Consider the following 126701-nt stretch of genomic DNA (forward strand, 5'->3'; position numbering starts at 1 on the left):
GCTGCACCATCTTTCACACGATAAGATCATCAAGACCTCAAACTTTCCCTATGTGCATGTGCGCTCCTAATCTCTTGGCATCATCAGAAAAGATTACAGTTTGCAGAAAATTGCACACACTTTTATGCGCATGCGTTGCAGTCTTGGCCCAATCATTTTGTGAATGTGGCATCACCCAAGTGTTTGAAAACTCTGTGTTTGGTTACCAGCTGCAGGGAAAACATGTACTATTGGACAAAATGGTAAGAGCCTATATATTACTTACTAGGAGGCCTATCTGGTGCAAAGTATTATTAATAGGCTTTTCTTGAAAGTTTCCACCAAAGTTTTCAGCTTTCACCCAATCAATAGAGAGATGTTTTTCTCAGGTAACTGAATCAAGCCTGTGGATCAACCTTACCCAGGACAACCTTACAGGGATTAATGTTTAAATCCTCATTTGTAACTCAGCCTTATTTCACAGACTCTTCCTGGCATGACCAGGAGTAAAAAGCAAGAGAATTTAGATTATTTTCCAGCTTACTATACATTGACAATATAGTGGGGTGGCCCTCCAGCTGTTATTAAATCATTTTTAACATTTGCTGACAGCCTTTGGATGATGGGAGTTTAACTACAGGCTAGAATGATGCAGGTTGAACATCTGTTCTTTAACTCTCAGCGAACCCTGGGACTAATGCTATTGGTGGCAAGGCTATTTTTAAACAAAATAATATGAAGCAATAATATGAAAAAGCTACATAATATGAAGTATCCTGTAAAATATAATCATTTTAAAAATAGATTGTAATACAATTTTAGTTCTTAGGGTTAACATAATTTGCATTAGAACAACAAATCTCATGCCTGATCTTTTGAAACCCTTAACTGAATTCAATAGGGAAATCTGGTGATAAACTGCCAAGCAGATTTTTTTTCTAATGCAATATCAGTTTAAAAAACCCCACTGCCATCATGCCCGTTTCTTTACTCTGGAGGGTTGGTGCTACCCACCCCTGTATGGGCCCCACATCCATACAGAGGCCTGCTTTCTGTGTGAGGACTCTATTGCTGAGAGACAGTGTGTGTCAGTGGTGGTGGTTTATTGGATGTCCTGTTAACAGGTCACTCAAAACATGCTGCTTTCTTTCCAGCTCTTGCTAAGCTTAGCTGGCTGAATTTAACTCGTGCCTCGCATAAGAATTCCAGAGGGTGAGAGGGACCTGCCGAGATTACAGGGAGGGCCTGAATAGAAGCTTTTATTCCAACCAACAAGAGCAGGGAGGGCTTTGTGAGCTCATGTGGGAAGCAGAGACGCATTCACAAGAATTCATTGAGTCACAGGTGGGGGAGCCTGGGCTAAAGTGTCAGGATTTAAATTTGGCTCAAGAGCTAAGAAACCCTAAAACTAAAGTAGAATGATCAAGTGTTTAGTAAATGTTCGATATATGGCTCCAGACCTATTGCTGAACTACAGTTTACAACAGAGTCTAACAACAGGCCATATGTTGTATCACTTGAGTTTAAGGTTACAAACACACATTTAGAGAAGCACCATACAAGCAAGATGCAATATAAAGGATAAAATATAAAAGGATACAAATTTAGGGGAGATAACAAAACTGGGGGTTAACTTGCGGGCTACAAGGACATATACCATAGGAGGGGCCATTCACAGATTGTCCACATTTGTATTTTCCATTTGTTTGGACCAAAAGCTTAAACGATCATAGCAGCAGGAAGTGAAGAGATGCAGCAGCCTCTATTCACTTCCTCATTTGCTGATGCACCATGCACTGGATGACTTGGTGCATGAAATTTTTTTACCCACTGGATTAAAGAACTGACTGATATTCATGGTACATAGATATCGGTTGAGATCAGCCAGAAAGCATAAATGTACTAACAATCGTATGTAACAAAATTTTATTGACACTCTATTTCCCCCCTCCCCCTCCATATACTGTCATCCATGAAACAGTTTCTCTGTATCACTATGTTACAAGCTGCTTGCTTCCATCTCACAGTGACCTATATACTTTGTTTGTGGAGATGCTGCATCGATTTAAGGTCAGTCCCCTCCTCCCAGTTGATGTAATCAGCTAAAGAAGGAGGCTGGAAATTGGATTGAAAAGCCTGGCGTTAGTGCAGGATGAAGAGGATCTGCAGGGATTGTTATGCTAATCAGCTGAGCTCAGCACTTCCAGTGTCCTTCAAACTCACTGAGCAAGCAACAGCCCCCCATAAAGCACTTACAAATACACCCCAAGCCAATGGCAGTAGATTTCATAAAAATATGTCCAACGCACAACAGATGCCACTTATCCCAAATGTAGAAATACAGTGTACAGTGTAGGGCTTTACAAGTTGATGGCATACAGCAACACATAAAGGCCTATATAAGATTTTCCCACATACAAGTTATAATGGAAGTTCTAAAAGTTGGGAGAACACTGGTTTTGCATGGTATCCTGTATGAGCTTTAAACAAAATCAGGCAGAACAAAGATTGCAGATTTATACCATAGGTGCCCCACAACAAACATGCTTCTTTAAGAGTTTGATGCAATACTAAGTGGAACCACTTGGACTAAGATACATCATTTTAGGATCTCAGTACAACTGTCTTCTAAAGCAGGACAGAGGTTCATGGAATAAGTTTGTGGTGGGGGTCGTGGTGAAGTTATTGAGGGCAACTGCAGCTTGGCAACATGAGCCTGACAATAGGAGTGCAGGAGGCGGAATGTTTCCACATGCCTGATCAATGGGAGCGGAGAGCAAACAGGAGCTGGGAAAGAGACCCAGCCACATAGCCCAGCGCCTCCCATCTATCACTCTCGCTGTACAAGCTGCAGAGGCCACTTCCAGGGATCTCAAATCACCCACAGCTCCTGGGACCACCACCCATTCAGCCTTTAAATGCCATGTCTTGTCACAAAGCAAGGCTGACAGGAAGCAGCTCATGGGTAACTTTCAAAGTAGTGCACTGTCCCATCATGCCTCAGTTTAACACTTAAGGTTTGTAGCAGTGAAGCAGTTAAATGTTTGTGATGAAACTTCTAAAGATAACTAGGATTTTTTTCAGTTGGATTGATAATCACACACTCAATGAAGTTTATTTATGCCTATATACATATATGCAATTAAAGCAGCGAATAAAAACTAGTCTATCTTAGTGATATAAGTATCTAACCAATATACCCATCCTCCACTGCCTTTCTGCCCGTTCACTGTTTTGCCCCTCCCCCAGGGCCTAGCAATCTCTGAATCTAAACTGGGTCACGGGGTTTGAGTGAATGCAGCCTTTTCAAAAAGGTGAATTAAATCCGCTTCTTCCATCAGAAGCTGCGTCACTTTAATTCAGGTGTATAAATAACTCAGTGTGACTGGGAGGAGGGTCAGTCCTGTCTGACCTGTAATTAGAAACTCCACCACTCAATGGCACTTTATAGAGACAAAGGAAAGAGGAAGGAGGGACCTGTTCACAGACCCAACTATTTTGTTCTTAATAAATTATTCAGGATTTAGAAAGCTGATCCAAGCGCCCATCTGTTAGCAGCCAGCACAACGAAAGCCAGGGGATCCCCTGGGCACAGCACCCAGATGTAAATAGGATGGAGATGGGCTGCCCAAAAGCAGCATGCATACCTGACAATTCAGGTCCATATCTTATAAGAAAATCTGTCCCCCCTGCCACTGTAAAATAAGAGAGAGACATACAAAAGGAATGGAAGAGAATATGCAGTAACAGGTAAGCTTGATAGAGATACACCACACAGCTGCAACGTGACTGGAGCGGCAACTTTGTTGTAACAAGAAGACTAAAAACCGAAATCAACTGATTTAAAAACAAATATTCAAATGAGGCATAATCCACTAGGAATCCAATTCACAAGGGACTGTGAATAACAATGTACAGCTAATAACAATAATTTTGTATAAAGCACTGTACAAATTATATTTTAAGCACACTCAGTCCTGTAGGAATTACAGTCTTATTAGTGCTGCATCACCCATTGAGATATAATGGGACTTGTCTCAAAACCATAAGGACTAATATTGTAAATTGTACTAGTGGAAAAGCACAGGTATCTAACCGGAAAACACAATCATTATTATTGTTCTTTATTTATAAAGTGCTGAAAGATTACAGATTATAGTCTAAGATACTTATCACATTAATTAGGGTCAATTTAATTAAGAACCAATTAGCTTGTCTGTATGCATTTAGAGTGTGGGAGGAAACCAATGAAAAAAAAAAAAGAGAAATAAACAACAAATAATACAGGCAGGTGCAAGAAGGAATTGATAACTAGCTAGGTTCACATGGTAAGCAAGTTGAAGGCAAGATTTACTCTAATAATTTTAACTACTAGTACCAGACATTATCAGTAAATGATCAGCATTATCTATTTTTGTAGCCATGGCAAGTAGCTGCTACTAGTAGCTCTGTGTGTCTTCACCCTAAGGGCTCTGGCACACGAGGGAGTTTAGTTGACTAAACTCCCCGATATGACATCCTACCGGCGAAAATGTAAATCACTGGTGGGATGTACCAGAGCCCTTAGGGTGAAGACACACAGGGCAGTTAGTCGCCGCAACTTTTTAAAAAGTGTTTATGCTGCGCGGATTAGTTGCTGCAACTTTTTAAAACTAGTCGCCGCATGTGTCTTTGCCATTAAGTTCACTCTCTCAATCTCATATTCTTCCACTCCAACTTTGCTTCTTTTCTCCATCTGACCATCACTTACTTACCTTCCAGATAACAATATTTCATGATCTCATCATCACCTCACACTACTAGTATATATATAGAAATCTTCATGTATTCAACCCATATCCATTCTCAGCATTACTAGCTCTCAACTCTCGCAAAAACAACAACCTCTGCAGATGGAATATGACAGCTTTCCTCTATAATAACTCCTTTTTATCACTTATAACCCTCTTATAACTTCTTGACATACTTGCTCCTCCTACTACCTGTCACACTTGTCCACCAAAACCTTAATCTTGGCACACTAGCTCAACTTGCTACTTTAGGAGATGCTTATGGTCAGCTGAATACCCATGGAGGAAGTCACAAACTGATGCTGACTTCCTCCACTTGAAGTTCATGTTTTCTTACGAGAACAGAGTTCTTTTTCTTGCTAAACAACTTATTTTCTTTAATCACTTCTCTATCCTCTAAATCCCAGAACATGTTTGCTATGTTTAACTCCCTCCTGTTCCCCCTCCCCAGCACCTTCTCCACCTACTACTGTCACTGCTCAAGATCTTGCTCATTTTAACTTAACTTGTAGCACAGATTTATCAAATTCTATTTTTTTCCCCTGATACATTTAGCAAGATTTTGGTCTGCTTTAACCCCACAGCCTACTCACCTGACCCCATACCTTCTTGTCTCCTATGTCCACCCTCCAGCTTTCTTTCTACTTACTGACCTATTTATCATTCACTTTCTTCTGGTACTATTCCATCCACGTTCAAAAACTTAAAACATAGTATTCCCATCCTCAAAAAAATCTTTTGGTGCAGCATCTCACCTACAGCTCCATACCTGATCCCTGAAATCTGGCTACAGCTCCTCCTACCACCTGTCAGACTAGTCCACTTGCTACCTGAGGAGATGCTTATCAGCTGAATACCCATGGTCAGCTGAATACCCATGGAGGAAGTCACAAACTGATTCTGACTTCCTCCACTTGAAGTGGTGCAACATCTCGCCACTAGCTCCATACCTGGTCCCTGAAATCTAGCTACAGCTTAAAACACTAAACATAAACTGCCCTCACCAAAATAACCAGTGATTTATAGGGAAATCTAAAGGTCAGTATTCCATATGCATCCTTTTAGATATCTCCAAAGCCTTTGGCACAGTTGATCAGCCACCTTCTACTCTACATTCATTTTTGACACTGCTCTGCCCCTCACAACCTCACTATGTTGGCATTCATCAAGGCTTTGTCTTAAGACATAGGAATGCTGCCTTCCTATTGTTCTTATCATGTGTGCCAGCATACAAGAACAGATTACCGTTTAGTATAATATTATCTGTGCATATATGGCCAGCTTTAGGTCCTCTGCTATTCTATTCCAGACCAGACTTTTGTACTGTCGTATTTCACAGACATGTCTTTTTTGCCTGTCACAGCTTCACCTAGAGTTTAACTCTTCTTAAACAGAATTTATTGTATTTCCACAAATAACGTTCCATGTACCCCAGGTTTCACCTGCATTTAAAAGAGGAGTATGTGCAGTTGACTAACCTGTCAGTCAACCGCACATACTCCTCTTTTACAGCTTGTATCCAAACCCTGGCCAGATCCTATATCTTTCATCTACACAACATCAAAATCACCTCATATTGTTTGTGCAACAGCTAACACTTTATTATTACTATTATTGTTGTTATTATTAACGTATTTATAAAGCACCAACATATTTTGCAGTTGTATTCAATAAACTATACAAGGAAAGAGGGTCCTTCCTGCCAAAAAGAGCTTACTTATTTACTCTCTTAGTATTATTTCCAACCTAGACTTTTGCAACTTATGTTAGTCACACACTAACAGGTGCACCCATCTTTTGCACTTTGTATGCTGCATCTTGCTATTGCAGAATTGCCACATACTGTATCTCTACAGCACTGAGATCAGAGACTTATTTACTAAACAGAGCAGCATTCTGTTCAAGAGGGGTGGGCAGGAGAAGTCACCTAGGCATTCCCCTCCTGTCCTAGCGCATCATTCTGAATAGTAAGTTAAGGTGGAGTAGAGGTTGCAGGTCACAAGAAGGCCACATTCATACCACCTGCCCTATGAGAGAATATAAGGAGAGTGTTTACCTGAAGCCTCTGATGCTGCACTGTGCACCTCAAGGCCATTTCCCTGGGCAGAAGTGCTGCCTGAATAAGTACTTAGGGGGCAGGATCTTGCGAAAGGTGGTTGTCAGAAATCCAAGAGAGTGTATATATGCATGCGCTTCCTTATAGTACAACATAACTTTAATAGAGATTGGTGCATTCCCCAGATTTCCAGCTGGTAAAGCAGCAATTCTGAGAGAGACAGATAAGCAGGAAATAGTAAAAGGGGTTTTCAATATTGTTTTTAAAGGGTAAATGTACCACATAAGTAAACCTTACATTCATGTAAAAACATCTGTTAAAGGTTACTTTGAAGCATGAGTTATATTTTTCTACACATCTGTGGTAACCTGTGTGGGAGTTGCCATACCAGTTTCTATATCCAGCATATGTTAAGTCATTGCCATTAAAATAGTGCCCTCCAGTGGTTTATCAACCTAGAATCCCATAGGATGCTTGCCTGTTAAAACTAATGCATTTTGAATCATGTTTCTCCAGACTACTAAATTGCTTTAAAAAATCCTAATCAGCCTAACATTTCACCATTATTTTACACCATTCTAGACCTGGCATTGAAGTCAATGAGGCAAATTTGGGCACCAAAGTATTTTTGCATTAAAGGAGTAAAGTTACATTTGTAAAAAGAAAAAAAAACAGCAGTTTGATTTACAGTTTTAGAGATAACTGTGTCTGATGTCTGCAACTTAAGTGATAATCACTGTAGTGTCCCATAAACTGTGTACTTTTATTTTCTTTTAATACACTTTATTGGTGTTTAGAAAGTCACAATATATATTAACATCAAGGTTAATGTTACTTGAAACTAATAATAAAATATTTCTAAATTCAACAGTCTCATGGTCTCTTTTCACAATACAGGATAACAGATTTCTTGTTCATTGGCTACCGTTTGTAATATAGGCAGAAAACAGTTTAGGCATTATCATTACAGTAGATGACATTGCTGTAAGATTGGTTGGGATATACATAGGAACAGCACATTTGTTTTTGTGTGTCTGCTGCCAGATTGAGAAATGTAATCATCGTATTAAAAATAATGTACATCCAGTGCTACCTCTATAGTCCCTTTACAACAGTGTTCCCCAACCAGTGGCTCATGAGCAACATGTTGCTCACCAACCCCTTGGATGTTGCTCTCAGTGGCCTCAAAGTAGGTGTTAATTTTTGAATTTCTGGTAAGGAGGCAAGTTTTGGTTGCATAAAAAGCACAAATAATGCCAAACAGCGCCTTCTGTAGGCTGCCAGTCCACATAGGGGCTATTAAGTAGCCAATTATAGCTCTTATTGGCACACCCAGGAACCCTTTTCATGCTTGTGTTGCTCCCCAACACTTTCCATTTAAATGTGGCTCATGGGTATAAAGGGTTGGGGATCCCTGCTTTACAACATTTCTTGTTTTCATTGCCTACTAGTGGCAGTTCTTGAATTCTTTCAGTGTACCTGGAAGCACTGTGCCAGCATTTGATGTTTTTCAATAGGTAAATGTTGCTATATAATTTTCCCATATTTAAAAAAAAATAAAAATAATCTTTACTTGTTTTTATTTATGCATAAAGGCTTCTAAACAGCCCATAGTTAATATATGGGACAATATTGAGATAAAAAGAGAGATGGAGGGGTGTTATGGCTTGATCCATTCCTGGAGAATTTCAATTGTTGCTACTGCTGAAAGTATAATCATTAACCTGGTACTGGCCCTGGGGCCAAACGATCGAATTATAATGGCGGCAATGGGGCAGTCGGTTCGGGAACCGCATCAAGGAGCCAATGCGGTCCCCGATCCAACTGAATCTTTTAACCAGCCCGATCGATATCTGGCCAATTTCAGGCCAGATATCGGTCAGGTATGGCTGTCGTTTCTGCCCCTACACGGGCCGATAAGCTGCCGAACTGGTCCAAGAGACCAATAGGCAACTACAACCTGCCCGTGTATGGGGACCTTTAGTCTAGAAGAAAACTTTGTTGTAAGGCCTAAGGTGGCCCATTTAAGCGAGATTGGAGTATAGTTCAGGAGATTAGTGTTAGAATAATCTCTCACCTCTCTCCAGAATTTCTTGATTTTTTGGCAGTTCCAAAGGGCATGAAACATGTCTGCTCCATTTTTTTTTTAACTTCTTTTATTTTGCTCGTACAACTGTTACATTTGTAAATTAACATTTGTGATGTATACATATGTTGTTCATCTTTAGCTTTATACATGGTTATTTTCTTTTCCAGGAAGAGGGGAGGGAAAGGGGATCGCATCGTGGTCTTCTTTCAGTGAACCAGGTAAGAGGGGAAGGGTGGGTAAGAGGGAGGGGAGGGTAAGAACTGGGAAGGGTTAAACAGTAAACATATAACTTGCTAAAATTGTCAGAATTATACAGTGTTTGTTTAATTTCTGTATTGACACCGGGTTTGTCTTTTCTTTGTTAGGTATTATTGAATTGTTTGAGCTTTAGCTCTCTGGAGGGGGATATGATTATAATAAAAAGGAGAGGAGGTAGTGCTATAGGGGGGATGGCTGTTTTCCTATTTTAGCCCACTGACGTGACACTGCCGTTAGGTGCTTCTATATTATTTTCTTTTTCTTGATATGTGGTCCATGGTTGCCATATCATATTGCATTTCTCTTGTTTGTTTTCTTTTCCAGCCGCCATTTTTTCCATTGTTGCTCTCTGGTTCAAACTTTGTTTGATTTGATTGATATCACAGGGGCCTCCTGTCTTCCAGTGTTTTGCAATGTGCATTGTTGTTGTGTTGAATATATGGAATAACAGTTTCCTCCATGTTTGTGATGTTTTTTCTGGTAGATGTAGTAGTAAAGCTACTTCAGGTTTGTTCGGCAGTGGTTTTTGCAGGTCTATTGTTATTAGGTTATACACCTGTTTCCAGAGTTCTGCTATTGGTGGGCATTGCCACCACATATGCAATAGCGTGCCTGTGTGGCCACATCCTCTCCAACATAAGGGAGAGTATGTATTTGTGATTCTATTTATTTTTGTTGGGGTTAAATGCCACCTGTAGAGCACTTTCTTGTATGATTCCAGGTGGTTTGTACATCTCGTTGCTCCAGATGTCACTTCCAGTATAGAGGACCATTGCTCTGGGGTTATTTCAATTTGCAGCTCTCTCTCCCATTTTTCCATAAATGGGTGTTTGTGAGCAGGGGGCAGTTCAAGGAGGAATCGATAGCATGCGGATAAGATTCCTCTTGGACCATTTTGTGCTATTCTGCATAGTTGCTCAATTCTGGTTGGTTGGCGTTTCTTTTTGTAGTTTTGCATGTTTTTTTGTAAAAAATTTGTAATCCGATTGTATGTAAAATATTCTTTGTCTGGGATTTGGTATTTTTCTTGAAGTTGTTGAAATGTTAGATAGGTGTTAATTGTGTATAAGTCCGCTATTGTCTTGATACCTTTGTCAGACCATTGTTTTAATGAAAGATCTTGTATCAGCAGTTGCATGTTAGTGATCGGAGTTATCGGAGAAGGAAATTGTCCCAGTTTTCCATTTTTGTTAATTGTGTCCCAGTTTTGTAGAATTAGTTTGGTCGTTGGTAGTATTGACTGGTTTTTCGGTCTGTATTTGGGCGGCAACCATAGTAGTTCTGGCAATGTCAGGTTATTAAGAAAGTTCGTTTCTATGGCTATCCATTGTCTTTGTGCTATTGGGGAATGCATCCTGACGGCAGTCTCAAGCAGTGAGGCTTTGTAGTAGTATAATAAATTTGGGATCCCCACCCCCCCACTAAGGTTGGGTTGTTGTAGCACTTTGGCTGCTATTCTTGGTTTTTTCCCCTGCCAAATGAATGCATTCATTTGGGATTGTAGTAATTTGATGTATCTAGGGGGGAGTTGAATCTGTACCGTTCCAAATATATAGAGAATTCTAGGTAATACATTCATTTTGACCGTAGTTATTCTACCCCACCATGATATGTTTTGTGACCTCCAACTGTGGTAATCCTTTTGCAGTTTCTTTTGTAGTGGTGTATAGTTCATAGAGAACATCATTTCAGGGTCTTTAGGTATTTTAATTCCTAGATATGTAATGTTTTTTTCTTTCCATTCAAATTTGTATGTTTGTTTAAGTGTTTGAAGAAGTTGGGGTTGGAGATTTATTGGTAATGCTTGTGTCTTTCCCGGGTTGATTTTATACCAAGAAGTGTGGTAGAACTCTGTTAGTTCTTGCATAAGGTTGGGTACTGCTTGATTTGGATTGGTAAGTGTTAAAATGATGTCATCTGCAAATAGTGCAATGTTTTGCTGATTCTGTTGTGTTGGGATCCCTGTGGTTCTGTCTGATTTTGCATGCTAAGGGTTCAACCATTAGTGCAAATATAAGGGGCGATAAGGGGCACCCTTGTCTGGTTCCATTTGAGATTTTGAAGGCATCTGACAGGATGCCGGATATATTAACTTTCGCTGTTGGGGTTGTATATAGGGTTAGAATTGCTTTAATAAAAGTGTTTCCCAGTTGAAATTTACTTAATGTTTTCTTCATATACTCCCAGTGGATCCTGTCAAATGCCTTTTCGGCATCTAGTGATAGTATTAATGCAGGGAGTTTTTGTTGTTTAATTATGTGTAATATGTTATGTAACTTTCTGGTGTTGTCTGGTGCTTGCCGATTCATAATAAATCCCACTTGATCGTTGTTTATTAATGAGGGGAGAATTTTGTTCAATCTTTGTGCTAATATTTTTGAATATAATTTAAGGTCTGTGTTCAGTAGAGCTATGGGTCTATAGTTCGGACAGCTGTCTTGTGGTTTGCCTGGTTTGGGGATAGTGGATATATGTGCTTGGAGAAACTCTGGGTTTATGTTCCCTGTGTCCATGATAGCTTGAAAGGTTTTGAGTAGGTGTGACGCTATTATATTTTTGAAGGTTTTGTAATACACGTTCGTAAATCCATCGGGACCTGGGGCTTTTCCTATCTTTAGTTGGGTAATTACTTGTAGTACTTCTTCTAGGGTAATTGGGGCGTTGAGGTATTCTTTTTGGGGAAGGGTAGGGTGAGGAAGATGTATTGAGTTGAGGTAGTCTATAATTTGCGTTGATGTGGGTTGGGGTTCATTCCTTTGATTTTCTAAGTTATAGAGGTTTTTATAATATGATGCGAATTCATTAGCTATTTGTGTTGGGTCTGTTATTTTGCTGTTATTTTTTGTTAGGTGAGATATTCTATGTTTGGCTTGTTGGATTCTTAATTTATTTACTAATAAGCGATTCGCTTTGTTACTATGGGTATAATAGTATTGTTTTAACCTTTTGAGTCTGTATTCTGTCTTAGCTAATACTAACTGTGTTAAGTCATTCTTATCTTTTTGTATTTGTTTTTTGAGTTTTTGTGTGGGGTTTTTATGGTATGTTATTTCTGCCTGTTTTATTTTCTGTTCAAGACTATTTTGTCTTTCTTCATTTTGCTTACGTATTCCTTTTGATATGTTTATCAGTTCGCCTCTCAGGGTTGCTTTATGGGCCAACCAAATTGTTTGTGGGCTCACGTCTGGAGTAGTGTTGTGTTTAAAGTATTCCTGTAGTTTTGTTTTGATTTGGTTTTGTACCTCTGTATTTGTTATTAATGTTTCGTTTAAGCGCCAGGGCGCCAGGTGTTTTCTTATGTTGGTTGGGTCTGTTTCTATTCCCACTGGGGCATGGTCTGACCATGTTCGTAGTCCTATCCAGGCTTTAGTGGTTGTTGTTGTGGTTTGTCTATCTGTTAATATATAGTCTATTCTGGAATACATATCGTGTCTGGGAGAGTAAAACGAAAATTCCTTGTTTCTTGGGTTTTTTGCTCTCCATACATCTACTAACGCTAACTTATGAAATAAATCTCTTGTTTTTTTAGTAATTTTTTCTTGTTGTTTGGTGGTAGTGGTTTTGGTATTTCTTTGTATGTCTAAGTTGGGATCTAATATGCAGTTATAGTCACCCGCTACTATGCAACTGCCTTTTTGATGTTCTAGTAAACTTGTTAATGTTCTCGTTATGAATTGTAACTGATTATCATTAGGGGCATATAGGTTTATTAGTGAGTACTGTTGGTTTTCTATTGTTGCGATTACCATTAGATATCTGCCCTGTGGGTCTGCTATTACTTGGTGTTGTTGGAATGCTAGCTTAGAGCTGATCAATATGGATACCCCTTTTGATTTCGTTTTGGAGTAAGCATGGAAGTTGTATGGATAGTGCTTGTTCGAAAAGTTAGGGTGGTTTGATCTTTTGAAATGCGTTTCTTGGTAGAAAAGTACGTCTGCTTTAGCTTTGTATGCCTCATGAAGTGCTATATTTCTCTTTTGGGGTGTGTTTAACCCCCTAGCATTTAATGAATAAAACCTTACCATGGTTATATAAATTCTTGTGTTGTGCTATATTCAATACATAATCACATTTGTTTTGGACAGTGACCCGGTGTCTTTTGATCATAAATAAACATTTAACATACATAAAATAACATAACTTGATTAACTTTTTTACCAAAATATTCTTTCTTTTGGCATGTGCAAGACAGGCATTGAAATATAACTTTCCTTTAGAGTGGTATTTAAGGGTTGCTGTCTTGTGGCGCAGTGGTGTTTTAGCGGATCTGCGCCTTAAAGTGTCCTTAAGCTTCATGGCTTGTGGACTGGGGGGGTGAGACTGATGGTTAGTCTCCCGGGTTGGTCTGAGTGTTAGTCAGCCCTGGAATATTCCGCTTGTTGTGTCTATGTGGGAATAAAGTTGTGACCTCGGTTAGTTTTTATACTCACGCCACCTGCCATTCTTTGTTTAGCTTCCTTGGTGATGCTGTATTTGGTGAGGTACGTCTTGTTGGGGATTTGTTGAGATCTAAATCCCAGCTTTGCATAACTTTTTGCGCTTCTTCAGGTGAGGACAATGTTGTTAGGGTTCCATTTCTGATAACTATTCATTTCACAGGGTAACCCCAACGGTATGGGATTTTCTTTTCTCTGAGTTTCGTTGTGGTATCCATGAACGCTCTCCTTCTGGAAAGTGTTGTTTGTGATAGGTCTGTGTAAATTTGTAGCTCCGCGTACTTTGTTGGCCAATTTTCTTTTTTCCTTGCTGCTTGTAAGATTTTTTCTTTGGTTTTGAAAAAGTGTATCTTTGTCAGTACATCCCTTGGTGCCGATTCCGGTGCAGTTCTGGGCTTTGGAATGCGGTGGATCCTATCGATCGTTAGGTCCATTTGGGGTGTATCTGGTAAAATGGCTTCTAGCAGGCCTTTCAAATACATTTCTAGCTCGTGTGGGGGGACCGATTCTGGTATTCCTCTTAATTTTAGGTTGTTTCTCCTAGAACGGTCCTCCAAGTCCGCCACTTTATCTTTTAGTTTACCTACTTCAGATTCAAGTCGCGCATGTGAGTCTGCAAGATCATTATGGGCCGCCGCGTATTCCGCCATTTTGGTTTCTATGTGCGCTGTGCGGTCACCTATGTCTTGCACTTCTTTGCATATATCATTTGCCAATTGTTTTATATCGGCTTGCAGTGTGTTTTTTAAGTCCAATATCATGTTTTTTAGATCGTCTATTGGGGATGTATCTGAAGGCTGCGCAGTGTTACCTTCATGGAGCTCTGTCTGTGTATCCAAGATGGCGTCCGCCTGCTGCAGTGTCCCAGCCTGTGGAGCAAAGTAAGCCGTCACCTGCTGTGGTGACCTTTTGTTTTGGTGTTTTGGAGGCATAGCGAGTAGTGATCGCTTATTAATCCTTTGGGGTAACTTGTGCTCGTTTTATAATGCTTTTTCCCACCGCTTTTGGGCTGCAACTCAGAGAGCTCCGGACTCACGCGTCCATTCTGGATGCAGGCTAGCTCCGCCCCCCCATGTCTGCTCCATTTTGATTACATTTTGGGTATCTACTATGTTGGCACAGTTTCATTCATGTAGCTATAGGAACAATGAAAGATCTTTATGTAGAGATGTAGGGAATGGTGAGAGTTTAGTTTATATTTAGTTCATGGTGAGTTGTCTAGTAGGTCCTGTGATTGTTACTTTTCATGCATATGGAGTGTATTTGTCAAGTTAAAGGGGCTGACAAAGCATGCATCTATGTCTAATAATGTGTAGTTTGACGTGGAGCTCAGCCAGTCTACTAAAATCCTTAAAAGTTCTGCTATATTGTTCTGCTTTATATTAGGGTTATTTAGGACTCTGTTCACTGTTGGCTTTTGAAGCTAATTCAGGGTTTTTTGCCATTCCAGATAAATATTCCGAAGAGTGCAGTGATTTCCTTTTAATGTTTTTGTTTTAACAGGAATGGTAGTGTTTGTAAGGGAATACTATAATGTGGTTCCACTGTTGATTTCTTCTGTAAATGCGGTTATTACTCGCTTTATATTAAGACTCGTAAAGTTTATGATTGTTCCAGGGGATATGAATTCTAAGATATGTTATGTGTTCCGGTGCCTAGGTTAGATTATAAGATTTGGTCCAGTTGGGTAGGGTGTCTTTACCGAAGAAGAGGGCCATAGATTTTTAAAAATTAATGAGAAATCTGGATATGTTCCAGAATTTCCATATTTCTTCCAATATGACTGGGATAGAGTTGTCTGGTTCTGATATATAGAGAAGCAAGTCATATGCAAATATTGTCATTTTAATTTCTCTATGTCCAAAATGAATGCCCTTATATGTATTTATTTCTTGTACAGGTATGGGATCCCTTATCCAGAAACCCGTTATCCAGAAAGTTCTGAATTACTGGAAGGCCATCTCCCATAAACTCCATTATAAGCAAATAATTCCAATTTTTAATTTTTTTTTTTCTCTGTAATAATAAAACAGTACTTTGTACTTGATCCCAGCTAAGATATAATTACTCCTTATTGGAGGTAAAGCAAGCCTATTGGGTTTATTCAATATTTAAATTATTTTTAACAGACTTAAGTTATGGAGAACCAAATTACGGAAAGATCCCTTATCCGGAAAACCTCAGGTCTCGAGCTTTTTGGATAACAGGTCCCATACCTGTAGAATTTTTAAATAAAGGATCAATTGCTAAATTAAATAATAAAAGGGAAAGGGGGCATCCCTGCCTGGTGCCCCTGCACATTGTGATAGGATTTAAGTTATTGTTATTGATAATTAGTGTAATTGTGTTTTGGGGGTTTGTATATGTTGCCTTAATAAAGTTTGAGAAGGTGTGTCCAAATTCTCTATATTCCAAAGGGCCCTGTTGAATGCCTTCTCGGTGTCCAGACTTTCCTTATTGGCTTATTGAAAGACATGTCATGTAATTTCCATGATTGCATTTTTTAAACATTCATAAAATTCATAAAGCCACACCTTTACAGGTATTTAGGTTTATGTGTTGGAATCAGTGACAGACTCAAGTGTTTGGGGTCTACTGAGGTTGCTACCTTAGTGGCACACCTTGCCGCCCCACTGCATACCTCCTCTTGCTTGTTTGGTGGTGAAAACAATCATCCCGGGCAGGCAGCTGGCCTGGGGCAGTTGGGTCTACTGGGATATTCCTGATGTCCCAGGAAGAATTTAAAGGGGGGTATTCTAATAAAATACCTTAAAAAAGTCACTTTGCAATATAGATAATATAGGACCTATGAACATAAGGCATGGTAATCAAGTTGGAATTCTGTCTTACTGGGTTCATTAATAACATTATTTTAAGTAAGATGTGTGCTTGTATTCTCTTGAAAAGTCTCCTTACTATTTTGTTTTAAATACTTTACCAATTTTCTATTTGCAAAATGCTTTGTGTATTCATTTCACTAGGAACCCCACAAGGGCTTACATGAAGAATTAAACTTAAGACTAGCAAATGTAAGCCAAGTGAGAAAAGAATGTTAATTATGTGAAAATCTATTACTGCACTCCATAAATGCAGAATCTAAAAAAACTGCAATTTAAAGAAGCCAATAAAAAATTCCATGTGCATGGATAAAGGCTCTAAAAACAGAGGGCATGGAATTAAAGGGGTAGTAAGCAACTTTTCAATTGGGCTTCTCTTTTTACTGGTTATGTTTTATGTATAATTAACCTTTCTTTTTCTGGTCTGAAACTAAAAATGTTGTGTGGTTGTTAGGGTCACTGACCCTGGCAACCCAAAAACAGATTGATTATTAGACTTCAATTTTATTATTTTTAATTTGTTGTTGTTCTGTTAAAACTCTCTACTATTCATGTTCCACTTAAACTTTCTAACTGCTGTCTAATTGCTACAATAATAAAGCCACAAAATGAATATGCAATTCAAAATATGAGTTAAAATCACAAGGTATGCAGACCAGTTGCAAATTGCCTTAGAATACCACTGTGTCAAAGTTATTTTAAGGCGCACTATGCGTTTAAGAATTAAAAGATTATTTACTACATTAGTAGATGAGGGCCATGAGAACACAGACATCTGCAGATTCTACATATTTAATTTAGGTGTAAAAAAAAGATATTTAAGAGAAATTTTGTTATACAGGTATGGGATCCCTTATCCGGAAACTCGTTATCCATAAAGCTCCGAATTACGAAAAGCCTGTCTCCCATAGACTCCATTTTAATCAAATAATTCAGAATTTTGAATCTGATTTTCTTTTTTCTCTGTAGTAATAAAACAGAACCTTGTAATTGATCCCAACTAAGATATAAATAATCCTTATCGAATGCAAAACAACCCTATAGGGTTTAATTAATGTTTTATTAATTTTGTAGTAGACTTAAGGTATGGAGATCCAAATTACGGAAAGACCCCTTATCCAGAATACACTTGGTCCCGAACATTCTGGATAACGGGTCCTATACCTGTACACATAAGTAAATTCTATTAATGCCACTAGACATGCTGACTTAGACGCAAGGTACTTAAATTGCACCAAGATAAAGACAGCAGAATATAAGAGTTATCCAAATTCTGGAATTTCTTTTTTAGATTTGGCCAAAAGAAACCTAACCCTTGTAGTCATGCAAATCCACCTCACTAAGCAACTGCAGTTTTGCTGATTATGATCAAAATATGCAACTAGCATATTCTATGTGGAGTGTTTGTCCAGATTCAACTGTGGACTGGATGTCTTTTGAAGTTCAAAGACTTTCCAAGGCAAGTGTTTTTTGAAACTTGAAGACCAGATTGGCATTAAAGAATAATTTAATTTGATTAAAAGAGTGCAAAGAGATAAAAATAAGGAAAAAGGAAGTGGAAGCAGGTGTGTTATTCAATGTAACTACTCATGAAAATTTAACTCTGAACTTCGGACAGTTCTTGACAACATTACTATATAGAATAATAATTACAAATAAATCCATTTGACAAAACAAACAAGGTACTTGTTAAGGCTAATAGTATGTTTCGCCCTTTACAGAAAGAAATTTTGACAGTAATAATCCTTTGGATCAATGACCTTGAGCTATCACCAGCTTTATGAAAATAAATTGTGTACAAGAGATAAAAACCCACTACCTACCCTACATTGTCTACCCCCAATTGCCAGTGGGTTCAGTGTTCAAAGCTACTTTCAGTTGAGTATTGGTCAACCAGAAGTCTGTTTTGTGATGGCTTATCTGTGGCATCATTTGCACAAGATGATCACAGAATTCTAAAACACAATTATGCACTCCTGGTGCAACTTTCACCTGTGATGCAAACTCTGAGATGCTTGTCAATTCACCTGCTTATGAACATCATTTTGGGGGGTCTGCATGCCACCCCCCCCAAAAAAAATTCCAGCATTTCAACTCAGAAGGGCAATAAGCAAGGAATAGTACTTTAGTGTGGACTTATAGAGGAATTAAATGCCCCCCTAAACTGAAGCTAGAAACTATGAAATCAACATAATTCAGAATTGCAGTCTTATTTCAGTAGAATTTAGAGCAAAACTGAACTGACTTTTTGGAATCATGTTTTTTGGTTTTCAGCTTTTTATTAGGTATATTTCTGGACCTTGGCTGGGGGCCTACTGCCTCTGCTCTTGGACTCTTTCTATGGCTGTCTGGGTGTTCAGGTATGTGCTTATGCATGTATAAGTATATTTATCTTTATAACTGGTATATAAGCTGGCTTCTCTCTACATGCAATTACTGCAGATACCTGCTGTTACTTGAACCACTGCAGCATTAATAAATAATATTTATATTGCAACTCAGGATACCTCTAGCATGTTGATTTCAAATATTGTCAAATATCATTATCTCTAAAAAAAAAACCCACTAGGATTCAATCAGCAATAAGTTTTGATCAGTCTGCTGATGGTAGCATAGAAAGTTAATGTGGCAAATGTAGAAATGTGGCATAAAAGTTTTGCAAATTTACAGTTTCCAGTTTAAATAGTTTCAATAAAATAACTTGGGTTGCTGCCAAAACAATACAGCAATACAGCCAACAGTAAAAATAATCAGTAGTCATGAGGTGAATATACAAATACAGTTACTTTGACATTATGACCTTCAAAGAAATCTTGATATTAGCAGTCTAAAACTGATTAAATCTAAAAAACCACTACAAACAGAAAATTGCTTAGGGGACAAATCTGCTTAAGTTTATGTCAATCAATTTTTTGGGTTCAGATCCCCTTTATCTAGCTTCTTGGCAATGAAGGAAAATTGTACCAGTGAGTTAGATGAAGCACCTCCTAGGCTGTAAAAGCATACTGTTCATGATTAGTAAAAGTATCCCTAAGCAAAGTAAATGCCAAAAGGGATAGACATTTTTAGCAGTAATGGAATGTAGCTTCTGGACTTCACTGCAGTCTCAATGTGAAGCCTCTTTTCACAGGCCCTGGCATTTTAAGTACACAGAGGCCCAAATAGCCCCCCACCAGCCCACTAAATAGTGAATGTCTACGGCATCTTACAGCAGCTCCTCTGGCATTTGCCAGAAGCCACAGATTGCCAGTCCAGCCCTGATAGTCAGTAAAGAAATGTGATGTATTGTCAGCAGGAGTCCTTGTGAGTTCAGTATTGCTTCCTCTGCACCGCCCTGTATAAGTGAAGTGCTCTTCTATACTGAAAGCTAAAGCATGATTAACACATGAAAGGATCTTTCTCCTATTCACCAGTCCAACAATTATAGAAAGGCAAGACCTGAAAGCAGCACTTTATGTGTATTCTCAAGTTGTGTAGCGAGGCCCATCTTAGGGGCAGAGATGTTCATTAAACTCAGAAATGCAGAGTTTGTCCATCTGAGACACTTTTCTGGTATGTTGCTCAATCCCTTACAGACTTTGCATTTTGTTTCTGTAAAACAGTATCAATTTATTTTAGACAATGAATGTGATCTCTTTGTGGGAGATGAGAAGTTTGTGGGATGCAGAATACTGCTTACAAACCCAGTCGTAACTGCTGTGCATTCTATCCTTCATAAGCATATAATAAGCCTTGCACATGTCTAATATGTTTGGCTAGGTTGTTTTAGAGGTGCACTTTCAAATAAAGTAAAAATCATGTAAAAGTCACAGAGCTTGCATCATGCATCAAACCATAGCCACCAATGAGCAGAATGCCTTACTGGCCATCCATTTAAAAGCAATTAGGCAGCTTATCTGCCCGTGTATGGGCATGAACAAGGGGCTTGCCCGACTGACATCTGGCCTGAAATCAGGCAGATCTCGATGGGGCGGGTTTGACTTTTCTGTCGGATTGGGGACTGCATTGGCTTGTTTAATTCGGTCCCTGAACCGATGGCGCCCCAGGGTCAAACAACCGAACTAGCCCGATATTGGCCACCTGTAGGTGGGGATATCAGGAGAAGATTCGCTCGCTTGGTGATCTCGCCAAGCCAATAGATCTTACCGTGTATGGCCACCTTTACAGTTCTAAGGGCAGCAAGACTGCCTGATAGTTGCTGGCACAACTCCCCAGAGAGATGTAGGAAGCAAGTGGGCAAAACACATGGTCCCAGGTTACGATTTTTCTTTACCTAATAGCCAATTTTAGTGCAATCTGGCAAATTATCGTAAGGTTAGTGGACATCACAAACTATACTCATTAACTAGTGAAACTGCAATTGTGGTCTCACAAGTTTGACACAGCTGATGCTCAAATGTGTAACTTTTATTAAAAGTACTTGCATCCAAATCTGCTGCTGCTTGCACTTTCATACAGTTACAATTGGTGCTGCAGCATCTGTCCCATCTAGTTCCAAATTAACTGCAGGGGAACCCTGCAGCTCCGTGGTTCCAACAGTGGCCTGTGTCAATAAACACAAATCAGAAAGACCAGAATATAAGATTTATACCCTAAGCTGCCAGCAGGAGAGCTGTTAAAATTGCATTGGTGAAATTTTACAGAAATTCATAATTTCCCATATAGCTCTATGGGGCAGGGACCTCCATCCTCTTGTTGCCTTTGACTCTTAACTTATTGCAACTGTTACTGGATCTTGTATTTATTTGTATTTATTGTTATACTTTGTATTTATCTATTATCTTATTAACCCCCTGTTTGTATTAATGTATTCTACTGTACAGCGCTGCGTACATAAGTAGCGCTTTATAAATAAAAATATACATACATACATGTGACAATCTATATATGATCTGTAAAAAATACAACTTTTAATGATTTGCAATATAAGTCAACAGGCGCTCAAACCTTAATATTATTATTTTGCTATAAATCAAAGAGTACTGACACCACTTGGAATACAGTTGATAAACATACCTTAGGTAAATTTAGTCCTAGAAGTGTATTCCTGAAAAGAAGAGTGACACATGGTGGAGAAAAGTGGATCTACAGGAAATGACTGCATTCACAGAAAGAAAAGCATAGTATGGAGGAAGAAAGCCCATAAATTAAGAAAAATAAACAGAAAAACACACTTTTACACTAACACACATTTCTGGGGGAAAGGCATTTTGTTAATTTCACTTTTTTTCAAATAGTAAAGCAGAAATAAAGACTTTTTTGAAATTGCTTTCTATTTTTTCTTTTGACCGTTTTTCTAAAAAACGGTCAAAAGAAAAGCTGATGCTACAAGTCTGATTATTAAATCCTGATGCTACTTAAACTGGCTATGGAGATGTAATGAGAATCTAAATTAATACTAATCAGCTTTGTATAATGGCATTTATATTCTATATATACATACAGGGATTCGGCCCCTAAACTAAGGTAACTGACAGCAGCACAGAGCATATGCTATTAATCAGCAAAAAAGAAGATAGGAGTTGCTGTGAGCATTTTAGAGGCACAGATTTCATGCTAAGGGCATGTAGTCAGGCCCGGATTTGTGGCGAGGCCACAAAGGCCCGGGCCTAGGGCGGCTGAAATTTAGGGGCGGCTTCTTTCCATTGCTCCGTATGGGAGATTAAATGCCCGCGCATGCGCAATTGCGTCTGGCACGGCACGGGGGTGGTGGGTTTGTTTGCGCATGCGCGGAGGGGGCGGGGCGCGAATGGGGGGCGGCCTAGGGACGCCCAGGTTTGAAATCCGGCGCTGCATGTAGTGTCCTTGGGCTGCTACAGAACCCCCAAAAATAGTTAGTAGCATTTTTAAATCACATGATCAGAAATAATGCAGCTCTAAGTGTAACAGGAAGAAGTGTGGAAGCAAAAGGCAAAACTCTGCCCATTAATTCGCTGATGGGGCCTAGCTTGCCAAGTGCCTTGGCTTGTTTGTGTGAACTGGGAATCCTATGGTCCTATGATATTTAGAAATACCCAATTTGCCTGAAAAAAATGTTTTATTGCCATTGTGAATACCTTTTGTTTGTTATTTCAGTGTTTTTATTACATTTTCTGTGATTTTGGTGCCTTTCTAGTCATTTTATTGCGTTTTAGCCATTTTATTGCATTTTCAGTTATAAGGCATACAGTGGAGGAAATAATTATTTGACCCCTCACTGATTTTGTAAGTTTGTCCAATGACAAAGAAATGAAAAGTCTCAGAACAGTATCATTTCAATGGTAGGTTTATTTTAACAGTGGCAGATAGCACATCAAAAGGAAAATCAAAAAATAACTTTAAATAAAAGATAGCAACTTATTTGCATTTCATTGATTGAAATAAGTTTTTGAACCCCTACCAACCATTAAGAGTTCTGGCTCCCACAGAGTGGTTAGACACTTCTACTCAATTAGTCAACCTCATTAAGGACACCTGTCTTAACTAGTCACCTGTATAAAAGACACCTGTCCACAGAATCAATCAATCAAGCAGACTCCAAACTCTCCAACATGGGAAAGACCAAAGAGCTGTCCAAGGATGTCAGAGACAAAATTGTAGACCTGCACAAGGCTGGAATGGGCTACAAAACCATTAGCAAGAAGCTGGGAGACAAGGTGACAACTGTTGGTGCGATTGTTCGAAAATGGAAGGAGCACAAAATGACCATCAATCGACCTCGCTCTGGGGCTCCACGCAAGATCTCACCTCGTGGGGTGTCAATGATTCTGAGAAAGGTGAAAAAGCATCCTAGAACTACACGGGAGGACTTAGTTAATGACCTCAAATTAGCAGGGACCACAGTCACCAAGAAAACCATTGGAAACACATTACACCGCAATGGATTAAAATCCTGCAGGGCTCGCAAGGTCCCCCTGCTCAAGAAGGCACATGTGCAGGCCCGTCTGAAGTTTGCCAATGAACACCTGAATGATTCTGTGAGTGACTGGGAGAAGGTGCTGTGGTCTGATGAGACCAAAATAGAGCTCTTTGGCATTAACTCAACTCGCTGTGTTTGGAGGAAGAAAAATGCTGCCTATGACCCCCAAAACACCGTCCCCACCGTCAAGCATGGGGGTGGAAACATTTTGCTTTGGGGGTGTTTTTCTGCTAAGGGCACAGGACAACTTATTCGCATTAACGGGAAAATGGACGGAGCCATGTATCGTGAAATCCTGAACGACAACCTCCTTCCCTCTGCCAGGAAACTGAAAATGGGTCGTGGATGGGTGTTCCAGCACGACAATGACCCAAAACATACAGCAAAGGCAACAAAGGAGTGGCTCAAGAAGAAGCACATTAAGGTCATGGAGTGGCCTAGTCAGTCTCCGGACCTTAATCCAATAGAAAACCTATGGAGGGAGCTCAAGCTCAGAGTTGCACAGAGACAGCCTCGAAACCTTAGGGATTTAGAGATGATCTGCAAAGAGGAGTGGACCAACATTCCTCCTAAAATGTGCGCAAACTTGGTCATCAATTACAAGAAACGTTTGACCTCTGTGCTTGCAAACAAGGGTTTTTCCACTAAGTATTAAGTCTTTTTTTGTTAGAGGGTTCAAAAACTTATTTCACTCAATGAAATGCAAATAAGTTGCTATCTTTTATTTAAAGTTATTTTTTGATTTTCCTTTTGATGTGCTATCTGCCACTGTTAAAATAAACCTACCATTGAAATGATACTGTTCTGAGACTTTTCATTTCTTTGTCATTGGACAAACTTACAAAATCAGTGAGGGTTCAAATAATTATTTCCTCCACTGTAGGTGTTGATCGCTTGATTTGTCCGTAAAACTAATTTGTCAAAGCCAAAATACTCAAACTGTGATTCTGACTGCAGAGTACCCTAGACAAAAAAAAAATGATTGATTTTAGTGTTTTTTTAGGATATTAGCGAATTTATTGCATTTTGCATTGTTCTTTGTTGCTTGTCTTGAAATTTTGATTTGGGTGCCTCTGTACACCACATAGTTTGGTGAATCTATGCGTTTGCAGTAGAAAGATGTATTTACCGATTTTTTTTCATCAGAATGTGTAGTTTTGGAAAATATATGGTTTTATAGGGTCACTGTACTTTTAGGGGGTCTTATGGCACATAAGAAACATACCGGGAGCTTATATTGCAGCGTTCAAAGTGTTAGATTTTGGTGCCTCTATATGCCACATAATTTGGTAAATCTATGCATATTGGGCATCAAACTGTTCATTAGGCCCCATGGCATCATATTTAGAATGTTTTATGTTGATAAGTTACAAAATGTGGGGGTACATAATGCAAGCTTTGTGACGATTTTCAGAAATTTCTTAAAAACCCTTATGTTTCGTATAGCTTTGTAGTTCGGTAGTTTGCAGTAGAAAATTGTATTTACCCATTTTTGTTTTGTCAGAATGTGTACTTTCGGAAAATATATGGTTTTCTAGGGTTATGTGTATTATGTGCCATACTTATAGCGATACTTATAGCGATACTTTTATGGGGTCTTATGGCACATAATACACATAACAGGTGCTTATATTGCAGTGTTCAGAGTGTCAGTAGTGAAAATTCATATGCACTATTTTCATTTTGGTTCCCTTTATCCGCCACATAGTTTGGTATATTTATGCATATTGAGCATCAAACTGTTCAGTAGGCCCCTAGCATTCATATTTAGGCAGAATATGTATTTTCTGAAAATATTAGGTTTTCTGGGGTCAACTTACTTATTTTCCACTTTTACCACATTTATTTCTACTACCAAAAAATATACCGCTTGATTTATATGCCATGTAATATGTATGCACTAACTTCCTTTTGGGGTCTCTAAATGCCAGATACTTTGGTGATCCTATGCACAATGGGCATCCAACTGTTAAGTTGACCCTTGGCTTTTATATTTTTTATGTTTTCTTGGTACCTAATGTTATGTGGGAGATAAGATGCTTGAAAATGGAAGGTCTGATGAGATTTTCAGGTATTTTATCAAAACCACCAATTTTGGGAAAGCATTGCGACTCCATAGTTTGAAGTAGAAAGACATGAGTGCCCATTTTGAATTTACCCAGATGTGTACTTTCCAAAAATATATGGTTTTGAGGGGTCAACGTGTTTTTTTGTGTTTTACCCCGCAAAAAATGCAGTAAATGTGTTGAATTTTCAGTAGCTAAAGGGATCTCTGGGGCAACCTGTATGCACTAACTTCCTTATGGGGTCTCTAAATGCCAGATACTTTGGTGATCCTATGCACAATGGGCATCAAACTGTTTAATGGACCCTTGGCTTTCATATTTAGGATGTTTGTTCTTGGTACCTAATGCTATGTGGGAGATAAGGTGCTTGGAAGTCTAAAGTTTGATAAGATTTTCAGGTATTTCATCTCAACCACCTATTTTGGGAAAGCACTGCGACTCTGTAGTTTGGAGTAGAAAGACATGGGTGCCCATTTTGAATTCTCCCAAATGCGTACTTTCCAAAAACATATGAGTTTTTTTCGGGGGGCATATTTAGGATGTTTTCTCTTGGTACCTAATGTTATGTTGGAGATATGATGGTTGAAAGTGGAAGGTTTGAGGCGATTTTTAGAATTTTCATAATTTGTTTATAGAAACTGCTAATTCAGGAAAGCATTGCTGTCTGGTACTTGAAGTTGAAAGACATGGTTACCCATTTCGGATTTGGCAGAATATGGTTTCCTGGGGTAAACCTAATGTTCCAGGATTTTTGGCTTTGAAATCTAAAGTATGCCGTATTCTGCTGTAATGCTTTGAAAATTTGATAATTTACTGCTGGGAGTTTTTGATCCATAGATGTCAGAAATCTCCATAAAACTATACATATCAGGTATATCCTGATCCTGTTAAAACACTTCAGATATTGGAGAATACAAACATATTCTGACAAACAGAAAAATAATAAATAATCTGAAATAATATTATTGCTGATAACTGCAAATCTAAGAATCTCCGAGCATTCAGTGTGTATAGATTTGATCAGCATAGGAAATTAAAAATACAAACAAAAACTGGGGAGGCAAAAATTACAGGCACAATATCAATTTGAAATTCCGGCACTGGATATCAACCCCTTCCCCTTTCCTCTAAGTAGTCGATCAGCAGAACAATGGGAAGGTAGCAAGATTGCAGCTCCCTGAGAAAAATAGAAAATAGGTGATCTGAAAGCAACTCTAATGTGTAGCACTAGCTCCTTCAGACATTTCAGACTTAGGCACAATGCACTGAGATGGCTGCCTACACACCAATATTACAGCTAAATACATGTATTGGCTCAAGAATAAAATTTTAAATGGTAGAGTGAATTTAAAATAAATGTATACCATAGTACACAGAATGCCTTTCAACATTTTGTGCAAAATCACCTCTTGCATGAGTGACAAAATCTCTGAATATTACAAAGCCTCCACATCCCATCAGGTCACCTTAAATAAGTGAGTTTTAATAAAGGTGTGCAGAAGGTGTAGGGCAAATTTTTATTTTTTTGTAAGCTATGTTTTATAGGCTATTGATGGTTTTTGTATAATATGTACATTTTAATATAAAAGACAAAGCTCTCTAACCACACCTTACTTACAGAATCTCCATGACCAAACATTTATCTGTTCTTGTCCTTTATTCTCTGAAGTCAACTATACAGTAGCAAATGAATTGCTGATACACCCACTGCATCTCTTCATAGAGATGCAGTGCTTTTGGTTGCCGCCTCACACAGGCGCACAGAGCGCTCCCTCGACGATACAAAACACGCATGCGCAGGCTTCCGGTAAATCCCCCCTCCGCTGACACTTTTGCGCATGCGCATGTCACACCCACTTTCATTATTTTAGGAGCGTCACGTCCGTTTCAGCACAGACTTCACGGACATGATGGCTGCTCTTGGAAGGCTCTCAGGAATTCTTCGTGGCTCATTGCCCAGCCGTGGTAGACTATTTTCGGCAGCAGCTTCAGAGCAAGAACATGCCGGGGCGGGTAGGTTGATGTGGTTGTACTTTAGAGCCGGGTTCTGCAGCCATGTTATTGGAGGTCACCTTCAGTTGTCCTGTGGCGTGCTGAGGCCTTAGTTTCTTTTAGTGGCTAAGGGTTTTATGCGGTGTAGATTTATCATAAAGGCGATTGTGTCATACATCCCTACCCATGTTTTTATTCCGTCTTTCTCCTTTTCCTCAGTTCGCACCTGGAAGATCCTGACCTACGTTGTAGCTTTGCCTGGTGTCGCAGTCTGTATGTTGAATGCCTACCTGAAGATGCAACATCATTCCCATGAGAACCCCGAGTTTATTCCATACGAGCACTTGAGAATCCGCACAAAGGTGAGAAATAAAACATGCTGTAGCACTTTAGCTTTTATTATGTTACCCTCTCCTCAGTCTAATGGGGGTTATGTAATAAATGGTGCTGTGCTACAGGTCAAAACTGCAGCAAGTCAAACCTTATGGTATAGCTGCCATCCCAGGGTCTTGGGATCTTAAAGAGCAGTGTGCCACCAAAGTTGGATCCAGTTATTCCAAGGTTCCGACTGTGCAGGCAGGTGTAGTATAGTTACTTGGGGGTATATTTATCATGCTGTGTAAAAAGTGGAATGAAGCATTACCAGTGATGTTGCCCAGGGCAACCAATCAGCAATTAGATTTCAACAGTAAAGCATCTGATTGGCTGCTATGAGCAACATCACCGGTGATGTTTTACTCCACTTTTTACACAGCATGATAAATATACCCCTAGGTGTATTATATTAAGTTACTTCACAGATTCTTTGGGAATATAGTCCAACATAGGGGTACCCCACACAGGTGCAATTTTTATGGAAGATGCACCGGGTTAGTGATTTGACTCTGGGTGTAAACCTTTTACTTTGGTAATCAAGCAAAACAAAAAAGGCAGAATATTTACATATCACACAGTAAGCAATGTTTAAAACAAGTGAAATAAAATTAGTAGAATTATTTCTACTTTTTGATTGTTAAAGCTGCTGTTCTTTAGAATTAGTACATGAGCCTGATTTTAGTCCCACATGAGGATGAATGTGATTATGTAGCATAAAGTTTGTTAGCATTTCTGAGTATTATCTGAGCATTGTACTTGGCAAGTGCTGTTATACATTATATTATAGTGTGTGTGTGTGTGTGTGTGTGTGTGTGTGTGTGTGTGTGTGTGTGTGTATATATATATATATATATATATATATATATATATATATATATATATACACAATCTTTATCTTTCTTAAAATACCTAATAACAGTAGTTTTTAGTAACGGCAAATAATGAAATAGTTTATACAAATAGTGAATCCCTTTAATCAGTTCTGTTTAAATGGTAGGAGAAGTGGGTTTTGAGACAGCTTTTAAAAAGCCTCTGTTTGCTCTTAGATCAGTTAATAAATACAGAAATGTAAAAGAACTGTTGTGAAAGTATAAACTTTTTTTAATCTAATTCATAAAATATCCTGTACCATTTCTAACATAATAAAGCTACTCTTTACTACCTTTCTCTACTTGTACAGCAATCGCCCAGAATCCAACCAGATAGTGTCACTAATTTAAAATTAACTCCAAACTGCATACCGATTGCTAAAGAGTATAGTGAGCTGACTTTTTAACTTCTATATTTTAGTGTAATTTTAACTATTACCCCTTTTTTATGTGCCATCGGGAGGGCAACTTGAGTATAACATGAATAACTTTTTGCCCTAGCCTGGCGCTTGTCTTTAAAAAAAAAAAAAAAAAAAAAAAAATTTAGCTTGGGTTCTTCCTAGCTAGCCACCTCCTCCCAGCAAGTACTTAGAAAAACAAAGTACAAATACACTAGTCGATTGGTTTTCTTGTCCTTTTAAAAGTGTCCTTGTCACCAGCAGCCATTTTTCTTTAACATAAACTGGAAATCCTATTAGCTGATGCCTGCGTGATCATAGAGGGGTTGCTTCAAGGATTCAAACCCTCTTATATCATGTTGGTTAAGCCAAATAAGCTTTACTAATTTTTTTTTAAAATCTTGTCATTTTGGAATTAGTCATTTTAGCCAGGGATTTAAGATCAGAACAGTTGTCTCAGAAGACTTATATCGGGGTCAGCTACCCTTTCCTTGTTAAGTTTGGGATACAAAGACCAATAAAAGCTGCCAAAAATCCCTCCAAACCATGTAATTAAACTTTTGGCCTGTTGGGGGGAAAAAAAATCAGCCAGAAATCGGCACATTTAAAAATTCCATTGGGCAGGGAATAGCAAGTTGATGATGTCCTCATCCAGTCAGTCTCTATAGGCCTGCTGTATGATGGGATGTATAGCCAGCTTAAAGCTAACTAACTTTGTTGCTGCTTTCATAGGTATGTGCCTGATTTTGGTATGAGCAAGTGAAAGCATGCTTGAAACTGCACTTTATAATACCGTATATACTCTACTATAAGCCGAGGTACCTAATTTTACCTAAGAAAACTGGAAAAACTTATTGACTCAAGTATAAGCCTAGGGTGGGAAATGCAGCCGCTACTGCTAAGTTTCAATAATCAAATTATTTAATAAAAGGACACTCACAAGTGCTTACATGACTACCATATTAATAAACACAAGGTATGGGCTGGAAAATGAGGCGCATCCAACATAAGATAACCATATGCAAGGTTGTACAGGATAATATCTCATTTAAGTTTACATTCAGACCTAAGAGATACGTTATGATAATACATGCTGTTAGCACCACAACATGAACTGTAATACCTATGCCCAATTGGAACTGCATTGCAGAACTGCATAGGAGACAGTATAGGCAGCAATATCACCATGCATCCTTGTCCAACCGGCGCATCAAATACAATAATTTAGTGGTGAACTATAAACTTAAGCTTAAATTTAATGGTTTCTTATAACAAGCCAAACGCTCGCCAAATTAGACTACAGGTCCGGGTGCTTATGCCTCTCACTCTGTAGGTATTCAGTCTTCATATAAGTGCAATTAATATACTACGTGCAAAATGATAAATGATCACAGTAAAGCTGGCCATACATGGGCAGATTTCAGCTGCTGATTTGGGTCCTTCAGACAGATTCAGCATCTTATCTGCCCATGTATGTGCATCCCAAATGGGCCTACCCAATCGATATCTGGCCTAAAATTAGCTAGCTCTTGATTGGGTAGGTTTGACTTTCCCATTGGATCAGGGTCCGCATCTGCTCATTGGTTCGGTCCTTGGTCCGACAGCCCATATAGAGCCAAATGATTGTATTAGCCCGATATTGCCCACCTTAGGTGGGCAAATCTGGAGAAGATCCATGCATTTGCTGACTTCGCCAAATAAGTATATCTTAACCCTTTAACACAAACCCAACCTACCTTAATCTTTTAACACTATTCCTGAAAGTAATGTAGATTTTCCATAGTGAGCAAGGAGAGCAACAGCCTGCTGATGATGGAGAAGCTACATACCCAGGTTTCATGGTTACGTTACAGGAATGATTGCCTAGCTATGTGCTGTTCCAAAAGTAATCTTAAACCAGGAAATTGCCAACAGCAAAAGGGTTGAAAGCTGTATCATGCCATACTTGCTAGGGTGTTGTCTTGCAAAGCTGCTTAACAAGCTAAACCAGTGGTGTGCAAGCATGCAGCTCCTGTTTGAAAACAGTCAAAGGGTCTTTACTTTATGCCACTATGTAACATGGTAAATGCCACATACTTTTGTTCTGATATGACTTTCATATGTCTGATTTTTTTTTCTCTTCCAGAAATTTCCATGGGGAGATGGAAATAAGAGTCTGTTCCACAATGCTCATGTAAATGCTCTTCCCAATGGCTATGAAGAGTCAGAACATTAAACTTGGGGACCATTTATCTGTCAGACCAGTGTTTTGTGGACACAAATGGAATATAGGGATCACAGTTCTGTACTTAAGGCTATAAATTCCCTTCTGAGCTCCTTCCACAACCGCAGCTATTTAAATAAAATGTGTTCTGTCTACAAGAGTAAACTGTGTGTGATTATCTCTAGGTTTGAGAAATATTTATTCTAATACCTTTTCAGTGTGCAGTAATTGCTCTTATGTAAGTTATATCTACAATTTTATTAGACATTTAAATTTATAAAGAAAACTTAGAAAATTTAACAGTGTATGTTTACAGTTTTAAATTAGCTCAAATATACTATGTATGGCAATAGGCAAATCACAATAATATAAATGGTATTCTCCTTTTATAAGTGTTTTTACACTGCATAACCATTAGAGCAAAGTGCAAAACAAATTCATACTATTGTATAAAAAGAGTAATTCACCTCTCGCTTACGTCCAGTGGTATACTGAGTAAAAGATAGTGATATGCAGTCATTATGCTGATAATTTATTGTAGTTTCTCATACATTTGATAGGGCCAACTCCCCAATCATGCTTGAAATGCGGGAATCTACAATAAATTCCTATGTACCATAATTGTATGGCCATTTCCTTGTATTTAGTGGGGATGTGTGTAAACTGGTTGTGTCTGGATTCTTAAAGGAGACATATTGGATAAATGGAAAAAACCCTAATTTTGTAGGCAATTGTGAATAATATGTGGTGCTGGTTTTACTTTGAGCTAAAATTTAGTACAGTCTGCAAAAATGGCCCCTTTATTGGAGCTTCCAATAGATCTCAGGTCTCTGTATGTGTTTCAAATAAAGGGTGGGCGTGTCCTAACAGTCCCTGCCAGAAGTTCAGCCAGGAGGGGGACAGCCAATTACAGCCTTGATATCTCACAAGCAGGCTTCGGTTCCCCATCAGTTCAGCCTAGCTTGTGATTGGTTCCTATCCTACAGTGCTGAGTGTCGCCAGCTCCCCTGCACATCCAGAAAATGTAGTCAGCAGGAAGTGAAACATATGAGCATGGCTATTAGGGTTTTGGGGGAATTTCTCACTAAATCAGTCCAAAACATTTTTTAAGCACAATCCTTTTATGTTTAGAGGAGTATAATTTACTGGTACATTGTTAGTTTTGACATGTCTCATGTTTCAGATGCCAATTTGGGTCCTTCAGACCAATTCGGCAGCTTATCTGCCCATGTATGGGCACCCCTGAAATCCGGGACCACATAGACCTCTGCCTGCGGTTGTAATTTAAATGTTTGACCTGATATTGTCCACCTTTAGATCCATCGATTTGGCAACCTCGCAAGTGCATCTTATCGTGTATGGCCACCATCATATCGAGTAGTATGCCACTTGTGTGCTGATTAAATTAGGTGATATTGTAAAAAGAAAAATGAAAGCTAACCTCAAATCAAATTTAAGCAAACAATAACAAATGGCAGTTGAAAATAGAACTAAGTGTTTAAGATGAGCTACTTTTATTTTTTTCAAAGGTGCTTTATACTTGCATTTTTACAGTCACTAATTGAAATTGCCCAGATTCAACCCAAGCCCACCCATCACCTGCCTAGTGCAGCAGTATTGAGGAATTTAACTTCAGGCTGCAGCATGCAGAACAATGTTTTTGCACACTATATTCTGCACAATATATGCCCCCATATGTACTGACTGTTAAACACAGGCCAAGAATTCACCCTACGCTTGAAGAATCTGCAAGTTGTGCCTGGGTGTAGAACAGGGGTAGGGAACCTATGGCTCTTTTGATGGCTGCATCTGGCTTGCAGGCAAATCTTTAGTAAAAAAAAAATAACGGGGGGTGTGGCCTGTGCTCAGCAGATAGAAGACGTGTTCTAAGCCTTAGAACACGTCTTCTATCCACCGAGTGCAGGCCACACCTTCCTCCGCATCACAACCGGCATCCTTGGGACCCACCCTACCTTGTCCCTGCGCTTGGCGGATAGAAGACATGTTCTAAGCCTTAGAACACGTCTTCTATCCGCCAAGAGGAGGCCACGCCCTCCTCTGCATCGCATCCGGCATCCTTGGGACCCACCCTACCTTGCCCCGCAGCATCCACGGCCAAACATTGTATGGCTCTCACGGAATTACATTTTAAAATATGTGGTGTTTATGGCTCTCTCAGCCAAAAAGGTTCCCGACCCCTGGTGTAGAAGCACTGCTTTGGGTCCACACCGCATATTTCAGTGGTAAACTGCTCAAGCATGCTGTTTCGGGCTGAAATAACCTGCATCTGCCTGCACCCAGACCAAACCAATGCTTCTGGGTGCAGACACAATTGCAGATTTTTTGCTGCAGTTAATACAAAGTTAAGCAGCTCTGTGTGGTCAGTAAATATATATATATATATATATTTTTTTTTTAAAGAAACAGGAAAACTGAAAATGTGTTCTGTTTTTGGGACAAGGACAATTTCATTTTAACCAATGCCAGGGGAAAATAGATTTTGACTATGTATACACATGGATGTAATAAAATAATTGGCCAACACTGCACACTAGTGGCTGACTTTTACAGTACAGCTTTAGCTTTCCACTACCTCCCCAATATCACCACAGGAAGAGGGAAAAAACTGAAGGTATTTTTCCCCATAAAATTAACAGTAAAAATCTATGGTTTCAACTATAAATTTGAGTATCACCTAACAAACAAATATCAACTTTCTAACAACAGCGGCGATACAGGGAAGTCAAAACTCGTACACACAGGCTAATAATGTACACTCACAGACAGAAGACATGCAAGCATTAGGCATGATATGACTGTCTTTCTATTGTTCAGGAAAATAATCAAATAATTAAACAGCGGGAAGTGAAGATGAGCTCTCATCCACCTATTCAACATGCAGAGGCTATCTTAATTGTCAGTGAAACAAACAAGGCAACTACAATCTGCTATAGTGTGAAGATTTTAGACAAACAGCCAGCATATAAATTAAGGTATTTTCAGCAAAAGTAATATACTATTGCACAAAGATTGGCTTCTGATGCTGTTTGACCGTTACCGTTATATACTGGAAATCTAATTTCTACTTCACAAGGCCCACACATGCAAGTAGCTTAAATGTGCCCTTTTTAGCTCAAGCAATAACAAAAATCACAATTTATTTTGTGATTAAAACAATAAGCAAAAAGTATGTTCTATGAACTGCTGGGTATATTGTCCCTTTAAAATCAAAACTACCAAGCTAGCATTACAGTCCACAGCTCTCCATCTGCTCCAGAAGCATATTGATTTGTGTCTTAACAGGCAGTAGTGTATTCTGGTCCAATAAGGGCCCATCAACGAATGTACAGTGATGTCGCCAGAAGTGCAATGTGAATGCATGACGTCAATTCAGCTTAGCGTCACCCTGACCCCCCCATTGCTGGATTTCATAAGAAAGTAGCTGGCAGCAAAGGAAAGGTCTTTTTTTGGGGAAATTTTATTTACCATAAAGGCATGCTGGGGCTGCCACTCAAAGCCCTGGAGTACATATATGGTAAATATTCCCCTGTTAACAAGAATAATATTAAACTTCAAATGAGAATAAAAGGTAATATCACTAGGTGGCGCCAATTTTTTCTATACCCACAGGGTGACAATAATTGCTGGCCTGGGGTCCTTTCCTGTGAAGTTTGCCACTGCCATCTTCGTCTGCTCCAAGTTAACCTCTGTGTCAATTCAAGGTGAGCACATATGCAGCATCTTTAAATAATTTCCGAGTATGTGTCTGCCTAGGGAATACCTGGCAATAAGGAAAATAGGCCGCATACAGTAGGTCTCCAGGCTGGCTCATCAAAAGAAGAGCAAACCCACCTGGACTAACACAGTCATTATAGTCACTGAAACCTAGTGATTCTAAACTCCATTTCCCCAGAGAAAATTTTATGTAAGCATCTCATAGAAATAAGGAACTTTCTAAATATAAATTAAAAAAAACTTGCATATACATACTCCAAGTCTGACATATTTTCATATTTGAGCTAAACATATGGGATGCTAATATAGTTGGTAAATTGGACCAGTGAGGTAACCCATAGAAACCAGTTCATTTTAATTAGTCAATTTACTTCAAAATACAAATAAAAGAGATTAACTAATTGCTACGTGTAACTGCACTGGTGTCACTAAACTAGCCCCACTGTATTCACTACTGTGTGCTAGTAATGTTTATTGAAGAAAAGCAACAGTCTCTGATGTAGTTCTCATATAGATATCATAGGATTAAGTAGGGATCTGAATATTTTCTGATAAATGCCAGTCTATATAGTGTTATATACGAGTATCAAAAAACTTGGTCCAGCAAATCTATACAAGTAATTCCACTATGGTAGGTTTACAAACATACTCCATGGACTCCTTAAGTATATGAAGAATACTCATACTCTTATTGCTCTCAGCACAAATATACATGTTAATCTATGACCTACAAAGGCCAACCATATGATATAGAATAAAATTGCAATGAGGCTGAAAACAGCAACAGGAATAGCAAAAATGAGTTAAAAATACAGTGAAAGAGTAGAATCCGAGGTTGATTTGTTTTGCTAAGGGGGGGCACATAAGGGATATCTTCTGGTTGGACACCCCACTGTACACTGTTTTGCTGCAGTCTGTATTTCTAGTTCAGCGCTGCACCTCGAGATTTAGCAATAAAACCCCTTTACACACCAAGCTTCCCCCTGGCCGGAAATGTGAAGATCAATTTTTACTAATTAATCCCCTGAAGACACCATGTGCTTAACCTTAACCCCCTAAACACACAAATATATATGTATGAAGACAGCAAATACTCGCCGTACAAACTGATTGTTACTTTGTTATTTATTATAAAAGTATTTTTCATTTCTAGGCGTGCAGGGGATATGACGTTATGGGCCCACTCTCTTCCGGGGCCCGCGTTGGGTCAGGAGGAGCCGTCGGATTCTGTTTTTGATTTACTAGGCCCCATAAAGTCCACTCCGTCCACCGGGATGTCCTTGTCCTTAATGGCTTTCTGAATAAAGGAAAGGGTATTAGTGCGCTGCTATAAAATGCCCATGTTATTATCACTATACAGAGTGCATTACCCACCTGAACACAATCTCTATACCGCCTGAAGAGCTCGGTGCACGGATCGCCACTACATTCTCCCTTTAAAAATTTCTCCGCAAACCAGCGGTTGAAGCACTGGTCATACTCCCGCTTCATATCCGTGCATTCCTCACCCACGCTGTTCATGCTGCCCGCAACAAACTCCTGACGAACACAGGTATTTCTTCACCTCGCAAATCTTTCTACGGAGAGCGAGATGCCGCGGCAGCCATCTTGTCCTAGGGCAGAGTCGCGACTGTCATCTTACAACACAAGCACGTCTATTGGCTGAAACCTTTTTTTTTTTTTATAAATGGCCGCCATCACCTCTTCATCAAGGTTACTGGAGAAACGCACGGTGGTGGTTCTAATATGACGTCATATTAAAGAGCCGCGCAAAATGTGGTTCCGAGCGCCGCTCTGCACCGCTTGGATTTCTGGTTTCCGACGTTCGTTGTCGGCGCAGAGTAAGGTATCATTTAGCTTATAATGACACTGCGCGTCAAGGTTTAGTCTAACGAATATCCTTGTACGACGCTGAAGTCGGGATTCTTATGTAGATATACCAGCTCACGGGCTTCCAGCTATTGCTGGACTACAAACTAGTAGAAACCGCTGTTGGGGATTAAGATGTCGCTATTTTCAATTTATAGGTACCGCCTAAACCAACATGGGACCTTCAACCCGAGATCAGAAACCAGGTGCGCACTCATATGCATGATTATAATTTAGTGCATAACTTAATTATGTATTACGGTTTCTCTATGCGCCCCCTACTGTTCATGTGTGCTCTATTCCCAGGTCATGTTAATCAAGAAAAGTATATAAATGTAAAACTACCTCTAAAGACAGACTATATATCACGTACATAATACATTTTACCAATTTTCAGAAACCCCTGATTAGCCTAGACACAATTGACCATCTTGAGCGGCTAGCATTAGTGGATTTCGGAAACGTAGAAGGCGTGCAGCGGCTTGAGAAGGCCATACAGTTTGCTGATCAGCTGCACAATGTCAACACAGAGGGAGTGGAACCTTTATCATCTGTGTTAGAAGACAGGTAATGTAATCTATATCTTCAACCATATCTCCCAATGATAAGTCTAAAACAACTGGACTTGCAAAGTAATCTTGAACATTTCACTACCTAGTAGTAAACTGTTTTAAGATTATTCAGCAAGTCCAGTTACTTGACACTTATCACTAAGAGATACTGCATAAATTAATATGTTATCATTTAGCTACCATGATAGAGCAGCAGCACAGGCTTGATACTACTGCTAGATTTATATATACTTTTTTGTGAAGAGGCAGTTTCAAGTGTTTGTAATGTGTTTTGCAGGACCCTATACATAAGAAATGATGCAGTTGCTGCAGGAAATTGTACCGAACTGCTCCTAGAAAATGCCAGAACTGTTGTAGAGGAATATTTTGTAGCACCTCCAGGTATTAAAGGTTTATATTTATATCCACAAACATTAATATAGATCCATTAGATGTCCTCATTCTCTTTTCTCCTCTTAATAAAAGGTAACATCCCTTTACCAGCTCAGCATGAAAGAGGTCTGTCTGAAGTCAAGAGCAGCTCCTGAACATCAAGGACCGGAATAGAAACAGCATAACAGCTTACTGTTTATTAGGACAGCTACAGATGCTTATTTTTATTTAAACTGAAACACTTTCATAATAAAAGGAACATACGTACAAACTTGATTGTGAAGAGGATTAAAAAGTTATTCCAAACTATACCTTTCTAACATACTGATGGCATTTAACTATATGTAGGACACATGTACTTTCCCTTAAGGTTGCATTGGTTCCATTAGCATTCTACTTGTTAGTTCCAGTATAGCAATTATGCACAGCGCATTTAACACAATTTCAGATCAGGCCATCCCTTCTTCCTAGGAGGCACAATACTATCTTTTGCCTTCTTGAAGATAGAACTTAAAAGAAAAAAACACCACACACCTTATGTCAAGAAAACATTTCTTTAAAAAAAAAAAAAAAAATGGTATAAAAGTTGATGAAATCCATCAGTCGTGGAATGTTGTTCTGAGTAGATGGGATTCAGAATTCAATTCATAGAAAGTGTCCCTATGGTGGCAACTTAGTACGGTCGAAAGGGAGAAGCATAACGAGGCGAGCGGCGGCTTTGATAAGGGGAATCACGCCCTCTTGAACGGGATCTGGAACGGGAGTAGCTGGTATTTCTCTCTGGGCACACACGGATATAAGAAGTTTCACCCTTTGGGGGAGAAAAAAAAAAAAGTTGGAAAAGAAAGTAACAGCCCAGAATGTACCCTATGTAAATATAAAAATAATGCTACCTCGTGGGAGCGGAATTTTGTATCATCTAGCTTCCGCAGAGCATACTCCATATCTTCTTTGCGAATAAATTCAACAATCCCCATTCCATCTTTGTGTACATCAGCATAACAGACATCACCAGCTTCCCGCATATGATCCTTCAGATCCTGCCAGCTCCCTGAGGGTGGAAGACCTTGCAAAAGACGAATATAGATTGTAAGAATGTTTGTATAAGAAAAGGACATCCAATCCAAGAGGGCTTGATTTAAAAATATATCCAGAATTTATAGAAAAATGCAAATATTTTCCTTCATAATTTAGACTATTGCCTTCAAATATCAAAACAGTAAAAACTGTACTAAAACTTTTACAGTGTTGTATTTGGGCAGTAACTCCATTTGCTTTCTGTATTTCTGCAGATGCTCCAATAGTACTACAAGAGAGTACAGAATGCACTGCAGAGCAGGACATTTCGCAGTTAACAAGGCTTATGTGCTCCAAAAACTGGGTTACATTTCTAATTTTTCACAAATTGTTGAGCAGCAAGTCTGTTTTTGGAGCACATAAGCCTTGTGTTAACTGCGAAATGTCCTGCTCTGCAGTGCATTCTGTACTCTTGTAGTACTATTTGTTAGAGCATCTGCAGAAACACAGAAAGCAAATGGCGTTACTGTTCAAAAACACTGAAACGGTTTTAGATATTTGGAGGGAGTAGTCTGGTGCTCAACAATGTGGAAAATTAGAAATTTAACCCATAGTGTAAAACAAACAAATCCCAAAGATCTTTTGCCTTATGTGCCTCATATACCCATGGTATTTATAGTCATTATATACCATGGGCACAACACATGTAAAGTAAAAGATCTGCGAGGTCTGTATATTTTTTTCAAAATGTTGATTTCCCAGAATGCAATTTACCCTGCAGTTGGGTGCTTTAATTTGCACCAGATGACACAAAGGGAGATTAACAGCTGAAAAGAATGCAAGAAACTGCTGTATATATACTTAGAGGCAACATGGTATATGTGGGTAGCTGTGCCAGATTGTAGCACTTGAGAATTAGGTTGGTAGCAGGAAAAAAAAAATTACTGAGTGTACCCCCACACTACAGAATTCTGTGAAATTTAAAAACTTAAATGTGGCTTGTCATGAAAAACATCAGTGTGCAGCTGCTACTTGTAGGTTACAAAATGCTACTTTGTGAAGCTGTGTGTTTAGTGACAAACCGAACCAGTCATAAAATCTGGTAAACAAGCAATACAAATCACAAAATGACAAACTGCCAGTGCACAGATACCCCCTACATAATAAGACTTCTGCTAAAATAAGAGTCACAATAATGGGGAAGGGAGAGGAGAGGTTGTGCACAGCCCTATACATTGAACGCATGTTGAACAAGGGGGTATATATAAATATATATATATATATATATATAGCACTTTACAGCCAAACAGGTAAGGGCCTATATTCCACTGGTGGATTAGTCACACACAATAAATCTGCTACCGCAAGTGACTAATCTCCCCTAAAAGCCTTTCTACCAGCAACAAAGGAGATTGCAGGTGGAACGCCCCACACATTGCTTCGTTTTCCTGAACACACATGAAGTTGCCTGCTACAAGAAACTTTGCATGACTTTAGAAAAAGAAGTAGGCCTTTTCACCAGTGATTGCCTTTATTGCCTCCCCATGAGATATTTGTTCTAGTTTAGCAGCTGTTCCAATCTAGAGCTAAGGTGGCTTATATGGGTAATCTAATTAAATCCTGTGGTAGTACAAATACATGTTTATACCTCCACTATACCAGTGTGCTTTCACAGTTAACGTCAGGCATGTGTAACTGGATGTCCGCCAGATTTTACACAATCTCCCAGCAGTACCGTAACATTGGTATTTGGGAGTTATAGCCCAACACCATCTGATTGACAACCACATACATCTAGAAGTAGTTAAAAAATTAGAAAAAAAAAAAACTAGTGCCCTGTACAACAACATTCCATTAATTCTTGCTCAATGTTAATTTCAAACCTTAAGGCGAATAAGCAGGGTAACAGTAAGGGAAAAGAGAGAGGATTAAACTCTACTTAAGCCATGAATGAGGGGCCCAATTCAATGATGCAGTTTCAGTAAATTTAGGAAAATTGCCAAATTTAAAATGGGTGGTGCCCTAAAGTTTTTGGTAAAACTAAAGGCACAAGAGTTCTATTATAATCAAGTGGCTAACTTATCAGTTTGGTAACCAAACTTCCCATGCTGTGTGAAAGCCACTGGGACACTCTAGAAACATACTTTAAAAGCTTTGTAAAGCCAAACTAAACCCATCAGTTAACAGTGCTTCTCCAGCAGAATCCTGCATTGAAGACAATTTTTCCATAACAGATTTTCACATTTAATTTTAAAATTTCACATGGGGCTAGCCATATTCTTAATTTCCCAGGGTGCCACAGCCATGTGATCTGTGCTCTGATCAACTAGTCACACTTTACTGCAGCGCTGCAAGTTGGAGTGATATCACCCCCCCCCCCCCCACAGAACAATGGGAAGGCAGCAAGACAGAAGCTCCCAGTAGATATCAGAATAGCACTCAATAGTAAGAAATCCAAGTCCGGCTTGGGACTCCTCCAGTTACATGGGGGTAGTAAAAACAATAGGTTACCTGAAAGCAGTTCTAATGTGTAGCGCTGGCTCCTTCTGAGAGCTCAGACTCAGGCACAATGCACTGAGATGGCTACCTACACACCTATATTACAGATTTAGTACATTTGTTGGTTCAAGAATAAAATTTGAAGTGGTAAAGTGAATTATTTGCTATGTAAACCATGTTATTTAGAAATAAAAAGTAAGTCATAAAAATCATGACAGTATCCCTTTAAGTTGGCCTTTAAACTGGCCATGGCCGATTAGATGTGATTAGGCAGCTCCCCTGCAGGAAGATACAGGCAAAGAAATAGTGTGAGGGGTGCAACAGTACCCAGGGTCAGGTTTTAGCAAACAGTTAAGCAAAAAGGGCCTATATACCTGAGACAATGACTCTGTATTCAGAGCGACGAGATGGCGGCCCATTCCTTCCCCGAGAACCTCCATATCCACCACCAGATCCCCGGAATGAACGGGGGAACTCTACACGTAGACGACATGAGCCAAATTCATAGCCATTCCTTGCGAACACTGCATCCTCTGCATCGCTAAATAAGGAAAAGTGAAAGTAACTTCATTAGAGAAGCGCCGCAATCGACATGTCCAAGATGATCGCTCATGTACCCATAAGCCTATTAAACTACAGCGCCCCAGTCACAGGGGAGTAGGAGCAGATACAAGCCCAGCTCCGAGAGCAGACATCCGATACACACAGCAAATGAAACGCCTCCCCTCCCCCATTTGCTTCTCCGTTTCGTGACCCTACAAGGCAGAAAGCGTACCTGCGCAACAAAACAATCCAGTCTCCCGCCTTCTTCTCCCGCTCTTTGGGAATCCTATTAAATTCAATCACCTTCCCCAGATTTTTCAGTGTTTCCGAACTCTCACTCACCGGGGGTCCTGAAAGCTGATGAATGCGAATGGAGCGGCACTACTGCCGCCCCGGTTCTTCAACTCAATGGTCCGGATCCTACCATAGCGGTCAAACAGATCCTCTAGTTCCTTCTCCCGAATATCAGCTGGCAGATTTCCGACATAAATTCGTCCATCGCCGGATCCAGTCCGCGCGGCCTCACGATCCCAACCTGACATCCTGCCGCTTCCTGTCCCCGGCCGCGCGGAGCACGGCGGGACACCACCGGAAATGCTTAAAGCGGAAGTGGGGGCGGAAACACGGCTCGAACCGGACGTGAAGCAAAAGTGGGCTTCTCTCTCTGGCCCGAGTTTGAGCAAAACAGCCTTACAGTGGCTTCATTAGCCCTTTAAATAAAAAGTGGGCGTTAACCCATGCAGTTCCTTGTAGGTTAGCATTTGAGCTTCTCGTTTAAAAATGTTTTGAATAAAATGCTAATTTACTATTCACCTTTTTGGGGGTCAGACTGGTTGGATACAGCAAAAGTGGATGTCCTCAATATAAGTCATAAAACAAAAACTGTAGTACCGTGTTAGCCAGTGTCAAAAATAATAATAAAAAAACAACAAAACACAAATACAAGAGTATTGTAGAAATGATACCTATATTGGCTAACAATAAAAATACATTACAAGCTTTCGGAGCTCTAATTTGCCTGATGAAGGGGCCTTAGAGCTCCGAAAGCTTGCAATGTATTTTTATTGTTAGCCAATATAGGTATCATTTCTACAATATTCTTGTATTTGTGTTTTGTTGTTTTTTTTATTATTATTCTCAATATAAGTAAAAGTCCTGCAGTAGCCTCCAGTGTTATCTGTAGGTACTCCTCAACAGGTTACAGACCCTGTGCTGGCTGTACAACATTTCCAACTTTAGATATAAATGACCTGGAGAGTATGCATTTTCTCAGTGGATGTGTGTCATTATATTGAGCCATCACAGCACTCAATAAAATGACACAAATCCACTGAGATTTATACTGAATACAGCAAGTGCTTAGCGCTGAGTTGGGCTGGTTATTTGACTAAGATATATGCTGTGAGGGCACTGGGTTAGTGGGTTATACAATGCAGGCAATACAATGATATTATAGAAGATACATTTGTGAAGATTTTTAGTAAACAAGTAAGCTATGAAAAACCTTTATGTGTGTAAATCAGCCATAGTATAGGGTATTTTACAAACCAGCTACAAAAGTTAAGGTGCCTTTATTAAACAGTGATATTCTGAGACATTCTCTGATTTGTCTTCATTTATATTTTCTGCAGATTTTTGTATCATCTCTGCACTAGAAGAGCCGAAATTCCGATTTAAAAATTAGATTTTCGGCTCTTTAAAGGAGAAGGAAAGGCTAATAAAGAGTTAATCTCAAGCTGCAGGCATACCTTCAGTTGTCTCAATAGTGCCCTTAAGTCTCCCCATATTTCACCTGTGTAGATGATCAGAAGCCAAACAGGAAGAAAAAACGCTGAGCTGTGTAAAGAAAGCCTCGCTCCTGCACAGACACCCAGACCAAGTGAACATCCTCAGTTAGTTAGACTATGGGGACATTTACTAATCCATGAATGTCCGAAAAGCGCCCGAATGCGTTTTTTTTCGTAATGATCGGTATTTTGCGATTTTTCCGTAAATTGTCACGACTTTTTCATAGCGTTACGACTTGCACGAATTGTCGCAACTTTTTCGTAGCTGTTGCGCCAAGTACGAAAGTTTCGGATTCATTCAAGCTTCAGTATCGTGACTTTCCTTGGGCCAGGTTGGAGCTGCAGAGTGCCATTGAGTCCTATGGGAGGCTTTCCTTGGGCCAGGTTGGAGCTGCAGAGTGCCATTGAGCCCTATGGGAGACTTTCCTTGGGCCAGGTTGGAGCTGCAGAGTGCCAATGAGTCCTATGGGAGGCTTTCCTTGGGCCAGGTTGGAGCTGCAGAGTGCCATTGAGCCCTATGGGAGGCTTTCCTTGGGCCAGGTTGGAGCTGCAGAGTGCCATTGAGCCCTATGGGAGGCTTTCCTTGGGCCAGGTTGGAGCTGCAGAGTGCCATTGAGCCCTATGGGAGACTTTCCTTGGGCCAGGTTGGAGCTGCAGAGTGCCATTGAGTCCTATGGGAGGCTTCCAAAATCATGCTGAGTCTGAAAGGTTTGCCCGCCGTTTACGAGCGCTCAATACGAAAAAGTCGCGACAATATACAAGCAAATCGTAACGGCTACGAAAAAGTTGCAACAATTCGTGCAAGTCGTAACGGCTACAAAAAAGTCGCAACAATTTATGAAAAAGTTGTAATGGCGACGAAAAAAACGCAAAAAATACGAAAAAGTCGCAAAATGTTTGTTTCAAATCCGAATTTTTCCCATTCGGATTCGTGGATTAGTAAATGTGCCCCTATGAGTCAGCTTCCTGCTGATTGGCTCAGATCCACATTCCTAAGGGGGGGAGTGAGTTCTTAGCATTCTTGAAGGAGGGGGAAGCAGGAGAGAGGAGACAGCAGAGAGCTGCGTGTCTCTGGCTCATGAATTACAGACACAAGAAATCTTTTCACAGAGAAGTCAGTGCAGCATTTCTGTGAGTGCTCATGGCTGTATTTACATAGACCTTTCTGATAAAGCTTACTTAGTTTTTACCTTTCTTTCTCCTTTAAGTTACAAGGAGCAGCTTTTTGCCGCCCCTGGAAAATTGTCCAGAGTGACCCAACTCACCACATGGCAGCATCGCCCCTGACTGTTCCTTTTACAGCAAAAACAGATTTTGCTAAGATAATAAAGAATAATAATCAAGGAAATTGACAGGTCCAATATAGAAAGACCAAAAGTTCCACCTTGCTATCTAGTAATGCATAAGTTACAAAGCAAAAGTTAAAACATAACTTTTATTATCTGAGCAATAAAAACAGACTGCATGGAAAAAGTGAATGCAATTTCCTAGGGTGCAAAGTGAATAAGGAACTAACAGTATAGAAACAAAATGGATATGAGTGGGTAAAAGGGCACCTATTAGGAAAAATGGTTTCCACAACTAGAGGTATGGATTTTGACCCCCAATAAACTGACTGACTTTTTAGCACATTAAAGGAGAAGGAAAGGCTAAATCACTAGGGGGTGCAGGCAAGCGATTCTCTTTGTTCCACAGTGATCCAGGGGCCACTCATGCGCAGTTGAGCTAAAAAGCCTGCTTTCTTGTTTGTCTAGTTAGGCTTTTCAGTCTACTGCACATGCCCAAAGGAACGACACTGTCAACAAGGAAGAGGAACGATTGTGTACACCTTGGCTGTTGATTGTAACCCTTAAATTTACATAGCTTATGTAAACACTATTACTGTTACTACTGTAGGCTTACATAACTTATTTACTTACTAAACAATCACACTGCGAAGTTGCACACCTATGTATACTGGAAAGTCTAATATATAATATATAAAACTAGAGGAGTTCCTAAAAGGAAACACGAAAAAATATGGGGAAAATGGCTAGAAAAGTCCACTTAGAGAGATATAGGCGTTATTTCTTAAAGCATTTTAAGATATGTTAGAAATGAAAGGGGAAAGGAAAATGCATTCAAAAGAAAAGGTTACAATGTATTTTCAAATGCAACATAACTCACAACTTTTGTTACTGCAAAACATATCATATACTAGAACCATATTACATTGTGTAATATGTATATATGCTGAAACTGCTGTAAAATCTTCTCAAGAAACATGCCTGAATTAAAAAAAAAACAATGACACTGCAGAGCAGCATAACAGGGGCAAGAAAGTGTGTAGAGTTAAACTTAGGGAGAACTCCGATGATGACCAAGAAACTGACTTATTAGCACCTCAGTTTATGGAACAATTTATATGAACTACTTTATAGAGTAACATCCAGTGTTTAAATTGGGTTCTACTTACTGAATTATATAAGCTATCACCTACATTAACATTTCAGCAGTGAAATTACTAATTACTGGGACCCGCAGCAAGATTTTTGGAACCCTAAATATTGGGAACAAAATAAGTAAATATGTATTGTAGCTGCTTATCAGTCAAAGTCTTACTGGGCCCCCCAGCAGTTGCAGGGTCTGTTTCATCTATAGTTACCTCCCCTGCTTTTCAGTAAAATGATTTTTAAGTTTGTATCATAGTAGCTGTGCTTGAAAAAAACACCCACATATCCATCAAGTTCAACCTTTTTACCTTAGCAAAACCTAACTACCTGATCATTTGTATAGTGCACAAAGGGGGCATGGTTAATTTTGGTACTACACACTTGTGTTCATGGGGGTGCTCTAGATAAATAACTAGTACAGGGCGCCAAAACGTCTGATGGCTGCTTTGCCTGGGACCAAGCTTAATTTGCATGCTTGTATCCGGAATGGCCACCTGCACAGGAAGCTTCCTCCTCCTGGTGTGGGCAGTATAGAGCTGGCTGGGGTCTGTTTCCCCCAACCAGAATGTATGCTATTATTAGCTTGCACCTCTGGTGGGAAAAAAGTACACATCTTTAAGTGGATTTGGCAGAGCCATACGTAACTAGTCCATAGAATACAAGGCTGCATAGCCTTAGCTCAAAAAATGCTTTTTAAAGGGTGCAGTACATATTGCATTGACATGTGAGAAAAAGTGTTTGCCAGTAATAATCATTCAGCTTCTGCAAGTATGTAATAATTAAAGGAACAGTAACACTAAAAAATGAAAGAGCTTTAAAGTAATAAAACTATAATGCACTGTTGCCCTGCACTGGTAAAACTGGTGTGTTTGCTACAATAACACTACTATAATTTATATAATAAGCTGCTGTGTAGCCACGGGGGCAGCCATTCAAGCTGGAAAAAAGGAAAAAAGGCACAGGTTACATAGCAGATAACAGATAAGTTCTGTAGAATACAATAGTGTTTTATCTGTTATCTGCTAAGTGCCTGTGCCTTTTCTCCTTTGAATGGCTGCCCCCATGGCTACATAGCAGCTTATTTATAGAAATTATAGTAGACTTTCTGAAGTAAGTGCAGGGCAGGGCAGGGCAGCAGCACATTATATTTTAGTTATTTTTATACACTTTCATTTTTTGGTGTTACTGTTCCTTTAAACATGAGATACTAAACCATGTCTGTTTGTACCCCAAAGCGCTTACATCACACCCTTCTGCTAATGATGGTAAATTAATGGTAACTGAAATTTTTTTTTTTTTGATATTTGGTTATGCAAACTAGGGATTGAATTTGGTTTGGTATTCAGTCTGAGCTTTTGTGAAGGATTTGGTATTTAGCTGAATTGAAAAATTATGGATTTGGATTTTTCTCAATGCATGTGTCTGCTTTTTCTGTTTTATTACATTTTGTCCAACTGGTGGTATGTATATTATGCATTGTAATTGTTATTACTGGTTTGTGAATATTTACCATATAAAGAGCATTATATGTTAAACATACCATTTGCTGCCTTTTTTTGGTTAGTAGGTGTGCATTAAGTAATTGATTGATTTGCCCTCATGGTAAACCAGTTCTTGAGCCTGTGAAGAACACATGCCTTTTTTAAAGATGATATCTTTTCATGGCACATCAGGCTATTGCTAATGTTCAGGATACATTATATGTTAGTGGGCACTGTAGTCACATTTGGATTCATAATGCATAGATTCTCTGTAGCCTTGTAGCCTAAGGACTCTCTAAATGTCGCTCTAAAAAGTGTACATACACTTAACCCACTTGCATTTATTTTGATGTTACACCATTGCAAGTTATTTCCTGATTCACATTGTGCCCTAGAGAATTGCTTTTATATTTTCCATTTAGCCTATTGCTCAGATAATAAAAGTTATGTTTTAACTTTTGCTTGGTAACATATGCATTACTAGATGAAAAGGTGAACCTTTACCTTTCCTTACTTTTTGCATTAGAATGATTTGCATGCCATACTCCATGATTATTAGATACGACAGTTTGCAACATTAGGTCTTTCTTTATGTAACCTTCTTCATTTTCCTATTTGCCATATTTTGCTGCTTTTCTTTTAAAGGAACCAGCTACATTTCACTTCACTTTGTTTTCCTTTGGAATTTTTTGTGTAATTTCATTTCAACCTAATGAAAAGGGAATGAAGCTGTAAGCCCAACTGAGGCAAAAGCTGCAGCATGCTGTAGCTCAAGCCATTGCATGCATATTGAATGACATAACAATAAAATCATCTGGGTCCTCTCCTATGAAAAATGACAGGAATATGATAGAATTACTAAGAATTTAATGGCCAAAAGGTCAATTTTCTCAAAATGCTCCTGCTTAATTGTTCACTTCAGTGCAAAAATGGACTGGGTACGATGGATAGACTCCGCCAAATAAAAAATATTTGCATTATAGTTAGTTTGGCAAAAATGTAATCTATAAAGGCTGGAGTGGACAGATGTCTAACATAATAGCCAAAAGACTACTTCCTGCTTTCAACTCAACTAACCTCTAAAGGTGGCCATATACGGGCCGATTTTAGCTGCTGATATTGGTCCTTTAGAATGATTCGGCAGTTATCTGCCCTTGTATGGACATGAACGTCTGGCCACCCTGACTGACATCTTTCCTAAAATCGGGCAGATCTCATTGATACGGTCCCCAAACCAACGGCTCCATAGCCACCGTTTTAATTCAATCGTTTGGCCCTAGGCTGGAGTAAGCAGATGTCTAACATTATAGCTAGAACACTTCTTTCTTCCTTACAGCTCTCTGAGCTGTTAGCAGTCAGTAACCAATCAGTGACTGTAGGGGGGGTAGCACATGGGACATAATTGTTTAGTTAGTTTGTGAGCACACAGGTCAGATTCAAATGCAAACTAACTGAACAATTATGTCCCATATGGTACCCCCCTCAAGTCACTGAGGTTACTGACTGCCAACAGCTTAGAGAGCTGTAAGGGAGAAAGAAGTGTTCTGGCAATAATGTTTGACATCTGCTCACTACAGCCTTTATAGATTACATTTTTGCCTAAACTAACTATATTGAAGACATTTTTTGTTTTGCGCTGTCTATCAATTTTACCCAGTTTCATTTTTTACACTGAACTGCTCCTTTAAAGCCACAACTCTCATGGAGAAAGAAACACTTTCTTTGATACAGTGGGCTGGGGTTAATGTATTCTTTCCATAAGCTGGTGTACTTAAATAGTACTTGTGTCAGTGTAAGCTCCACTGGGGCAAGGGCTGATGTAAATGATCTATGTATCCTACCCATGGGTGTGCTATAGTAGTAACAACGTGTGTGTGCTGTGTGCAGAGCAACATGGGCATTAGCCGGTTAGGGCAACAACTCTCAACAACTCCTAGCAGCTGTATAACAAATATTGCCCTTAAAGTAGAGGGTTTATTCAAACAATGAACTTTGTTTATTCACTCCAGGCATATGACATCTGGTGGTATCAATATGCAACTTATATTTCAACAGTACATCAAGCACAGTTGTGAGTGATTTCACAGGCAGCATACGATTTTAACTGGATTCCCACTGCAATATATACCTTCAAAGGGTTATATCTCTTGCCATAGTGCAAATCCTCAGCATGGTCTGGCTTTACAGTAGTCCCTTACTCCAGGAATCTCACACACTGTGTCCCTGAGCTCAGTATGTATGTATGTATATCTTTATTTATAAAGCGCTTATGTACGCAGCGCTGTACAGTAGAATACATTAATACAAACGGGGTTATTAAGATAATAATAGATAAATACACAGTATAACAATAAATACAAATAAATAAATTCAAATAAATACAAGATACAGTTGCAATAAGTTAAGAGTCAAAGACACAAGAGGATGGGGGTCCCTGCCCCATAGAGCTTACAATCTAGATGGGAAGGTAACTTACAGACACAAATATAAGTGCTCTAGGTCACAGTGGGTGACACTACAATATAAGTGCTGGTTTCCAGATCAGGTGCTGGGTGAGTGCTCCAAAAGGTAGTCTTTAAGTTTAGTTTTAAAAAGACTGGGGGAGGATTCTCTCCGGAGGAAATCAGGGAGGGCATTCCAAATGTAAGGGGCAGCAAGGCAGAAAGGTTTAAGGCTGGAGACAGCAGTAGTAGTGGGTGGCTCTGCGAGGAACGAATGAGTTGGCCAGGAATGTACGGAGACACAAGAGAAGAGATGTAGTGAGGAGCAGAGGAATGGAGGGCTTTGAAGGTTAAGAGAAGGAGTTTGTAAAATATTCTTTGTTTAATAGGAAGCCACGATAAGGACTTTAGCAGGGGAAGGGCCTGAACTCTCCTGGATGAGAGGAGGAGAATTCTGGCAGCAGTGTTTTAATATAGACTGTAGGGGGAGATGGGAGTTAGGGAGGCCTGTTAGTAGCAAGTTACAGTAGTCAAGTCATGAGCAGCCTAGCTGTTGCAGTAGAAAGAAAGGGATGGATAGAAATAGTAAAAGGGGGGGGGGGGGGGGGGGGGGGGGGGGGGGGGGGGGGGTGTAGGACCAGGCTTAGGTGAAAAGATCATTAGTTCAGTTTTTGTTAGAGATTTGAGTCTCAGTTTCAACTGTTGATGAAGGGGTCGACAAATAAATTTGGATATCATCAGCATACAGATGATATTTAAAGCCAAATAAATGGATAAGATCTACCAAGGACAGCGTGTAGAGGAAAAACAACAACAGCCCAAGTACAGAGCCTTGGGGTACCCCCACATTAAGAGGAACTGGAGATGAGGTGTTGTTAGCGTAGGAGACAGTGAATGAACTGTTAGAGAGGTAAGAAGAGATTCAGGATGAAACCTGACTACGGATACCAATCGAATGCAGAACTTTCATCAGGAGGGAGTGGTCGACCGTATCAAACGCAGCTGATAGATCGAGGAGGATTAGTATAGAAAAGTGACCTTTGGCTTTGGCAACCTGAAGATCATTTGTAACTCTGCACAAGGCCGTCTCAATAGTGTGTGCAGGCCGAAAACCAGAATGCAGCGGGTCTAATAAATTATGGGCGTTAAGAAAGTCAGTAATACAGGAGAAGAAAATACGCTCTAAGATTTTGGAGGCAGTCGGTAGAAGCGAGACAGGAAGGTAGTTAGAGAGGACGGGTCGAGCGTGGCCTTTTTAAGGATAAGCTTGACACAGGCCTGTTTGAAGGAAGAGGGGAAAATTCCAGAAGTCAGTTCTGGAGTTGAAGATGTGAGTAAGAACTGGAGTAAGCTCAGCTGCACAGTGTTTAATCAGAGAAGAAGGCATGGGGTCAAGAGAGCAAGTGGTGAGCGGAGCTGCCAATAAAAGCCGGGAGACTTCGAGGTATTAGTAGAGGGGGGAATCTGATTGCGGATGGACTCCACTTTGTTCCAAGTCCTGGGGAGAGTGCATAAAGTGAGGTAATGGAGTCTGTGAGGGACGCAGAAGGGTAATGAATATAGAAAACAGGCGTCGCGTGTAGGATTATTATTATTGTTGATAAGGGTATTGTAGTGTTCCTGTTTAGCCTTCGACAGGGCAGAGTTGAGGCAAGCTAATAGGAATTTGTAATGGATAAAGTCCGCTTGTGTACGGGATTTCCTCCACATACGTTCTGCAGACCTCGCACAGGAGCGTAAGAATTTGGTGTGCACATTCAGCCAGGGGCGTTGGTCTTGAGCCCGAGTACGCTTAGGCTGAAGGGGTACAAATAAGTCAATGGTCGAGGCTAGTCAGTCACTTGAATCTCTAAGCTGGTGGCTTTTTACACCACAGGGTTTTAACCCTCTATTCTCCTTGTTGGATCTTTGAGCTCCTCATACTATTTATCCAGTGCCGTCTTTTATGCCTGGAGTGACTGTCACAGAACTAATTTAACTAGTGAGTTGAGGTCCCAGAAAAAACACGACCTGAGCGATCTGTTTTATATTGGAGTACAGTGCCACCTACTGGGCATCTCTAAATTTACTTTTAACCTAGAAAAGAAATATATATATATGTATGTATATCTTTATTATACATGCATATATATATATGTACGATTGGGTATGATTACAAAAAAATTTGTATTTTTTATACTTTATCGAATCTTGCGTATTTTCTGCGATATTTTCTTTAACTTACAAGACTTTTTCGTGCTTTGCGTCAATTTGTGTGACAAAATCGTATGTGTCGCAACGACTACAAAAGTTTTGTTATTCATTCAAGCTTCGGTATCATGACTTTCCTTTTGCCAGGTTGGAGCTGCAGAGTGCCATTGAGTCCTATGAGAGGCTTCCAAAATCATGCACTGAAGGTTCAGTCAGAAAGGTTTTTGCGCCTTTTATGATCTTTTGTATACGAAAATTTCATAACTTTTGGATCGTACCACAATATTTTCGTACGACCACGATACGAATTTTCGTGCAATTAACGCACATCAGAAATTATCGTTAATAATACAATTTTTTGCCAATCGTACTTAAAAAACATCCAAAATTTGGACTATGATAAATCAGCCCCTAAGACTGGAGATAAATATCTCCGGTGATGTTGCCCATAGCAACCAATCAGCAATAAGATTTGAACAGTCACCTACAAGTTAGAAATCAAGGCAAAGACCTAATTGGTTGCTACAGGCAACATCACCGGTGATATTTATCTCCATTCTTAGTAAACACAACTTAGTTTGCGCAGGAGCAGTAAACCATAGCAACCAATTAGATGTTTTTTTTAAATATTTACCAGTAACTGCTACCTGCTGAAGGGATACTGCTCCTGGGCAAACTCAGTGCATTTTATTACATAACCCCCCAATTTTGTAAATGTCATTACTTACAAATAAAAATTATTGTACTTTTAGCTTAGAAATTGAACTCTAGGTGATTGACAGTGTAATTAAAGTACTGTTTGTTGCTATCTTGGCCTTTTCCAAGGAATGGGAATAGAAAATGGAAGGAATGGACTATGCACAAGTTTTCCACAAATTTTTGGGCCAGATCATATTAAAATCTAAGGCAGATGGAGGGCCAAACCATACAGCTGTAAACCCCTGCCATACTATTATTATAATAAAATACTATACTTGGAACATTGGGACAGAACTTGAGGTTGTGTTTCCCACTGCCACTCTCCATAATAATGACCTGAAGTCCATTCTAAACTATACAAAAACAGTGCAGTCTACAGAGACTAACCAATTGTAATTTTTAAGGAACCATACCTAAACAGCCTGCAGTTCAAAGGAAACTATCCCACAAATTATTCTTTCAAAATAAAATACACCCGCCTCATAACATCCAATTTATACTGCACTACAATACACAATGTGCAGCACTGCCATCTGTCCATTTGTTCTTTAAAATTGGACCAGAATGCGAGGAGGCTGTATGCCATATGCTAATTTTTTGATTTGCACAATTCCACCTATTGCTGAGAGAGAGACTTACAGCACATGAATGTGACACATACAGTGCAATAAAAAGTGAAGAAAGCCTGACTGGTACCTACAAGCAGAGAGCAGCTTTATGCTGCTAAAGGTATCTCTTTAGACAGCATCTTTCTTAGAGCAAATTTTGTTTTTGAGGCACTTCCAAAGTATATTTGTGCTTGGTCTTAGTAAACAACCTTTGCTTTTAAGATTGTGAATGAACATTGGGCAACACAAAATATACTACTGATACAGGTATGATCAGACAGAACTTTACCTGGAGCACTGTCCTGCTTTAAGTGTCCTGGTTCTTTCTGAATAATAAGAGAACAATCACATTCATGATATGTTCATATTCCCCAATATCTCAATATTTGTTTGGTATTTTATCCCCACCTGAAATGTAGACATTCCAGCTCCACTGGAGGGAAAGTTTGGGGCCCATAAGTTCCCCTTAATAAATGTATGTGTAAATCAATAAGTTGAATTGTGTATTAATGTGATCTGTAGTATTGTACTTGACATGTCCATCTACTTCATCCCCTTAAACAAATTTATGCGTTTTATTGCAAAATTCCTTCCAATTTCTTGTGTGCCTTGGTCTGAAAATTTGTGTGCGTGCACAAGCGCACAGCTTAGAGGGAACATTGGGGGGGAGTAAAATCATTCCTTATTTAGGTATGGGACCTGTTATCCAGAATGCTTGCGATCTGGAGTTTTCTGGATAAAGGGTATTTCTATAATTTGTATCTCCGTATTTTAAGTCTACTAAAAAATGATTTAAACATTAATGAAACCCAATAGGATTGCTTTACCTTCAGTAAGCATTAATTATATCTTACTTGGGATCAAGTACAAGGCTAAAATTTTAATTATTTGATTAAAATGGAGTCTAGGGGAGATTGACATAATTTGGAGTTTTCTGAATAATGGGTTTATCCAACAATTGCCAAGCTACAATTGAAAGTTTTGGTGTTTCCAAACCAACTGGTCTGTTCTCACCCCTCTCAGCTAAGATGTACTGTATTTTTCGCCGTATGAGACGCACTTTTTCTTCCCCAAAACAGGGGGGAAAAGTTGGTGCGTCTTATACGACGAACTGCGTCTTCCTCTATGTGCCGCGGCTCTCTGCCGCATCCTCGCTTTTATAAGGTTGCGCCCGTGCGTACTGACGTCACACGCACAGGGCGCAACCTTATAAAAGCACAGAAGCAGCTGGGAGCCGCAGCACAGAGAGGAAGACATCACGGGAGCTGGAGCAAGCTGGGGGGAGGTTAGGGGGGAAATGGAAGGTGCTTGGGGGCCCTGGGGGAAGCTGAAGAATGCTGGGGATGCCATGGGGGAGCTGGAGGATGCTTGGAGGCCCTGGGGGACGCTGAAGGATACTTGGGGGGGGGGCCTGGGGGAAGCTGAAGGATACTTGGGGGGGCCCTGGGGGAAGCTGAAGTATACTTTGGGGGGGCCTGGGGGAAGCTGAAGGATACTTGGGGGGGCCCTGGGGGAAGCTGAAGGATGCTTGGGGGAAGCCTCATTATGTGCGAGCCCAGAGACAATTAACTTTATACAGTTGATATAAAATATTTTACTACAGTATTTGGTTCAGAATCTTTTTTTTCTAGATTTTCCTCCTTTAAAATTGGGTGCGTCTTATATTCCGGAGCGTCTTATAGGGCGAAAAATACGGTAAATAATTTTCTGTGTAGGGGTGGATGCATGTAATTATACATTATGAGTAATTATGATGAGGGCATGGGGTGTCTGTGTAATGTAAAATTTGCTAGGCTGTGAGGGAGAAAAATACACCTGATGGCGGTCCTTTGGAGGGAGGTCCCAGAAACCCCAAGGGGTCAATTAGCTATTAATCGGTGGAGTATGTGGATGAGTGAGTGACCAGCAGGAGAGTTAGTATGCAGGAGTTTTTATGAGAATCAGTGGCTGGCATGGGGGATTTGGGGTTGTGAGCTACTGAGGTGGGATCGGTGGGTGCCGCAGTGCTGCCCCAGTGGTTCTAGCCACCCTGAGGCAGTCAAATTGATGCTGCCCCCTTCACACTTCTTATTTTCGAAACAGAGGGGGATGGAGGGGCGCATCACTTTTTCTAATAAATGTAATTGGAAAATTGCTTGTTTTTACACATTTTTTTAATTATGTAATATGTTATTCTTGTGTTGTGTTTACACCCCCTTTAAACAATATAACAGTTAAAAGATAGATTTTATTGTTTCTGGGTAGTCATATTCTTTAAAACCAGCAACTAAATTAAATAAAACAAAAAACATAAACATGATGTTCTATTAGGCTAGATGATGCTGTTTTTTGTAAGTAATTATAGGGCTAGGACAATTTTCCAATTTGGCACTGTGTGCTGCTGACTTTGGATGCCTGCTTCAGAGCTGAATTTATTTGACTGCCAGCATGAAAATATCATGAATATCGAGTTAATAAATAATAAATATTTCAGTTCTGAGGAAAAAAGATTCTTCAAAAGGTAAAAGAGGAGAAACAAATATCTCATCATAATATAAATGTTAATATATCAAGCATTTGCCTTTTTGCATTTATCTCATCTAATATTCATGTTCATTTTTACCCCCAAATACCTTTATCCATAAGACAATCAGGTCCTGTCCCCAGAGCTGCACCTGAGGAAATACTACTTGGCCCAGTGCCTGACATAGTCTCTCTGAGAGAAAGCTTAGGCCTAAAAGTATCTACGGTTGTGTGAGTGAGATTGTTCAAGAAAGACAAATTTGATTGTGTTGAAACAATGCTTCCTTCCTTTTCATGCTCAGGGTGGGACTGGCCCACCGGGGTAGGATAGAAACTAGGTGACCTGGTGCTCCCACCCTGATTGCAGAGGGGAATTCAGAGAGACGGGGATAGGGGGTGAAGTAGCTTGCGAATGGGATGGGGCCCCCCAGATTGCAGCCCCGGTGGGCCCCTGAACCCCTAACCCACAATGGGCCTTGAAGAACAATTGCCTCGAACTGCATGCTCCTCTTATTAAAGAGAACATTACACCCTAAATGATTACATAACCAACAGATAAATATTTATATTAGTAAACAGGGCCGCCATCAGAAATCACGGGGCCCCTCACAACAAAATTTTCTGGCCCGCTCCCCGCTGCTTACTCCCCCTCCCCCCAGCATCCTCCAGTTGTCCTCCAGCTCCCCCCAGCATCCTTCTGCTTCCTCCAGGGCCCCCCAAGCATCCTCCAGCTCCCCCCAGCATCCTCCTGCTCCCCCCCCCCAGCATCCTACTGCTTCCTGCAGGGCCCCCCCAAGCATCCTCCAGCTCCCCCCCAAATCCTCCTGATTCCCCCAGGCCCCCCCGAAGCATCCTCCTGCTCCCCCCCAGCATCCTGCTGCTTCCCCCAGAGCACCCCCCCCAAGCAACCTCCTGCTCCTCAGCCGGCTCCTCCTCCCCTGCTTCCTCCGGCTTAGGTGCCCTCCTCCACTATGTCACGCTGCTCCCCGCTCCATTTGAGCTTTTATAAGGTTGCGCCTCATACCTGTGATGTCAGTATGCACAGGCGCAACCTTATAAAAGCACAAATGTAGCGGGGAGCCGCGGTAGATAGAGGAGGATGCCAGCAATGAGAGGGCCCGGGCCTGATTAAAGGGGGCCCGAGCTAAGAAAACTCTAGCACGGCCGGGCCCAGGATGAGTGTCCCCCCTGTGCCCCCCTGATGGCGGCCCTTTTAGTAAATATTGGTCGTGTACGTTCTTTAACTTAAGCCACCATTTTGTGATGTTCTATGTGCTCCCTCAGATCACGTGACCAGAAATAATGCAGCTCTAACTGTAACAAGAAGACATGAGGTAGTAAAATATTAAGCAGTGGGAGTGCATAACTTCTGTGCCGAGATTGGCTACAGACAAAGCCGAGTCCACAGTCTGGGCCCCCCTTTACCCCGGGCCCCTCGTGACCACTGGGTTTGCTTCCTCTATAGTAATGACACTGGTTGTGAATTCTATTACATTACATGCAGGAGACTGGGTCTTAGTGTGTAATCCTTACACTCAGGAGGTACTAAATTGTCACTATATTGGGAGCCCAACCCATACATAGTAGTAAGACACCCTCATTCCAATGTATTTGTTTATTTGTTGGAAATAGAAAAACAATGTGCTAAATGCAATATCTTTACAGGGAGAGCTGTATGCCTTTCACTCTGCTTCCCTTATTCTGCCTGTCCCTATGGCCAGGAACCACTTACAGTCAGTTGGACTAAAGATACTGGTAAATTGTTTAGTGAAAAAGGAATGGGCAGCTGCAAATCTAGTTCCCACAGAGAATACATCCGTAGGAGAAAGTGACTACAGAGGATTTGGCTGCTGATGGGTGAATCAGGACTTAGTTCCAGCACAATCTGAAATTTTCCTTAAGAATCATTGTCTGAGGATGTGGAGGTTGCAGAATGTAATGTAAATATAAAGGAAGGATGATATCCTCTATGATGTACTCAACCTCCAGTTTGCTTATTTGATTACAAGCAGTAACACAGAGGACTGTCGTCATTTTGCCAAGGAAAATAAAGGCAAATGGAAACTGTAGCTATAAGATGTTTGACTAATTTTGCTTATAACTGTCCTTTGATGTTTGTTTTAATATTGTAAAAATATACATTTTATATATATAGTTATATGATAAAAGAATACATAGAGGGGGGGAGACACAGCAAGTAATAGGCCTTTTTGGAAGTGAGTAGTTTAGGGAAAACAGTCCCTGCTATGGAAAGCTTAGGCTTAAATGCAAGTCAGGTAGTGGAAGTGAGATTGTTTTTATAAAGAGAAATTTGATGAACAGCAATTCCCTCCGTATCAAACCTGTAACGTTCACGCTTTGCTTGCAGAATTGTGCCTTAGACACATGCCATGCTTACCCCTTGTTCTGGCTCTGCATATGCCTATTTGCAGCTAACATTTCTGTTTTCCAAAGACATTTCAGCTCAGACTTGTTTTTGAATAATACCAGCGCCGTGCATTGAAGTTAACAGCACATGTTGTAGTTTCTTCACCTTTCAATGCACACATGGGACAGGTTTTGGGCAGAAAATGCAAACATGTGTAGGGACCCCAAAGAATTGGGCCCCTTCAGGATTAGTTCCCCTTTAGACAGGCACCATGAGGGTGGCCTTATGTGATTTGGACACCTAAAGGTGGTCCTAGCAGTTTATGTGTGAAAAGGGAGTTTCCCTGTTATGCAGCAGCAACCACTAGGTGGCAGTGTAAAAGGGGATGACACCCATTTTGTGAAGGTCTTTCTGCCTGGGACCCCCTCAACAGGCTAGTGTTCTAGTACAGGAGGTACTGTAATAGGTTACTCTAGGAGTGACAGGCAGGCTAGAGAGAACGGGCAGTGATAGCCCCAACAGGAGAGAGAGGGGTTAAGACCCCCAGCACTCATGGCTGGAGTTCAGGTCCTGTAGTGTGTAGTAAGAGGAGCCAAGTCAGCACCTGGGAGTGTTCCCAGTGAAGGGACCCTAAGCGTGGACCGGGGTGAGTTCCTAGGTGGGATCATCCGGCGGGAGTACCGGGGGTAGCCCAAAGAGAGAGTGTGTGACTTGAGCCGTCTGTGTGACATCCTCTGAATGTTCTGCCTGCATCAACAATAAAACAAGTTCATCTGGTTCACCATTTTAACCAGTGTCTTGGCTGTTCATATACTGAGGATCCTCAACTGCCTGGTAAGCAGCTACCCCAAGGGAGGGGCAAGGTACCGGGAGTTGCAGGGAGTCCGGGTCCAAGGAGGACCTCTTAGAGTTTTCCCAGGGAGGAGACATATAGTTCTACCTATACCTACCCTGGGTGGAGGCATGCCATTCATTCATATACCTGTCCCCCATAATAAGTGGGGGCTCAGGGCTCCTGTAGCGCCACACGCAGGGAGTTGTGTGTTATAAGTACCACAGTAGCCAAATTAGGGTTACACATGCAAAATTTTTGGAACTAAATCCACACTGCATGCGCATGTACATCCTAGTAGTTCACAAATAGAGCATTGGGGGCAGGACGTGCTGAAGTTTTATTCACATCCTGTCCCTAGTGCTCTGCTAATTGGCTGCTGGGAGGGAAAGGGAGGGGGTGATATCACTCCAACTTGCAGTGCAGCAGTAAAGCACAGGTCACATAGCTGTGGCATACTGGGAAAATAAGAATATGGCTAGCTCCATGTGAAATTTCAAAATTAAATACAGGTATGGGACCTGTTATCCAGAATGCTCAGGACCAGAGGTTTTCTGGTTAAGGGATCTTTCAGTAATTTGGGTCTTCATACCTTAAGTCTACAAAAAATAATTTAAGCATTAATTAAACCTAATAGGATTGTTTTGCCTCTAGTAAAGATTAATTATATCTTAGTTGGGTTAAAGTACAAGGTACTGTTTTATCACTTTTTTATCACAATTTTTTATTCTTTGCTTATAATGGAGTCTGTGGGAGATGGCCTCCCCATAATTCGGAACATACTGGATAGGTTTCCATTATGAGAATGGGTTTCTGTTTGCATTTTTGAAAAATGGATTTTAATGCAGGATTCTGCTGGAGAAGCGATATTAACTGATGCGTTTTGAAAAAAAAAACACATTTTCCGATTATAGTATTCCTTTAAACTAGTTCTTTAAGATCACAGCAAATCAGTTTACCTTCATGTGACTCAAATGCCAACATAAATGATCTATGTAGTTTGCTCAGCCCTTGGGCTAAAGCATCACATTTTCCTGTGGACATTTACTTGCAGGTAAGCTTATGAGCCTCAACAAGCAGTTTGTAGATGAAAAATAGTTTTGCAATCCAACAGGAAAAAAGTCCCAAATGGCTAACCATATAATGAGGCATGTGTCAATATATACACTATTCTGGTACTTATTCTGAAAAATTCTGTAGACAACACTACATTTGGAGCTCTGTATAATACTAAACACTAGGGGGTTATGTAAGTAAAAGCACTAAGTTCACCCAGAAGCAGTAACCCATAGCAACCAATCAGCAGGTATCATTTACTGGTCACCTGTTTAAAAGCAACCATAGCTCCTGGACAAACATACTATCTTTTATTACATATGGAGGCACATGTACATTTCTCTTGAAAGGCATCTACGTGAACACGCATGAAACAGCAAATTCCCTGTAGCAAGGTCTCAGTCAGATATTTACTACATCATATTCTGTAATTGCTTTTTAATGCTAATTCTTACTGTAGAGTAATAAACTGTTTTGGACACATGGGCACAATTTATACTTGTTTATCTGTAAGTAGCCTCTTGTTACATAAGCTAAATCGTGTGAGGAGATACTGCAGTGAATCATTACGGGTTCTGCATGCCACCCCCACTCTCGCCCACACAAGAGCAGCAAACGGGAGCTGCTGACTGTCAAACCCACAGCCTATGCTTAATTATCTTCTTCTTGCATAAGGTCTTTTGTGCAATATATATATATATATATATATATATATATATATATATATATATATACACACACACACACCTCTCACTACATAAAGAATGAGGGGGTGGAAGCACAAATAGAGAAGGAGAAATAGAGTATTCCTGCCTGGGAGAAGGGAAAGAGATTTCCCCATTACTTTTGTATTTACATTTTGAAGAAGTGACCTCTAGGAGTGTGAATAAGAATCACTGTGAAAAATATCCAATACCTTATACTGTGTTACAAAAAAAAGCAGCATAACAAGCCTATGTAGAAGTGTCAGAGAATGAAATGGAATGTAGAAAGCTTGTCTGAGTATTACAATATAACTTCCCAATCATCATCTCAGTGTAAGCCATGACCGGCCAAATGTGTTTCATGCTGTAATATATATAGAAGCCCAGTGAATACATCCAAGTTATACCATTCATGGGTTAAGAAAAGATGGTTTTATCAGTTTGGTTGCGGGTTCTTTACAGAATGCCTGCCTTCAGATTTTGGTTACAAGGATATCCCTTTCCTACACACCTAGGTCAAGCTACCCACTTATCAACTACCCCAACATATTCCCTAGGAACCATCTGTATACTAGTATTGGAAACAATAGAGCTGGACTGGATGGAAGGAGATGTGACAGCTATTTGAACACCCCATTTTGCAGTCCTACATAACTACACCTATAGGCAGGATTTTGCCTATGGACTGCAAGAGTATAGGGGCAGACTGACACCCTTAATATGCAGGCCCAAACTGGCAATCTGTTGATTCTGACAAATTCCAAAGGGGCTACTGTAAGATGCATAGACAATCATTATTTTATGGGCCTGTCAGGAAACTTTTTTGGCTTCTGTGTAAATGACAGCTTATTTTGAATCTCAGTTCAGACGTGCTAATATGCACTTAATAGTCCCTTTTTTTTTTAGGATATTTTCTAAATTTGGTCAGGCGGTGCGACAACTGATGGCTTTTGCTGATGTCAAGGAAGAATACTTTGTTAAATTGGTACCACACAGCTGCTGACTAGTCAAAGAAAAATGGACAAATTTCTTTGGAATGCCTCCCACTCTCTGCAGTGCCACCTTCTAAGTGGGCCTCAGAACTATGTCAATTGGTATTATGTTAGAGAGATTTATGTGCTTTCAGTTTATGACTTTTGTCCTTTAGGCTAATATAACACATGTCGCTAAACATCTGCAAAGAAAATGCCAATCTGACCAAATTTGCTTTGAATTCCAGGGCCTGAAAACATGCAAATGTGCAACTTCAACTGCAATTTTCTGCTACAATTTATCAAATCAAATTTATTAGAAATGAACATCTTGTCACCTAAATGCAGCTTTTTGACAAAATAATATTTGCAATTGTTGAAGTTATTAAATCTGTCCTTCAGAGTCACTCCCAAATCATTTCAGTAGCATGATCTTGTAATCTTTTAATGAAAAAAATATGGAAAAAAATACTGTCCATCTTGTGTTTTTAACCTTTTTTCCTAATAATAACATTGACATCAGGATACCTTTTACCAGCCAGGTGGCAACTCTGAATGTACTTGGGTCCACCTGTGAGTGTACCTCAGATACACTAAAATTAGCTCCCAGGCATCGTAATTGGCCGGACAACTTAAGGTTTACAATTGTAACGTGTGCCATAGCTCTTCATAAGATTTTCACTTTTATATTTACATTGAAGTTTACATAGTAAGATGATTTTAAACAACCATATTATACTGCAATGACCATCAATGCAGTTACAGTAAATGGCACACAGTTCCATCTGATTTTTTGTAAACACATTTCTCTATTTCACTATGGACTATGGACTGTTCCAGCACAGTGATGGTATTCTCTTTTAAACACATTCAAGAATGTGCTATTTTTCCATTTGTTTATAAGAACATTTATTGTTCTATTCCTGGCTACTCTTTATATTCATGGTCATACTAATGAATAAATGAACTATATGATTTGATCTCTAATTTTTATTTTACAGAGCTTTCTACTGATAAACTGAGCACACGTGGGTGGAATACTCTTGAGTGCCTCCCACACATTAGTCTTGTCAACTATCCTCTTTAGTTCTGCTTTACAAATAGTTTTCACCCATATGGTTTGGCAGTTGTTAATGCTAATTTTGGTCCTATTATCCCTACAAACTGCAGATGCAAATTGTTTCTTAAACAAATTTTCTAAACTAGAACTAACAGTGGCAGAGGAACACTATCATCAGTGGCGTAATGCCACGCCGCTAGACCCCCCCCCTCAGCGTATCTTTGGAGGGGCCTGGTGTGTACCTAACACTCACGGGCCCCCCTCTCCCACTCGCCTCTGCTCACTGCACATCTATAGCGAGCGAGCACAGTTTCAGTAGCTATAGAGGAAGCAGACCCCACGGTCCGGGTGCCCCTGTTCCCTGGGCTCCCCTGCAACTGCCGGGTCTGCTTCCTCTATAGTTACACCACTGACTATGATGTATCAATAAATGCAAAGCTGTCAATGATCAACTGTTATTAGTTTAATTTTGTAGACAGTCATTTAATATTAAAGTCAATTTATGCCCCAGCAGCTAATGTGGATAAATAGCAAATTAAAAAAGGAAGTAAGAATGCAGAGCTGTGCAGTTAGTTTGTTGGTTGCCATGTCTGCCCACCTTACATATGCAGGCACATTTATGTGTGTATACATGTGAATCTTCCCTTCGTCTAAGTTCAATTTGTCATGCGTATTTTCACAACATTTCTCATATTTACTAAAACCTGTAAGTATGCTTTTGTAAGAGAAATGTGCCAAATTTTCTCCTGGCATAAATTCCCAGTAGTGAAAATTCTTCAATGCAAAAATGGCTGCTCTATCTAAAAAAAGGCCGTTCGCCAGCCTATCCTGGTAAAATTTCTCTTGGTTAAAAATTCATTCTTGTGAAATTTCACCTGGCAGATAAATGTGAATTTTTACCATTGAGAAGAGAATGTTTCCCAATGTGAAGTTAATTCCCCAAAACTTGTTGTACTCATGTTTTAGTTAATTGCCCATGTCATGGTGAATTTTTATTTTTGATAATAATATACCAAATTTCTAGTTTCGCTCTTTAGGGCAAGGGCACACAGGTGAATTTTCAGCCTGTGGAAAAGGGCAGAGAAGAAAAATATGATGGTACTGGCAAATGGAGGGGACATATGCAGTACAAATGACTCCATTTGGGTGGGGGTGATGTGCCCAAGATGATACATGGTAGGAAAATGTAGGGTTTACATGTCCTTTAAGGAAAAAGGCACACAAAGCAAGTCAGCTCCCATCCACTTCTTGTGTAGCTTCACTGACAGGCATGGTGCTAGCCATGTTTCTTCAGCAGAGTGCATAGTTAGATCAGAATCTCTGTTCATAATTTTCGATGGGTTTACAAACCTTCAAAAAAACTGGAAAAATTAGAAAAACTTGAGAAACTCGAATTGAAAAAAAAACTCTTAGATTTTGCCTAGGACAACTCCCATTGACCTCCATGTGAACTCGCAAGCTTTTAGATGTCGAAGTTTTACATTCAAGTTTTTTAAATTTTTTGCATTCAATTAATATTAAACAATCAATATTTTGAAGCTATAATTTGAATTAATGAGTTTTAGCGGAAAAAAAACAGACATATTTTTGTAAAAAACTTGAAGCTGACAATTGTACCATATACTGTATTTCCAGTACCTTTGACTAATTTTCTTAGTGACTAACAATGTAATTATTGGTTTATGTAGTATCCAAGGATGCCCTGCTATTAGCTTTGTTTCAAAACCTCAGGGTGTCATGCCCACTGGCCAACTGTCCATATTGTTGTCACATAAAGCCAATTTCCACTGGTGACTAAGAAAGGTGTCACTGACCCGTTCCAAACTTCCTTTCTCTTGCTAGTAACAAATGAATCCTGCTACTAAGAGCAGTGGCAGACGGGGAGATTAGTCGCCCTGTGACAAATCTACATTGCCGCAGACGACTAATCTCCCCACAATGCCATCCCACCGGCAAGAATGTAAACCGCTGGTGGGATGGCATACACATCGCTACGATTTCCCAAAGTTGCCTTGAGAGGAAAAATTGTAGCGATGCATATGCCATCCCATCGCCGATTTACATTCTTGCCGGTGGGATGGCATTGTGGGGAGATTAGTCGCCCGCAGCAACAAGATTTGTCGTGTTGCGACTAATCTCCCCGTCTGCCACTGCCCTAAATGATACAGGGGCACATATAAAAAAACAGGCCTGTTTTAAAGACCCCCCTTTTGTTTATTGGAGGTCAAAACACATTGGGTTTTTGCTATGTAAGTAAAAGTTTTTTTGCAACAATACATTGGGAGTGCCCTGCTTCTCTATAATATTTTGCTATTTTTTGGGGATCTTACAGGGAACCCCTACGGTGCATTATATTGATGATTTTTTGTATGTGTGGATCACTGTATTCTAGAATCTTTGAAATGACCATCTGAAATACGTTCCTGTACAATCCGAAGGTATGGCAGTTCTGTATTCCAACACTGCTGTTCCAGTGATACTTTTTGAGCTATTAGGTGGCATAATCCTCCCAGAATGAATGACAACATAAAACATGCGACCGTGTCAAAATTAAATGGACTGCATTTAGTTTAAATGGAGCTTACTATAATGAGCATATGCAAACGTAATAGCTGCACTTTATTTACTTTTCGTCTGTTTCTGTGTTAACGCGAAGTAACGAAGAGATGCATTACGCATGCGCAAGACATACGACGTTACCTTGGAGAAGCCGCTAGAGACACGGCAGCGTCAGTTACCAAGGAAACTGACGCCCAGGCCGCACTGCATTATGGTCTGAAACAAAATGCAGAGAAAAGACCCACAAGCGAACATCTTATGTGACCAATGGTAGAATGAGTGGGTGAGTGAACAGCCTATCAGCTGCATATTGGTTCAAGGGGGCGCAGTAATAGAAGGCTTCGCGCACGTTGATTGTCAGAGTGTGGGAGAACGCGGGTTGTTACAGTTGGTGCGTTGCTGTAGAAGAAAAAAGTCACACAGGTAAGTGAGGGCTTTAAGTTTGAAATGTGAAGTATGCTGTTTTATGTTTGTTATTACTATAACAATCGATTGTAGATTCGGGCAACAGCGAGTAACCTTTCGTCGCCGGGCACAACGAATGATTTCCTATTGCAGTGCTTAGTAAATAATCATATCCTTGCCGATTGTTCTTGTGGCCATGTATCGCTAGCACTGTCAAAAAACCTATGTCCTGTAAAATATTTTGCAAAGGTAGGGTGTTACGGTGGGTGGGTCAGAGCAAGTACTTGCTTAGGCTGAGCGCTTCCTTCTGCAAGGGTGGGATCAGTCAATTCCTAGGTGTCATAGGGATTCTATAGTATAGTATAGTATAGTGTGTGTGTATATATGTATATATAATTTTTTTTTTTATAAGCCTTTACTAGTCAACTTTTCATGCATGTAATGGTAACTTGGATACGTAAATCTTTTATGTTTCCATTGGATCTGCCGATTTTGCTTGTGGGGGGTGGGGTGCAGTGGTAAAGGGGGGGGGGAAGGCATCCATGATGCTTCTTATATAGGGCGCTGGAAAAGGGAAGGGCTGTAGCTCTCACATCTGCTTGGATGGCATGTTGTTGTTGAATGCCAGATTTGGCTACTTCACCTGTGAAGAAATTTATGCGCTAACATTTGGAATTAACAGTGACCCACCAAATGCTCTGGTTCAGTTATTGCCCCGTCCCACATGTGATAATTTTTTGTCAATGCTGTATGAACTGTGGCCTTCCAGCTATTGCATTACAGCCAGGGTGAAGTTGCTGTTGTTCTGGAGCTGAAGCTCTGCAGAGTGGAATATCCTGGCATAGTTCATGTTTCCTAATCGCAGTGGTATTGAATGTGCAACTATATTTCTGTTCAGTGGATAACCATTTTGTCTCCATAGATCACCATGTCTGAGAGAAAAGCTGTGATCAAGAATGCTGATATGTCAGAAGAGATGCAGCAGGATGCTGTAGATTGTGCTACTCAGGCACTTGAGAAATTCAACATTGAGAAGGATATAGCAGCCTTTATCAAAAAGGTGTGTGCGCTTAACCACATTTATTGTGCTTTTTAGTAAATCTATAAAACTTACTGACCGTGGCACTTACTAATACTCTGTATGTTTATTTTAGGAATTTGACAAGAAATACAACCCTACATGGCATTGCATTGTGGGAAGGAATTTTGGCAGCTACGTTACACACGAAACAAAGCATTTCATTTATTTCTACCTGGGTCAGGTAGCCATCCTTCTCTTCAAATCTGGCTAGACTGATGAGGAATCCTCACTTTGCCTGTAAAAACTCCAGAGACTTGTGCTATAGCCTAACCAAGGGAACAAACCTTCTCTACCTTCCTTGTGTCCTTATTTGTGATAACAGGACTGAAAACCTGTTGTGCTGAGTTGTTTTTCATAATGGTTATAAAAGAGAATGCAACAACAAAAATCCGTATTTATTTTCTAATGTTGCTATTTTTTCTTAACATTTAATAAATGTTTTTGTTTTCTTTTGAATCACCTTTGTGTCTTTAGCCATATCTTTTTGCACAGCTTGTAGAATTGTGTGCATAAACTGAACACCCATAGCTTTGTTAATGAAATATCCTAAAGAATGGCTAGCAGTGAAAGGCTAACACAGGGATCCCCAACCTTTTTTTTACCTGTGAGCAACATTTCAATGAAAAAAGGGTGGGGAGCAACACAAGCACAAAATCTTTCCAAGTAGGTGACCAATAAGGACTTAGATTGGTCAATTAGTAGCCCAATGTGGACTGGCAGACTACTAGAGTTTCAAGTTTATTGTCATATACAAATAACAATGAAGCATCATTACTGTAATGAAATTTTTTTGACCCGTGTTCCTCTCAACTTTACATAGACAAACAAAAAAAAAAATAAATAAAAAAAAATACAAATATTAAATATAATAAAAGTGTGCAATAAGGTACAAGTATTTACAATAATAAAATGCAATGCAATATTTGAAATTGTGCAGTGAGGATTTAAAGTGACCCTGTGAAGAGTCCAGTAGTTATGGGGAGTGTGTGTTGGTTTGGGTAGAATGTCAGCAGTTCAGAAGCCTGATGGCTTGTGGGTAGAAACTGTCTCTGTATCTGCTGGTGCGGGTCTGGATGCTCCTGTACCGCCTGCCTGATGGTAGGAGCGTGAAAAGTCTGTGGCTGGGGTCAGAGAGGATCCGCTGCATCTTCCTCCTACAGCGCTGTCTGTACAGGTCCTGCATGGCCGGCAGTTCAGTCCTGGTGATGCGCTGTGCTGATCTCACCACCCTCTGCAGAGCTTTGCGGTCCAAAGCATTACAGCTGCCATACCAGGTGGTTATACAGCCAGACAGAATACTCTCAATGGTGCATCGATAGAAGAGGTACTGTTTAGCAGTACAGATGGCCTTTATGCCTCCGAAACATGCCTCCAAATAAGAAATTCAAAAATGGGCACCAACTTTGAGGCCACTGGGAGCAACCTCAAAGGGGTTGGGGAGCAACATGTTGCTCAGGAGCCACTGGTTGGGGATCACTGGGCTAACAGATTACATAGAGAAACTTAAAATATAATGAGAAGTTTCAATTGCCTTTGGACTCTAGGTATTGACTGTCAACTGTTAATGTAATTAAGTAAGCGTGTTCTGTACTGCTGTGCAGTAGAAAACTGTATACATCAAACATACAAATGCTGGCTGATACAAGAGGTAAATATAACACTAATCTGAGATTACAAATGAAGTTTCTAACTTCAAATAAGGGTATAGACTCACCCATGTTATTGTTGGGTCCAGGTACATTTATCCCAGACCTACAGCTTGAGGAGTATACTTGAAGTTAACTAGCAAAAAGATGGATTACACTTAAAAAGTGCAGTAAAAACTTTTATATAGGCGGGAAAAAAACCATATTAAATGAAAAGCCAATTTTCAGTTGACGTAAACTGATGTTCATATTTTAGTACAATCCAGTCATTACAATTTTCTTCATGAAGATCTAACTTAGCTTCCATTTTACCCTGTTGTATTTTCTGCAGTCATCTGCACATAGATAATGGCCGGAATTGTGCTTGCTATGTTATGCTGCACTTGTTGAAGTATTCACTAGGCTTTACACAGTTGGCAATAAAGGTGGCCATAAATGGGCTGATAGAGTCCCTGACTCTCTGCCTGTGAATCGGTGGGCCCCCATATACAGGCAAATGAGTTGGCAGCTCATTTGCCTGTGTATGGGACCTACTGATCGGCCTTCCCAACGATATCTTCCGGTTTCAAAATCCTGTTGAATTGGAAATCCTTTAGACCCCATTGATACAGTCCTTGTTCTACAGGCATCCAAAGGCCCCACTGTATAATCTGATTGTTGGGCCCCAATGATTAGATCTGCCTGAGTTGTATGGGTAATCAAACTGGGTCTAGAACCAAACAAGCAGATTAGGAATTGATCTGCCACTATAAAAGTGATGGCACAGGGTAAGATTTGTTGCCCATGGTTAAATCCATGCTACTGTGCGTTTCAAATATCCCAAAAACTGGCCTCTGTGGTTCCAGCCTTAAAGGGCCAGTAACTGCAATTTTTTTGTTTTTTTACCTCAGAAATACTGGAATGCTAGGTTACAAAGAGCCCCCTTAACTGTTCAGGAATAGCAGCAGAGCTAGGGAACAGATTTTGTTTGAGTTTCTGGGTAATACAATTGTTAAAGCTGTTTAGTGATAAATGTTGAGAGATTGGTTAAATGTTAGTTACTGTCTCTTTAACTTTAAAGTGGACCTGTCACTCGGACATAAAAAGCTTTATTATAAAAGTCCTTTAAAAACTAAACAAGAAACCCAAATTCAATTTTATTTTAACACATCCAAACCCATTATAATGGCATTTAAAAATCCCAGCTGTCAATCATATATTGCCTGCCCTGCCTCTGCCTAAGGCATAGAGGCTGGGCAGACAAGTACTTTTAACTTTCAATTTAGCTCTCAATTTCCCCCTCTCTCCTAACCATCTAATTGTGTAGCCAGTGCATGGGCCTGGGCATCTGGTCTCCCATTCTGGTCATAATGTTATTATCTTGCCTTAATAACAGTGTCCACAAAATGGCACCTGCCAATTTGATGTGATTGTTTAATTCCAGGTCTGAAGGAAACAAGATTTATATTACTTAAGTGAAGTTTATTTTTCTTAACAAACACAATAGAAAAGAATTTTGAATTATTTCTTAGGGTGACAGGTCCCCTTTAAGGCTGATGGCCCACAGAGCAGCTTAGTTGCTCGCGATTTGTCTCTGTTACCACTGATGACTAAGTGCTCTGAAATAGTTCTTGGTAGTTCACTTCATGGCATTCGTGGACCATGGACGCTCGTTTGGCGACCTTGCGCAACTTCAGAAGCCCAAAGTCATGCGTTGCCAGTGGAAAGGCATTTTCAAATATTTAGTTGCCCACAGTAGCAGAGATCTAATTCAGGTGACTAAATCTCTCACATTAGCCTTAAGGTGGGCATACATGGGCAGATTTCAGCTGCTGGTTCAGGTCCTTAAGACCAACTCGGCAGCTTATCTGCCCTTGGATGAGGCCCTCTGACAGGCCTCCCTGACCGATATGGGGCCAAAAATTGGACAGATGCTGATCAGACAGGATTGATTTTTCGTCGGATCAGGGACTGCATCAGCTCATTGATGTGGTCCTCACTCCAACTTTTCCTATTCCCTTCATTGCTTCATCTGGCCCCAAGGTCAAGCAATCACATTGGCATGATATTGCCACCCAAGGTGGGCATATCAGGGGAAATGGTCAAGTGGTTGTCTTAGTAACAGGAAACCAGTAGCTCTTCCCAAAGGGATACAAATCTATACCATATATTAGCAAAACCTGCTTATGCTCATAGGCATGTTACTATTATAGACTGGTGTGTTCTAAATGAGTTTATTGTGTTTGGCTCATCTTTCCTCCCATTTTGTTTCTGGAGACCTATTACTCCCCAAATGAACAACGAACCATATTTTTAGTCAAATAGGCAAAAATGCCTTAGGGGACTATATATTAACACTGGAAACAAAAATCACTGGTGAAGTTGCCCATATCAACCAATCAGAGCTTTGCTTTTGTTTTCTAATTGGTAGGTGACCGTTCAAATCTAGTTGCTGATTGGTTGCCATGGGCAACATCACATGTGATGTTTGTCTCCAATGTTAATAAATGTTACTTAGAGTGTTGACTTCCTGGAACCACCTTGGACTTTTTAGAATAGGGAAGTATTCCAAGCGGTCAAAACCTCTTGTTTGCTATTGGCCTAATAGTTTTTATAAACGCTAAATTTTGTTGGTAGTTTAACTAGTTTTATGCTGCCAGATGATCTGGCAATACATTAAGTAGTTTGGCAATGCTAACAGCACAGAGGGTCTGTATTAAGTAAATTTCATCTGTTAATGCCTCTTGTGTGAGACACTGGTAAAAGTTAGGGGGGCTGCACCTCCTTTAACAATAGCAACTTTAGGTTTTGTAGCCAGGAAGTACCAATATGGTTAGCAAACGCTACACTGATATAGTCGAGAAGCATCTGGAATTGCTCATTCTCCCTTCCATTTGCCTGAAAGAAATTTGCCTGACTAGCAATCATCAATTCTCATTGACGGCAAAAGATGGCAGTCTGATTCTGTAGCCTTTTGACAAGGACAGCATTGTGTATAAGTAGGCAATGAAAAGTCATACCTGGAGTTGCCTGATTTCAATCTGAGCTTAAAGTACCAAATTAGTGGTGGCTGTTTAAAAGTCACCCCACTTATGTACATATGTTCTCACTTTATCAATAACATTTATAATGTTTTGAAAATGTATATGTGTTTACTGCAAAGTTTTGTATTCGATAGATATTGCTGATTTCATGGACTTGCCTATATTGGATCTACACAACACATAAAAGACTTTGTATGTACTAAGCTGGTTGGGTTAAGGGGGTGGTCCTTGCCTCCCTCTCACTGGTTAAATTCTCTGATTGCTACAACATCTAGGCTTGACAAAGGGCCTGGAATTGGCCTGAAACATTGCCACTTTTGTGAGCTATTAAAGCACCTTCCACTGCTTTACCAGCAACAGTTGTGGAAGCACTCCATCCTATGACAGAAGTACAATGGCATGTGGGTATGCACTGACTGCTCTGCCTTCACACAGGAAAAGATGATCACATGGGAACCCGATAAGCCCGCTCTACGACAAATTAATTGGAGAAAATATTAGGCCTAGCAGTTTGTAAGCATGGTCTCCTGAAGTCTGAGAAGCAGGTTTTTTTTGGTAAATGTTCATTAACTTTTTAAGGTACTCTGCTCCTAATTTTGGAGGTGTACAATGCAATGGTAAATACATGTTCTTCACCATATATGTCCCCTTTAAGGAGCGATCATGAGCTATGTATATGAAAGCCTATACCTTCCTATGGGAGCTGCCTAGGTTTTAGGCTAAGGGCAATGGCACTCAAGGAATTTTGTCGCCTGCATGGTCACACCTAGATACATCAGTTACAATGCCATTACAAGTCGCTGACATCCTAGTCCTGAAGCAACAATGCAAAGTCTGCTCAGCAGCCTCGAACGGAGACATGACTTCTGAATTTATAGGAGGATAAATACATCTGTGTGTGAATGTCTGTATATAATCAGACATATAAACACTGTAATCTTTCTTTATAATTTTATTAAAAGCAATTTTTCATAAGCATCCATTCCCTTCATCAAGCCAATTCCTTATGAACCCAGTCCAAATTGCACAAATAATTACACATACAAGTCATTAGTCCATATGTTCACATTCCGGTTGTCTTAGCGCTTTTATAAGTTTAAATGGTCAAAACTTCTAATTTTGTTGCCTCCTGCTGGAATCTCAGCTTTACCAAAATGTTTACAAAGCTCCTGGTAGACAGTCTTATCCAAGTAGGAGCTTATTTCAAAGGTTCTTTATTCTACCCTCATTTTTAATGATTCAAAGAGGCCTTCTAAGCAACTTTGCTGTTGTATCACACTGATTGGCCATGTTCTTTTATGTATGTATTTATTTATTTTTACCAGGCATCAATGTTCTCATTTGAGAAAGAATTTTAAACATGTCTTTAGACTTTAGATATGCCCCCTCTTCATTGCCATTTATGACTTTGAAATCCGTCATGCTCTCCTTTGATTGTGATAATATGGGAGAGTTCTTCCTGCAACTACTGAGGTCTCTGTATGCCTATTAGCATTCTGACCTCTTGAGAACTAGAACCACACAAGCAGCATCCACAATGAAATCGGCTTCATTTGTAAGAATGTAAAGTAAATTAGTTTGCATCCTTTGCAGGTTTTCCGGAGTTTCTTCTTGTTCTTTGTGTGCTTTACAGTGTGTCTGATTTTGTGTCATAATTTAAAGCCTGAGTGCACTGCAACAACACCATTTGTCAGATTGTGATAATTCACCTTGCAAAAGCCAACATCTTCTATCAAGGCCTTAAACTCCTCCTGAAAGAAAGAAAAAATAAAACTCTTCAGAACTAGAGTTTAAAAAAAATGTGTAAAAATAAAAAAATCCAGCCGTGATAGCACAGGTAATTTTAAGACTTCTTTTATTCAAGCCACCTCCTTAGTAGCTTGGTGCAGTGTAAAGCCATATTCCCCTAGCTAATTAAATACTTACAAATATATAAAGACATTAACTGTAACAATCATCCTGCTAGAGATTTGAAGCATTCACCCTTAATCTCACCCACATATCTAATGTATACAGACTTTTGACAGGTTTCACCTGAGATGGGAAGCGTCGAATGCTCTCTACAAGGTACTGATACGATTTCCAGTCTCCAGCAATGACTTCTCCAAGCACTGGAATCACTTGAAAACTGTATATATCATATAACCTGGAATATTAAAGAATTGCATCATGAACCACAAAAACGGCTCATAAATGTAACCAGTTATCTCTGCTGCTACTGTGTCTAACAGAAAATGAGATGCAAATTCAATTTTGATATCCTGGCACAGGAATTTAATTGCAGGTGCATTTTGATATAATAAATTATAACCAGTATATAGTACAGCTAAATAAAATGTATTGTATTTAGGACCACAGTGGGACTCCCCTTCCCTTCCAAATCAATGCTGAGAGAAATTTTAAGGCCTGATGAAATAGCTTGTTGGGCCCAGGGTTCTCAAAACTTGAGAAGTTTGTCATTAGTACCCGATAATAAAAAGGGTGATATTCCCGCAGCGAACACTAAACATTTTGTTGTTTTGGTGTGTTACAGCCATTAATGTGGGTATGGTTTTTAAAAGTTATTGTGACAACATGGATGTGGCTTGAAGTGGTCAAAACTGGCCTCTATGATTGGCCCTCCAGCACATAGACCAGAAAAATTCAGGCCCTCACTACCACAGAAGTTGTACAGCACTGGTTTAGCTAATATAACCATCTTAATCGCATTAATTCGTCCTACCTATTATACTCCATATCTGTTCCATTGTGTCAATAAAATCTTAATTTTGCTCCACATTGGAGGGTAGTTCCATTTGTAAAGGGTAGTAAAAAGAAGTAAGATTTATTCCTAAATATTTCAAATGTGAGGTTTTCCAGTAATATTCAAAATTAATTTGTATATGTTTAACCTTATGTGCCATTAAATTGAGAAATAATTCTTCAGATTTAGAATTGTTTCCTGCAAGTCCCAAAATGATTGCAAATTGTCAAGTAAATGTTTTAAATGTGGTAATGAGGTGAGAGGTTTCTTAAGAATAAGTCACTGGCAAACAAACAAGATTGATATTGTTGCTTTGAGGGAGAGATTCTGTAAATTTGTGGTTACATTTCTATTATCTGAAATGAATACAAAAAACACACACTTATGTCTGACAGTTCAACATCCACAAGCCGTAAAAAAACTCACCAATGTAGAAAGGATAATCCAGGTGCTCCAACCCCAAGCCCACAGCTCAAGGGGCTTGGGGATGGAGCTACCCAACTGTTAGTGCTAACCAACTGTTGGCACAAAAAAAGAAAAGAAAGGGTACCGCTCTGAACATCGAAAAGACAGACCATTTAAAAGTAAAAAATCCCTCCTTATGATTAAGCCTATGATTAAGTGTCAGATAGGCACGAAACTCTTCAGGCTTTATGAGATGAGTGTATAATAAAGATTTTTTACTTTTAAACGGTCTGTCTTTTGGATGTTCAGAGTGCCACCATTTCTTTTCTTTTTTTGTACATATCTATTATCTGTCCGGGACAGTGCACATGCTCAATGGGCTCTGGGCAGCTGTTGAGAAGCTGAGCTTAGGGGTTGTCTCAAATTCTCAAGCAAAAAATGAGTCTGGCCTCTAATATAAACTGATGCTACAGGTCCGATTATTTTTCAGTTAATATGTTATAAAATAACTGTACCCTTCTGCAATAGATACCATAATGCCATGTCTAAAATTTCTTTGTTACCAGTAACGTTTGAAACAAAGAGGTCATTACTTGGAAAGCATTGGGTTGTTGACCTGACTGAATTCGAGGCATAAGAACCTTCCTCCAGGTTTTAGTACACGGTAGGCTTCCTGCAATGCCTTAAGGAAAAAAAACAAATAATGTACGTTAAAGTAATAAAAAAGGTAATACACAGTGTTTCTATTCAGAATTGGTAACCATATAACAGTTTTTATCTTTAAATTTTTATTTCTAATGTTATAATTACAAAAGTGTAAATTGTGTATTGGTTAAAATCTATACGGAATATTGCCCCTGCAGTCTTGTTATCAGGGGAAGCCTAAAAACATTTCATGTGATGGGCTTGGCCTATTAAAAGGGTGTGGGGAAGATCAGAGTGTCCCGATTTTTAAACTGAGAATGCTGATAGAAGTATGCCGAAAACTGCCAATTGCATTCGGAAGCACCTTTATATAAGTGTTATTGTAAAAAACACAGACCTCGTTCCTATGCACTGCAAAATAATATGAACGTCTAAAGTTTTTTTAAACACTAACCTGCTCTATATGGGTCACATTACGGATACCAAAGGCAATGGTATAAACGTCAAATTTATCATCATCAAACGGTAGCTCTTCAGCATCACCTGCCACCCAGGATAGTCCTAAGTACAAAGCACAAAATAACTTCTTCAAATATGCTAAGGCTTAAAACAACTGAACCATCTTCAAAAAGGCACATTACAGGCATTTGGGGTGGTGGGGTGGTGTAATGGCGATGTTCTAAATAGATTTAAAAACCAGGCAGACTGTTTTAGCCTGGACAGGTGGCAACCCTACCTTGGGAAGATCTTTTCATTTGTAAAGAAGGCCAGTACACCCCTTTGTACAACATGAGTTCAATAAATAGTGTTTATTTTGAAAAATCTATGATTTAATATTTCTAGGGATTTTCTATTTCTATTTTTTTTTTGTTTTACTAATGAAATAATGTTAATTCTAATTTTTTGCTTAACTTATGAAATAAGTAAAAACACAAATTTTTTTTTTTTTGTAATTTAAACAGACAAAAAGTTTGTTCTGCACAAGCCCTATTCATTGAACTCATGTAGCACAAATGTGTATACTACACCTTTACATAAAGGATTAAATGGATATTAGCTAAATTATCATAATTACTTTTAATCTTAATTCCTGTCCAGGGACACCCACTTGTTACAGAAGCACAAAATACAATTTTCTAAAACTGAAACAGATACAGACACACCTTTTTTTACTCTAGACAGTAGATTGGCAGAACAGCCACCTGAACATATATGTACATGATTTTTAATATATTGTGTCATCCCTTAAGCAGAATCTACACAGAAGTTTCAGCAGCCTGTGGCATTTATTGGAAGCAAGATGTTCTCACCAGCTTTCCAGGCAAGCCTCATGGTTTGAGAAACACTGCTCAACTGCCTTTACTTAAGCACCTCTCTTTTAGGGAGAACAAGGCAAATTCCCACAGGGTTTCATGCCTTTAAGCGAGGATAAACCATAACTCACCTTCAGAATAACCCAGCCTCAGTGACTTTTGCAGACCAACCCTAAGCATTTCTTTATTTATATCGCATATTACAGCTCGAGATCCCATCAAGGAGCTCTGTTCTTTGTTTTGGTAAGTCTTTGAGATGTCTGGCCAGGAAAGATCCTGTTGCAATTTCAGCTCTTGGCGAATCCACTTTTCTCTCTGAGCACGAATATAATTAATAAAACGAAATGCAATATCTCCTGTATAATAAAAAACAAACAATGAGTATTTGTTTTTTTTGCTTTGAAAAGCAAGCAGTTTTAAAGCAGAAATTAATAAAAATTATACAGTGTAAAGCCTGTATAAAGAAAAAGCCTTAAAAGTTTGGATTTTAGTATAATAAATGTCTCTGGAATTAGAGGGTCAGCTACCAACTGAGGCAACAGACACTATGTTGCACCCTCACGATTACCATGAGCGGGTCCTTCTTGCTAGAGCAGAGGGTACAATAGTGATCTCTGCACTAGCAATTCACTGATATAACTGAATTTTCAGCTAAAAAAAACCTTGAAAATGGACTCAAAGTTACCAAGGATGGCTTTTTGCCGCCTTTGGTAAATTGCCACCAGGTTCTATGTAGTTCTAGTGCAGGTACGAAAACATTGTATACAGAAATTACAGGTTTGCTCTGAAAGAAAAACTAAAGCCTAAAACAAATATGCCTGGAAATACTGTTTCATAAACTAAATTAACTGTACCAGCAGAGATGTTCAGCAGCAATATTGCACCTAAGCCATGTGCTTGTTCAAAGGCATATTAATTTTAAGGCCAGCACAGGCAGTAAATCGCTGCACATACATATAGTTTTCTGTGAAAAGGGGTTTCTTCTAAATATTCCAATTTCCTGTTTACACGTCACGTAGGCAGGTGACGATAGGGACTTACACAGTAAGTTCCACTGCAGCAGGTACAGAGCTGATAATATGATGATGATATTTTGATGTAAAATGCACTGGCTTCTAAGCTGCCAAGTAAAGTGACTGAAGAAATCACTAATTGTCCTTGTATTGTGACTTTAATATTTACATATAAAGATATATTTTGTTTTTCCCTTGCCAAAGTTTACTCAGCATGTTTAAGACCTGAAAGCGTTATGCTTTTCTTGATATTATTATTGATCAGCACCCAGACATTAACCTATTTGTAGTGTCTGCACTGAAATGCCATAAACTTTATTTCTTGCAGGGTGCACGGCCAAATGTAATAATTTAGCAAAAAAAGTTTCACACGTTTATTGCGAACATGAAAAAAATCCAACATTTCAGTCCTCAATAGGATCTTTCTCATCCTTGATGAGAATGTATGTTCAGTACAAGCTGACTACTGCCACTTTAAATTCTGAATGTTTCTTGTGATTCTTACCTGTTCCCCCAGCCACATCCAGTAGCTGCATCCCTGGTGTAGGTTTCATAAGCTGCAACAGCCAGTCCTTCCAAAATCTGTGCACTCCCAGACTCATAGCATCATTCATGATATCATAATTATGAGCAACATTCTCAAAAACTCTGTAAACTTAAAAATGCAGAAAAACAATGTAATTTTTATGAAGTGTGGTATGTAAACCTCAGTGAGTGGTCTTTGCCCGCAATTACATTAACTTGCAGCCACAAATTTAATAAATTGCCCTTTAAGCCGCTGGCTTTGAAGGCAGTATTTGCCATTGATGCCTGGAGCTGGGGAAACAATCTTCATTGTTGGCCAGCCATAAGCTTCACAGCACTGGCACAAAACCAGATTTAGAAAGTTCAGGTTCTCCTGGGAAAAATATTGTTTAATTCATTTCACCATAGTTCCCTATTTTTCTTTTCTAAACTCTTATATAATTTAAAAAAAAGCAATTTTTATTTTCTTTTTTTTGTTATTTAGAGATGTAACTCTTGCTACAGAGGTGAAATAAACCTGAGTTATATTTAGAAAGCTTTTTTGGGGGGTTCTCTCTGCCAGCACCCCTTACTGCAGAACTCCCTGTGCTACACTGATAGCACTCCTAGCCACAATAAATAACCCCCAAAAGATGTTAATAAAAAGTAAACAAACAATATTGGTAAGACAGGAGTATAATAGTAGGCTTGTGGCCAACCTCCCTGCTTCAGAATCACGACAGAATCTCCTGCAAGCTAGTGATGCAGCAGTGCAGAACACACGCTCACAGCAGCAAAAACTTTGACATTCATTATAATGGATCCTTCTGCACCTTTCAGCTACGCCCTCACCTTTCTCTCCCTTTTCCTCCTCAGACACGGTCTGGAACCCAAAGTGAGTCTCCTTCCTGGCATCTTCTGTATAAGCCGCTTTTTGGCACCTCCACATCCCCCTCACCCAACACAGGCGACCCCGCAAAATACATCTCATGGGGGCTGCCATACTGGAACTCACGACGTTGTGGCAAAGCAAGTCTGTCGCTTAACTTTCCTTCTGCCTGCTAAACATGACCCTTGGTACCGCCAGAGAAACGTAAAGACTACAATTCCCGTCGGTCTTCATTTCGGGTCCCGCCCCTCTATATAACCTTCCCATCCGGGGATTTGACACCGTCAGGCGATCTGTCGCCATTGTGTGTGAAGCTACTGCGCTACTTTTCTCCCCCATTCCTGGGGCCTGCTAGGGGCTCTTCCTCCCGGGGTGCGACCCTCTGCCCTGTCCCGGGGCTCTCCTGCTTTCCTTCATCCACAGGCCCTGCTTCGGCGATTCGGGTTCCTGCCCGTCCCGCTGCCCTACGGCCTGTTCTTTCCTCATTTCTGTAACTCTCCAATATTTCTTATTCTTTTTCTGGCAACTGACACTAAAGATGTCGCCATGAGTCCTGCTCTCCGTTGTCCAGCGCACCTGAACGCCATGCTCCTGGCTTCCAGCCGCCCCCTGCACAGTGCTGCCCCCATTCTGCCCACGGCCTATGCCGCTGAGCTCCCAACTTTCCCCAGCAGATATGGATCCTGGATCAGCCAACGCAAACAAGAACCAGAACCGCTCGGGCTCTGCGGGACCTTCCGGGGAGTCTAAGCCGAAAAGTGGTGAGTGGGTGCTTAGGGTGGCTGAGGCCTTCACACCGGGGAGGGCTGCGCAGGTTGGAATTAGACCCGCCGGGGCCAGAGCAAGAAGTTTTAACTTGAGCCTGTTCTGCTGCTCACAAGCCGGAGGGAGGGGACGTGTTAATACAGTTTAGGGGGGATCCCAAGACTACTACTATCTCTGTGGGACCGTCAGAGTTACTATTTGGGTGCGGATTTTAACCAGTCTCTCTTGGTCGGATTGAGCTTTGTGTGCGATTTATTACACTGCTGCCTAATGTAAACAACGGAATGCGAACTTGAGATCAAAGTTTGTTACAGGTCGAAGCCATTTTGGATTGTTATAGTATGTTTATAAGTCATAACAGGATTCTGAGAACAAATTCCTTTAGGCTCTTAGAAAAGTCCCATTTACATGGGTTTATCCTATAGGCTACAGCTCACCCACTGGGTTTTCAATGCAAAAGCCAGGATAATAGCCCTCTTCACCTCTTGTATCGGTTACTGATTGCTTTATATGTTAGTCTGTATGTCCAATGTATGTAACCCACTTATTGTACAGCTCTGCAGAATATGTTGGCGCTTTATAAATAAATGTTAATGTAATAATAATAGCTGATCAGATTCCCAACTACAGACCGGTTTCGCCCTTCTTGGGGCTCATCAGTGTAGTGCAGGGTTTTCTGATCAGCTTAGGTAGAGCCAGGAGTGGGGAGTGAGCCCATGTAAATGGGACTTTTCTAAGAGCCTAAAGGAATTTGTTCCCAGAATCCTGTTATGACTTATTTGCATACGTATGAGGCGGTCTCCTCAACCCTTTTAGCTTATAGTATGTTTCAGAGTGCCGTGTACAATTGTTGGTGCTCTTGTTGTTGTGATTGTTGATGTGACAGATCTGTGGGTAACCCTATCTGTCCTCATACCATGTTAGCAAGGACTTTGGCTTCCATGAAACCTTAGTTAAGGTGTGGGGTACATGGCCAGTTTCTCACATTTCTGTACGACTGCAGAAAAAGCCAAGTATAGTAGCTTCTTATACATGGTTTTGGGGTGTGATTGGAGCCAAAAATGCCCTTTACAGGGTCCATATTACATTTGCCTTTACATTTAAACTACTCTCTCTGCTATTAAAACATTGTTTGCTCTGCATGAGGGATCCCCAAACTTTTTTTTTTTTTTACACTTATAAGCCACAATCAGATGTATAAAGTGTTTGTGAGCCACACAAGCATGAAAAAAAGTTCCTTCAAGATGCCAAATAAGGGCTGTGATCGGTGTCGGACTCGGGTGCCCAGGGCCCACCAGAAAACTTTAGACCTGCGGTCCCCAACCTTTATTTCCCGGTGAGCCACATTCAAATATAAAAAAGAGTTGGAGAGCAACACAAGTTTTAAAAAAAAAGTTCCTGGGGTGTCAAAAGGGTTGTAATTGGCTTTCAACATACCTTTCCTCCAATTTCTTCTGTTATATAGAATTTAATAATGGACATGGTATAGGCATACAAGGCAAATGGTTGGGTGAGCAGGATGGTTCACATCTGGGCCCACTGGGAGTTTTTCTTGGTATCCTGGTGGGCCAGTCAGGCACTGGCTGTGATTGGCTATTTGGTAGCCCCATGTGCACTGCTGGCCTTCAGAAGTCTCTGCTTGGAATATAACTGTGTCTCTGTGCTTCCAGAACATGCCTCCAAGCCAGAAATTCAAAAATGGGCACCTACTTAGAGGCCACTGGGAACATCAAGGGGGTGGGAAGCAACATGTTTCATGAGCCACTGTTTTGAGATCACTGCTCTACAAGGTAGAATATATAGTGCATAATGTACCATCTGTTGTAAAGGATATTATATTTCACCAAGGAGTTACATGACCATATAAAAGCAAAAGGCCAAGTGATTTTTATACAGATTGTGGATCTCCTCAGTGATTGCTAATATCTTCATAGTTTACAATGAAGGTACTTTATTATGCTACACAAGTTTAAGTGAGTCATGTGACAAATTACTTTACTAAGCATCAAGTATAACTCATTACATCACTAAGCTCCATTTATGAGGATATCATTTTATATGTAATTTTGTCACATGGCTCTCAATTTTTCACTTTTTAATGACTCATTATTTACTATATGTGGCCATGGGTAGGCTGAAGTTCATGGCAGACTTAAGGGCCAACATTTGCATAGTTATAGCAAATAAGCCTCCTTAAGGCCATACACGTAAAGATCCGCTCGCCTGGCGAGGTCTCCCGGTATCCCCCACCTACGGGTGGGCAATAGAATTCGTTAGAATACACTGGAGATAAACAGGGGCGAGATGCTAGACATGGATCTCCACACCACTTTGTTGTAAAAAAAAATTCTCTGATAAAAACACTGTTACTGCCAAGATATTACTTCTAAGCTGGTGCAGGTCACAAAGATATCTCTTTTAAAAGTCTAACTCCAGAAAGTGAAAATATTATACACTTATGGGATCCCTTAGCTGAAACACAATATCCAGAAATCTCTGAATTCCAGCAATACTGACAAGTTCTAAGTTTTAAAAGCAGGATCTATCTATGGCTTGAAAATCCTATGAAAAGCCAATTTTATCTTCTAAAAATAGACTCCCTCCACGGTTATAGCTGTCAGAATCAACAATTTTTCCCCCATCTGTCTTTGGAGTGATTTGGGCAAAAGTGAGTAGGCTGGAGGACTGGTAAGTTGTTTACACTAAGCCTGGTATAGAATGTACAGGCCCATTAGCAACCATAGAAAAGCAGTATAGCATAAAAAGGTTTTACAGTAGTGGTGTGCGGGTTAACCCCTGCAGGTTTGGCAAGTTTGGGCCAACCTTGGCACATTGTCTCTACCGCTCACCCTCCCCACCCACTGCCTCTTCCGGCTTGTGAATTTATTGGGGCACACCTGACATGCTCTGCCCCTTTTGTGACGTCATTGCGGGTCTATAAATAGAGGGGATAAGCTGGGTTGGGTGGGGGTCAAATTTTTCTTGACCCGCACATCACTACTTTACAGCCCATTTAGGCTAATGTTGCTTGCAATAAATCTCTCCGAAATGCCTTTCCACTGGCATTGTTTGGTTTTCTGAAGTCGCAAAAAGTTTCTCCTGCAGGCAACTTCGCATGACTTTTGAAAACGAAAGCGTTCCCTTTGTTGCCGGTCGAAAGGCATTTAGGAGAGAGTAGTTGCTTGGGAAATCGGCCTTAAAACTTCAGTGGCAGCTTCCATTGCTACAGAATAAATAAAACATTTTTAATTTTATTGTGTTATTAGTTTTTTAAGGCCAATGGAACATTTTAGTCGCCTGCAGGAGGAAAGTGTGTTAGACTTCGGAAAGCCGAAGCAATCCTTAGGCCTTTCCACAAGTGACTCCTATTGTTGCCGGTGGAAAGGCGGTAGCAGAAACCAGTCGTGGGCGACTTACCCGCTCCGTGGAACATTGGCCTAAGGGTAGATAAACATTTTATCTGTTTTGATAGTGCTGTTCTTCTTATTTGACCTATGAATTGTCAACATTATAAACCAGAATAATGGTTTATGTTTAGGTGAAAGTACGTAAACAATCTGGCATTTGTGGTTACACCCTCACAGGAAATACTGTTATATCATGTATATCACATATATCACATTATCTTTGAGCAAAGAGCATTTAACTTGCTCCACCCAACTCTGCTTTTTGAGATAATGGCAGTGTTGTGATCTTGCAAATAAACATAAAGACGACGTTGTCAGAGCAGCTACACTGAGCCCTCATCTTGCCCGCTGACACTAGGCAATGCAGGAAGTGGATCAGCCATTGACCAGAGACAGTTGTTCTGATAAGGGGGCATCAGTAGAGCAGATTCATACTACCTGTCTGTCTTGGGGATGTTCAGGTGTTATTGAGGCATGCGTAAATAATAAATATATGTAAATGTTTAAGAAGCTAAAAAAAAATTAAAAACTGCAATAAACAAAGACCAGATTGTCTCAGAATATTGCCACCCATATTATAATAAAAATGCATTAAAAAGGTGAACTGTACCTTTTAAAGTTGATGGTTTTTTGTTTTAAAAGCAAAAGTATCCATAGCACAAAAAAATAGCTAGCAAGTTTCCAGATTATTCCATTGCACACCTTGGAAAAGGAGATGGCAAAATATGTACTGAAGGAGGGGCTTGGCTGTGAGTGTGGTTAAGGTGTTGTGGCACAGGAGAGGGAGTCTGGGCTGTGTCAGGCAGGTGTGAGTAGTATATATGTGGACAGCGAGTGGGATGGAGGTAAACAGTGAGAAAGAGGTGAGGGGAGGTTTCAGTGTGGAAGAGGCAGGTTTAGATGGGAAAGTCCAGGAGAGGGATTCAGTGGGCAGATGGACACCTGAGCAGTGGTAGGGCAAAGTAGGGGGAGAGACAGCAAATGGGTGGATGACACCAGAGCAGCAACAATGGATGCTGGCAGCAACACTCTCTTTAGGTTTCTTTATGTCTAATTATAAACTGTGCATTCTGACGTCAGAATGTGGCGTTTATAAGGATATAACTTACTGTTTGGCCCATAGGGAAATGGGTGCCTAACCTGTTAGCCCCTATTTTGTGGGCTCCTAAACAGAGTATTTATAGGTTTGTCTGCATTCATCTAGAAGTGGATTATTAAAGTGTAACGGTTTTGTTTGATACTACAGGTATGGGATCCTTCATCCAAAAACTCTTTACCCAGAAAGCTCCAAATTATGGCAAGGCTATCTCCCATGGACTCAATTTTTAATTAAATAATTCTAATTTTTAAAAATGATTTCCTTTTTCTCTGTAGTAATAAAATAGTACCTTGTAATTGATCTCAGCTAAGATATAATTTAACCTTACAGGAGGTACAACAATTCTCTTGTGTTTGTTTAAATTCTTCTTTAGAAGAGATAAGGGATGGAGATCCAAATTACAGAAAGACCTCTTAAGGTGCCCATTCACATTTAAGATTCGCTCGCTTGGTGAGCGGATCTTCACCTGATATCCCCACCTACGTGTGGGCGATATAGGGGTGCGCGTAGGCTAATTCGATCGTTTGGCCCTGTGGCCAAACAATTGAATTATATTGGCGGCAATAGGGCAGTCGGTTCGGGGACCGCATCAATGAGGCGATGCGGTCCCTTGATCAGACTAGATTTTCTAACCTGCCCGATCGAGATCTGCCCGATTTCAGGCCAGATATCTGTCGGGCAGGCCCATTGGTAGTCCCCATACACGGGCTGATTAGCTGCCGAATCGGTCTAAGGGACCGATATTGACAGCTAGAATCGACCCGTGTATGGGGACCTTTACCCGGAAAAACGCAGGTCCCGAGCATTCTGACAGGTCACATACTTGTAAGATGTTAGCCTAAGATCAGTTACAGGTGTAAATATGGTAGGTTCTATTCAGGACTGAATTTGGTTTGTGGACCTTCTACTTGGTGATTTGCTGGATTGCAAGAAGATTTTTTTTTTCTCTAAATATTTAATCAGCATGATAATGTAATCTAGTTATGTCTAAATATTTTTCTTTCCTGTCCTCAGAACCAAAAAATGGCAATAGCTCCAAGCAACGATATAATCGGAAACGAGAAAATTCTTACCCTAAAAATGAGACTTTCGCTGGTCAGTCCCGGCGCTCCTGTCCACAGAAAAGCAAAACTTTTAACAAGGTTCCACCACAAAGAGGTGGACCTAAGCAGTATGGAATGGGAAGGAGGGAAGAGGTGAGCATTCATTCATTCATTCATTGTATATTTGCTTTGAGCAGAGATTAAAAATAAAGCAATTTAAGAAATAAACTGTTCATTATATGGCTATTACCTTTGAGTGATAATTTGTTTTCTAGTTATATATTATAGCTGTACAGAAAAATACATTTGTTTACAGGGCTAATACATTCTAAAGCTTTTCAAACAGGAAGATATCTGCTAATTTTGTACAGATGCTAAGCAAGTGAGCCTTTGCCAGATTTGTCCACATTTGGCTTATCAGTCCATTGGTCCCTGGACCAATATTTGGATACTAATAGAGGCATATACATATCACTTGGGGTGTTCAGTCTGTGGCCAGATACTGGTCAGCATGCCGTCTTGCGTTGTTTGGCCCCACACTCATGAGCCAGTAATGGTGGCCATACACAGGCTGACTGCATTTCTATATTGGGGGCCCTTGGCTGCCTCTCATTTACGTGAATAGTAATTTGACTGCTCCAATACTTTTTAGCCCTAGGGAGTCAATGAATTTATAGTGACAATCTATTTTATCTGGATGTTTATTTTTCTCTGATACAGGTAGCAGAGACTCAGAGGGCAGAGTTTAGTTCAGCTCAATATTCTGGGCCAAAGAAGATCAACCTTAACCATCTTCTAAACTTTACCTTTGAGCCACGTGGTCATCCTGGTGGACTCAACGGGAATGGAAATTTTGGCAGAAGACACAAATGGGGAAACAAACCATTTAATAAGGAACTCTTTCTGCAGGCTAAGTGAGTGGGGAAAAAATGTTTTTAATGTTTTTTTTTTTTTTTTTAATTTTTTACATTCTGCTTACTTAATTGTACCGGTTTGTTTTTAACTAGCTGCCAGTTTGTGGTGTCTGATGATAATGACTACAGTGTCCACTTCGCTGATCCCGATACTCTTGTCAGCTGGGACTTTGTGGAACAAGTGGTTTGTACATTTTTTATCTACACTTAGCCATTTTCATGTGCTTATAGCAATATTTGTTGTGTCAGGCTTTTATGTTTTTAGTTTTGGCAACTTTACTTTTTTTCTTCCACAGCGGATTTTTAGCCATGAGGTGCCATCATGTCCCATTTGCCTGTACCCTCCCGTTGCTGCAAAGATTACACGCTGTGGTCATATTTTCTGCTGGGCCTGTATCTTGCATTACTTGTCACTTAGTGAAAAGGACTGGAGTAGGTGTCCAATTTGTTACAGCTCTGTTATTAAAAAAGACCTGAAAAGGTAAGAATAGTCTCATAACTACCCATTTGTTTTCCCTGTGGTGTTTTTTTTCTCGATATTGAGTAACATATTGGTTTCTATTAACATAAGGAAACATACTTGCTATTGTCATTTGCTAGATTTCATACCATGTTCGTGATAGAAAAAAAAAAAAAACAGCAACAATATGTAACACCAAGATATTGCTTCTTGAATGTTAATGTCTGGAAAAAAATGTAAAATGATCAATTGATTGCTATAAAACAATAAAAAAAAAAATTAATGATAAAAACAAAGAATAGTCTCATAACTGCTCACTTTTACAGAATACTTCGTACATATATATCCTTATGCTTCTGTTTGTCTGTAGTGTTGTTACCACAGAAACACATCTCTATTCAGTGGGTGATAAAATAACAATGCAGTTGATGAGAAGGGAGAAAGGAGTCCTGGTGGCTATGCCAAAATCTAAGTGGATGAAGCTTGATGAACCTATTCATTTAGGAGGTAGGACAAATAGACTGTGTGGGTTGTGTGAAAAATTTAATATTTTTGTACATTAAGCTAGCAAGCTGTTTGAAAAAATACATGGACAAATGTATATAAAATTAGACTGTAGTGGATTGTTGACAATATAGGTTTGTAAATGAAATGGTACTTACATTTTTTTCAGATTTGGACCATACCCTGTACTCAAAGCTACTACTGGCCTCTCGGGATCAAATCCTTAGCCAGGTTATTGGTGAGGAGAAGGTTGCCCTGTTGGAGCAGTATAATGCCGAAAAAGAAACCCCAGAGGCCTGCTTTATAGAGGCAGCTATGCAAGAGCTGCAGGTGAGAACTGTTTAATATGAAAGTAAACATGACATCGGCAAACTGATCTGCTCCATGATACATGAATAATACGCATTAACTAGGGTTGCCACCTCGCTGCTTTAAGAACAGAGGGATGCTGGGAGTTTTTGTTTTAACATTAAAATGGTTGCCACTGCCAGTTTTTCAGCAATGTAGAAGGATGCTTGTCTCAAATCAAATGGTCACTTTTGTTGAGCAGTTGTTTTATGGTGAAGTGGCGCATATAGTTGGAATAATTAACTTGTTCTCTGGTTCTGAAAGTGGGTCCTGGTCATTAAGCATGAAAGTATGGAAGCATGCATTTATTACCCTGTGGCCACAGGAATATACTCAAAGGATTGCAGTGAAAAGAGATTACAATGTGTTGTGCTGATTCAATAACTAAGAACCCATGTGTGCAACACCTGATTACAGGGCTCCAACAAACTCTGTTCCGGTATGTAAATTATGTGAAGTGACCAATCGCAAGGGGTACATTTTTGTAAGTGTCCTTATAACGAGCTTAACTTTAGATGTGGCAGAACCTTGCATGTTGGATTTTTATTTTTCTGGCAGAGAAATATCATATGGCATTATCCTTATGATCTGCTCCTTCTGTAAAAGTCGAAGAGGCTGTAGCTGGGGGGGGGGGGTTGTTTATAAAGAGGGCTTCTTCGAAGACTGCTGACTTGTTTTGATTTGTTCATGTAAACAACAAGGAAAATGTAACTTTGCTTTGAATTTCAGAACTTGCCCTGTGTTTGTATTACTGCTTACAGTTAGGTTCAGTCAACATTAGGGCAATAGCACACATGGTGATTTATGATGCTTTGGGGACAACAGTTTAAAAATTCGCAAAGCAAGACCAAAATACCTGAAATCCCCCGTACCCCAATATTGTTTGTCAATTGCCTGAAAGTCCAAGCTCAGACATTTTCAGGTGATTCTCAGTCATGCTTGTTTAAGCACTTTGAAACAATTGACATAGGAGTTGGGTTGATTTGGTCAGTGTGGTGCTCTATTCCTGGACTGTTCAAGTTAAAAAAAAAAAAATGCAGTTACCGAACTGTCTGAACTCTGCCTGTGTGGCATTCACACTAATGGGCTTGTTGGGTGTATTAGAACCCTTTAAGTAGTGTTTTGGGAGCAAATATCAGTGGCACAGCAGTTGACCTACCATTCCCTTTCTGATACTTTGCTTTGGTTGCAATTTTTTTATTTTCAGCTTTCAAAACAAACAAACTGGTAATAAATTGTCAAGCCTTCATACCTTTATATGGTAGCACCCTGAGGGTCTCCAGAGAGCCAAGAACAGATGCCTCTAGCATAGAGTATGCTGATTCAAACCACCATCAAACAGTGACCAGTACTGCAGCCAAATAATATACACAGAAATCTCACAGGGCAAGACTTAAGGTGGCCACACACACGTAGCGATTTTCGATCTTTCGTGTGACCATTGGTCTCACGAAAGATCGTTCCCATCCACCACAGACATTCAGGGCTGAATGGTCAGAAATGGAGGTAGAAATAATAGGAATTCTACCTCCTTCTGTCGATTCAGCCCTGAACGTAGATTTTGCTCGGGCGCCTTCAATGGTGCCCGATCAGAATTTTTTAACCTGACCCATCGGCGAGTTGACCGATATCCGCAGCCTTTTGCGATATCGGCCGCCTTGTCGAGCCGCCGTGCACGCATTGAATATCATACGAAGCGAGGTTTCGTACTATATCATCAGTGCATGTATGGTTAGCTTTAGATAAGAATTTGTTGGGTAATTTACAACTATCCAAATGCCTTTTAAATCAAACTGACTTGACAATTAACTGTACTATAAGGATAACTTTAATTCCTGCAAAGAATGTGGGGTAATGTGGGGAAGACCAAATATGGCGTAGCTTCATGTTGCCCTATTTAGCTTTAATAAGTGATCATAGATCTTTGTAATTAAAACGATAGGCCAAAATTATGTTCAGCACTAGCCCTGTTCATTGAACTCCCTTAACATGGGGAATATATTGCCCCTAAAAAACTTTCCTTTATAGTGAAAAGACTGCTTGATAAACCATACATCATTACTAATAGTGGTTACAACTGAAATGGTTGGTCTAAATATAACCAAGTAGAAGTCCCTTCAAATTGCTATATTTTAAGTGTCCCTGATTTTTCATTTGATCCAGTCAAACATTAACATAAATTTGCTGGGGGGGGGGCTTTTTCCCCATATCTCTTTGAAGTTGTCATAGCACTTAAGACCTAAGGCCTTTTGGATGGCAAGTGAAATTCACACGTAAAACAGTAGTGTGTCCATCTTCACCCCCCCATATGCTTTTACACAATGAACTGTACAGTTCCAGGCAAATGCCCTAGAGAAGTGCTGTCCAACTTCTGCGGTGCCGAGGGCCGGAATTTCTCTCTACATGGTGGAGGGCCGCTAATGGAAGCCACTTTTGACTACTCCCCTTTTTTAAACCACACCCACTTCAAACCACACCTATTTTATCACAATGGTAGTAGTGCAGCAAAAACCCAAACTTACTGCGGGAATATCTACCGTCATTCATATGTGAAAGAATTATATTATGTCTTATTAAGATATACCCTTAAATCCATATGCCTCCTCCTCCCCTGTGGATAGCACAGCAACCCCCAGCACATAATTACACACCTTAGGGACCATATAATGGCTATTTCCAACTGCTAACAAACTCCCAGAACAAACCCCTGCCATGTTCACCTCGCACAGGGCAGGCAGAGTATGGCACACACAGGCAGCACTCTGCCTACCCTACCCTGCCTGTGTGTGCCATACCCTCCCTGCCCAATGCTGCCTATGTGCCATAATCTTCCTACCCTATGCTCCCTGTGTGTGCCATACACACAGGCAGCATAGTCCAGGCAGTACCAACAATGTGTTACCAATGGGGGTGATTACAGCCTGAGCCTGAGGTGTGAACAATGCAGTGGTTGAACAATGCAAGGATTAAAAAGTGTGAACAACACAGGGGATTACTTATTTAAACAATACAGTGGGATTACTGCCTAAATCTGAGGTGAGAACCATGCAGGGGGTCAGTTAATCTCAGTATTGATAGCATTTAAAGCTTACTCAAAGGTAAGCCATCAAAGCAACCAGACAGGTGGGGGGCCACACAGAGGGGGGTCGCGGACCGCCAGTTGGACAGCACTGCCCTAGAGGTATTCCCTCCCATCTCTAAACATGGTTTGGTCCTGCCCTAGGATTCAAACATTCTGCCTGAAAGGGGGAGCTCCTGTAACAACTGTAACAACCTATATCATTACTACTATACAGATGCTGAAACTTTAAGTCAGCGCAGTCAGTTTATGATATAAAATATGGCATTTCTAGCCATATTAATTTTTAGGTTTTAGTTCTCAAGAAAATTATTGCTGCTACTGGAAGTCCAAATCCCTCCCACCAGCTCCCTGTGAGTACATATGGTAAATATTTTTCAAAGTGGCTGCTTGCTAATGCAAAAAAAGTTAATTTAATTGTTTGTGGGTTGTAGTTGGTTTGCTGAAAAAGGAACTGGAGCCTCAGACGAGGGGGACGACTTCAGGGACAATATACCATAATAAAATTGTATTTTACATCTCACTTGTTGACATTGCACCATTGATGGTTGCTTGCTCTGAGTTTCCTGTACTTGCCAAATCAGAACATCATTAAATAAATTTGTTTAAAAAAGAAAAAAAAATAAACAGTAGTTAATTTAGACTTTGGGCAAGGCTTTCAAACAAGTTTCTTTTAACAGGATCGTGCAGGTAATCTGTGTGCTGCTAGCAAGCCTGAAATTGAGGCAGCTACACTTTCAATGGAGGCCTTGAATTTTGAGTCTACCAGTGACAAACAGCATACAGTCCTAGAGAGAGAGGTTAGTATTGGCGGGAATTCTCTTTTTGTATCAAGCCTTACAGCCAATTTTCCTCTTATTCCTTCTCAGCCATGTGTGCAAATGTTTTGTGCACACATTTTAAACTTCTCTGCATTTTGTGTTGTGTGTGCATGCACAAATGCAGATTTTAGAGGTAACATTGCAAGTTAAATAACCTATTTTTTACAGGTTGTACACTATATCTCTGCATTTGAGGAAGAAACTATGGAACCACCATGTGAAGATTGCTCTCCTACAGAATCCTCTCCTCCAGATATCACAGCTGTCTTGGCAACAGATGTGAGCACTGCAACTGATGGAGGCCTTCCTTCGCTCAGTCAACAGGAGTCAAAACCAGAAAACTGTGGGCCACTTGGGAACTCTCACTATTACTATTTTTATCAAGGTATGTACTGGAACAAATACCAATTTTGGGGAGATAAGTACTTATAACTAATTTATAGGATGTTTATACGACAAAGAAAGCTAAATTTACTAGGGTCTGCTAATACGTTAGACACCCCTATTCTTCCCAGAGAATGACATTGCTAACTTATTGGGTGCTTCCAGTGAAATCAGTAAGTTTTTGTCCCCTGGAACTTTCTGGAGCAGCGCTGTGTGGGTAAGTATATGGGCAACATGGCGCAAAAAGGACTGGCCTCACCCAAAAAATACTTTTTTTTTCTGGGTGGGGACAGTGCTCTTTCTTGGGGTGAGGGGGAAGCACCAGTTTGGGGAACTTTATAGCACTGCAACACAATTTTGTTCCTTCCATAGACTTAGCTTGGCCATATAGTGCCGCTCCAAAAAGTTCCAGGGGACAAAATTTACTGATTGAATTCAAAGAGGGGGTGCCCGACATTGTGATTCCCCAATTTCAGTTTTCCTTGTCTTTTAATAGCCGGTTCTCTGTGGAACCCATGGACAGACTGGAAGCCATAAAATGCTTTATTGGCCCCCAGTTGGGCATACCTTATTTAATTCTTCCCAATTCTCTCTTAGCTGTGGATGGACAGCATGTGTATCTTCATCCAGTGAATGTACGTTGCCTTGTTCATGAATATGGCAGCCTTGAGCGGTGCCCAGAGAAAATCACTGCCACTGTTGTAGAGATGGATGGGTTTACCATGACTGAGGCAAGTTCAGAGTTTGGTTCTTTTGACATAACTTGCACCATGTAAATCTTATCACCAGTGTCACCTTCTGTGTAGATACCAATTTCTTGTAAATTTTTTAGGGATGTTCTTTTTTTTTTTTTTTTTTTGTTTTGAATGACATTTTTTTCACTTTCTTTCTACAAGGAGGTGCGCAGACGCCATCGGTATCTTTGTCATTTGCCTCTTACTTGTGAGTTCAGCATCTGTGAAATGGCCCTGGGGCCCCCTGATGTTTCTGTGGATACCTTGGAGCTTTTTACAGGTAAAAGGGATATCCTGAGTATGTTCTCCTGGTTTGTTTTACCGTCAATTGGCTTTGCATAAGGACAATGGCTTTGGTCCATTTTAAACACTGTAGACCTGACTGGTAAAGCTGTAACGCCTTTTGCACACCAGATGTTCCCCTTGCTCCAGCCCTTTTGTTATTATTTTGTAAGGAGATTCTAACAATAGGAAGGTAATGGGAGAGGAGGGCATTGAATTTGTGGTTGAAACTGTGGGAAAATAGCCAATTTATATAATTAAGGAAACAAGGCAATGGTGAAAATAAAACGTAGGCATAAAAGGCCTTTACGCCTATTTTTTTTTTTTTTTTTATTAGAAGTATTGCAGCTTTTGTGCTTTTCAGTGAACAGTAGTTTTTAGTCTGATATTTGAAGCCTGCATATTCACATGCTTGTAAGGTTATTCAATGCCTTTGCTTCATAGCTGAAGTTGAGAAGAGAAAACGTCTGCGCCAGCGGAAAGCACGAGATGAGCAACGCAGAGAAAAAAGGATTGAGCTTGAGGAAAACAAGAAGCAAGGAATATGTAAGTGTTTATCATAGCAGCTCTTTATTATAGTGCAGTTTTAGATTGCTTTCTGGTAAATAATTCTTGCTTTTTCTAAGATATTTGCTTAAATGTTTGTGTTTTTGTCCCACAGACCCAGAAGCGCGCATTGCATTAGAAAATCTTCAGCAGTTCCCTGCTTTTAGCTCCAGTCCTATCGACTCACTGTTCAATGTGGAAACGCAAAATTTTATTTCCGTATCTCCTTTGAGCTGCAGCCCAACATCGCAGTCTGGTGAGGCATTTAGCAGCAAAGTATGAATGTTCAGTGTGCTAAATTAGAATTATTTTTCCATCCCATCAATTTCAGGTACATTTTATTGGAATCTAAAGTTGTAACGGTTTCCAGATGTAACTGGGTTACAACCAGCATGTAAACATTAAGCATGTCAGCATGTACAAAAGAAAAGTGAGCAAAAACAAAGTACAAATTGAAATTATATAATGAGATTTTATGGATTGAATTATAAGGTACTGTACATCCTAAAGGTGAATTATTATATCTCCCAAGCTTGATATGACTGCTACACAGTTTAAAGGACAAGGAAAGTCAAAATCTATTAGCCACACTATTAAATAGTACAACTCTTGCGCCACCATCTTTAACAAGGGATGCCCACTCCGGTTTCCTCACTGTCTCTACTGCGCATTCGTCCCCAACAACCCCAACATACGGGCCCCCCCCCCCGCTCCCCCTTGTGTCCTTCTGTGTCTCCCCCCCCCCAGCAGCTGCGTCCTGTATCCACAGTATGCTTCTAGCTTCACAGAAGCCCAGCACCTGCCTGGAGCTGCCACTGCCACCACCCGCTTCGCTCCCGTCCCCCCTTGCCTCTCCCCCTACCAGCACCTGTGTCTCATGCTGCCGCTGCCATGGCAACCAGACGCTAGGGGGAGCCTCCTGTTTCTGCGCATGCGCCGCCTACAGTCCCAAGTCGCAAAGTCTGGGGAGGAGTGATGCATTATGCATCTTCTCTACCCAGCTCAGCGTTTTTCCTTACATGTTTGGCTTCTGATCCTCTGAACGGGAGAAATATGGGGAGACTTAAGGGCACTATTGAAAGAACTGAAGGTATGCCTGCATTTTGAGATTAACTTTTTACTAGCCTTTCCTTCTCCTTTAAATCATTTGACTGGGCACATGTAGGCCTACCAGTGTTTTGTAGGACTTGGTGGATCTTGTGATGGACTGGTGCCTCTGCATCTGACTGCTCTTCACTTTACTGCTCATGAGCTTGTGGCATACAAAGCAATGTTTTTTTGTTTGTTTGTTTGTTTTTTTTACATTTGCTTTCCAGGAACATCTGTAAGAAGTCATGGCAAAAGTTTGGTGTTTTAAGCTAACTTTAAAAGATGGCAGACAAATTGTTCCAAATTGCTTGTATGTGCCATAAGGCAAATTAGTTAAAAACTTCCCATATTAAGACACAACCTGAGTTTTGATTGTCTGTTAAGAGCCTACCATATAGTATGAGCTGTTGCATTCTACACCTAAGACTTGTGTACAAATCTTAGGTGTATAATTATGGTTTTGTATAAAGAACTTCAACTGGACAGATAAAACTAATTACATATCCTTTTTTTCTCTGCAGGTTCCCTTCTTGGTGCAGAATGTTCCTCTGATCCTTTACTCACTGAAGATGAATCCCGTTGTCCATCATTTGCTCAGGTGAATTTATTCAATGTATACTTATTTTTCAACTGATACTACTGTCTGTTGGTGCATTTGGACACCGATCAGAGTTGGAAATCTGTTGCTTTTTTATGTATGTGATATCAATCTCCCGCAAGGGAATTAAAATGCACAGTGTCCACAGAATTACCTACATATAATGCTTCTGATGTCCAGGCCATGAAATGTAATTGTCCTGATTTTCCTGCCAACAAAAATATAGGTGCTTTGGCACTTAAAGAACTGATCTGTGGCTCTAGTTCATCAGTTATATTAAAACTGAAAAGCAGCTGTCATTGGTAATCAGCATTTTTGATTTCTGTGTAAACTTAATGCGTTCCCAAGACAGTACATTGTCAAGCAAATTACAGCATCCTGTGTATCAAAATTGCTGATCAGCTGATAGGATGCTTCACATAATTTTTTGCGCAATTAACCTATGACGTCTTAACCCATTCTTATGATTTCTAGATGCTGAGAGTTGGTAAAGCAAAGCCAGAGACCTGGCCCAAAGCTGCCCCTAAGAATGGTAAGTGTCAGCCTTATCTGCTCTTTCCTGGAGGACTAGCATGTACTGATTTTTATTTTTGCAGTGCCAGAAAATACTTTGACTCCAGCAAACGCTGACAGTGATGTGGAGAGTGATTGCTCTGAGCGAGTTCCTGTCCCAAGTTTTCAGAACTCTTTCAGCCAAGCTATGGAAGCTGCTTTCTTGAAGCTGGATGCAGCCCTCCCTACTCCTCCTTCAGGTATGAGTGGTTGCAAGAAAGACTGGTTTGTGCGCCCTGCTGCCTTATAGTTTTTAACTTTTTTTTTTTTTTTTGCAGTTGAGAAAGGAGGAAAAAAGAAGAAGAAGCAACAGAAACTTCTGTTTAGCACCTCAATTGTTCATACTAAGTGAGCAATTCACTCCATCAATTTCTCTTCAGTCATGTTCACCCCAATAGCTTTATATAACTTTATCTGCAGTATTTATGGTTGAACATGTATCAGTTTTGAGCAAAGTGCTCTTGTATGTTGCACCAAAATTTTGGGGCCAGTTTGCTTTGTAGGGTCAGACCTTTACTAATGCAGAGGATAAGTGATTAGTATGAAGTGGGACTGTTTATAATGCTGAGGTATTAAACTGCATTACGGGGGTTAACAACTGAACCAGAAACGTTAAGTGGATCATCTGTGATTTTTAGGGCACTTGCATAGTGGAATAGACCAGAATGAAGTTCTACTAATGAAACTGAAGCTTCTGTTGGTAGCAAAGTACCCCAGGTCCACTCACCAAGGCAGACAATGCTTTCATTATCATCACAGTTGACACTTTATAATTTGGAAATTCCCACTGGAGATTCTTTAGCTATGGTGTTGGTTGCTGTTGAAAACTGGATTTGGGGAGTTCTGTTTAAGGATTATGAAGCTGAGCTCACAATGCTCTGCCTGTGGCTTTTTCATGTGAAAAGAATGTACCCCACACTGATTCTGTAGTTGAAACAATAAAATTTAGAGTAAACACTGATTTTCTTGCAAGTTCACTTGTATATTTCTATATGATATGCATAGTTTTTCACTAGCAACCTCAAAAATGTTAAAACTTGGTGACCAACTCTACCGTTTTACCCTTGTGTTCATTACACAAGTCTGGGTACACATTAAATGAAGCTCAAAGGCAATGACACGTGGCATTTGATATCCTGCGTTTTGTACCAGTGAGTAGAAAAGTCTTTGTCATTGTGGGTGCTGTGAATTGCTGAGACCATTCATTCAGTGGATTACTCAATTTGAGTGTTTTGCTTGCAGTAATCCTTAGCACCCAGAAATCTTCTGATGTTTTGTTCATATAACAAATTGCCACATGTCAGTGCCCCTAAAAGGAATAAAAAAAAAAAAAAAATAGATTTTTATGTCTCTGAGGTTTGTGCCAATTTCAAACTGTTGCTCTCTGTAGATGTTCCTGTACAAATGAAGATACATATTACACTATCACAACAGAAAATACTGCCTGCATCAGGTGACCTTTCTGTTTTTAAGGTATCATATTGATATCATAAATTATTTAACTGTAAGTTGCAAAATTGTTCACAACACTTAGAGCAGTTTCACGTTAATTTGTTTGGATGTAAGTAGTTCTCAAAGAAGATTTGTGTTTATCTTATTGGAGAACTAATTCATCGGTTTAGAAATGCACACATGCTTCAGTAGCCAAAGCTGTGATCTTTGCCCCTAAAGATATGCTGTCCATTGCCTAAGCTTATAATGTATAATGTGGAGAGTTCACATTACATTTTTCAGCTGATCTTTGACAACTTCTATAGATTAGCTTCTTATAGCTGCCCATCTATATTAGTATGTTATCCAGCCATTATTTCCCCCCCCCCCCCCTAAAAAAGAAAAAAACATTTAGTATATTCTATCTAGTGTACTATTTTTATGACAGGCTATTGTGTAATACAGGGAGATGTGTAAAATGCATCCTATGTACAACCATCAACTGGTGTTTATTTTTCTTTGAATTATTTGCCACCTTCTAACTCTGTAGTTTTCAAATGGGGGTCACTGACCCCAGCAGCCTAAACACTATTGCCTATGTGAGGCTACAATTTTACTGTTATAAAAAAAAAATAGCAATAACTTATTCTTCTATTCAGGTCCTCTCCTTTTCAAATACCAATCTCACATTCAACCCACTCCTTGGTTGCTATGGCAGTTTGGACCCTAGCAACAAGATAGCTGCTAAAACTGCAGTCTGGAGAGCTGCTGAACAAATATTGAAATCATTGAAAGTACATAGAGAAGATTAATTGCAAGTTGTCTCCGTATATTACTCTATACATCAGGGGTGTCAAACTCAATCACATAAGGGGGCCGAAATCTAAAACACAGGCTAAGTCGCGGGCCAAATTTTTTATTAATATACTTAGTAAGATATTAAGGGGTATATATATCACAATGTATAAAAAGTGGAGTAAGACATTACCGGTGATGTTGATCATAGCAGCTCGTAGCTTTGCTACTGTTGAAATCTGATTACTGATTGGATGCCTTGGGCAACATTACTGGTAATGCTTCACTCCACTTTTTACACAGCATGATAAATATACCCCTTAGTCTTAGTTACTATGTGAGGAAAATGGAAATTGATCAGGCTGGATGGTCAGACACACTCACCAAGGGCCACATAAAACAGCCAGGTGGGCCGGATTTGGCCCCCGGGCCTTTTGTTTGACATATATGCTATACATCATATTAAAAGTTAACTCAAAGGTGAACAGCCCCTTAAACATTAATAGTTAATAGTGGATCAGAGTACTTCATAGTGTGGAGTTGCTTTGTTTGGCCAAAGCATAAGGTGAACTCATGGGACTCAAACTCGGGTATTTCATAGCAGTAACCCCCCCCCCCCCCCAAAAAAAAATGAAATATCCTACCTTTAAAGTTGAGTTTCCACTGGCATTCATAGAGACTCTGCAAGTGCCCCTCTATTCCATTAAATAGATTTGCCCACAATTGTAATTTAAGCCTATTTTATATTTCTTGAGCGCAAGTATTGCGAGTCTGTAGAAAAGATGTGTGAGTGTTGTGGATGCAGAAATTAATATTCCAGGTTCCTGTAAGTTTCCTACTTTCATCCTTTTGTGCTTGCTTGGTAGAATAATGCAAATAGCGGGCTGCATATAGAAACTCAACTAACTGGTATGTAATTAAACTTGTTCTGACGTGCGGTACATAATTCAGGGAATCCTCTTGAAAATGACTATTTCTAGGAGGAAGGGGAACCAAATATTTTACCCCCTTAGGGACTGAGGCAAATTTGTTATATTAGGGTAGTGGATTTTGATTTTTACACTGATCTGTTCCTTTAAAAACATTACTCCTTACATTGCCCATTCAGAATCCTGTATTTGGTTGTTGCATAATTGTCTAAACACAATAACAGAATTTGAAGATGACCAATCTAATGCTAACCTAGACCACCACTGTACCAACGACCATCATTTTTTCCCAAGCTACACTGACCTGTTTAAAAGAAGGAAATGTATGTAGTAGCTGTCACACTTGCAGAAGCAATATCATTCCCCCATTACTGTCATAATCTTTATACAAAGGAAGCAAGGCCCTCCCAAAAACAATAAAGGCATTAATTGCAATACTTGTGGACATAGAAGGGACCCAATTTACACATTTTATTAAGAAGTTGGAGCTGTTCCTGATTCTGGATTGCATAGTAGGCACCAACAAAAGTATACTAGAAGAGAAATTCCAATTCTGAACAATACAAAAAGTATCTGTATAGCAATCTACCTACAGTCAGTATTTGTGCACTATAAGCGGGAAAAAAAAATTCTGTTATCCTGTTCCTCAACTTTGCTGGCCGCTTTTAGAAGATAAGTGATTTCCAAACCCACAATTTCTAGATGACTTAACACACTTTTTTTTTTATTAATGTTTGCTAGAAAGACTCCTCTAGCGAGGGTCAAAGCTCATTGGACTAGAGCAGTGCTGTCCAACTGGTGGCTGCTTACCTTTGTGTTTCAGCTCGGAGATTAACTGGTCCCCTGCATTATTCACACCGCAGATTCAGGCTTTAAGACCCTGTGTTGTTTAAACATGTAATCCCTTGTACTGTTCACACAATTATGTGTTGGGGGTTGCTGTGCTATCCATGGGGGAGAAGGAGGTATATGGCTTTAAGGGTGTGGCTTAATATGACATAATATAATTCTTTCTCATATGAATAAGGGGTGATATCCCTACAGTGAGCACCAACCCTTTGGGTTTTTGCTGCGCTACCACCATTAATGTGGTAATAGTCTTAAAAGCTCTTGTGATAACATGGGTGTGGTAAAAACTGGCTTCCATTATCAGCCCTCCACCACGTAGGCCAGAAAAATGCCAGATCTCGTTACCACAGAAGTTGGACAGCACTGGATTACAGCCATTTCAACCTCATGGCCACAAAAAGCAGAGACTTCAACACAGGAAACATGTAAAGCTGCAACTTCGACATCCTTGCACATGTTCAAGAGATGTTATAGGTTCAAGATGTCTTCAAGGGAGGCTGTGTTTGACCAAAAATGTTATAAAGATTTGTCTGATGTCCTTGGTATCGTTTCTTTCCAATATCTCTTTAGGTATGCTACAAGTTCTTACTTGTAATAAACAACTGTTTTTAGGCAAAGCAGCCCTGGTCTTGATCTTTGTTATTAAACACTAGGAATTTGTGGGAAGGGAAAGGGGACCTGAAGAAACTTCAATTTGCAGGTAAGAAACACTTTATATCTTCTGTAGTGTCAAAAAGACAATATACAAAAGTAGGCAAACACAAATAAAAAAAGCTTACATTTACAGCAAACCATGTATCATCAACAGTGGAAGCCTGTAATAGAATCAGAAAGGTATATCTATTTAGTATGGCACATTAGAGCTAACACCGCAGTGAACCTTGAGGTGTGCTGAGCCTCTTTCTCCCATATATACACCATCCATTGATGTGTGAAACACCAATGGATACAGTATATATGTATCCATTGTACTATTCCTTTGTATCTGTCTAATGTAAATGTTTTTGTCTTGTTTTTCCTCCCCTAATGTCTGTGAGTATCTTTCTGGTTAAGAGTTTTATCCATTGCTGTATGTCCACACCCTGCTTTATTCATTTCCCATATCCTTCTGTTTGCAAGGTATGCGGCCCACTGGGCCATTTTTCATGGCTGTACAGTATAAGTATCCTCTTTATATTACATTTCCTTTTGAAGATGTTGTATTGGAACTTCCAAACCAAGGATGACAGGAAACACACACTATATGCTTTTTATTTTGTTTGAAAGTTATAACGAAAATAAATAATTTATGAAAATAATTTGCAAATCTAATATATAGCTTTTCAAAGGGAAGCACACTAAATGATATATTCACATAAGATAGGTGAACAGCCTGGGTGCTGATGAAAAAAAAATCAATATAAGCCACTACTGTGTCAAAAAGGATAGAAAAATAAAACATTTTACTTTGGACACGCAAAGTTCACATTTAAATTAAATTTTAGTATGATGTAGAAAATATCATACTCAAGAAAATTAGCAATTGATCTTCACCGTGATTTTTTTTATTATTTAGCTTTTTTTGTTGGTAGGTTTTCTGTCTGAAATTTCAGCTACCTGTTGCTAGGGTTCAATTTATCTTGGACCAGGCAGTGGTTTAAATAAGAAATTGGAAGATGAATAGAAATTTACAATAGAATACAAAAATAATAAAAAGTAGCAGTAATTATAAACATTGAGCCTCACAGAACTACCCTCATGTGAAAGCTGGTTGGAGGCAGAAGGCAAATAATTCAAAAACTATAGAACATGAAAACCAACTAAAGAGCTGCTAAGAATATCTCAAAATACATTAAACTGCCCAAAACCAGAGTGAATAGATCCATTCTGCATTTCAGCAGTTCTTATTCGACCCTTATCTCTAAAACACTTAAACGTATTGCATTCCGTATTTTCTAAGCTGTATTCATAACTATCCCAATGCAATTTCTTCACCAACTGCATCACTCATTCTCCTCATTTTTGCTGAGCACAAATTCGGGTTCTTCCAAGCTTTTCAAGGAACAGCTTTGTAATGATTGGCGGATAGCTTCTTTCTCCGCTGAGGAGGAAAAAAAAAAATCTTAGTTGATAGAAGTCCTGTATGTAACTCTTTACATGCCACAGATTGCAGAATCTACATTCTGTGGATAAACATACCTAAGTGCCACATTCTGCTGCACTTCCAGGTCTGACAGAGGAGTCTCTTTTAAAGCCGCCCCTTTGCTTCCAACTCATTTTCCAGCCCCAAGGCAACAAGAAGAGACGGGGAACGAATGGCCCCTGGGGCATGTTCATCCAGGGACCCTAAGCAGCAGTAACAGACACATGCAAACTTTATGTCTGCTGCTGCCTCCAATTCCTGGACCCCCCCATTGCCCACCAGATCAAGACAAGAAGAGGGATCCTCTGGTTCTGCTTCCTCTCCAAACCGATCTGCCTGCCTGTCTGCCTAAACCAGTTTAGTGTACAATACACATAATCACACTAGGGATGCACCAAATCCAAGATTCAGTCTTTTTCAGCAGGATTTGGCCGAACCAAATCCGAATCCTTACAATCATGTGACTTTTTTTCACCTAAACACGTAAATTAAGCAAATCATGCAACTGTCTTCCTAATATGTATATGCAAATTAGGATTTGGTTTGGTATTTGGACAAATCTTTTGCAAAGGATTCGGGGTTTGTCTGGATCCTAAAATTGTGGATTCGGTGCATCCCTTATTCACACACATTTTTGGGGCATTAGGAGGCTTTTACACATTCACAGCACTCAGACAGGCAATTTGCCAAATGTACACACAAGCCAAATTTAGCATAGCTTTGTACTTTGGTAGTTTGCAGTAAAAAGATGTATTTACCCATTTTGATTTTGTCAGAATGTGAACTTACAGAAAATGTATGGCTTTCTAGGGTCTCTGCTACTGATTGGGAGTCTTATGGCACATAATACATAGCGAATGCTTATATTGCAGCAGCCAGACTGAAAATTCATATGCACTATTTTCATTTAGGTGCCGCTTTACGCCACATAGTTTAATGTGTATATTGGACATAAACTGTTCAGAAAACTAAGGCATTTATATTTAAGATGTTTTATGTTGGTAAGTTCCAAAATGTAAGATTTTCATAAAAACTGCTATGTTTAGCAAAGCTTGGTGGTTTGGTGCTTGGTGCCATAGGAAGACATATTTAACCATTTTAGATTTGTCAGCATGTGTATTTTCTGGAAATATGATGATTTCTGGGGTTGACTTACTTACTTACTTGCTACTTTTACTACACATAAATCAGGCAGTGTATCTTTTTTTGGTAGTGGAAATATATGTCATGAAATATTTATGCACTACCTTCATTTTGGGGATTCATTGCCAGATACTTTGGTGATCCTATGCACAATGGGCATCAAACTGTTCAGTGGGCCCTTGGCTTTCCAAATCAGTTACATTTTTGTGCATAAAAATTTTTCTGGTATAAATCCCTATATCCTGAAAATGATTTAGAAAGCTTAGATTCTCCCTTAAAAAAACCAAAACATAGTTTTCCAAACTAAAAATACCCACTCAGAAAATGCACAGAAAAATGAGAGAGCACAACATGTTCCAAAAACATCTGGCACTTAAAGCAAACAAAATATGAAATTCTGCTTGCACTTAAAGTATCTTACCTGCATTGGTGCAATTCTTCATTAACTGTAGCAGCTGATTTTTGTTGTATTGAATAAGGAATTTCTGACAAGTGCGTATTGTACCTGTAACAATAGACTGCTGTCAGTGCCACACTGTGACTTCATTTGCTATGTGATTTTTTTTGCAATATTTAATTACATCTACAAATACCTCATAATAAAGAGGATTACTACTGTCTCCAAGTAATCCTTACTTAGTGGTGTTCTTTTCTAGATATCCAAGACATAACTGTCATTTAAACAGACCACTAGCCACTTGTTAATTATTTTTATTGGACACGTGAAATATACTGGAGCATCTTATATTTTGTCACTGAGCAGCTAGATGCAATGCCACAAAGCCATGCTCTTGTATATATCAGAACACTAAATCAGTGCAGATCTTTTTTTCCACTAAGTTTTATTGCTACTGTCACTTTGATTTAACAGAAATGAGCAGAGATGCATCTAGAGATGCTTTCTGTATCACTACTAAAAAAAATAAAAAAGATAATGTAAGTTGCAATACTGTTCAAAAAAGCACTATGAACAAATCAACATAGAGTTGTCTGAGTTTAAAAAATGAATTCGATTATTTTTGCCCCTCTCAAGTTTCCTTTAGTAGCTCAGTATCCACTGGATCACTGTTATAATGGATACATTTGTTGCAGAGATTTTTCTGGTGCTTCTGAGAAATGTTTCAAATTTAAAGAGTTCAGAAGGTTGGTAACCTGAGTTCCAGAGTTAATATGAGAGGGAGGAAAATTAAACTAAATCATTTTTTAAAATATGTAATTAATTCAAATCTTAGTAAATGTGTAAACATTTTATTGAACTTCCGCCAGATCATAAAATGCTATGCAGTACTCCAGAGAACGTGCTTTCAGTGTTACAGGTGTGGTGGTATTTACACCTCTGACACTGGCATAGCCCATGCTGTTATTAGGTCTATTCGCTATGAACATCCATAAATGCCCTTTGTTCCCTACTAATATTACTTATGTGCACATTGCTTCTTGGAATGTGCAGAAGTGAATGTTGCATCTGGAGTGTGCAGATTTTTTAGCCATATAGTGTATATTACTTTGTAAATGTCAATATGTACACAACCGTCAGACCATTAGGTCCTTTATAAATACACCTATTTAAACATTGCAAAGGGTATTTTTGAACCTATGACAAACCCTGATAGATACTGGCTTCCAGGTTGTTAGAAATAAGAAATATTTCCGTTCCGTTACATCACATTTTATGAGAACAAAAACCTATGATCAAAAAGGACAATATAGTATCTTACCCCCAACATGTAATGTGTTTATGAAACATGGAATGCGCTGGCCTCTATTATCCAAGCTAGTAATAAAAGGAAGAGAGGACCACAGGAGCTGGTAAAAATCCTTACGACACCTAAGAAGAAGAACTCCAGTGTACACATTGAGGTATTTAACTGAAAATGACAAGATTGAAAAAAAAAAAAAAACCATTATCAAACAAAAACACTTGGTACCATAACATAGGATAAACCAAAAATAACAAAAAGGTTTGTTCTATTTATAAAACAGAAAGGTTTTTAGTGTGATACCCTAAAATCTTAATCTTTATTCATAATGCATTTAAAAATAGGGCTCAATTGCCACCCTCAATAGTAAAAACAATCAAATCAAGCTATCTCGCTATCCAGCGAGAGTGTGATGAGTAATTGGTAAACGCTGAGGTTTCATTGAGAATATGACAGGGCACAGACGGGCTAGCCGCACGGAGTATGTAGGCGGCGTATGTTAAGGAGTCAGCCAGTGTAGTTTGAAATTGGCGCCATTGTGAATTGCAGTTAATCGGTTGCTTTGGTGAACCTTACTATTTAACCCTATCAAATCCCTGCACCTTGTATTTATATTGTAGAGAGCACTCTGTTTGTACCCACCAAGGAACTAATCGTTCCCCCCAATCACTCTACCTACCTTTTTTTCTTTTGGATTTTACATTTGTCAGTGACACTTGATGTTAGCTTGATTTGATTGTTTTTACTATTGAGGGTGGCAATTGAGCCCTATTTTTAAATGCATTATGAATAAAGATTAAGATTTTAGGGTATCACACTAAAAACCTTTCTGTGTTATAACATTGATATGGGTGGAAAACACCCTGTGTGAGCTTGACAGCGATACGAATAAAGTAAAAATTGATAACACACTCTTTTTTTGTTTGTTTGTTCTATTTACTATGCAAGTTTAGGCAATGTTCCCAGGTGATGCAAACAGGGTCCCCAATCAGAAAATATAGAAATGTAGACATTTGGTTCCTAGTGCCCACTGCCCCGACTGAAACCCTGTAATGATTTCATGGTACCACTTGTTATTTTATCTATTTAAAATCAGATGCCTTCTCTATAAAATGCACTTGCTGACAATCACCTCTGTCCAACTTTACTGAATACACCAATATATACACAAAATATGGGAACTGAAGGAGCAAGTTATACAGTATTTGAGAATACTAATTTACTAACACTGAGCAAGTACATACCTGAGCAGTAAGGCTACTGTCACATCAGACAAATGATTCTTCAGCAGGGAGAGGACCCCATGTCCCTTTGCTTTCTGTAGCTCTCGCTGTCTTTAATGGGAACAACATGTGAATGCTTTAAGTGCTACTTCAGAGCAATTCCCACTAAAGTGAAATAGAGCTGCTGGAAGCAGTCACCTAACCCATAGCAACCAGTGATTATTCGTGCTTAGGCAGCTATCTATACAGTAACTAAGATTGGCTGATTGGTTGCCGTGAGTCAATTTGGCCAGTGTTAGTACATGTGTCTCAGATGGAATCCTTTATGGACTGGGTACTGAGTGTGGCTATGCCAACAACAGCATTTGCAAAACTATAACTTGCAATATCTTCCTCAGCCGGGGCGCACAATGTTGCTGCTTTACGGCATAATGTAGTGATTGAGGTACCTGACAAGGATACAGCGCAAGCTGCGGCTCCGAAATCCCCATGAGTTCGCGCTATCGCTTCCCTTACGTTATACACAACTGTCCCCTGGGAGATGTTCTGTCTCCAACGAGGATCCTCCAGCACCAGCTCACACAGCAAGTACCTACAGCGAATAACAGCAACCCGTTACCTGATGGAACTCAAGAAACAACGTTCTAAATTCGAACGCTGACAACTTCTCTTACCGAGATTTGAACCGCATGATTACGTAACATTACATGTGGGACAGTATCCCGGAAGTTGATATTCGTAACTTCCTCCGGTAGTGTACAGCGGTGGCCATATTGTGTGTGGTAGAGTTACTCAGGTTATTTCTGTAACCTGACGTTATTGTGCTGTTTAATACAACTTTATAAACAAAATCAAACTATAAACTAGAGAGCTATTATGCACAACACACATAACCTAAACTAATTGTGAAGGAAACTCAAAATTTGTTGCTAAAATAAAAAAAAATCTAAATTATTCAAAAAATTACTGACCCTCCCTAACAAATGCAAGCTGGGTTGCACTGATTGGAAACTATAACAGTGCTACTGCTAATTCAGTTAAGTAACATTGTACAATAATTTATAACAAACTGGCCTATGAATGTAAGCATAAAATACGTTTTATACCCCTGGGCTCACACTTTAACCCCCAACCTGCCCTGCTTTCTTTTTAATGAACCCACTAGACCCTATGCCTAATCCACCCAGTCACTTTTTAGGAAAAACTGACAATGCTAGTGACTGTGTTTTATGCAATTTTGAATTGACAGTTTTTTGCTTTCTCACATTACTGGGAAAAAGGTGAAATGCACATGGCTGTTTCACATTAAACTTTTTTTTGGAGCATGGCTAGTACCAGATTTACCTTTAATCCTGCCATAGGCCTTTTTTTAGCATGACACATCAAATCATATATCAAAATATATCAATGAAGCCTTCATCTATATAGGGCTAACCCCTCATCTGGCCTTTTCTCTTACTACAGGCAGTCAGGCAAAGGTGCACACACTTGTTCACTTCAATCAGAAGTTAACTAACCTAGATTGTGGTAGGAACAAGGGTTTCTGGAGGAAACCAATGCAAACATGAAGAAACAATACAAGAATGACCCCAAATGTCAAGAAATTGATATTCATCCTAGGTAAGATTCCAGCTATCACCTATAAGCTCTAAAATCAGCAAGAATTAAACAACCAGTCCTCACCTCCCAGTCTCAGTGACCTTACAGACCTGACTTGTGGTCTCAGTGTTTGCCATGATTGTACAGGTATGGGATTTCTTATCCGGAAATCCATTATCAAGAAAGCTTCGAAATTACAGAAAGCCTGTCTCCCATAGACTCCATTTTAATCAAATAATTCAGATTTTTAAGATTGATTTCCTTTTTGTCTGTAATAATAAAACAGTACCTTGTACTTGATCCTAACTTAGATATAATTAATCCTTATTGGAGGCAAAACAGTCCTTTTGGGTTTGATTAATGGTTTATTGATTTTTTAGTAGACTTAAGGTATGGAGATCCAAATCCGGAATAATTGGAAATTTTTTTTTTACACCAGCACTTCCTTACCTCCTCTAGAGAATTACTACTTGGTGCACAGCCTAGAGAGTCGGCACTCTCCACACAGTCCGGTCATAATATTTCAGCCAGCACAACAAGTAAAGTGCAAGCAGGGCTTAGCCCCTGCGTGTTTATTTTTTGAATAAACATGCAGGGGCTAAGCCCTGCTTGCGCTTTACTTGTTGTGCTGGCTAAAATATTTTGACCCTTATCCGGAATACCCTTGGTCCTGAGCATTCTGGATAATGGGTCCTATATCTGTACCTTTGTTAGTGCCTATGCACTGTATTTGGATGCAGCTGGTATCTTCTACTGGTGTCCCTGAAGAGCCTGAGGCAAGGCTGCTGAATATCTGCAGTCCAGTACTATAAACCCTCCTATATTTACTTTACTTTCCCTATAGCCCTTTTTTTTAAAAATAAGAAGAGTTCTTTAGTAGACATCCACTTTTAGTGCCAGTTCCCTGCATATTGTCAAGAACATATAAAACAGGTCAAAAGTGTTTTCCTTTTTTATTTCTCTTTTAGCTTTAAAGTATATAGCTGTCAAAAACTCAAAAGTTAATCACAGAACAACATAGTGGAGGTTGAACAATTCTTCATTAAAAGGGTTCAGCCATCATAATATTTAAAACATGATCCCATTATAACATATTAATGTCTGTTTGATGCTACAACAAACAATTGTGTTATAAATCATCCTAAAGTATATTATTTTTACTTGTTAATATATATACTAATCTGTTTTAGAATGCAGATTAAAAACATAATTATGAATGAATTTTCAGTTCCTGTGTTTGACAAATATTTCATGTGCACTACTGACTTTGTAGGGTTTCCACCTAATGGTATTTTAGTGACCCAATTAGTAAAGATAATGTTTGATGCCAATGTTATTAATAGGAAAGAAAACTGAAACAATAGGAAGGCCGTAATTTTTTATAGAATGTAGAAAATGGGGCAACCGTACTACATTGTGTGTGTGAAGTCAGTAGGCCAAGCATGGATCTACTCAAATCAGAATTTAAATTGCAATTGGAGGCAATTCTGCTCTAAGTAAGAAAACTGACTGAGACATTTAACTAAAATATTATACTGAAACAGCACAAACTACAATATGTCTATTTCCTATCTTTTAACTAATTGCATATGGATTAGATATTTTTCCTGATGTTGTGTTTATAATTATTGGAAAAAGATTTTTTTTTGTTCAGTTTCCTGCAGTTCTTGAGTCCTCCACAAGGTAGCATCCACTCTCCAAGTGTGCAGTCTTTCTTTGTCACTTTGCAATGCAATGGAAGATTATCTTTACTTTATATATTTAGCACTTTCTATGAGACACTGAGCTGATGAAACATGAAATATGGTTGCATAACAAGCTGGAATTGATAACCTGCAAAATCACTAACCAGCCAAGGTTGCTAGAGTGCCACCGCTGCGTCTGCAAAACTGCCAGCTACACAATAATTATTGAAGTTGTTCAAATTGCTTTATATATATCTTTACATGATTTTGTAGGGGCAGAAAGTGGGATGGAGGGAGTTTTTAGCATAAACAATCCAGGAAAACCAGAGTATATGCTGTATAGCTAAAAAATGTTACTTTTATTCAGCTTTTTTTTTAAAAAAAACTATGCTCAAGAGTATAGTGTGTGTCAGTGTATGTCTGTCTGTGCAAGCCAGGGGATTTGTTATTGGGAAATTAGTCTATGGCTTCATATATTTTAGGTCTTAAAGCATAAATCTACATTTTAGGAAAATATCCACAGCACAGCAGTGTTGCTAACATGCTAAATTAAGAAATTAAGCATTATAAATTAAATAAAAACTTTGGAAATGCTATATAGTTTGTTGCCTTGTTTTGGGCTGTGCTGTGTGTACTTTTTCTGGACAGTATGTGGTTTCCTTCTACGTGTGTAAAAATGTTTGTAAACATGGCAGAGATCAAGTCAGCAATGAATTTCCCTGGCTAATGTTAAAGCCTTGCCCTTTGTACTAATCTATAGTTGATATATACTGTATGCTTCCTCTTAGTAGGCAACTCCTGACCCTTTCCTGGCCTCTCATCACAGGCATTTGAAACTTTTATGGGTAAGATCACTTTGCAAAGTTAGGAGCCCTTCTGCCAGCTCACTGCGCCACCCATTACATTATCCCCTCTTTCCATTTTCATTTTTAATGAGAACAGAAGAAGCTTTCTTTGCTCATGGTGTTAAAAGAGGTGTTGGTAAATTTACTGGTATCAGTGAGGTGGTGTTCGAGGAATACTATTCTATTTATTTTTTTCAAATATAGTCTCCTATACTGCAAATCACTATGTTTTTACTCACAGTACATCAATTTTTTCTCCAGAATTCAAGCATAAATTCAGTCCCCACTATCAACCATATGCAGCAACTTGCACATATGTGTGTAGGTGCAACAAGCAAAGGGTGTGCTAGAAGTAAAAACCTCAAAGTCCATTTGAGCTGTACTTTCCTTAATCAGAAAAACTGGAGCAACCAGTGTTTTGGTGCAAGGTATAACATATTAATTGTCATGTATAGATACATTATTTACCTTTGTAAATAGCATTTACATGTGAGCAATTTCGCACATTGCAATTTCCGTGCTGCATGTTTCATCAGGAATCATTGGTTGTACGTGGCAATTTGTTTATAACAACCTGATTCCAGCATGTCCTTACTATAGAATGGCAACATGCTAGCACAATTTCAGCGGGCTACCCATTGTTTTTATGTTTTCAGGTGAATCTTGGTTATGCCTTTTCAACAGTGTTAAATTTGATTTGATTGCAAATTTCAGAGAGCAGGTGACTGGGCTGTTACTGTGTGTGACCAGGTGAGGGGTAATGATTCCCAAAGAATCTTTTTGTTGACACGTCCATGATTTAGTTTAAAAACAGGAAAAACATCACAAAAGTAATGACATTATTATGATGACAAATGATTATGACAGATTAATTTCAGCACTGAATTCACAAAACAAAAATGCATATAACTTTAATCATCACTTTCAAATAACATAACCCTCCAAATTCATACCCCACCTCAGAGACCTATATGCATTACATGTGTATTTCCATATAACCACACACCACTGTCGGGATAAGATTGACTGGCCTACATCTCTTTAATCAGTGTAACAAGTTACAGTGTTATGACAAGTCAAATTTTCTGCAGATGTCAAAACTAGATACAGTGAACTTACTTTTTGCCCTCAAGCTACTTCTGCCACAACTAACTAAAAACCCATATGCCTCAACAACTGCATGTAGCATTATGTCTTGACCCATTGCCATACAAAGGTCGATATTAGTTGCCAACTCAGCCACCTTACAGTCAACAGCTTACTGGCCCATGTATAATGCCAAACCATTTGGCAAGAACTGCATTGGGCTGTAGACAGGTCTATGCGTGCAGCTATTATATTATGGGTGGCCAAATCAGATAAAGTAAAAGAGAGTTTGCCAAAAGCAGATGTTTTCATGTATGGCCTTTACATTTTCAAATGTTTAAATTCTATTATGATAAATGAGGTTCTTTGTATCAGTGGATGTGCCTCCATTTCTCATGTATACTCTAGAATATTTTAGATTTAAATAATTTTGTGAACTTTAATTCCACTTTGTCACATTCCACCATTACAGTTAAGAGTATCTGTGTAGACATGTCTGTATGGATACGTTGTGTGTTTTGCTTATTTAAATAGCAATTTTTGATTAAGTTTGTTACAATAACTTCCTCACAGAAGAATTAAAAATTAATCAGTGCACATTTCCTACTACTGATATGCATCAATGGGGAATTCAAATGGATCTTAGACTTGGCAGAATCCTATGCAGCTGACCCATAAGCGTCAAGTGATGAGTCAGATCCATAGTTCACTGCACAACACTGTATGTATAACTAGTAAATGTGCTGGCTCCTTCCCAGCTCTTTATTATACACAACGCAGACAAATCAATAGTTTGCTAAACATGGCTGTATGCTACAGCAACATATCATTGCTCAGTGCTGTATACACAACACATGAAAAGCCATATATTTCTGCACAGATCAATATGGATATAATATTCTTACATTCAACCATCTTTGAAGATCTGCAGTACTTGAATGTGAGGAAAAGGATGTCTGTATGTACTGTACACACTTAGGGGTTAGCTTAGTAACATCTGCAAGCAAATTCGATTTCTTTCTTTTTATTGTGTTTTCTATAGTGAAAAAATACTAAAATATGAATAATACACATTACTTTAGAGTTGTTACGTTTATAAAAAAAAAAAAAGTGATGGGCTCAATAGGTTTGCTATATGTTGATTGTGCCAGCAATCAAAGCCAGTGCTCCAACTTCCTGATCTTCCTTACAGCATAAAAGTATGCTTTGAATCACTGATAATGCAAACTGATATGTTTCCTCTGTATTGGCAGTGTGTGAGCCAAAGGTATCATCCAGCCCCCACAGGCTCACAACTTAGAAACAAACTTCTCTCTGGAGAACCAAGTAGTACATAAACAGTAAATGGTGATTACATAACTAAGCTACTTATTTCTTCAGTGAAATTAAATGAAGTTTGTTTTTAATTTGCTTTGGATTGTTGTCCTGCATAATAACATTTGTACATTGGTGCATGAAATGGCAGCAACAAGCATCTCACGTAGTTACACTGGTTCATAAAGCATCCCAAGGGAAGGTTTCATTCATTCCCCATGGAGAATCATTGTCCAACCTAATGGCTCAAGGTTTTTTCTTTGTTTAGACTCCATTCTGTGTATTTATCTAGCCTTCTTGCACTGCAATGTCAAGTCTGTATTACCTATTCAAAAAAGGAGTAAATAGAAAATTAATGGTGGGCAGTGTGTGCCCCTTAAACAAAAAATGTTGTACTAATTTAGGATTTATTTACACCAAAGTCTATTGTTTTGATTACTTTTTACTTAAAGGAACAGTAACATCAAAAAATGAAAGAGCTTTAAAGTAATAAAAATATAATGCACTGTTGCCCTGCACTGGTAAAACTGGTGTGTTTGCTACAGTAACACTACTATAATTGATATAATAAGCTGCTGTGTAGCCACGGGGGCAGCCATTCAAGCTGGAAAAAAGGAGAAAAGGCACAGGTTACATAGCAGATAACAGATAAATTCTGTAGAATACAATAGTGTTTTATCTGTTATCTGCTATGTGCCTGTGCCTTTTCTCCTTTGAATGGCTGCCTCCATGGCTACATAGCAGCTTATTTATATAAATTATAGTAGACTTTATGAAGTAAACACACAACTTTTACCAGTGCAGGGCAGCAGCACATTATATTTTAGTTACTTTTATACACTTTCATTTTTTGGTGTTACTGTTCCTTTAAAGCTTGTTTATAGTGTGTATATTTCTTGGATCTGGTTTGTTACCTACTGGATGATTGTGCCGATATTGAATGATGGATATCTAGTAACTTCACATTATTTCTACTGCACTCACATCTAAAACAGTAAGTTAAAGGTTTTATTAGAAAACCATTAATATAGAACACTAACATTTTAGCTTCACCTGGAGGCCTTTCTCAAAGTATACTGTATGAGTCTGGGCTGGTTTATACATGCATTAATTATTAATACATTGATAGTTTGTGACCAGCTAATAAATAAATAAATTGGGGACTGATTCAGATTAAAGAGTAAATTGTAAGAAGGCCCTAAGCTTCGTGTAGCACCTGTTCATATCCCCTATTCTATGCTTTCTTATTAGTAACATAACACAGTGTTCACTCAGCAATCGGCAGCTTTTGTTGGGAAGAGTACACCAACACACAGCTACATTAACTTCAGCACAACTTCAGCTTCTGTATCATTGGGGACACCCAATACACAAGGATTAATAACATGTTAACTGAAGGTGAAATTGACATCTGTCCATCAAGTTCAACCCATGTTAATTATTAATTTGCAGACATTCATTTTCTTTTTGTGCCTTACACTATGGTAATTAACCAACAGTTAAAATATATGTGGTTTGAGCAGTATTTTCTGTTGTGGTTAGAGTGAGCGCCTCAATTTAACCCTTTGGGTATGGTATACTGGGTGTTATTTTTGTTGATATTAGCAGCTGCATTTAAATTATGTACTGCCCAAGTACTAGAAATCACACTGAAGGGGTAGTTATTGCCATAAAACATTTAGCATTCACTAGATGTAAGCAAACATAAGAATTTTTTAACCAAAATGTGTGAAACATATTCTAAAATCTTCCATCTTTTAGCAACAAACACAAATATATATAGAATTACTGTTGCATTCTTTTCTTTACTGGCACCAGTGCTATGAGGGCAAGTACATTTATTGAATGTTGTTGATTTGCGCAATGGCTGCATATATTTTTGCATGACCAAAAGTGTAGTTGCAATCATAATTAGTTCTGGTGGTATAATTGTATCCAACTATCAGCAACACAGTCAACCATATAGCTTTTTATTGCAGCTGAGTGGACCCTTTGGAAGGTATCTAAAGAAGAGTTTTTTACAATTTAACAATGGAACTAATACTAAACAATAACATGTCCAAAGCACACATAATACACCTTGCACGTTTGCATATCTTGTAATTTGTATTATTAGTATACTTTATTAGTAAAGCACCAGTAGTTTACAATGTGCTAACATACATTATTTTTCAGCACTATACAATAATTAGAACACAGAAACTAAACAATTACAAATAATGGTATGGGTTTGTGGCGCTAGTATATACCTTTACCCAAAATGTCATGGATGTTATGCTGGCAAGTCTACACTGAGGGCAAGTTTAAGATAACACACACACATGTAACATAATGGATATGCAAATAAAAGAACAAAGGCCCAAGCTCAAAAACAACCACATTGTTTCCCTTAGTGATTATGCACATCTCCATTTTCAACAGAGGAAGGGCCAGATCCCTTTCCTAAGCTCTGTTATTATGATAAAAACATTGCATATCTAGACAATATCTGGAAAAAATACATTGTATATTAATCTTACAATAGACAGAAACAGTCTAAACAACAAATAATAGACAGAGAAAGAGGCCAACTAATATTTATGTCTCACTGATAGGTCCTGAATATCAATATAAATAATCAGCAATTTTACCAGTGAAACAAACAACCATTTATTGGCTCAAATTGTAAACAAAATTTCAAAAACAAATCATACTATACCAAACGACAAACAGGTGCTTCCCAGTGCCTCATGGTCCCCATACTCCGCCATCCTTATGCATTTCACACTATTAGGTGCTTTATCAGAGGAGGTGTGGCATTCACATCTCATGTATATATATATCATATATAAAGGGAGTGATATGTGAATGCCACACCTCCTCTAATAAAGCACCCAATGTTGTGAAACGCGCAGAGCGTTGGCTGCGTCAGTGCGTGTGCTCGCGCGCACCTACGCGCCAGATGCGGCTACGAGGGGTGCATGCAGGGGCGTGCCTTACTGCAGGAGCCCGGGGATCCAGCGTGTACACAGGTAGGAACTCGCGCCGGTCGCCCGGGCCTCCATACACGTGGCGATTGCTTGTTTAGCCAATTGGACAGATTAGAACATTTTGGTTGCATAACAATAAAATCTGCACATGTATTGTGTATCTGACAATAGCCTTGGCAGACCTACAATGCATTTCCAGGAAGTTGCTTTTGTACAGATCCTCCGATTTGTAATTTTAGGGCTTTATTCTACAATTTCAGTCTAAATATTAGTTTTAGATCGTTGCATTCAAACATATGATCAATATCCAAATGTTCGTCACAAAAAGACTAAAATGTGAACGTGCATGGCCACCTTCAGTGTAATTCCAAAACAAATTCAGCCCTATGTAATGTTTGCTTTCCACTTCCAACAATGCATCCTGTATTCCTTAGGTGCCCCTGTAGTTCTTCTGTGGTACTGCTGGATTATAACATTTAATGATTTTACAAATGTACCTTTTAAAGTATGGTCTCTGGTGTATCTTTTAATAACAAAATCTGCTGCCTCATAGGAAAAATATGTATCCTTTTTAGGGAAATTAGGTGGAAAGATGGTCAGGCAATTGCACTAAAATGAATTCTGAACTGCCTTTTAATAAAGCAGCATTACATATTTGAATAATGATTTTTTTAAGCTGATAAGTGACCTTAATGAACTCTTTCCCTTGAATTCCAAGGGAATTATTTTGTGGAAAAAATAATATTTTTTCTCTTGTGCAGATCCTGTTTATGCAAGAGAATATCCTCTTAACCTTCACTGCTGCAGCCTGATACTGGGCACTGATTCTAAGCTTTCTATCTTCAAGCATTCTTTAATCCTTCCCCATTAGGTTCTGACCTAATTTCTTTTACTTGCCATGTAGATGTTCCTGCTTCTTCAAATCCACTGTCTTACATATTGTGGTTTAAACCTTAGGTGCCAGTTACCTGTACCAGCACATAGACTGCCCAGGTGTTAAAGCAGTGAAATTAAAGCTGGCCCTGCTTTGGCTTCTTTCCATAGTTGATTCTTTTTAACATTGAAACAGGTTTCTCCAAGCCTGGCTGCTATTATGTGTGTCAGATACATTTAATGACTCCTTACGGGTTGTTTTCATACAGGTTGCTTGATGCAAAAGCAAGGAGAAACATGGTAAGTAAACCCTCAGATATTTTAGGATAGGCTAGATTCATTGTCATATTCTTCTCCAATTTGTGGAGATGTCCACTATTTGTCTTCCAAACACATGGACTGTGGCACTAATGATATACAGATTAGAATTTGAATACTATAACTATTTAAATAATTTTAACGACCCTAGATAAAGCCAAAAAGTTTTGCCTTGCTAAAAACTTTAGAGAAATATAGGCTATGTGCGAATAGGGAATTGGGGTGGGGGGTAAATATGTCTTTCCTTTCAGTTCAGTTTTTTAATTACTTCCTTTTCTATGTAACAATAAACAGTACCTTGCACTTTATGGTAAGTAAGATGCATGAATCCATTTGGGTGGCAAACCATTCCTACTGGGTTTGTTTAAGGTATGGTTAGCAAAATTATAGAAAAACATATCATCTAGAAAACCTCAAATCCCAGTTTGGTAAGATTCTTTAATAGGTCACTTATGATATAAACTGTCTGTTGGTTAAGTATTCATGATGGGCAGAGTGCTATTCGTGATGGGCAGAGTGCTATAGGACAAGATAAGCAGATATCTGAGACACTTTGATCACAGATAGAAATCTTTATTAAAAGAAAAATTTAGAGATTTCTGGAAATTCATATAAGTACATTCCCCATATATATACTTTTTCACATATATATTTTATCCAGGCCAGAGTAATTACGCTAAAGCTTTCTCTTCCACTGTATTCATTCTGTCTTATTCAATTATTCTTGTTCCCCACACCCTTTCTCCTCACCTATTTCCCCTACAGCACTTTTCTTTCCTCTTTATACAGGTCAGAATCCATTAAACTCATTTCCATTCCAGAAGGCCTAAGAGTGTCATCCATAGTTGTATCAAGGATGAGCATGGACATCTATATATAGCTTGCCGCAAGCTGGAGGCATCAGTGCGTGTCTATATACATATAAGCCACAGAGCATCGAATTCTTATAAATACACCTGATTACACATACACATGTACTAATGCTGACACAGCCTGTGCATTGCCTAACGTGGCCATTCATTGCATGCATGAATGCTCTGAATTGTCTCTCTCTTTCTTTCTCTTTTAAATGGGGTTGGCTTGAAGCCAAACAGACTGTGCTTATTTGGATAATAATATGTTACAAATTAGATGACTAATTATATGTATATGTAGGAACCCATAGGGTTAACAGTCTCTATAGCCTTATTCCCTACCATTTCCTGGTTTTGATAATACAGGTATCGGACCCCTTATCCGGAAACCCGTTATCCAGAAAGCTCCGAATTACGGAAAGCCCGTCTCCCATAGACTCCATTTTAATCAAAAAATTCAGAATTTTAAAACTGATTTCCTTTTTCTTTGTAGTAAAAAAACAGTACCTTGTAATTGATCCCAATTAAGATATAATTAATCCTTACTGGATGCAAAACAATTCTGTTGGGTTTAATTAATATTTTATTGATTTTTTAGTAGACTTAAGGTATGGAGATCCAAATTACAGAAAGACCCCTTATCCGGAATACCCTTGGTCCCGAGCATTCTGGATAATAGGTCCTATACCTGTACTATGCAGAAATACATGTTACCACTTTTTCTGTTTATATATGTGAAGTTATTGGCCCTTAGATAGGATGACCACTTCCTGCACACTGTAATATAGTGTCTGGCAGGAGGTGGGAACTTCCTCTTTAGCTTTCCTCTTTCTATCAGAAGTTTGTGTTCCAGGAAGCCCGGACCAAGTAGGCACAGAAGCATCAAGCCCTAGAGGAAAGCCATAGCAATAGAAATAAGTCGGAGCATGTTCTAGGAATGTGAGATAGTTCAACTTTAGTGAGAAAGAGCAGTTGTGTGCTCCAATGAGGAGAAATTAGTGGGAGTAGTTCTCCCAAGGTTTTACTGTCTTCGTGAAGGGACAGCAGTAGCAACAGGAAATTCAGGCATAGTTTAATTCCCTGACTCAAGTCAGCTGTAGGGATCCGGGCCATTTAAGGTGGAAACCCTTGGGATTTTTGTCTACTACCCCACATTGGTCTCCATAGTGGTGCTACAGCATTGCTGTGAGTATTTATCCTGCATTTGCTTTTATCAGTTGTTAGCAAAGAACCTCCTGGCATCTTAGTCTTGTTTCTACTACATTTGACAAAGGAGATGTGAAGTTCAGCAACACCCATTCACATTCTTCCCTATAGTGGGGTACCTGTGTGTCACATGTACCCCATGCTCTGTGCCATCTAGCTGGACATTGCCTAATATCAGCCAAAATAGGATTACATGTACAAAGACAGAAAGTATGGCTTATTCTTTGAATCAGCTATCTCTTCTTGCAGTACTTTATAATGTGAGCCAACCTCTTGCTCCTGGTTTTATTTTCACCCACCAGTATTATTCAGTGCAGACTGCAAGCTTGTATCACTTAAAGCTAGAGTATGACCCTCATGGCTTTCCAGCTGTGGTTAGTAACAACTCTTCTGTTGCTGGCTTAAGGTGGCCATATACACACCAATATTATTGTTTTGCATCATATTCAGTGCGTGTATGGTGGGAGATGAGACAACCGATATCCACAAAAGTCTTGGATATTGGTTGGCTTGCCAATCAGACAGGATGGAAAAAATGATCAGACAGAGGTAGAATTCTTTTGTTTCTACCTACATATATTATAATTCTGCTCTTAACGTTAGTAGAGAAAACAAATTATCTTTTCCGCTACCATTAGTCCACCGGTCACGGGAAAGACAATAATTGTTACATGCATGGGAGCCGTTTTTAACCACAGCACAAGAGTCAAGATTTTCTCAATCCTGACTATGTTTTTTATTTTTAGTATTTGCCTGGATTTTATCAAGTCTGCCAGCATCCCCCCATCCCTTTTCTCTCAGTAGGGCTGTCTCTTCACTCTAATATCCTATTGATTATATTCACCCTGATGCTTTCTCTCCCTTCACCCTCGTCACAGCATTAGAATAAACTGCCATTTTCCTACCTCATTAATAATGCATTCCTTGCCACCCTTAGTGTATTTCTGTTTATTACCCTTGTAAGAAAATAATGGCACCATGCAAAGGGTGTGAATAAACACATTCAAGAATAAAACAAAATTGTCATTTTACTCTCTACAGAAACTTGCCTCTGGTGGCAGCATCCCGCAAGTTGCACTAGTGTTGAGGTCCCCTCTCGATCCGCTCCAACACAAAAAAAATCTGGCAGGGTGGGGGGGGGGGGGGGCAGCAGCTAGGCCGTCTCAGGGTAGCACTCTGCCCACAGTTGGTAGAATTTTAGAACAGTTCTTTTCTTTTTTTTACATAAACCTTTTTTTTATTTAGACTTTGCAAACATTATAATGTACATAGTAATCATCAAAAGAGGAAATCTTACTGTGTTTTTTTTACTTATAAGGGTTAAGTAGAAGTGACCTTTTGTCTGGCACACTACATTTTCTCCAGCTTGGGGTACAAAACATTGGGAAACACCTTTGCATTGGTGTCAGTGTGAATCTCCACTGGAGATTGCGTAAGAAAGGCAATTTCTGATGGTTATCTTGATTTTACCAGCAAAAATTCACACTGACACCACTGCAAAGGTATTTCCCTTTGATTTATCACCCAGAGGAGAATACGGTCAGGCTACAAAATGTACCATGTACCATTGCCCTAACAGTGCAAATTCAAAAATGCTTGCAATTTGCCAGGTAGAGGTGCTATATGAAAGAGAAGCCCCAACAGATCCTCAAGGCTAGTGTTCTAGAATTCCCTTGCATCTGTGCACCATGTTCTTTGCACTTTGTGCACAAATCACCAAAATGTGCTGAACCAGTAGATACCCTCTAGGGCAAGAACCATGCATAGGTGCAATAACCTGCGAATCACATTTAAATGTGCACATTTTTGCACTGTACATTTTAACTTGTTTTTTTTTACATTAGCTTTGGCAGTTAGGTGCAGTTACAGTAATGAATGCCTATAGACATACCTTAGAAATAGCTGAGGTGCAAAGTGCAAATAAAAGGTGTTCTGCAATGTTTTTTGTGCCTAACACCTTTCCCTGAGACCTGTTAGCCCAGTGCACTGCAAATCCTGAGAAATCAGAGAAAGTCAAAGTGAATTATATATGTAAAGAAAATTAAATGATATTGGCTTTATTAAATGTAATATGATATAGAACCATTCATTTTGTCCATTTTGAGTGTAAGGTAACAAGACATTCCCTGTAACATGAGATGCTTATACAAAATGCAAAGTGTAGAGTTGCTCTATTTCCTATGCAGCCCTGAAGAATTATTTTTTCTCATTAATGAAAAGGCATTGAATTACCTTATTCATTTGTAAATAAGGGTTGCCAGCTGCACAACTACCTTTGCTTGTTAACTTTATTGTTATATTGTCATATGATTAGTGAAATTAAACATTAGCTTTGATTGAGTGTATGACTCTTGTATCTTTTATATTCATAGAGGGCTGCCATCAGTGGTACATTGGGTACTGCAGTCAGAGGTCCAAAGTAGGACAAAGAGCCATGATTCGTAGATTACAAAAGTGGTGGGGCTTGTGCAGGGGAGGGTGGGGTTTGAGTGAATCATGGGTGGAGTTTTGGCATAATTAGTGTGTTTTGGGGTGGATCACGGGCATAGTTGTGCATGTCAGGGACATTTTTTTTTTTTTTGAGACCCCGGTGGGCGCAGATGTCAGTGGACCCTCCTGCTTCTAACCGTTTCACTATGGGAACAAATCGACTAAATATAAAGAAGAATAGATTATAGTATGTAAAGATTAAAAACTAGGAAAATAGAGGTTGAGTGAGAAGTGGATAAAAAATAGTTTGGAGAGTGGGCCCATGGTCTAAGGTTTCCTGGTGGGCCCCTGGCATCCTAGTCTGACACTGCTACCAACCACAGGGTCTTGTGACTAGTGGCCGGGGCCCCTGCTACTGCTATGATTATCATATTTGATTGAATTCTAATAACGAAATAAAAATTTAAAAGTAATAGGTAAATGTGTTCCTATAGCACCATACACCCTGCATCACCATTGCCATTATGTTATTAAATATCTGCCAATGAACACTGAACTATGCAAATCCAGCCACCCTCTCCATGTACTGTACATGTAAATGTTGCTAGAAGAGAAGTCTTTTGCCATAAGAAAGATTCTGCAGTGTAAGCTGCATTGATTCTGACAAGTTAGAGAATGTAATAACATCATTTTAGTGGCAGTAAATGATGGGCTACTAATTCCTTATACTACTGGAAAGCCAGCATCTTCTATCACTGCTTAGAAAAATCTCAGTAAAAGTTTAGGTGGCTGTAATGACAAATAATATCTGTCATCCTCAAGAAACGGGGTATGAAAAGCAGCTTGACCAATGTGATTCGAGCATTTGAGTCCTAGGTTCAGTCTGTTTCACCTGATCCCAACTGCTCACACAGTGTCAATATACTGTATTAGTGTTCCACAAACTCTTTATAGGATACCCATTATAAGGAGGCTATCAATGGGCAATAAAACCCTGCAGATGTTATCAGCTTATTGGCTTGTTTACATGGTGTTTCCGACAACCTACCTGCCCTACTGATACATGGCCAAAGATCCGTGGTTTAATTTAGTGATAATTTGCAGTTTCTGCTCACTTAAAAGACCCCTCTGTCTGCAGAATTATAAGATTGGTAAAATGAAGTCATAAGCCAGGTTTGGTAACTCTAGCCCAAACTCTCTTTATATGTAGAATAATAGTACTGTGTTACATCAGTTAACTGAGCCTACAATGTGTAGGAATAAAAGACTCAGTTTAGATGCAGTATGTGAGTGTGCTGGTGTAGGAAGTGTCAAGTTAGAGTGCCGTGTCTGTGAGTAGAATCTAAATCAGTATATGTGTGTGGGAGGATGGTGCCAATGAAAGATTCAGGTATATAGAGCAGCATAGAAGGCTGCAAGAGAAAGTAGGGCAATTAAAAAAGAACGGTCTAAAAATAAACAATAAATTGCTCATGCAGAGAGCACTGGTTTTTCTATTTCAGTCCTACAATAGGATACTAAACGGCATTTTCTAACATATTCACCTGTGCATGTGACGGTAGTCTTGTTATCTAAAAGCCTACCCTGCTTCATTTCTTTTTGTTTATAGGGTTTACAAGAGAATTACAAAATTAAAGCAAAATGAGGGTTTAATACAAAACTATGCTATAAACACCTGATACTATGCCTCACATGTACTCAGTGTGCCTGATACAAACAAGTCCATAGTCTTGTAAAAGGATGGGCCATTAATAAAACTGTATTTGGAATGCATTTAAATATAATTTGCTGCTATGTTGCCCTGGCAATATAGTAAAATTGTGTGCTTGTTTCAGAAGCTTTATAAATAAGCTACTATATATGTAGCCATTGAGAATCAGAAGGTGAACTGTGAATTGAACTCTAATGTTGGTTGTTGCTGAAACATTTTCAGATTAGTTGCCTGTCTCAGAGGACATTGATTGTGTGTGACAAATCTCTACATGCACCATCACCAGGGCCATTTTCATAAATGGGCAAAAGGGGCAATTGCCCAGGGCCCACCAGGACCAGGGACTCACCATCAAAACCTTTCAAGTGCTATAACTTTTGTCTGAAAAATCCCCTAGAAACTGTATTTCCATGATTTAAAGGAGGAAAGGCAAAGTCACTTGGGGGTGCCAAAATGTTAGGCACCCCCAAGTGACTTTAATCGCCTACCTTTTACCCTGGGCTGGTGCCCCTGTACGGAGAGAACAGCACCAGCCCGGGGTACTTTAACAGAGAAGTCGGCTTTTTACTCTACTGCGCATGCGCCTGTCCTTAGTCGTTCCGAGAACGAAGCCGGAAGGAGGAAGCGCTCCGCTACAGGTGCCCCGGGCTGGTGCTGTTCTCTCTAACAGGGGCACCAGCCGGGGTACAAGGTAAGCGATTAAAGTCACTTGGGGTTGCCTAACATTTTGGCACCCCCAAGTGCCAAAATAATAAAAATCATTTGGGTCTCCAGAACTACAAGTTGCAAAATGCCCTAATCTTGATTATATGTTAACCCACGGTTTAGAAAGGTTCAGATCTCTTTGCCTCAACACTGCACAGAGCCCCAAGAGAGCCAGGAAGTCAACATTATATATTTATATATATATATACTTGATGGAGTAGTGGACTATGTGAACCTAATTCCCACCCACTGCCACTGACCTGGAAATGTAATACAGCAAGGCTGCTTTAGTTGGTTCTCTCGTATACATTCCACAGCTTGTTCCTACAGATGGTTTCTTTGGTGCAATGGGTGGGGATTTGCATTGAAGTACTGGAGACAATGGATAACTATATCCCTGTCTTTAATAATGTACATTGTACATTATGTTTTGGAGCCTCTTCTCAAGTACAGAGCTGATTTTTGGTTTATTAATTCCACTATTGTGGGATAAATAGAATGAACAATGCCATGCCTGTTATAGGATATAGAGAAACTAGCGCAGAGAGGTTTGGGGTACACAGTAGAGTATAATATATACTATATTATTGGTTAAAAGTCCTTTAACTTATGGGAGAAGAGGAGATTCACTGCAGAGATAGCCAATCAGTAACCATCCAGACACTGCTAAACTACAAATAACAAAAGCTGTTACAGTAAGGATGTGGAGGTTGCTGAGAGCAATTAATACTAGCTACAAAGCAACGGAATGATATTATAAAGTGGTGGCTTAAGCTGGCCATACACGCACTGATAATATCGTACGAAACCTCATTACGTACGATATTCGGTGCGTGTATGGCAAGTCGGTGAGTCGACCGATATCGCAGGATATATGTCGACTCGCCGATCGGGCCAGTTTAAAGATTTTGATTGGGCGCCATAGAAGGCGCCTGAGCAAAATCTGTCTTCGGGGCTGAATCGGCAGAAGGAGGTAGAAATCCTTTTGTTTTTACCTCCTTATCTGCCGTTCCAGCCCTGAAGGGTTAGTGGCGGATTTTACATAGTTACATAGTTACATAGTTACATAGGGTTGAAAAAAGACCATTGTCCATCAAGTTCAACCCATCCGAGTAAACCCAGCACACAACCTATACTAACCAATCTATACACTCACATACATAAACTATATATATACAACCAGTAATACTAACTGTAGATATTAGTATCACAATAGCCTTGGATATTCTGCTTGTTCAAAAACTCATCCAGGCCCCTCTTAAAGGCATTAACAGAGTCTGCCATTACCACATCACTAGGAAGGGCATTCCACAGCCTCACTGCCCTCACCGTGAAAAACCACCTACGCTGCTTCAAATGGAAGCTCTGTTCCTCTAATCTATAGGGGTGACCTCTGGTGCGTTGATTGTTTTTATGGGAAAAAAGAACATCCCCCAACTGCCTATAATCCCCTCTAATGTACTTGTACAGAGTAATCATGTCCCCTCGCAAGCGCCTCTTTTCCAGAGAAAACAACCCCAACCTCGACAGTCTAACCTCATAGCTTAAATCTTCCATCCCCTTTACCAGTTTAGTTGCACGTCTCTGCACTCTCTCCAGCTCATTAATATCCTTCTTAAGGACTGGAGCCCAAAACTGCACTGCATACTCAAGGTGAGGCCTTACCAGGGACCTATAAAGCGGCAAAAATATGTTCTCATCCCTTGAGTCAATGCCCTTTTTTATACAAGACAGCACTTTATTTGCTGTAGTAGCCACAGAATGACACTGCCTGGAATTAGACAACTTGTGATCTACAAAAACCCCTAGATCCTTCTCCATTAAGGATGCCCCCAACACACTACCATTCAGTAGATAGTTTGCGTTTATATTATTCCTACCAAAGTGCATAACTTTGCACTTGTCAACATTGAACCTCATTTTCCAGTTTGCTGCCCAGTTTTCCAATTTTGTCAAATCGCTCTGCAAAGCGGCAGCATCCTGCATGGAACTTATAGTTTTGCACAATTTAGTGTCATCAGCAAAAATAGAAACAGTACTCTCTATGCCCACCTCCAGGTCATTAATAAACAAGTTAAAAAGCAAAGGACCAAGGACTGACCCCTGCGGTACTCCACTAACCACACTGGCCCAATTAGAAAATGTTCCATTTACCACCACTCTTTGTACTCTATCCTTCAGCCAGTTTTCTATCCAATTACAAATATTATGTTCTAGGCCAATATTCCTCAATTTGATCATTAACCTTCTGTGAGGTACTGTATCAAACGCTTTAGCAAAATCTAAGTAGATGACATCAACTGCCATTCCAGCATCAAGGTTCCTGCTCACCTCCTCATAAAAGGCAACTAAATTAGTCTGGCAAGATCTGTTACGCATAAAACCATGCTGGCACAAACTAATAGTATTGTGAACTGCAATGTATTCAACTATCCTATCCCTTATTACCCCTTCCAGAAGCTTTCCTACTACTGATGTCAGACTAACAGGCCTATAGTTTTCAGGCTGAGAACGAGATCCCTTTTTAAATAACGGCACCACATTAGCAATCCGCCAGTCTCTCGGCACCATGCCAAACCTCAACGAATCCTGAAAAATTATGTGAAGAGGCTTGGCAATCACAGCGCTCAGCTCATTTAATACCCTGGGATGAATCCCATCCGGTCCTGGACCTTTGTTTACCTTTACATGTTCAAGTCTCTTTTGAATTTCCTCCTGAGTGACCCATGCGCCAGTAGCTAAATTACTAGCACTGGGTATATTAAAAGGGAAGCCTTCATTATCTGGCTCCTCAGATGTATAGACAGATGAAAAATAAGAGTTCAAAATTTCAGCTTTTTCCCCGTTCTCATCAACCAACGTACCCCCCTGTGATAATAAAGTTCCCACCCCTTCTTGCTTCATTTTTTTACTATTCACATAATTAAAAAATAATTTTGGATTCTTTTTACTCCTAGCTGCAATATCCCTTTCCATCTCTATTTTAGCTTGCCTGATAGCTTTTTTGCATGCTTTATTTGCTTCCTTGTACCTGATGAAAGTTTCCTCTGTCCCAGCTAACTTGAATGCTTTAAAAGCA

General features: G+C 39.5%; 8 protein-coding genes across 9 annotated transcripts; 4 read left to right on the forward strand and 4 right to left on the reverse strand.

Moving 5' to 3' along the window:
• Nucleotides 1-27311: 27311 nt before the first annotated feature.
• cox6a1 (cytochrome c oxidase subunit 6A1) lies at nt 27312-31867 on the forward strand. The gene is given in 3 exon segments (NM_001016543.2): nt 27312-27422; nt 27621-27763; nt 31169-31867. Coding segments are annotated over 3 exon segments (336 nt in total). The 5' UTR covers nt 27312-27319; the 3' UTR covers nt 31259-31867.
• Nucleotides 31868-36116: 4249 nt separating this feature from the next.
• Nucleotides 36117-36549, reverse strand: triap1 (TP53 regulated inhibitor of apoptosis 1). The gene is given in 2 exon segments (NM_001016268.2): nt 36117-36278; nt 36356-36549. Coding segments are annotated over 2 exon segments (237 nt in total). The 5' UTR covers nt 36503-36549; the 3' UTR covers nt 36117-36188.
• Nucleotides 36550-36724: 175 nt separating this feature from the next.
• gatc (glutamyl-tRNA(Gln) amidotransferase, subunit C) lies at nt 36725-38070 on the forward strand. Its single transcript, XM_002932078.5, has 5 exons — nt 36725-36827; nt 37009-37056; nt 37248-37417; nt 37700-37803; nt 37888-38070. The coding sequence occupies exons 1-5, from the start codon at nt 36756-36758 to the stop codon at nt 37947-37949; spliced, it is 456 nt and encodes a 151-aa protein (XP_002932124.1). The 5' UTR covers nt 36725-36755; the 3' UTR covers nt 37950-38070.
• srsf9 (serine/arginine-rich splicing factor 9) lies at nt 37977-42523 on the reverse strand. The gene is given in 4 exon segments (NM_001004795.1): nt 37977-38605; nt 38688-38860; nt 41685-41851; nt 42196-42523. Coding segments are annotated over 4 exon segments (678 nt in total). The 5' UTR covers nt 42396-42523; the 3' UTR covers nt 37977-38467.
• A 23380-nt stretch (nt 42524-65903) lies between these two features.
• On the forward strand, nt 65904-67485 carry dynll1 (dynein light chain LC8-type 1). Its single transcript, NM_001005077.1, is given in 3 exon segments — nt 65904-65966; nt 66871-67008; nt 67103-67485. Coding segments are annotated over 2 exon segments (270 nt in total). The 5' UTR covers nt 65904-65966; nt 66871-66876; the 3' UTR covers nt 67241-67485.
• Nucleotides 67486-72632: 5147 nt separating this feature from the next.
• On the reverse strand, nt 72633-79385 carry coq5 (coenzyme Q5, methyltransferase). The gene is made up of 7 exons (XM_002932079.5): nt 79174-79385; nt 78323-78472; nt 76936-77160; nt 75946-76052; nt 75440-75528; nt 73733-73844; nt 72633-73449 (listed from the first exon to the last, which is right to left on the reverse strand). Exons 1-7 carry the CDS (start codon nt 79322-79324, stop codon nt 73348-73350), a joined length of 936 nt encoding a protein of 311 aa, XP_002932125.1. The 5' UTR covers nt 79325-79385; the 3' UTR covers nt 72633-73347.
• Nucleotides 79369-96796, forward strand: rnf10 (ring finger protein 10). 2 transcript variants are annotated; one of them, XM_012958592.3, is made up of 17 exons: nt 79369-79971; nt 85496-85677; nt 86245-86438; nt 86532-86622; nt 86735-86919; nt 87269-87405; nt 87572-87732; nt 91510-91629; nt 91819-92035; nt 92632-92765; nt 92931-93048; nt 93495-93596; nt 93712-93852; nt 95207-95283; nt 95758-95815; nt 95880-96035; nt 96114-96796. In XM_012958592.3, exons 1-17 carry the CDS (start codon nt 79854-79856, stop codon nt 96185-96187), a joined length of 2265 nt encoding a protein of 754 aa, XP_012814046.1. In that variant the 5' UTR covers nt 79369-79853; the 3' UTR covers nt 96188-96796. The 2 variants fall into 2 exon arrangements, with proteins under 2 accessions (XP_012814046.1, NP_989388.1); NM_204057.1 differs by lacking the exon at nt 95758-95815 and having other exon boundaries at nt 79508-79971.
• A 4266-nt stretch (nt 96797-101062) lies between these two features.
• Nucleotides 101063-106791, reverse strand: pop5 (POP5 homolog, ribonuclease P/MRP subunit). The gene is made up of 5 exons (XM_002932104.5): nt 106702-106791; nt 106477-106619; nt 104823-104972; nt 103526-103609; nt 101063-101919 (listed from the first exon to the last, which is right to left on the reverse strand). The coding sequence occupies exons 1-5, from the start codon at nt 106716-106718 to the stop codon at nt 101822-101824; spliced, it is 492 nt and encodes a 163-aa protein (XP_002932150.3). The 5' UTR covers nt 106719-106791; the 3' UTR covers nt 101063-101821.
• Between the last annotated feature and the right edge of the window lie 19910 nt (nt 106792-126701).

This window comes from Xenopus tropicalis, chromosome 1 (assembly GCF_000004195.4).
Source record: "Xenopus tropicalis strain Nigerian chromosome 1, UCB_Xtro_10.0, whole genome shotgun sequence".
Classification (NCBI taxonomy): Eukaryota; Metazoa; Chordata; class Amphibia; order Anura; family Pipidae; genus Xenopus; species Xenopus tropicalis.

Bases quoted from the DNA above. Each gene is read 5' to 3' on its own strand.
- gatc (XM_002932078.5), top strand. From the start codon at position 36,756: ATGTGGTTCCGAGCGCCGCTCTGCACCGCTTGGATTTCTGGTTTCCGA. The intron at 37,418-37,699 runs GTAATGTAATCT...TGTGTTTTGCAG, and splicing joins TCATCTGTGTTAGAAGACAG to GACCCTATACATAAGAAATG. The intron at 37,804-37,887 runs GTATTAAAGGTT...TCTTAATAAAAG, and splicing joins ATATTTTGTAGCACCTCCAG to GTAACATCCCTTTACCAGCT.
- coq5 (XM_002932079.5), bottom strand. From the start codon at position 79,324: ATGGCAGCCCCCATGAGATGTATTTTGCGGGGTCGCCTGTGTTGGGTG. The intron at 75,529-75,945 runs GTTAGTGTTTAA...TTTTTCCTTAAG, and splicing joins ATGTGACCCATATAGAGCAG to GCATTGCAGGAAGCCTACCG. The intron at 73,450-73,732 runs GTGAAACCTGTC...TCTTTCTTTCAG, and splicing joins TTCGACGCTTCCCATCTCAG to GAGGAGTTTAAGGCCTTGAT.
- rnf10 (XM_012958592.3), top strand. From the start codon at position 79,854: ATGCCGCTGAGCTCCCAACTTTCCCCAGCAGATATGGATCCTGGATCA. The intron at 86,920-87,268 runs GTAAGAATAGTC...GTTTGTCTGTAG, and splicing joins ATTAAAAAAGACCTGAAAAG to TGTTGTTACCACAGAAACAC. The intron at 91,630-91,818 runs GTTAGTATTGGC...TATTTTTTACAG, and splicing joins ATACAGTCCTAGAGAGAGAG to GTTGTACACTATATCTCTGC.
- pop5 (XM_002932104.5), bottom strand. The intron at 104,973-106,476 runs GTACCTCAATCA...TGTCATTTTCAG, and splicing joins TTGCGCTGTATCCTTGTCAG to TTAAATACCTCAATGTGTAC. The intron at 103,610-104,822 runs GTAAGATACTAT...CTATTGTTACAG, and splicing joins AAACACATTACATGTTGGGG to GTACAATACGCACTTGTCAG.